General features: G+C 43.6%; 6 protein-coding genes across 11 annotated transcripts; 1 reads left to right on the top strand and 5 right to left on the bottom strand.

Annotated features, from left to right (window-relative positions):
- Positions 1 to 3230: 3230 nt before the first annotated feature.
- Positions 3231 to 4974, top strand: NKX2-5 (NK2 homeobox 5). The gene is made up of 2 exons (XM_049829261.1): positions 3231 to 3525; positions 4367 to 4974. Exons 1-2 carry the CDS (start codon positions 3231 to 3233, stop codon positions 4972 to 4974), a joined length of 903 nt encoding a protein of 300 aa, XP_049685218.1.
- A 20944-nt stretch (positions 4975 to 25918) lies between these two features.
- BNIP1 (BCL2 interacting protein 1) lies at positions 25919 to 33548 on the bottom strand. 2 transcript variants are annotated; one of them, XR_007509665.1, is made up of 7 exons: positions 33441 to 33548; positions 33215 to 33307; positions 32897 to 32988; positions 32324 to 32425; positions 31469 to 31587; positions 27743 to 29362; positions 25919 to 27138 (listed from the first exon to the last, which is right to left on the bottom strand). XR_007509665.1 is itself a non-coding variant. In XM_049829264.1 (6 exons), exons 1-6 carry the CDS (start codon positions 33522 to 33524, stop codon positions 29166 to 29168), a joined length of 687 nt encoding a protein of 228 aa, XP_049685221.1. In that variant the 5' UTR covers positions 33525 to 33548; the 3' UTR covers positions 25919 to 29165. The 2 variants fall into 2 exon arrangements, 1 of the variants encoding a protein (XP_049685221.1); XM_049829264.1 differs by having other exon boundaries at positions 25919 to 29362.
- Positions 33549 to 35263: 1715 nt separating this feature from the next.
- Positions 35264 to 60862, bottom strand: CREBRF (CREB3 regulatory factor). 4 transcript variants are annotated; one of them, XM_049829255.1, is made up of 10 exons: positions 60753 to 60862; positions 51366 to 51543; positions 50266 to 50391; positions 48335 to 49415; positions 47708 to 47809; positions 43871 to 44065; positions 41768 to 41957; positions 41248 to 41321; positions 40684 to 40806; positions 35264 to 40460 (listed from the first exon to the last, which is right to left on the bottom strand). In XM_049829255.1, the coding sequence occupies exons 2-10, from the start codon at positions 51372 to 51374 to the stop codon at positions 40345 to 40347; spliced, it is 2016 nt and encodes a 671-aa protein (XP_049685212.1). In that variant the 5' UTR covers positions 51375 to 51543; positions 60753 to 60862; the 3' UTR covers positions 35264 to 40344. The 4 variants fall into 4 exon arrangements, with proteins under 4 accessions (XP_049685212.1, XP_049685213.1, XP_049685214.1 ...); XM_049829256.1 differs by lacking the exon at positions 60753 to 60862 and adding an exon at positions 58329 to 58948; XM_049829257.1 differs by lacking the exon at positions 47708 to 47809.
- A 1716-nt stretch (positions 60863 to 62578) lies between these two features.
- On the bottom strand, positions 62579 to 74932 carry ATP6V0E1 (ATPase H+ transporting V0 subunit e1). The gene is made up of 4 exons (XM_049829272.1): positions 74741 to 74932; positions 72349 to 72396; positions 66966 to 67093; positions 62579 to 64151 (listed from the first exon to the last, which is right to left on the bottom strand). Exons 1-3 carry the CDS (start codon positions 74842 to 74844, stop codon positions 67000 to 67002), a joined length of 246 nt encoding a protein of 81 aa, XP_049685229.1. The 5' UTR covers positions 74845 to 74932; the 3' UTR covers positions 62579 to 64151; positions 66966 to 66999.
- A 1289-nt stretch (positions 74933 to 76221) lies between these two features.
- On the bottom strand, positions 76222 to 80595 carry RPL26L1 (ribosomal protein L26 like 1). Of its 2 annotated transcripts, none has more exons than XM_049829269.1 (4): positions 80517 to 80595; positions 79226 to 79398; positions 78343 to 78483; positions 76222 to 76393 (listed from the first exon to the last, which is right to left on the bottom strand). In XM_049829269.1, the coding sequence occupies exons 2-4, from the start codon at positions 79391 to 79393 to the stop codon at positions 76265 to 76267; spliced, it is 438 nt and encodes a 145-aa protein (XP_049685226.1). In that variant the 5' UTR covers positions 79394 to 79398; positions 80517 to 80595; the 3' UTR covers positions 76222 to 76264. The 2 variants fall into 2 exon arrangements, with proteins under 2 accessions (XP_049685226.1, XP_049685225.1); XM_049829268.1 differs by lacking the exon at positions 80517 to 80595 and adding an exon at positions 80131 to 80154.
- Positions 80596 to 81847: 1252 nt separating this feature from the next.
- On the bottom strand, positions 81848 to 143046 carry ERGIC1 (endoplasmic reticulum-golgi intermediate compartment 1). The gene is made up of 10 exons (XM_049829263.1): positions 142931 to 143046; positions 120198 to 120259; positions 113319 to 113391; positions 102970 to 103064; positions 102200 to 102324; positions 99616 to 99720; positions 95568 to 95628; positions 94273 to 94373; positions 91416 to 91538; positions 81848 to 85664 (listed from the first exon to the last, which is right to left on the bottom strand). Exons 1-10 carry the CDS (start codon positions 142948 to 142950, stop codon positions 85557 to 85559), a joined length of 873 nt encoding a protein of 290 aa, XP_049685220.1. The 5' UTR covers positions 142951 to 143046; the 3' UTR covers positions 81848 to 85556.
- Between the last annotated feature and the right edge of the window lie 412 nt (positions 143047 to 143458).

Below are 143458 nucleotides of genomic sequence, written 5' to 3'. Positions count from 1 at the left end.
CCTGTCTCCCTTCACTCCTTTTCTGCGTGCGATTTAAACGCGATTCTCATTTCGCACCTGCTGGCCAGCGCTCAAAAGCGGCCCCACGGAGGGGAAAAGCGCTGTGGGAAGGTTGGAGGTGCGGGTGATGCCTCCCCCGCGGGCTCAGCCGGGGCACCCGGCCAGGTCACCCCGGGCTGGCCAGGACGGGGACCGAGCCGCGGGGCCTGAGGGCTGCAAGCAGGGTCCGGAGCTGGGTGAACCGGCCGCCTCTGTCCCCTCTGCTCGGCTGCCCCCGGCCGAGACGCCGTCTGCGGTCGGAGCCTGGCTTCGGTGGGCTGCTGCAGAGCACCGGCGAAGGGAGAAAGCGGGGGCGGCGGGGATGGGTGCTGAGCCCCGACCCGGAAAGTCCGTGAGCTGCTGTATGTCAGTAACTTACTCATCAATCAGCCGGACACAGAGCAGACCTGGCCTCTCTTCGCGGAGTGTTTGCTTTTTCACCAATTATTGCGGCCCTGCAGCTCTTTTTGTTGATACAGTAGTTCTAAAAAGTGCTAATGTTCATTTATCAGGGGGCCGAGCCCGGGACTCCCACTAGTTGTGATTCTTCCAAAAATATAAACACGAAGAGAAGGGCTGAGGCTAAAGCCCCCATTTGTTTCTAAACTGCGGTATTAAAAGTGATGCATTGTTGAAGATAAAGCGGAGATAACGCTGTCTGTCTCCAATGAATGTCTCCCCGACGCATTAATGACATTCCAAATGATAGCTCCGGCTTATCGTTCAATTAATCACTTCCACCCTCTGCAGCCGGGCCCACATCGATCGGGAGCCGCCGGGTGACTGGGGGTCTGGAGGAAACCCGTCAGTCCTCGATTCATCGCAGCTCGGCGGCCGGCAGCTCTCCTCCCGCTGGACGCGGAGCCCACCGCCGGGGATGCGCTCCGGACCCCACCGGCTCGGGGCCCCCGGGTCCACCGGGGAGAGGGGGACCCTCCGGGGAGAGGGGGACCCTCCGGGGCAGGCGCTGCCTTGCCAGCTCCGGGCCTGACCCGGGAAAGGCGTTTTGGGCCCGGGATGGAGGAAGGGAGCGCTGGCACCCCCTTTCTCCCATCCCGAGGGAGGTGGATGCCGCCGAGGCAGGCGAACCTGCGGCCGCGGGTCTGGGTTTGGGGCGGGGAGAAGGGGATCGCTGCGTTATTTTGGGATTTATCTAACCTGTCCCGCTTAGCTTGTAAGAAAAAGGAGGCAACGAGGTTACAAAGACCGGCGGGCGGTGCAGAGGGCAAGGGAGTGCCGCAGACACCCGGCAAAGTCCCGCCGTAGGGCCCTCGCCTTCCCCGGGCGCTTCCCCCCTTCTGCAACCGAGGAAAATCCCCTCCGAGCTGGTTTTCCCAGGGAAATCCGCAGGAAGCGCAGCCGCGAAGAGCGAGATGGCCGCTTGGCCGTCCGTCCCGTCGTCCCGTCCCCCCCCATTAAATTGCAATATTTCAGGCCTCCCCGCACACACTAACCGCTCCAACTGTCATCGCAAGATCCAGCTCTGGTTCGCGAACAAACCGCTCCCAGGACACCGGCAGACGGCTGCAGCAAGAGGCGGCTGCTGCACCGGCCGGCGGTCCCCGGAGAGCGGGACGAAAGTCACAGTATCGCCCGCAAAACTATCCTAAATTGCCCAGAAGGGAACCCGAGGGTGCCGAGACACCAAATCGCGGGGGGGGGGGGCAGTGGGAGAGGGACGGCAGCAGCAGGTACGTTCAAGAAGGGGCAGCCCAGGGAGGGCGGCTGCGGGCAGGTGCCCCCTTTCCGCCCGCCTCGGGGGGGTTTCCTCCGTCTGCGGCAGGAGGAAGGATTTGCAAAACTCGCCCTGCGACCCCGCGGCCTCCCCGGGCAGGGCCCGACCGAGGGGCCCCCCAACTCACCGCACCCCGCAGGGCTTCTCCGCTCGGCTCCTCGGCCCCTGCCGTATCTCCCACCGCCCTCCGCCGCGCCGGGGCTCACAGGGGACGAGCCGACCCCCGTGCCTCTCGGAGCCGGGCGGTCCGCACCCAAGCAGTCGCTCGAGGAGGGTTTTCTACTTTTTTTTTTTTCCCCTCCTAATTTTTTCCTCATTCCCCCGAAGTCAGAAAGCGCTGCAACGCCCCTCCTCAACGTGCGACTTTGCCGCCAAGGTTTATTTGAACGACTCCAAGCGCGTTAAATTAACGAGCTCCCGCTTCTGCCCCGTGAATCCAGGGCCCTGTGGGCAGCCGTGAGCCCATCCCGGCTGCGGGGACCCGGCCAGCACCGGGGCTCGCCCCCGGCTCCCGGCCGCAGCCCCATGGCCGGTTGCTTTGACTTGCTCCTCTCTTGGCCCCAGGACCCCTGTATATTTTGCAACACCTTCAACCCGCATTTTTTTTAGTTGGGTTGGTTGGGTTTTTTGGTGGTGGTGGTGGTGGGTTTTTTGGTGGTGGTGTTTCATTTTTTTACCCCGGACAGTGCTAGGTTTTTTTGTTTGAAAGCTTTACAAACAGGTGGGGGTGGGAACCCAACCGGCATTTTCCCCTCCAAGGCCAGGCAGCGGCTGTTTAGGTGCTCTCTCCTATCAGCTGGATTTTGCGGGTGTTGTGCTGCTTCAGAATATCTGTATAAACCTTAAGCATGGATTTCCCCTTCAGCACGCTTCTCACAACAGTGAATTCCCGTTTTCTAGTTCCTGCGATCGGATATTGCAGAATAGTAAAAACGAAACCTCCGTTCCCTCGCTTTAAAAAAAAAAAAAAAGAAAGAAATCAGCACATATTTGGTTGATGGTTTCCTCCCAGCCTGTTTATTTAATCTGACTATATGATAGATGGCATCAGATAGCGGCTTTGTACACATTAGGCCATTCTGGATTTTTTTTTTTTTTAATGGATCAACAAACTCCGCGAGGAAAAGCTGGATAAATACAGTGCCGCCCCTTTAAATGAGTGGGGATGTTTTTGAGATGTATTACTATATTAGGTGACATGGAACTTTGCATCTCTCATACCATCACTGCAATGTTGGCCAATAGAAAGCTAAAGTCACCCAAAAACTGCCTAGTCCCTCCTTCCCTTCCCTTATGGTCTGGTCCTACCTGCCTCCAGTGCACAAGTCAAGGCTACTCGTGGGAATGCTATGTGCCCCCTCCGTGAGCCCACGCTCCACCACTGCTCCAGGTTGGCTGCTCCTCACCTACTTTTCCATGACCCTGGGCTCCGGCTGCTGCCCCGCTCTCCTCCGCAATGTTTCCTAGCCCTGTGACAACGACACCCTTCTCGGTCAAGGATATCTTGAACCTGGAACAGCATCAGAGCGGTCTGGCGTCCATGGAGCTCTCCTCGCTGTCCTCCCCCTCCTGCATGCTGGCCACCTTCAAGCAGGAGACGTACAGCGCCGAGCCCCCGGCCCTGCCCGACCTGCGGGAGGAGCTGCCCGAGGCACACCCGGCCAAAACCGCCACCGCCTTCCCCGGCTCCTACTATGGCAAAAGCTACGTGGAAATGGACTCGGGCAAGGACGCCAAGGCGGACAAGAAAGGTAAAGCCAGCGAGCAACGGTGGTACCGGCCGGAGCTCGCCAGGGGCCTCCGAACTGGGGGGGGGGGGGAAGGGAGGGCGGGGGGAAGGCAACCCACAGCCCAGGGCTGGGCGCTCGGCTGAGGGCAGCTTGGGCTCCCCGGGAGAAGGGGACGGACAGATGGACGGAGTGCGGGGCTGCGGGCGGGAGGCATCGCCCTCGGCCTCGGGGCCCGGGGGAGGAAAAGCGCGGGGAGTGAAAGCATCTTCATCCCCTCTCAGGCCCCGCGGTGCGGGAGCGGGACAGACCCACTGCCGGGAGCGGGACAGACCCACTGCCGGGAGCGTCCCACTGAGCCCGGAGACCCCTGCAGCTCCCCCGAGCGGGGCCGGGGCCGGGGCCGCAGCAGTGCTGGCTGCCCAAGGGGACGGGGAAAGCTGCGGGATGATACGCGAGACCTCGACCTTGTCCAGAAACTGGGCGACAAATCTAATTTCTAAGTTGCCCGGCTGAGCATAGGCTCACGGGGTCGGGGTGGGATTCGGTACAAAAGCGACGTGCGATAAACGCGGGCTGTGGCGCAGGCGGTTGCGACTCAAATCAGTGCACGGAGCATCCTTGTTTTCAAACAAACAGCAAACCAAAAAAGACCGACGGAAAACTGCTCAAGAGGTACTTAAGGAGCGGGGCAGGGCCGGTTCTGCTGCCGCAGGAGCGGGTGGCCACGGCGGCCTGCAGGGCCGAGGCCCAGCGAGGCTGGGGAAGAGCCGGGGCTCACTTGCGGTTTATTGAACATCGCTTTATCTTTTTGCACCTTTTTTTTTTTTTTTTTCTCCTCCTTTCCCCGTTTATTTTGCTGCAGAACTGTGTTCCCTGCACAAGAGCCTGGAGCAGGAGAAAAGGGACCTGGAAGATCCCGAGCGCCCCAGACAGAGGAAAAGGAGGAAACCTCGCGTCCTCTTTTCTCAAGCCCAAGTCTACGAACTGGAGAGAAGGTTCAAGCAGCAGAAATACCTGTCGGCTCCCGAGAGGGACCACCTAGCGAACGTCCTAAAGCTCACCTCCACCCAGGTGAAAATTTGGTTCCAGAATCGAAGGTATAAATGCAAAAGGCAGAGACAGGATCAGACCCTCGAAATGGTGGGCATCCCTCCCCCCCGGCGGATAGCGGTGCCGGTGCTGGTGCGCGATGGGAAGCCCTGCCTGGGGGAGTCTTCTCCCTACAGTTCGCCCTACAATGTCAGCATTAACCCCTATAGCTACAACGCCTACCCCGCGTACACCAACTACAACAGCCCCGCCTGCAACGCCAACTACAACTGCAACTACCCGTCCGTGCAGACCATGCAGCCCTCGGCGGCCGGCAACAACTTCATGAACTTCAGCGTAGGGGACTTGAATTCGGTGCAGACGCCCATCCCGCAGGGGAACGCGGGGATCTCCACGTTGCACGGGATCCGAGCCTGGTAGAGCCGCCCCCGCACCCAGCCCGCTCCCCTCCGTGGGCCACGGCCACCGGCGAGACCCCGGGGCCGGGGATGGAGGGGGACTTCGGCCGCGCCTGCGAGCCGCTCTCGGGACATTTCCAGGCGGCGGGGGAGGGATGAGGACGGTCCGATGTAGCATCCCGGCGGAGTTCACTAGCGTGGCGGCCATTTCCAGCGGGGAGGTCTTCGGTATTTCGTGCGCTGGCTGCGCTCCGTGCGGGGCCAGGCGGGCACGGCGCGGGGAGGCTCGGCGCTGCCCCCAGCTCCCGACCCGTGTCCCGGCCCCGGGCCCTCTCGCTCCCCCTTCCCCCGGGGTTCTCGCCCCGGTAATTCCCCTCCTTCCTTCCTATAAAGCAGCCGGTCATTTTGCTTGACTTGATCCCGACAACAGCCAGCCAAGCCCTGCGACTCTCTCTTTTTGGTTTTTTTTTGGTTTTTTTTTTTTTTTAAATTTTTACTCTATACTAATTATTATTGAGATCCACACTTAAGTTTTGCACTTCCCGTACGGTCCCCGCTGTCCGGCCGGTTCAGCATCTCGCCAGCCCCCAGGTCTCCCCTTGCGGGGCTGCTAACGCCGGCCTCGGCAGCGCCCGGGGCCGGGCCGGGAGCGGGGCCGGCGGCGGCTCTCGCCAGCGCACGGATGAGGACAAAACCCCCCCACCTCACCCCGGCCGAGGAATACAAGACACTCCGACCTGCCAGGTCCCCGTAGGGTTATGCACTAAACCGCGAGTTAGTATTGGAATGCACTGTCCGCCCCTCGCCCCGCCGCCCGTTCGTACGTGTTTCCCTTTGCTGTACAAGCTGATGGAGATCAGCGAGTTGTCATTAAAGAGAGTGGCTTAACCTTGCGCGTCCCTGGCGTTCCTTGGGCGGCCCGGCCCCCCCCCCCCTTCCAGCATCCCCCGGCGGCGGCAGCTCCAGGACCCTTTCCCTGCCGCCACCCCCCCCCCCCCCCCGGCCCCGGCTTTGTGTACCCCTCCCGTAATTTCAGCAGTTCCCTTTTTGACGCCCGCAAACGGTACTTGTATTTTAACGTCTTTCCAAGTTAATTTTAAAGCTGCTTTTTGAGCCCACGGCCCGCACGGGACCGCTATGCACCGGCTGTATGGGGCTGGGGTCGGTGACCCCCCCGTCGGTGACCCCGTCGCTCCGAGTCTCCGAGAGCGGGGGGGCAGCAGCCGGTTTCTTCCCTGCACAGAAAAGCAGCGCAAGGCGGGTGCAAACACCCCGAGCCATAAACCCAGGGGATCGGGCTCTGCCGGAGGGCAACTGCTCCCAGCGCAGCCGCGGGAGGGTTCCGCAGCCCCTCCGCACCCTGTCCCCACGGGGGAGAGAGGCTAAGGACCCCCCCCGCCTGCCCCCTTACTGCCCAGGGGCAGCGAGCGGGGGTCCCCACCGCCCGGCTCTCTGCCTCTCCTCTGCCTCAGCCCCAGCCTCTCGGCCGCTTTTACAGTAGTCGCTATCAAATGTCAATTATTGGGAGTGAGAAACAACAAACATTGTAATTCAGCGCAGTCAAAACATCCTCTGAGTGTCTGAGATTGTCCGGCCCGGTGACAAGGCGATTAGGAGAACCTGCAACCTCTCCTGCCTTGGCCATATCGGCCCCATCAGTAAACAGGGATGGAGACAGGGTGGCTGTGGCCCTGGGACACAGGATGAAAGGCTGCCAGTGAATGGAAGCTGCCTGCGGCCTCTATCCCTCCTTCCCAAGGGGACCAACCTCACGCACCCCCCCCGAGGTAGGATTGCACAGATAAGGAGCTCTGACCTCCTTCCTATCTCTGCAGCAAATGGAAGAGGAGCCCTGGGTGCTGCTCACAAAGCCCTAATGCGGGGTGGAGAGTAGACACCTGCCTGGGGCTCAGTGCTGGGGAAAGGGTGGCCTTGTGCCACCCCCCGGGACAGTCTGCCTCAGGGGCACTCACCCCAGAGAGGCGGAGGGACGCTGGGTGGGTTACAACAAAGGGGACCAGAACCTGCCAGCCTGAAGCAGGGACACAGGGCTGCCTGCCCTTACCGTGCACAGGAGCTGGGGCCAGCCCCAAAGCTGCGCAGCCCGAGAAGAAGAAGAAAAGGCCACTTGTCCTCCTCGTTTGAAATCTCTCCAATCCCGGTATCATTGGCTGCATGATGACTTTTACCTTCTTCCGACAGAGGCTTTGCATTGGAAGGACACATAGACTTGAGCAGATGGTAGAGAGGCAGCAGGTTAGTCAGAAAATACTCTGCTCTAAGAGGGCCAAAGGCGTCTACCTCCCCAAAAGCCCCAGGCAAAGAGCATGGGAGGGGCAGGAGAAAGCTGGATTTAAACTCGGTCACTGTTGGGTGCTGTGGGGGAGTCACAGTTTGGTGCCTCAGTTTGCCTGATCTGTAAAATGGGCACAACGCTGCCATCCCACTCCCTGACGCTGGTGTCAGCAGTGGCTGGATCCTGCCAATGCAGAGCTTGGCCAGGATCGGAGCTCACAGGGAGCCCTCAGCAGATAGGACAAGTCCTCAGTTACCATGAAAGAAAGCATTAAGAATAGCTAAAACTTGAACCACTACTTTCAGAAGCTGCCTCTGAGTAGGGCCCTTTACTAAGTGGTCTACCAACATGGACTGCACTGAGAGTCCAGGAAAAGCCACAGGAAAAAGTAACTCCACACAGCAACACAGCACCCCTGTCCACATACTCTGAACATCCTTTCCCTTCCTCAGACCCCTTAATTTCTTCAAATCTGTTTATTTTCCTCCCATAATATGAGAGCTACAGCTATCGGGGAATCCAACTGTCCAGTGGGAGTTAGCCTGCTGTTGCTCTGCAGAGGCTGGCCTGGGCACCAGCTTTGGGTCCGATTTCCAGGACTGCACTGTGCTCATTCTCAGCAGGGATGGATATACTACAGCCCCTGCCCACACTGCTGCTCACATGCTCCCCTCCTCCCCGCGCTTCCCCATTCCTGTGGGAATTGCATCACGAGCAGATGCACGGCAGGATAAGACAGGGGCTTGGAACAGCAGCCGGAGCCTTGGAGCCAGTTCAGAAAGCGATTTAGGCAGAGGACACAACCGCAGCTGGCTGAGGCCGAGGCACCAGTGGCTGCAGAGCGGGCACGGTTAAAGACCTTTCATTGAGGGGAAAAGTGCAAGAGGGCTATACAGTAGGAATTAACCCCCAGCACACAGATTTTGGTCAAGGGGGAGGCTCACTGTCTTCACACGCACAGACACCCCATCGCTACTAGCCCTGGTCTTCCAGGTCTGCCTCACCTCACAGCAAGAACAGCCTCCGCCGGGTCAGGCGGTGGTAAAAGGTCTCTCCGGGACTTTCCGGAGGCACCGAGGCTGTCGGCACACTCCCCAGCACGGTGATGTGCTCTCCAGAGTCCAATCCTCTCAAAGGCTTAGAAAAACTGAGTGCATCAATCTTGACGTGTTTCCCTGCCTGAGCCTGAAGTGCATCTATAGAGCAATATGAAAAGCCTGTGCTTAGAAAACATTATTCCAAAGAAAAGGGCAGGATACTGGCGTTTCCCCAGGAAACCTGAAATCAGAGATCCTCTCAGGGTTTGGGGGCATGCTAAGGGGTGTAGGAAAGAGGCTTTAACAAGATTTGTACTTGGATTTGATCTCGCTGTCCTTTCCTCAGGTTTTTTTTTTGGTTTTTTTTGTTTTTTTTTTGTTTTGTTTTGTTTTTTTTTTGATTATGCAGCCTGGCACTGGCATTCATTTCTCTGTTTTAGACCAGCTTTTTTAGAAGAACTCAGTGCCCCAACTCCGCCTGAAGGTAACAGGGCAAGTGCAGCTCAGCACCACTTGTCTTCTTAAGACAAACTGCATATGGTAGGTTTATACAAACTATGCGGAATTCACACAGTTTGTACAGGAACAAGTTGTCAGCTGTAAGGGGCTGATACCAAATCCCTTGCCTCTAACAGTTTTGTAGGAACTGAAGTAATTGTTTTTTTCCCAAATAACACCCCTGCAATTCCTAAAGTGCATCTGTGGCCAGAATTTTATTCCTTAAGTTCCAGGAGTTTTCACATAGAAAGTTATTCTCTGGAGTCAGAAAATGAGGAGATATGGTCCTGGCAGGAATTAACTAAATGTTTCAATGTTCCTAAGCAGCCCAGCAGGAAAACAACAGATCAACAACCCTCTCTCCTTAGCCCCCTGCTCCTAATTAATCTCATTGACAACAGTTTAGATCAATATCAGCAGTAAGTGATCTCTTGTTAATGGGGATTATTAAGAAGAATCAACACCTTTAAAATGCTACTCCACGTTGTCTCCAAAGTGAGAACGGGATAGGCTTTCAGGCTGGAGTCTGATTTTTCATTCCTGGGTGGTTAGTTATTGACTACACCACCAACTTAATCCTACATTTTGATGCAGAAAGAGAGGGAAGTGGAGATTTCTTCTAACAGAAGATCGAGCACTGGCAATACATTTGTGAAAGTTAATCAATCAAGGTTTAGCAAAGTGACATGGAGTAAGTTACTTGAAAATCACTGCCTGTCTCCTGCAGTCATTCTAAACCCCGCCACTCCAGAGCATCATTCAATGAGAAAGCCCAATTTAGCGACAAGATCATCCTCGGAGCAGTCCATCAACTACAGGCCCTTCCCAACCCCTCCCTAGTTCACTTCAACACCAAAGGGAATTCCAGTGGGGTTTTTTCCACCAGCTTTTTCTCTCTCAAAATAGCTTGCTTTATTATTTCAGTACAAACTCCAGCCTCAACTGAGGTCTCATCCTTACTGCTTCCTCCACTTCATGGGTAATGCACTGATCCACACAGATTTTTCCTTCTACGTACCAACAAGGGATATTTAAGGATCTCAAACTCCACTCTTCTCACTTCCCACGGCAGTCCTCAGAAAACACAGAGCAAAAGCACCAGCTGAACTAGATTGTTGCTGCTGCTTCTAGCTACAGTGAAGGTTGTACTCTGTACCTTAGCTAATTGACCAGTTTTAAAGCGTTTCTACCATTTCTGCTGCACTACGGCACAGACTTGGCCCAGACCGTTACTTGCAAGGGCTACGAGAGCCTATGGACTGGCTGAAACGAGTAAAAATAGGTGAGTTTGTCTTTGTGTAAAGGAGTTACTAGAACTGCAAATCACATACTGACAGCTGACAGAAGCGCAGGAAGAGAGAGAAAAATTCAGAAAAGCAAAGCAGAGCATTTTTAAACCAGCTCTGTATGCTGAGCAATTGATGCACTGACTCCACTGAGATGTAATACATCTGTTAAGTCATCCCTGCTTAAAATAACATTTTTTTTGGTGTCAAAGAAACATGAGTGAATGGCTAAACCACAGGTCTGTAAGTCAGGAGATCAGGGCACTTTTCCCAGCTCCATTAGAGAGGGACATCATGTTTGCAATTGGGTCAGCATATGCAGACCCTCACTCCTACACAGCTGTAAGCAGAGGCCATGCAAGTGCAGGCATTCACCAATACGATTTGCAAAGATCACTCAATACTTCCTTAGTTTGACGTGCTGGAAAAATAGGTTGTCCAAAAGAAAAACTAACCTGCAAAGGGGCAGAATCTCTTAGTGGCCAAAATGATTTTATTTCTTAGGGTTGGATAAAATTAATTGGTCTTGCGGAGGCATCCTGGAGCTAAATTACTATTTGTGGAGACGGGTAGGCTGAAGGAGAAACAAGCATGAATAACACTACTGTACAGTGGGCAAGGTCAGGAGTTAACAGGCTTAAATAGGAAAAGAAAAGCAAGTTTGTCAAGTATTTCAAATTCTGTGAACTGCTCTAACTACCACTTAGTAAGAAACATAACAAACATAATTTAGAAAGGCATTTTAGAGTTTTATTCCTATAACCAACAAATCCGGTTGTTGAACAAATTGTTAACTTCCACAGTTAAAAACACCTCTTCTCAGAAACGTTTTAGGTGTTCTGCATATTGGGAATAGGATTTGATGTACTCTGCTGCCGCAAGAATACGCTGTAGTTTATTTTAGCACAGCAGACATTTCCTAAATAGATTGCATTGTCCTCCAGCATAAGCTCTGAATAAGTCACAGTACTGGCTCCTAGAAATTGCCCCCAAATCCCATCTTCCCGGCCAGGATTTTTTTGTACACCTTACTATCTGGGAAAAATAAAAGCTGCTTTCAGAGCAGTCGTTGTAGTCAGTGGAGGTGCAGCATACGCACATGTGCACAGTGCTGGCTGGCTGTCATCAAGAGAAGCCGTTAAAAAAACAGGTCACAAAAAAAAAAAATCCAAACCCATTTCAGTCAAATAAGTAAGTTTCTTATATATTTAAGTACCAAAAACTTAGAACGAAGTCCTACTGCCCAGCTTCAGCAAGTTGGTTCTAATGATATCAAGGAGATGATTTATAGTATTTCAGGGAAGGAAAATATAAATCTTGGTTGTCTTGAGGTTTCATGTACTGCTTTATGTATTGTGCAGTGTCAGCTGCTGCTTCCCTCTCCACCGCATACCCACAGAGACAGGTCCAGCTCCACGCTGCAATTACACACACTTCACTTTATGGACATGGTTAATCCCACTGAAGATTCTCATACCGACAAGGACAGTGTATGAGGGCTCAGAGTGGAAGTAGATGGACATGCTGACACCCGACTACATTTCTGGCATCCTCCCATGCTGAGGCTCTAGTATCCTTCTGCTATTTATTTCTAGTTATGAGGGTTAGAGGAGTTTTTATACTTGTTCTGGGTTACAGGGTATATCCGAGTTTTTCTTTCCAATTACATGCCCAGAAAGCAATCCATACCCTGCACCTCAGTGGGTGTTGCAAGAGTTCCCATCCTGTAGCCACCAAACATACAGAGATGCCACGCATACAGTCATGCTCAGAATGCAGGTTCCTCACTGGGATCTTATAGACGGCCCTTTTCAAGCAATGCCAAAAAAATTGCTTTACTTAACCCTAGTTCTGAAGACATGAAAGCAGAATTGCTGCTATAAAAAGAGGCGTTCTGCCATATCTCTCATCCAACACTCACAGGCATCCAGCATGCCCGTCTGGGACCTCAGGCTAATTTCTCCTTTTAGAGGCACACGAACACACACACACAAAAAAAATAATCTGTGAGAGCTGCTGGTCATCGGCACCTCTGAGGACCAGGCCTGAGGTGACTACATTTGTCTGGTTAGACATCAATTTAGAGCCCACCAGTATTTCACCTTGAGAATTTAAGCCTAAACAATTTCTTACACAACAAGGCACTAGAACTGGAAACCAAATTTCCCTGTTCATTCCTCGGCAATAACATTACAGCATTTCATTTTTATACACGTAAATTATTTCCCCTGTAACAAGATGAAAGTAAATACTTGACATTTTTCCCCACCAAAAATGAAAAGTAAGAGCACACAAGAGAATCACCCCTAGTGCAGCACTCTGGAATTACAGGGACAGTTGTAGGTTAATTTCCAAATACCCTCTTTGCTTTTCTTTCTTTTCTAACCACATTTCCAGTCCTATTGGTCTCAATATTCTGGTTGTGAAAACACTGTGCTCTACCCCTTTGATCAGCTAGTGAAAAGTCCTTTCATGCCTTGCTGTCTTCATTACCTTACATTTTAATTGCTGGCCTTGCATGGGACAGACAGGTGGTGCAAGGTCACAACAGGAGATGACGGATGGCTTTTGGCAGTGTGTGTCCAGATTACACATGCTGAAATCAACCTGTGCGGCAGTAACCCGTCCTGCGCTGGGGGATCGGGGGGCATGCGCAACACCTGATGGCTACAGCCACCAAATACCTATTTTAGGTCCTATTAGAAAATAATAATGAACTACACTTCTTCAGTTCTTTCAGATTAGCTTTTCAAAGCACCACACACACAAGTGTTACTTACCTGAGCGCTACCATCCCTACAAGCTACTGGGACCACCATTTCACACGTCAGTGAAACGATACATCCAGAAACAGGGATTTAACTCAAGTTACTTAGAAGATGAGGGAGTGTTAGAGGTGAAACCCCAAAGTGTCACATCAAAGCTCCTGCACCAATGGCTGAGCCCTGGTGAAGATTTCTGAATAAAAGAATCCATTTCAGATGTGAATCTTATTTTAAATCCCATAAAAGTCACTGGGGAAATGGAAGTGGTTTTCCTTTTACACACCCAGAGCTTCCCTTATTTTTCCCTAGAAGATGACAATTTAGTGCTTTGGATCCCTGGTGTACAGGAACTTCAGTTTTACCCCGACTCCACCTACTTACGCTTAGCAAATGCATACACCCATCATTACTATGATACAGAAATTTGCTCTCCTATGCATTTGACTTGCTAACTTCTTGGTCATGGCAGGAGTTACACAAGGTTCATTGCAAGGATAGCTATATTGGATAGCAGGTACCATGCTGCTATTTTATCTACTCAAACAGAGAAGGGGTAAGAAGTCATAAAGAGGAAAACACTTTGGATTATATCATAGAAGATACCAGGCTAGATCACCTTACTTGTCCCTTTTGGCCTTAAAAACCTTTAGATGGAACAAGTGGGCTCCCAAAGCAAAGGCTGGATACAAACGTGCTTCTAAACGTCATGTAATTCAAACCTGAACTTGAGTGCAAGGCCCTTTACAGCACAGAGAAGCCATGATCTCAGTTCTGGTGACACAGGATGCTCTTCTGGTGAAAGTAAATAAGTCTATGTTCAGCTTGTGTTGCAAGATATTTTGGGGGTAGATCCATTCAAACCTCAGTGTATAACCAAAACAGAATACAGAGGGCTCCCAGTAGTAAAATGCACCCTTACTACAAGTGCAAAATTAAAGATCCTTTCCCAGGAAAGCCAAATCAGCCCTCCAAGATTTGTCTTGAAAGACAGAGACCCTGATTAACTGGAGAGCAGAAGGCAACGTCTCCTGGTTATGTTCTTCTCCTCCTCCCCCCGCTGCCTCCCAGCTGGCCATTCCTTTCATTTTCTGGGCAGGTTCCTTTCCTTAATGCAGCTGTTCCCAACTGCAGCTGAAATCAAGACATTGGGACTCATTAGCCCTACTCAGTCCTTTCATCCAAAAGTCAACATGACATGCTGAGGGAGCATAAATGACAGGAGTCAAGTTTAGACCGAGGTACAGGTGCCTGGGACTGGAGCGGCCATTCAAGCAATTAGCTCCCGCTTACACCATCTTGGTTTATTTTTTAGGTGAAATAACATAACAGAAATTTTGCAGATTTTGGTGTGTGCCAGTTGAAGAGCATCATCCCCTTCAACATGCAGTAGTCAGATGCTTTAAAATCAAAAGTTTCCTTTGAGACCATTCCTGTTTTATCGACAGGATGGCAGCATCCTACCCACCTTCTGAGGGAAAATGAAAATATTTAGAGGAGGTTCAAAATCAGTTGAGAAAAGCAATGTAGGCCATAGAACTTCAATCCGTATTTTTATTTTTTTTTTCAAAACAGAACTGATGACTTGGGAATTTTTGAGTCACTGTCATTTTGTGGAAAAGATTTTTGGGACAAAATATAATAAAAATCAGTCTGTGAAAATACAGCCTTGCTGTAATTACAATTCTGCAGAGTGGTCTTTACCTATGCTTGTTATTGCTGCAGAATGCACTGCTTGATGCTTTGTTTTCTTCAGTAAACTCAGAGTTGGTGAAATCTTGACATTGGGAAGACACTATTTTAATTGTAACTCTGGCATTCATTTGATGCAAAATCTCGAGACGGTCATTTAACCTCATGTGTCGCATTACAGAGGCGGAGAGTGAGGAACAAGGGTCCTCCATCACCCACTGAATGCAGGGAGGCTGCAAAGACACGGGCAGAAATCCCTGCTTCGGAGTGCTTGGATGGAAAAATGGATGGGGTGGGGGGTGAGTGCGGGAGAGCCTTTGCACAGAGAGGAACTGACTTTTCAAAAGAGAAAACGCTTTCTGATGACCTGAGCTAAAGATAGGATGAGCGCAACCAGCAGCTTTTTAAAGTAGCAGATCTTGTCTTATCAGGAGTCCCCAAGGAAGGGAACAGCGCTTTCACCGAATACGGCATTTTACGGAGCTCTTCCCCTAGACATCAGGTTCACCCACAGGGCCAGCATCTCAGCAAGCTGCTGGTCCTGCTGGGGACCTGGCTGTACCCCAAAAGCCTGGAGGGACCTTTCCCTGAGCCACTGCCCCGTTCTCCCAGCGCTCCCACCCAGGTACCGCAGGCGGGCGCTTCCTTTATCATTTTGACTTTTGACCTTGAGACGGACGGGGCTCTGCCCTGCCACCATCACTGTTTCCGTCCAGCCCAAACCCCCTCCGCTCCTCGTGATGGGGATGCTTTCAAAAAAAAAAAAAAAAAAAAAAAGGGCATCGTGGTGATAGATTTGTCAAGACCAAGGGTCAAGTTTATGTTGATCTACAGGTGCCAGAAGTGTATTGATCCAATGATTAAGGTCCCCAAGAGGTCACCATAAATCCTCAGGGGGATGAAAATACCACATAACTGGCTTGCAGATGTTGCAGAAGTAACCAGATAAGGTAAAGCAACCGCCCAGCAAGCGTTAACAGACACGGTTAGAACAACAGGTGATGCCACAATGTTATTTTGCTGTAAGCCAGGGTGGCCAAACCCATAAAAAGGTGAAAACATCAAGCAATTCAAGCCCTTGTCAGGGCAAAATAAGGACGTTTACTTCAGCTTAAATTGGGGTGTTTCTGGCTTGTGCAAGATGAGAGATAGCCTTTAGTACAAACACTTTGCCCTTTTTGGTCGGCACTTTCCATGTATTTCCCTGACAGTTGTAAATTATACCCAACTCAGAAAATGCTTTTGTGAACATAATTATTTTAGAATAGAATAGTTCAGTTGGAAGGGACCTACAGGAATCATCTGATGCAATTGCCTGATTTTTGCAGATAGAAACCCCATTACATTAGGTACAGCCATAGCAGAACTGTAAAAAGAATCTCCTTGTCCTAATTTCCAGCTCCTCAGCTAATGCTGATGCTGAAGGTCTCCAAAGCGTTTGACGATGACCAGCGTGCACACTGTAATCCCTGAAGCCAGGGACCACGCGGACCTTTCCGGCAGCGGTGGCGGCTCAGGGTTTCTGTAACTCGAGCGTTTAAGCCCAGCAGTTATTGCAGAGCGTGATGCTCAATCCCTTTATCATGTCTCCTCTCCCTGCAGCAGCCAGAGCAAGGTCTAATTTTAAAAAGCAGTGATATGGTGCTGTTGCAGTCACACACGTTACAGTTAGCTGCTGGGTATTTAAATATAAATGTGCATGAGCTGCTCTACAGTTACGCTGTTATACAGTTGACTATATGGAGTCGAGTTCAGCAAAATGCAGAATGTTAACTTACTAATTTGTTGAAGCTCAAAAGTTAAAATAGATGACTTGCCAATATTATTTTTAGAGTAATTTTGGGATTAATAAACCAAAGTATTTCTCTGATCTAACTAAAGGCATTTTAATAAAAAGAAGTTAATAATCAAAATGTCATTTTTACCTGACTCCATTCCTTTGGAAGAATAACACTTAACATATTAAATCAAGACAATGTATTTTCCTTTGCAGTGTATTCCAGTGAAAATTAGAAGTATAATGGATCTCATAGGAATTAATAAATGCTATTGAGAGAGAAGAAACTCAGAGTTTAACTGAAAATAATGGAGTATCAAACTGAAAATTAATATATTGAGCCCTGTTCATAATTTCTCTATAAAAATTAGAAAATTATATTCCAATAAAGAGACTTGTTGCAAGAGCAAAATGCTTATTATGAGAATAATGTGCAATAAATCTGAGTACAGTACATCTCCGCTATCACATGCAGCTGTCGCCATCAAAGCACAAAGATTAATTTTAGAAATGTCTGCAGCATCTGTTTTGCAGAGTTTTGGTGTTAACAGCCACTTATAAGCAGAATAAAACATAACATGTATTTCTGCTTCCAAACTGGGGCTTTCATCTGTGTGAGCCTCTGGTCTGCTTCATCAGCACAAGCAGGCAGCTCACACACCTAGGGTAGGTACACGCTGGAGTATTTTGCCGAATAGTGCCCCAAACATCTAAAAAGCATATATAGTGACATTTACATCACGGCTGGTTTCTCCCACGCGTGACTGTGGACCCAGTACTGAAGAAAGTTTTAAAACTCCCCTTGCTACCTTTACGCACATTGAGCCCCAACATGCCGGAATTTGCACTGTCTTGGTTCTGCGGAGGCCAGCTGGGTAGGGAAGTGGTGAAACGGTGCGGGGCTTGGCAGAACTTTATTTCACAGTGCTACCTAGTGGTTTCTGGAATAAACGATGAGTTTGTCAAAATGCATTCTCCATACAGAACCTTACTTGGAAGTAAATCCAACTGTGTTTAAAACTTAAACCCCCACCACTGCCTAGGATGGGTAGGAACTATTTATTTACGCTGCAGGGGAGGAAAAAAAAAAAAAGAAAGAAAAAAATGTGTAAGAACGCTTGCAAACTAATCCCAAGTGTTTCTGACTGGATATTCATACACAGTTGCACATCCACAACCCCGTCCCAACTTCCCACAGCTGTATCGGATGCCAGGACAGGCAACACCTTTATTCCACAACCAGGATTTTTCCTCCCTCACCATTGCCGGGGAATGTGAGCTAGTGGCATTCACGGCCCTTCAGGGGCTGTCCCTCCCCTTTTCATCCTCTCCCACAGCATCAAGATGTTACTTCCAGACTCTGTGATCCGATTTTCCCAGATTTCCTGCCAGTGTGAGGACACTCATCAGGAAGAGCCACAAAGCCCTCTCCCCTCCAAAACCCCTTCCTCGCTCCTCTCAAGCTTTCCTTCGATCCGCAACAGTTCAGCAACCGCTGCCACCGTCTTCTGCACAGCCCAGTATCACCTCCTCCCTGCCTCACATCTATCAGTCTATACTGATCTATAGATCAATCTATCCACTTTTCAGCATCACCGCTGCCCTCTGCCTACACAGAAGACAGCACTGCCCGAGTGACAGGGTGTAAGGTTTACGTGCTACAGCAGCACAAATAAATGAAGTCCTGTTAAAAACTGACAGGGCAGACCAAAAGCCAGGCCTGGCAGGATTCAGTGGAAGATGTTAAACTCAAGTATGAGACACGGTGGCTGGATGCGACAGTTTTCCCATATTTAGAAGGGGAAGAACGGTACTTGCTTCCCTGGGCAATGCCTTATGATCGCCAGATGAAAGGAGTCATGTAAGTACTAAGTAGTATTAATAGTCACAGGCGTAATATATATATACGAGAATAATATAGTCAAACAATACTTAACAGTTATTTCCAATAGCAACATTTGTATAATGCCATTGACACTCAACTGCTGATAAGTCGGACACACTTAAGGAATTTTAATAAGCCTTTGAAAAGGTTTAACTGATGTGAATTAAGCCCTGAGATAATTTAGACGCAGAGCTATCATTCTTCAGTTAAAAATAATTGATCTTGAATGTAAACGTCACATCTTACGCCCTAGTGTACAAAGGCAAAGAAAATGTCATTTGTCACCAGCAGCGTCTGGGGCTGATGAACACGTTTCTGGAGAAGCCGCAGTGCCTCTGAGCTGTGCCTGGACCCTACAAGGGACCCCGCGGCTCTGTTCACCCGGGGAAACTTTTTCTCCCATGGGGTCACGGACAAGGTACCTCACAGGAATAAGAGTCATATATGTTAATTAACAATACATGTATGGTTATTACTACTAAATCCAGTGCCTTAGGCATTGTGGGTGAGTGCAGAAAGGACCGCTAACATCTTTTGGCTTTAATCCACAAAAATGGCTCTCCTGCCACTCCCCCCTTGCAGAGGCAGAAGCAAAGGCTGCATCTAAAGTTTAGTACTGTACATAAAAGTTTTTTCTTTTGGAGAGGAGTAGTCTATATTTACTGCTTGTGGTTCCAGGCATTATGCTTTCCTAACTGGCAATTTCTCTCCCAAAGCTTGCTATCTTTTCTGGAATCCTCCAACGGAAACATAATATAATGCCTTTTTGACAAGGTGGTAAGACCAGAAGAAGCTCTTACTGAAATCTGCAAACCTAAACATCCACCCACATCTCTGTGGAAATTAATTAACTTGCAGTAATGAGAATGTAAATTCCCACTTGCTGTCTTTCAGCATGACTATTACCCTATTGTCTACAAAGTTATTTACCATTAAGTCTGTGAAAGGTCGGGAACTAAGTTTGGGTCAAAGTGTGCAATTACGAAAGATACTGGTGCAAAGACAAAACTATTTTAAGCAAATCTGAAGATAAAGAGAATTGTGGTTTTTTTCTTTTTTTTTTTCTCCCCCTTTTTTTTGGCTGGTTGGCTTTGAATAAGCAGACGGATTACTGGCACAAACTAGTCAGTGAAAGCTGGGAGTCACTGGCATTAAGCTATTTGCATTTTTGCTTCAGCTATTTTCAAATATCATCTCTGACATTTAAACAAATTGGAATAACATTATGATCCTTAGCAGCATTTGAAATTTTATATCCAAATGAAAAGAAGCAAAAGCAGCATGCTTTTAAGAAGATGGCTCAGAGAGGAATTCTTCATTGTTTAATCCAAAATATACACCATTTATATAAATACAATAGATCATTTTTATATATATACACACAAGATATAAGAATATGCAGAACAGGGGAAGGCTTGCTTCTCTTGGAAACAAAGTATTTGCTAATATCAGACACAGGACAGGAGGCCCCTGGATCAATAGACTTACTCCATATAGAAAAATCTTATCTTTGTTTTGGACTAGCTAGCCATATTGTCAGCACCTAGATGCCACTGACAGAGTTATCTCCCATCAGCAGCAGCAATAGCCGTTTGGTACTTGGGTGACACCTATGAAAAGCCAATAACCCAAACAGAAAAATTTTGTCCCGCTGTCCATTTTGAAGATAAAGGGAAACTGACCCACCCCTCTCCAGTCTTTGTGCATTTATCAGGACTACGAAATAACACTTTGCAGCCCGTGTGGGTTTTGGTTTCAAATCGCCATTCCTGTTGGGATGATGCAAACTGAAGAACTTGGGGGTACAATGAGACCAGACCCCTGGAGGGGTCAGGTCCGAAAGCGTCCCTGGATGGGATACTTCGCCATCACGCTGTTGAAAAGAAGAAAGCAAAAAGCTTTCATGTTGTTCTATATATATGTGGTTCTATCTATAGGGCCTGGTGTGTGCTGATCCCTGAGGAGACGTTCTCCCTGCCTGCCCTTTGGGCGCTTATCGCAGGACCAGAGGGACGCACGCAGCATTATCACCAGGCCAGGCTCGGAGCAGCCGAGTGGCATTTTCCTTTCATGCAGCCACCGACACCAACTGCAGGGCAAAGCGCTCCGCAGCGCCGCGGCGCAGCCTCCGACCCTGCCTGGCAGCCTCTAAAAGCAGGAGATAAGTGGGATACGCCAGTCAGCTCTGATGTTGCAGCAGGAGACAAGGGTCAGGAGCGATAACATCTGATCGGTCTCACGTTGTGAGGTTAAAAATAAAAGGAAGCCCAAGTGGAAGCGAGAGACTGCGGCGGTCTAAGGTATGTCGAGATGTCACAGCACCCCAGGGAGAGACCTTCACCAGATTTGCTTCTCACAACTCTTACCAAGTTATTTTTAATGACTTTGCATGGCTGCATGAGCCTCGCGATCATCCAGCATTTTGGCACCCAAGACATCACCCCGAGGTAGATGCACAGCCACGATTACCGCAGCTCTTGCTTTACAGTAGTACCCAAGGTCCATGCTGGAACCGTGCCGTTTTCCTCAACGCCACACAAGCCCAGGAAGGCCAGGCCGAGCCCTTCCTGCTCACACGGAGCAAGTGGGAACGGTCAGAGGGTGAGGATGTAGCCAGGCAAAGAGAAATTGGCAAATCGCTAACGCTCCAAGGTTATGATTTAGGTGCTCAACACTTACGTGATTGGCTTATATCATGACATTAAAAGCACAGCCCAAACCAGAGGCAAATAAAATTAAAAGCTGCTTTCTCTACGAAGAATTCCATAGGGTTCACATTTAATGTGTTTGCTTGCTGCTGTGAAGACCATATATCTGCTTGTGTAGAATTTGATACTTTTCACGATCACATGGTGCCAGAAGCTGGGAGTTTATTCCCCGTATTGCTCGTGCTGGTAGGACCAGCAGCCCCAGCCCAAAGCACAGAGAAGGGACTTTAGTCTGGGAAATCAGTGCTGGCTTCACTGCCCTTAACCAAGTGCACTTACACGGAGACTCATGGACACAACAAGGTAACATTTCCCAGTGACTTTGCAGAAGTGTGAACAATTACAGACAGTAAAAGACTTCAATATTAACCACACGTGCCGTGTCTCTACTAACTTGAATGGAGAATTCGGTGTACGCCACATGAAAGGCCAGGCCCTGAACCCAATTAAGTCAATAAAGATTCCCAGTCCCTTCCTCAGGCTGTAGTTGTCTGATCATGTGGAAGAGGATCAGTTCTTAAACGCAGAGTTACAGAGCACCAGCACATCCACAGCATCTCTCTTGATGCATCACTCAACAAAACTGGCACAGGAACACGCAATGGAAGACTTTGTGAGAAAACTAAATTCTCAGCTCAGTGGCACTGTCATTTGCCTTGTTGCACAGAACAGCCCAGACCCTGTTCCTACCATTTGATACAAGCAAGCAGATAATAATATTTAATTTAATCAGTGTAACAGTCTCAGCCTAGACAAGTCCTCAGTCAGCTACAGGGACAGACACCCACATTAAGCCAGTCCACAAACAGCTTTAGATAGTGGTAGGATGATGCAAGAGCCTTGGATGCATTTTATACAGCTGAAAACCCAACAGTGCAATGGGACAGATGCAGAGATAGCAGATAGAGTAATAACTGGTTATGAGACTCCCAGTTGCAATTAGGCCATGGAGTCAAAGATCCCAGCACAGACTGCAACCAGGAGAACATCAGTTTTCAGGAATGGGTCATCCCTGCTTGACTGGCAGCTTGGGAAGTGTTTATTCAGTGAATATTTGATGTGAGCATGGACATTCACAGTACACTAGGCAACTGGAAAGATAAAGACGATTACTGCTCCAGATACCACAGTAGCTAGTTATACTACTTACACAACATCAATTTAAATGATGTGATTTGAGATTTGTTTGCAGAAAGTGCTGGCATTTTATTTTTTTTTTCTTTTTCCCTACCAAGCTTTAAGCAATGCAGTACACAGAGAAAGATGAGAAATCTGACTTCTCCACCTGCGAACTTTTTAGGTTCAATTAACCTTCGTGTTTCTTTATAGATAAGTGACAAATCCTGCAGCCACCAAATCTGGGAAAGATTACATCAGCATCATCAGCTGATCCCATTATTCCCTAACAAGCCTACCTAAAGATGTACATGATTGAGAAATATTCAATTATATCATCAACTGATGCACTGGAAGAGAGAACCAAAATGTTGGACTAAAATTTAAAGTATGAATACAAGCTCTTTCCACTTCTTTCAAGTTGAAATAGTTTCTCAACTAATGTAAAAGTACCATACTTAAAAGTACAAATAAGGACTGAATGGGGGCCAAGAGAGCTGAGGCTGTTCAGCCCAGAGAAGAGAAGGCTTCTTACCAAGGGGAAGAGGATCTTAGCCATCTCTAGAAATACCCGAAGGGAGGGTGCACAGAGGAGGGAGCCAGGCTCTTCCCAGTGGCACCCCGTGACAGGACCAGAGGCAATGGGCACAAACTGAAACACAGTAGGTTCCCTCTGAACATCAGGAAACATGGTTTTACTGTGAGGGTGACTGCGCACTGGAGCAGGCTGCCCAGGGAGGTTGTGGAGTCTCCATCCTTGGAGATACTCAAAAGCCGTCTGGACAGTCCTGGACAACAGCTCTAGGTGGCCCTGCGTGAGCAGGGGCTTGGACCAGATGACTGCCAGAGGTCCCTGCCAACCTCAACTGGTGCGCGATGCTGAGAAACATGGATAACCAGGGAAACTGAACAACAGCAGGCAAAACTTCCAGCCCTATTAAAAGGGCTAAATTTTGAAGCAAGGTTCCTGTTCTCACTGACTACCCTCAGAGAAAGAACTGCATCAATCTCTCAGCAATCAGGAAAAAAACTCATTGGGGGATACTTGGCATTTACACCGCAGAGCATCAGGACTGGTCCATACTGTGGCTGCCACTCTGCTCTGGCATCGCTGAGTGCGTTTGGTTGTGGTACACAGCACCTGCTGCCTATTTGGAGAACACTTATCTCACCTTTAAGGGACAGAAACACAGCAAGCACTCAAGCACCAATTACATGAAGGGCTTGGTGCACTTCGCAGCAACGTACAGACACCACATCTTGCCAAAATACTTGCTTAAGATTTCTTTTCTGGTGGAAACACACCATTACAAATAGGAAGGCAAGGCAAGAGTAATCTGATTTCCACTCCCCCCCCCAAAGAAAAGCCCCACATATTTGCAGACAAGTATGCACATGCCCCCTGGATATTCTCAGTCCCCAAAGATTCCAGCCTGACTTGCCTGGCTTGCTCTGGACCACTTGGCATGTGATAGCAGCCGCACACATTTGGCAGAGACATTTTTAGAAACTTCCAAGCTATGAATTCACCCTTCCATTTTGGTAAAGCCAGTTATGTGGAAAGCATTTCAAAAGCAGAACTTCAAATACAGACTTAATTTCCCCTCAATTCTTACAGAGGGGTGGGGGTGCAAATATTACACTTTTCATTTATTTTCCCACAGAGACTTATCCTGTAATATTTCTGTATTTGCTGACACTATAATCAATAACAAAATAATTAAGTCAAATAAAATCTTTTTTTTTTTTTTTCAACACAGTTACGCCATATGTTAAAACTATTTCCAATTCCTTCCCTAAGATCTGTGTTTTATTGCAAACACTAAAAGGTGACTTTCCTTGACAACATACATCTAACTAAACGCTTAGGAAGCGACCTTCATGCTCCACACTTCAGGGATGTACTGGGGAGATGCCCACAACCCCAGCTACAGCAACACAGATACTCAGCAGGCGCCTGCTGGTGCCCACAGGCTTTCCACCATGGCCATATAGGAAGAGAGACCAGTATCACATCTGCATTCACAGCCTGCTAACCACGTGCTAGCAAAACAGCTAAATACCCGACAGTGCTGCCTGGCTCCTGACACACAGAGGTGCCTTCCAGGCATTTTCCCCTTTTCCCCAGGTGTTCAGAAAAAGCAAACCGGTCACAGTTGTTTGGACTCCCCAGGCAGGACCTGACAGGGACTCTCAGAAACCAGCAAGTTCTAAACCTCTAAATCCACTGAGGCATCAGAACAGCCCCATCCTCATCCCCAAGTGGCTCCAGCTGCACAGCAAAACACCCCATGTCCTTTAAACGGCTTCAGTCCCCTTTGCCAGGAGGACACAAGTAGTTAACCAGCACTCAGCTGATGAGCAGGAGTTCATTAACCCACAGCTGCTTGATTGGTACCAGCTGCCTGTCTCAGCCCCCGAACTCCAGGGCAAGGAGATTTCAGGCCCTTTTTAAGCTCATAGTAGTTCCTCACTCCTTGTTTTAAAGCAGTGTTATTCTTTGAAGTAAAAAGATTTTCACTGCAGCTGTTTTACTACAGTGAATCCCACTACCAGCTTGCAGCGACCACATCTGGTATCTGCTACCTCAAGGGGAGGAATGGTCCAGGTAGCAACAGGAGCACTCCTGTTTGCTTTTACTTGCATATGAACCCTCTGGCACAGCCCTGAACGCTTCTCCAGAGCCCTCTTTCTTTCTTCCTCTAAAGCTCCCCAAACACCTTCTGCAGTCCTGGAGCTCTTGGTCTCATGCCTGAGCCCAGAAGTGCAGAGGGAGCAGAGACCATCCTCTTCTCACCATCCCTGATGGGTCTGCTGGGCTCGTCAGGGCAAACATGAAGGGTGAAGCACCTAAGAAAACACTACTCCCTTTGAAACGAATTGGTGTGATGCCAGTTTTTACCCTTCAACAACACAACCTTGGGCATGCAGCAAAAGCAAGACCCTGAGACCATCCTGCGTGATTCAAACCCCACCTTCATATTCAGAGGTGGCCATGGAGAACAGTGGGCTGCCCAAAAGGCAGAAAATGCAAATATAAATCCCCCCCATAGACACAGAACTGCACAGGCCTAACTTTCCACAATCCCTGGATAAAAAACATGAGTATCAGACAACAAAAAGCCAGGCACAACCACAGTACTGTTCCCACTCACTTATTCAAAAGGTCAGATATAGAGACCTACCTTCAAGCCAGGAACAAGGTCTGTAGGCGAGGAACAAGCCAGACACCATGTTACAGCCCGGAGGGAGGATGTTTGAGCACACCCACTCAGCCATCCCCAGCTGCAGGCCATATGGGCTGATTGAGGCATCCCACCGTGCGCAGGAGGGATCCAAGGCAGCCACCACCAGCTCTGGCTCTGCTCCAGCACCCCACCACTAAGCCAGGGTGTCTACTGAGGCACCACTTGGGGTGGGTGGCCCCACGTGTTAGAGATGGTGCTTCACCAAATCACCCTTCTTACCCAAAAGAGGAAATAACATTTATCTTGCTGTTTCTACTGATCATTTCTTTTCAGGTCTGTGGCCCATCGGGAGCCTGGATGCTTTCTTGCTGCCTATGGAAGGAAATGGTTCAAGTACCAACTGCTGCAGATCGACCCATTGCATCCCAGCGAGGATTTCTACTCTTCCCCTCTCCTAAAAGGTCCAGTTGTCCTTGATCTTTTTTCACTTATTTCCCTTGTCTCCAAGGTCTGTAAATTGACAGTCAGTTTATACAGAGCAGGCAGGTATGTTTACAAAAGAACTAGATTTTTTTTTTAATGAAATCCAGATGCAACAGAAACCAAATGTCATAAGGAAGGTCCTTAAAAGTTATTTTTTGCCCTCAGAGCGTTCCAGCAGGTCAAGGTCTGAAAGCTAAAATTTCAGTAACAAGATGAGAACAGAGCAAAAACCAAGCCATTCAGCAACAGACCTTTTATTTTCCCCCAAACTGCTACATTACAATCCCCATCCAAAAGATTACCCCTTTAAAATGAACTTTACTGAAATTGTCAGCATTGTGAGAAAGCTGCTGCTTTTTTAAAGGTTGATCTACGTTCCAACAGGACCATGTCGCAAAGATAAACCCAGTGAAACTTCCTGCAGACAGTCGCGCTGCATCACTGCTTGCAGCAGAGCTCTCCCCTCTGCTTAGTGTCCCCGTATCTCAGAGATCAGCAACAACCTATTTTTATATTGCATCCACATGAGGGAGGAAATACTGAGGCAGCTAGTGTTTGACCACCTGCAGGTACCATGTTTCAGAAAGATGAGACTGTTTTCAAGCTGGCTGAAAAAAATAAACCCACATTGCTACATCTGTCCCAGGAGCAGTAAGTAGTCCATAAAGAGAGAATTTTATTGACTGTTCTGAAGTTGCATAAACCGTCACTGCACTGCTGCTTTGGAAAATAGGAACTGCTGCACAGCAATTCACTTTGAATGTATTTATAATCTAAATAATCTTCATGTCTTAAATATTATTTATATTTAAAGCTGTATTTTCCAAGACTGGGGGACAGGTGGAGACACTTTTATCACCCTTTGTACGTTTGTACACATCTCTGCAGGGGGCACCGGGACAAGCGGGCTCCAGAGAGGGCAGGAGCCTGACGCTAGAGATTCTATGCGTGAAATGCAACAGCCAGTATCACTGGGATGGATGAAACTTGCTCCATTGTGGCCCCAACTTGCAGACTACACAATGCTCTCCTTGGTTAGCAGCCTGCTCATCGGAAGACTTCCTCCAAAGCAAGGCTTTTATTGTTATTAAAAAGCACATAAGCGTTGACTTTGTGTAACATATCTTTTTTAAGCCAAGTAATTTCCCTCTTACTTAAAACCAGAACATGCACATTGTCAATTTATTTCAATCTTTGTGTAATTCTGTATCTCAGGGAAGGCTACTAGGAGGGCTGCACTGAAATACGATGAATAAACCATACAGAAAAAGCCACATCCATTCTGTCTAGTCTGCATACTACAGGACTTCCAGGGCAAGAAAACGCTCTCCACTCCCATGCAGTAGTGCCCTCTGCGGGATGTACCCATCCTAGTGCAGAGGTTTCCAAATCCCTTGTTACTACTCCAGGAAGAAAGGCTCAGGTATCAACTCTTTAGGCAGAGCCCTTGATTTTAAACTCAATTACAAATTCCAGCTTTTCTTGTTTATGCACATAGCCACGCAATCACCCCTTCAGCTGTCCCATACTCCAGTTTGGATTACTACAATCTACTGCCACTTCCGTCTTTAACCAAGCTTGTGGCAGCTGCCAAAAAAGGGTAAACGGTGACTACTGGTACGATCTAGTAAATGAATATTACAATGACAAGCTAATCGACTGGTCGCCTCTTCTCTCTAAACGTATGTCCTGGTTTCAGCTGGGGCAGAGTTAATTTTCTTCCCAGTAGCTGGTATAGTGTTATGTTTTGGGTTCAGTATGAGAAGAATGTTGATAACACTGATGATGTTTTCAGTTGTTGCTAAGTAGCATTTATACTAAGTCAAGGATTTTTCTTTCAGCTTCTCATGCCCAGCCAGCAAGAAGGCTGGAGGGGCACAAGGAGTTGGGAGGGGACACAGCCAGGACAGCTGACCCAAACTGGCCAAAGGGATAGTCCGTAGCGTGTGACATCACGCCAAGTATATAAACTGGGGGGAGTTGGCCTGGAGGGGATGGATTGCTGCTCGGGAACTAACTGGGCATCGGTCAGCAAGTGGTGAGCAATTCCATTACGCATCACTTGTTTTGTATATTCCAATTCTTTTATTATTAGTCATTTTATTATTATCATCCTAATTATTACTATTTTCTTCCCTTCTGTCCTATTGAACTGTCTTTATCTCAACCTACAACTTTTACTTTTTTTTTTGATTCTCTCCCACATCCCACGGCAGGGTGTGTGTGAGCAAGCAGCTGCACGGTGCTTAGTTGCTGGCTAGGGTTAAACCACAAACTACTATTGAGAACAAACTACAAAGGTAACCTAGCCTCAAATTTCACACAAACTTACATACTGCTCTTTGCTTGACATCATATTTCTTAGGATATATGCACTGCCTTTTAAAAAGTTTACTTCTAACCACTAAATTAAGGCAGTATTTAACCATTCTGTGAGAGTTTCCTAAACAGAACATCAACTTCACCAGTCAGCTCTGAAGAAGCAATGAAACAATCTCCAGAGGGGAAGGCAACATCAGTTTTAAGAACACTGCAGTACAGTTTTTGGTACTTCAAGGTACTATATGGAGTGTGGCAGGTTGGCATTTATGTTATTAAAGCAAATCAACTACCATTACTAAAGCACAAGAGATAGGGAAAGTAATAATTGTAAAAGATTTTACTGAGAGAAGATCAACTGTACGAGCAAAAAAAAACTTTCAAATGTATAACTTGGCAGTATTTTGCAAATATAAAGTATTAAGTGGAATTTTATAAAGAAAAGGAGCAAAAAGGCTTTTGATTTCAACAGATTGGCAACGTAATTCTCAAATCTACTGTGTGAATTAATAGTAACAAATGGGGCTCCCATTTTTGCTTTTGTCAGAGCCCTCCCAAGGCCAGAGGAATAGAGCCAGACTGCATGTGTGCTATGCTCCCAGAAAAAACAATCCATAAACAACCACTGCTGTTAAGTATTAAGCAGAATTTTTACACTGGAAGTTATTCAGACTCTTTCAATCCATTTGACTTTGTTTTTAAACAAAACTCAGTTTACATGGATACAATAAATAGTTTATTAACGGAATGTATGCAAGTTTCTCTCTTCCATCCTTCCTCTTACTCTCAGCACCTTAAACACAGATGTCAAAGCAGCTTCCAGTCCAAGCCACGGACACAGCTTAATTTCAAGGCAAAATGAAGAGAGGTTGAAAACTAAGACTGGCACCTTTGGGTGCCTAGTTCCTCAAGTGTTTGTCTGGTTACCCAAACCTACAGGCAAATTGGTGTTTCTTCTTTCCACACCTTGATCTACCCGATTCTTTCTGACTTGTATTCATTTAAGCTCTTCTTAGGCAGGTCGCATGCTCTGTGGGGACAGTATGAAGTCATGCCTGCTCTACGCTCTTTCAGCTATTGCAATATCCCTTTATTATTTTATTTAAAAGCCCTATTATGCCATCTCTTTCTGATCTTTTGTAATAGTTCAGTTTAGCTTTGGAATTTTACAAAAATGGAAAGAGTCTTTTTTTCAAAATATAGAGTACTGTGGCCAGGAATAAGGCAAGGGCGAGAAAGATTAGCAGCTTGTCCGTCAGTTCCCTGCGATTGTACTTTGTTATTAGCTTTCGCCCCAACTGAATTGTCCCAGACATGGACTTAAATTCTTCATTTGCTTCCAGGATGGTTCGTGAAGAATTGGCTGAAATTAAGGGGGAAAAAAAAAAAAAAATCAGCTGGTTGCACTTCAAAAATACATGACAAAGGATATAAGCATGCAATATTTGGCAATACAGATAGTGCCCGTGAGACCCTTCTGGGTCAGACTGACTTATGGGTAAGACAAAGGCAGACTGTGTTCTTGCAGAAGCTTTCACAACTCAGCAGTCCTGATGTGCTAAGGAAAAATGCAAAGCAAAATAAGGCTTAAAGGCTCTACGTCCTGTTCCTGAATTTTTAATTTTTAGGTTACCAGATAAAATCTAGTTCCTATTTTTTATGAACAAAGTCAGTGCTACCTGAGAGCTCGCTGGAAGCAGAGTGACATAAGAATGGTGCTAGAACCACTAATTTAAGAGAGAGAAGTCACCATCACTATCAGCATCAGTTCTAGCAGCAGCAGGACAGGTCAATATTTGAATAAATTAATTGCACAACTGAAACTGTTCCTCCAAGCCAGAGCAGTACATCAGTGGGATTCACATGGGGTTGCGGAAAGCGAAAAAGCAGCATGCAGCAGTAAGAGATCCTTAATTATTCAGGTCAAACAATTTCAACAGTTTTTAATAGTTATTTTTGACAAACATAATTGGTTTGGGGTTTTTTCTTTTCTAATAAAAAAAAAAAGAGAAAATTAACTAGAGGAAAAATGTGTTGATTGGTCTCAACTAAAGACAGAATTTGAGAATACACCAAAACAGCAAGATGGAATATTGGTCCCTTTCAACTTCTCCCTCCCTGTGAGAAAACAAACAAGGAAGCAAGCAAACAAATGCCCCAAACTCCTCAGTCTTCCTCCTTTCACTAAATGAAAGCAAAAGCCCAGGAGTTCCCTTTTCCTTATATTACAGAATGCATACCCTGTACGACCTATGCTGGTATATCGCTCTATACTGAACTGATTGATTAAAGAAAGGTCAAGCTCCAAGCATGTTTTCCAGTTCACAAAAACAAGCATAGTAGAAATACGCCTGTAGTATTTTGCAAAACATTACGTCCTATCTTAAAGAGGCATTTTCATCCAAGTGAAAATAGAAAACTTGTTTCCCATCGCTAATGACAAAGCAGAGTTTCCCTGCTTCACAGCTGCATATATTCACTGCATACTAGGAAAAGGACTTGCTCAGGAAAAAGGAAATTCTAACTACTGATGCAGAATTTGCAGCTGGGTTTTGTAAATGACCTTTGATAGTTTTTCCCTTGATGAACTCCAAGTGCTGTTCAGTAAGAAACAGGGTAAAAAAGTGTCTGCCAAACTGTCTTTAATGGGACAAGAAACATGCTACTTTTGCATGAACAAACCGTGCCCAGCTGCCATCCTCAGATGGGGGAAGAAAACAAGGAGGGCAAAAGTTGTGTTATTTATCTTTGTCGTTAAAACTGTTCTCTCTTCTGCCCAAAAGTACAGCTAGTAAGAGGCCCAGGCAACACAGATCCAACTTCTAAATGCTTCATGAATCACCAGTTCTGACAGGTCACTTGATTTATTGTCTTAGGAGTCTAAGCCAAAGAACTGGGTGAAATCTTGGTTTCACAGTCCCTGATGCGCTGCTGACAGAGCAAGTGACCTTGGGTTCAAGTCACTTGATCTCCTTGTCTCTTAGTCATCCCAGCTGGAGACTGGCTGAAAACAGTCTTCCAGCCATACTAAGTTTTCTCTGTGTATGGACTTGTACCTACGCTTTCATTTTCTCTGCTATTACCAAATGCATGCCAGGACAGTAGCACAGAGTAACGCGAAACACACTCTTAGTACCGTGTGAGCTCATATTGCTTTTACAATTGCTTTTATGTGAAACTAAAAGAAAAGCTCCTCATCCTGCCCCCTTTTTGTTTTCATAATCATGAAACAGAAATTCCAATGAACAGCTCCACACAATGTACATTATTATTTTCTGTTTATGTGCAACCATTAGAGGAGTTCTGCTGGACGGTCCTTTAATTAGCACCATAGTATGCTCTCCTATAGCAAAGCAGGTTTCCACTATGCTCCACACCACATCAGTTCGCCTCTCCCCATCCTAACAGAACGGGCAAAAGGTGCTTCAATCATCCAATCCATACCCAAACCCCCGAATAACATCTGTACCTAGGGTCTGCACGGTCTCCTCACTCTGCTGTACTTGCTGCGACATCATCCTGCTAATGCCCATCAGGCTCTCTGTGATGTTACTTGCACTCTCTGCCAGACTTTCCTTTGTAGTCTTTCTGAAAAAGAAAGGGAAAAAGTGAAGCAGGAAGGGATAAAATTATGTCTTTGGGTACTGTGGGGAACATGCTGCAGCCAGGGACCTTAGTATAGAGCTTGGGACCAAACATTTCTGGCAATGTACGAAAGACACAACTAGTTTCTACTGCATGAAAAATTCAGATTATCTTCACTAAACAAGAAAAAAAAAATCACAAAATATTAAAGTAATGAGCCTAAACAACTGCTAGTGGCTCAGAATATCACAGGGGCCCATATTTCACCACTTATTCATCCACGACTGTACAACTTCATGAGCTGGTATGGAAGTACTGATAAAAACTACCACTTTATTATCCTGAATATCCCATTTGCTGCTTCATGACACTAAATACGCCAACTTTTCAATACAGAAATCACATAAGATTACATCCCGTTCTGCATGTGAAAACAGCTTGCATAATGATCCATTACTTGTTTATAAGCCTGATTGCAATCAATGTAAAAGACAGTCAGAAAAATTATGAAGGCTAACTTAGCCCCTTTTCCGCTTAGATATGCCAACGCCAAGAAACCCTGAAATTATCACAATCCTTAACAGTTTATATCACCACTAAAGGTAAAGGCACTCATAAAAGAAAAGCTATGTTCCACATACAATTAAGTAACTTCAAAACATTACATCACTTCCATTTAAAACTAGTGACTGTAGCATACTGTTTAAATCTCAGATCATACAGTGGGACGGTGTAATACCTTTGTCTTAAGGAGTCTCTTCCCTGCAGCAGTTGATCTTTCTCAGAGTTGTCGATAGCAATTTTGCAAGCTAGATTTGCCTTTCTCCAAGCCGCCTGATTGCTGAAATCACAGGAGTAGAATGTTGTAACGTGACGGTAACACCTTGCAAGCAAAAACAATTTTCACAAAGCAATCACCACTGTAACTGAGCACCCCAAATACATGTGTGGACTTTCTTTATATTACACCATAGAATAACAATATACTGTGCTTTCATTTCTCCTCCTAACTGTACTGTTTATGGAGCAAGGGAAGAAGAGAACTGTGCCAGCTGTCAAACTGGCAGCTCAAGCCACCTACTTACAGGCTCAACTGCTCAAAGGCACAGACCGTGGTTAAGGAGTCAGGCCGGGAGGGAGGCAAGGAGAAGGGAGTCCTGCCCTTTCCATCCCTGATCCTCTCTTAGTCTCGGGCGAAACAGCATCATGTCAGCGACCGCATTTGCAAAACGGAATCCGAGAGATGCTGTACAGAAGTCAGATTATCTCTGGTTACGGGGGACCTGTAAACAGCACCGTCTGCCCAACCCACCTGAGCATTTGTTTCTTATGGTTTTCCACCTCCCGCAGCAAGGCTTGCTTCTCCGACTCTTTATCTTGCTCCTTCGCCATCTGTTCGAGCTCCTTTGGCAGAAAGCAGAAACACGAAAAAGCTGATCAACAACTGCTGCCCCCTGCAACTCGCGGGCCCCAGCCCCGGCCAGGGAGTGAATTAAGGGCAGATCGACCCCATCAACCAACAAACACCCCACGGCCGGGGCTCCCCGCCGCCACCCCCTCACGCCAGCTGCCCCCCTGCGGCCCGGCGCGAAGGCCGCTCACCGGAGCGGCCCCCGCCCGGGAGCCTCACCTGGATGCGGCCGCGGAGGTGGCGGAACTTCTCCTTCACGGCGGCGTTGAGCTCCGTGAGGGCGCTGAGCGGCCCCGGGCAGTCCCGGATGTCCTGGAAGACAACGGACCGGTCAGCGCGGCCCGCGGCGGGCACCGCCGGCCCGCCCGGGGGGCTCCCCGCGGGAGTCGGCGGCCGCCCCGCAGCCCTGTCGGGGGGTCCCGCCGCGGCGGGCGGGCGGCGGTACCTGCACGGCCGCCTTGATCTCCAGGTCGAACTTGACGATCTCTTGGTGGCAGACCCGCACCGGCACGCCGGCGGCCGCCGCCATCTTGGGAGGGGAGGGCAGGAGAAGGCCGAGCCGCCGCCGCCCGGCCCGCGGGCGCCCCCCCGCGGGAGAGAGGCGGGAGGCGCCGGCCCCGGCCTCCTGCCGCCCGCGCCGGAGAGCGACCCGGGGGCTCGGCTGAGGGGGGGGGCCGCGGGTGGCGGACGGCAAGCGGCCGTTGCGGTCCGCGGTTAGCGGTGCTGGGCCGAAGAAGGCGGAGAGCCTTCCCTCGGTGCAGCCAGCGTTAGGGGTTTTACAGTTCTTCGGGTAGCGAAACGTTCCTTCGCACACCGCGTAAAGGCGTGAAAAGGGGGGGTGTTAGCTGACGAGGGCTAAGGTGGGTCCCTCAACCTTCATGAGCTAAGGAAAGGGCCCAAAGCAGCACCCACCGGGGCACCCAGGAGAAGCAAGGATAACATCGGGGCTGCAGGGGCCTCCGAGGCTGCACAGCTCTACCCCCAGCAGAGCCCCCCACGTTCCTGGGTGGACAGGCCCAGGCCACCAAGGTCTTCACACCTCAGCAGCAGGGCGGAGGGCTGGAGTCAGCGCCAGCAGGCTGGGCGAACAACAGGAGGTGCCTTCCGTACCCCTGAAAGGAGGAGAGGGCAGGCAATGCAACGGCCCTTTTGCTTTTTGCGCAAATTCCTCGTTCCTCCCCTGGCGTCGTGTCTTCCCCCTCCTGCCCTCAGACCGTGCTGTCTGACAAACCAGGTTTGGACAAAGGTAGTAGGTGTTGAAGACGGAGACCGTTTTCATGGCCATTAGAGAAAGCCAGTCAAAGGACCTGGTGGGTTGCAGTCCAGGTGCTCCTGATGGTCCCACCATGCTGACCGAGCAGCTCCTGGTACGAGCGCTGGCTGACCGGGGCAGGGGGGAAACAAGTTACTTCCTTACCTAGCTAGGATCCCTTCCAAAGGAAAGTTGCTAACAATACCAGGAGACCGAGGGCATTTACTTCAAGGGAGCACACGCCGTTCACTATCACTCCACACATGCAATGATTCGAGACGGTATTTCCTCCACAATTTTTATTTTAAATTACAAAGGATGTTGCATACATTGATGAATTTGTATCTGAATAGAAGTGCTAGGGATCAAGGGTGACAGAGTAAACAAAGTCAATAGTTTCATTGTGCCTCTTTTAAAAAAAAATAAAAACTGCACAACTATTAACCAACATTAAACATTGCAACTCTTAACAACCATGCTTTTAACAAGGTAAATTTATTTTCTAACAGAGACAAGACTTTCAGTAAGTTTTTCTGAGCTCCAGTTGGAAGTTGATTATAGAATATCAAGGACAGCATTACAATCATGACCCCAAGCATAGGCAGAACAGGATGCCATGTTTTGTTTAAAACGCTTTTTTTGCCTGTCAGCCACGTACATCCGCATGTGCCATCAGCCTTAAGAGTTCACCCAACCACAAATACTGAGCAATAAGTTTTACTCGGACATAGTATTCTGCAAGGATAGACAATTCAAATCAGAATGCATGAATATCCATCATTACAAGAAAGATCAATAAAATTAAGTGCTACAACTAGGTTCTGTTTCTTAATCAGAAGATTTTGATAGGGCGGAGTGTGCTTTTGCCAATCCTAAATCCAATCCAGAAGTTTTCCTTACCGTAGCTAGTTAACTCACCTAAATTTGACTTAGATAGATACCCAACTAAAAAATATCCTTAAGAAAAACACGAAACAGTTATCTAAAAAGTTTGGAGTTTTATTTTTTTATGGGGAAAAAAAAAAAGTGTGGCTTAAAATAGCTCTGGCTCCACAGCTCATTAGAAAGACAATAAATGCATAGTCAGTATTTGCTCTTGTGGAAGTTCATGAATGGCTAAGAGGCTGAGGATTATAATTCAGTGCGCACACACACCTTCTTATCATGCTAGAAGCATTGGGGGAAAAAACATGGCATATTGTGAAATGTAAATTGTAGAAAGATAGAGACATTTTTGTATGCTGCGAAGAAGATATAACCTGAAAGTGCCATCTTTTGTTAATGACATTTAAGAATCCCAATTTATATTGGGAGATATTCAAGAGTGGTGTTTTCTCAACATACTAATGCCCTTAATACAGTTACAAGAAGAATCAGTCACTGAAGCAGTAACTGTTTGAAATGTACTTCACACGATCCCTGGGGTAAACAAAATAAACCTCAGCTGTGTGCAAGGCTGTGTCAATAAGCCAAGACCACATCTAGCAGCACACTTAACTAGGTGATTCCAACTGAAGCCTCCAACTTAAAAAGAAAATAAAATCATGATTAGATGCATTCTTGAAATTCAGGTCTCGAGGCCAAATACAGATCCTAACATTGACGGTACATAATTGGGTTATGCCTCAACAGAATTTCAGGAAGACTAGCAAGCACGTTTGAGGAACAGAATTGCATTTGCTATTTCTGCTGAAGGCAACTTGTATACAACCCTTTGAAATTCTCCTGATAAAGCTTTTAAGAGCTTTAAAAGAATAGCTATGTTTAAATGATTTATGGAAAAAGAAAAGCACATCCAGTCTTTATATGTTGTGAATAAGCTAACTGTTTTATTAATGACGGCAAGTATCAGATAAATATTAGGGGGGGGATCTTTTTAAAATAAAAGTCAAAACTGACACCCCTGTATTTCAGAAGTGTCTGGCTGCTTTTAGGTTAGTTAAAAGACCCTTCATCATCCATTTTAAGTTTTTGTTTGTTTGGTTGTGTTTTTTTTTTTAAAAAACTAACATTTTTTCCTGGCCCTTAGTATGGAAAAAGTCTATCTATAAAACAATTAGGAACTGAACACAGCTGAGCCTGACTCTCACATCAGATTTACAGCAATGCAACTTCATTAAATCACAATGATTTCAACTGGTATGATAAGAAAATCCAGCCCATCCACACGTAAACATAGCTTTAGTAGTAAGTCTCTCTCATCCAAAAAACAAGTACTCACCAAGTATCAGTAAGTGTGTTCAATAAACCATAAGAGGAAGCGTTAGCAAAAGGGGTTTAGGGCTAAAAACCACCCTTCATGACACCCCCACATTTTGCAAGGCCATTCAAAAACTGGTCTTCCATATAAATACAAAAGGACTACTATTGAGAGAAACTGAAATCAGATCTATCCAGACTTTCTTCAGGATGCTTTTATCAGTTCTGATTCAATTTCAGGAGGGTTAGGTTTGAAGAGTTCAGAGGGAATGAAAAACATTTAGTTCTAGATGTACAAGTAAGGCACAATATAAAGCCACATCATCATCTGTCATGAAGGAAGTAGGAAAGGACAAGAATCATACATGGTACAGTAGAACAAACAGTCCATCAATTCAAAGTGTGGCACCTAAGTTCAGACTGACGAGATCTCAACAAGAGCAGTTATGACAGCATGCTTTTAATATGGAAACAAATTCTAGAGAATCCAGTGTATCAGAAAAAGGAAGAACTTTTGTTTGTATTAAATCAAAAATGTATAATTGTTTTTGGATATAGGATTAAAAGTGAATATTCACAATGCCTACACTCAAAAACAAACAAAAAAATCCAGGACTTCATTAAGATCCACATACCATGTATGAACACTGAAAATCTTTAGAAAATGGTCTTCTCTAAAGATCATCCAAAAATGCATGCCACAATTGCCAAAAAACAGAACATGTACAGTTGTTGGTTTTTATAACCTTATAAGATTTTTGTTTGTGATAAGTATACACTGAATGTATATATTTTAATGACACTAGAGGAAGCAGATTGTTACTGGCATTAAAGTACAACCATTTCTAGACGGTTTAAATGCCACAGAGTCCCCTGGTTAAAATGTAAAGCTGCACAGCTTGCCTATGTCACCTTTATGATAAAGTTAAACCAGCAAAAGGTCTTATCTTTACTCTACATTTTACTGCCAGGTTTTATTTATATCAAGTATCGCTGCAGCATTCTGACCAGCCCAGAGTTAGCAGCAAGTGGCAGGAATCATATAAAACGCAGTTTCTTTTTTTTTTTTCTTTTTTTTTTTAAACAAAGTGCTTTTCTAAGATATACATACATATAAATAGGTACAAAATAAAGTGTCAACATTAAAAAGCTCAACTATTTAAAAGCTTTAACTTAAAATAATACATAGAAAACACTGAAATGCAAGGGTATGGAATTCACTAAAGATTCAAAGTCTACTTTGAAATGCTAGACCAAAATCATATTCTGGTTTTCAGACAAAAATAAAAAGCTACGAAGTTATATTTGCCCAGTAGTTCTGAGCAGTGAAAAGGGGCTTTTTAATACCTTGTCAGTTTGTCACAGAAGTTTTTACCTGATTGCAAAACTGCTCTCTTAATGTTTAGAAATGCTGCCTTGTCTACACAGTTTGGATATAGCATATAGACCTCTCGTATCTGAGCAGTGCGTTAACACCATTCATCAGAAAGGAACAACAGTATTCAAATCTTGGTACAGACATGGCCTTAACTTCACAGGAGACATTCTTTGTCAGGGTTTTATGGGCCGTATGCATCTCCGGAATAACTGCAACATTGGCAATAATTACAATTGGAATACATCTGACCCACTGTGTAAAGCAGCAGCCAACGCTCACCTCACCCTAAAAACAAAAACACCTGAAACAAAAACACCCACATTCCACTCAGATTTTGCAAGTCTTAAGTGGATTTACAAAGTTTTGCCTAAATTGCCCTGGGTATTTGTTCAGTCTCTTGTAGGAAAGACTTTCTGTACAGCTCAGTAGTGGTATTTTGGCCTCCTCCTCCCTTTTGAGTCTTCCAAAATATTTAGATACAAAGTAAGCTGTGGGCACGCTCACAAGTGTGGCAGGACTGCCACCTTCATAGGCCACTCTTACTGCACTATTACCGATTCAGACTTTTTTTTTTTTTAATAGTACAAGCTTGGATATGAAAATAATCTACTTATAAACAAAAAGGAATCACAGTACAAACAAACTTAGACAAACTAGAAATGAAGTGGAGAAATTCCCCAAAGGGAGTGGGGAGAAAGCCTTCATGGACTTTTGCATTTTTTTTTCAGCAGCTACATTTGAAAATATTTGGTATTTCTATTTTCAGTAAACAGTGTTTTGTCATCTTTAAATAGGGAGAGAAAGAACAGGGAGGAAAAGGGGGGGGGGTCCATGAAACCAGAGAATGATCTTGCCTTGAGATAAAGTACTTTCTCATCAAAGGCTAAAGCTTTTAATCTGTACGTTAACACTGACTACAAAGCCAACTCTTATTAGCAGAAGAGCAAATAAGAACTGTGTGTTAATATTCCTCAATCATACAAACTACTGAATTAACAAGAATAAGTCACATATAAGTTTGAAGAAGCTAGTTTCGAAATACCTGTACAAAAATATAAAAGTCTATAAATTTTTTTTGTTTTGTTTGAAGCCTGTGTTGATCCTTGGAAACATCACATGCATAATAATACATCAACTGGAAAAGTGGCAACTAAGGAATTAGATATTTGTAGCTCTTTTTTCTCTTTACATATATACACATTACAATAAAAATAATTTTATTTTGGTTGTTTGGTGGAAGTATACTACAACAAGCTAAATATTTTTTTTAAATTCTCAAAGTTGAAAACTATTTTACCAATAGCTTACTAAAATCCAAATATATTAAAATCTCCTACAGTAAGTGCAGAGAAAAAAGATTTACAGACTCCGAGACGGCCACCAACTTATCTACCATGGAAGCGAACTACAAGAACAGCAAAATAATATTGTTATGTATGAATGCTCCTTCTGTAGATAATTGGACCCAAACAAAAAAATTCACAGTTCAGTAAGATCCCTAACCCTGACCTTTAATTTTTTTTCTTTTTTCATTTGTTTTTACATTCAGTACAGTATCATATAAGCTGTGCAAAACTTTACTTAGACTGGCAGTTCGCCATATCAGTTGCATTTGTCTTTGGTACAAAAATAAACAATCGCATTAATGTGCAAGTATTTGTTTTCTTCCGGCCAAAGTACCGAAATTGAGTTTTCTAGAGCCATCTTTTATACAATACATAGACTCTGTGGCATATATCTACATTTTCAACATATTCCTATATACATTCAAAAATTTTAAGAGCTGGAACAAATACATTAAAACCTATAATCTTACCATCTATACATCTTGTTTTTTCCCCTCAGGGTTTTCTTCATACAAAACTTTACCAGCTTATACTGATAGCTCTCCCCCCAAAATACAAGGCACAAAGAATATACTTTTTTCTCTTGCTTGCACAGACATTTAAATACTATATTAAGCTCAGAAAATTAAAGTCTTATATGGCACACTAGCTCTAATGCCATGTGTGCTATGTACAAGTTAATGGTTGCAAAGAAAGCTTACTGTTTTTTAAGAACAAAAGAAAACCCAATTATATAAAAAAACCAACAAACACAAAAAACTCCCTAAATTGACAGCTTTACCAAAAAAATGCTTCCTCTTATTTTACTTGGAGCATAAACCTGTCACAATGTCTGGCATATGCTAAAAATTTTTACTAGCAAAAACATGTTTTTGCTTCTAAAACAAAAGTGATATATTCTGGTCCTAGGTAACTTAATTTTAAAAAGAATCCTCATCTCTGTATTTAAGCTTAAAGCAGCTTTGAAACTATCTGGTTTATGGTCCAAAAATGCTATCAAGCATTTTATATCATGCTTTGATTTGTTTTACTACATTGTTATTTAAAAACAATGGAACCTAATTGTAAGTGTTTACATAATGCTAAACTGACATGCAGACCAGAATGCAATTTACAATGAAGTACTTGACAACACAGGTAGAATCTGACCGATGAGAATAGCTGAAGTCATGTCTTAAACTTTTGACATTGGTATTCGTAGCCCTACAAGGCCACCAGTGGGGTCTCCTTCTGCAGTCTTCTCTAAAACTTGATTCACGAATTCTGATGTCTGTCCAGCTACAGGTAGTCCTGAAAAAGGGAGGGTAAGAAAACATGCTGTAAGGTTACTATTCATTGCACATATTTGTACATTCCCAAAGCCGACGAACACTTTGGGTGGTAACCAACAAAAAGGCATAGACAACTGAAACTGGGAAGCACTTCTTTTTTCTATTCCAGAAATTGTTTACAACATTATAATAGATTATATGTCTCTTCATGTACGTGCAAATACATGAAGTCTACTGCTTACCAAGAGTGTCTTTAATAAGTAGGTTTAACTTCTGTTCCATGTTGACTCCTCTATCATCTTTAGGTACCTGCACCCGATTAACTATTTCTTGTTTAATGGAGTTGATCACAAACAGTAAATTATCTGCAAAGAAAAAAAACCTGGATTAGATTTACAGCACATTCCCCCAGGCGCAAAAGAGATCGATAGTTGTCCACACACTGTTATCTGTAAGTGTCAAAGGTGTCACATCACACTTACTGTAAAATTAAGTTGTAATAGTTTACATCTGTAAACATATTTTCAAAAATATTTACATTACATGCATACATTTACATACTTTACATCTGTAAAGTAGCTCAACACTGCAGGTAACCCAATTTACATACACTTTATGGAGCAGACTGTTTTTGTACCAACAAAATTGTTGGGTTTGTACCAGCCCTGTTTACCAACAAAATTGTTGGGTTTGTACCAACCCTGTTTTCCGTATAAACTGCCAGGTATGACCCAGGTTACATGATGGTGCAAAACACAGACTTGTCTGAACAAAAGAAAAATTAAGATGTGAAGAGTTGTATTTACCATATTCCGTGTTGAGACCCCAGAGTTTTACTTTATTGGCTTCATACTGGGCTTTCTTTTTTAGTCTACAAGCCCTATAGTAAGAAGAGGGGAAGAATTAGATCACTAACACAAATTCCAGAATACTAAGAGCATCTGTTTGTCTGCCACACGAACTTATCAACCAATACTCCCAGAGCTGTGACTTATAAAATCACCTATCTACTCACTCGCCATCACTGAAAGCACTCTGCTACCTATCTTTGCTTACAATTCACACTTGGGGATTTTATCACTGTATCAATCATTTGCCCTGCAGCTAAATAAGCCAGCTTCCAGTGGAAATACATTGTTATCTAGGGAACAGGCAAACTACATCTCCAAAGTGCCAGTTGCCCTGCTTTTTGATAAACTGGTAATTAGCCGATTGCAGGAACTACCATGATGAAGCAGGATCTCGAGGCAAAAATTAGTTAGATCTTAATTGTACAGTTTTAGTAATCCAAATATACTCATCCATGTAGTGTTATCTAATATATACCTGGAAGCCAGCTTGTTCTTTTCTTTTCTTGACCTTGGTCTGGCCGTTAAGGGAAGTTCACTGACTGGCGTCAGGTCACTGATCACCTTATTCAGCTTCCTCAGTTCATTACCAATCTGTAGAAGTTTTCTAGGGTTGGGAGTTAGGTCTTCTACATCAGTCCTCCGTGACTTCTTTGCTGCATATTTTCCTGTTTTAAATATGCAGAAAATTGGGTTGGGAAGTGACACAATATGTACACAAACCTGTGAAAAAACATTCTTAAATATTTTTTTTGGGGTACAGTTTAAGTTCCTTTGTTCATTACAAAAGAATGGACTGGAATCATGTAATCCCTATGGCCTTTCACAATAGAAAGAGCATTTCCAGACAACCTGCTTTGTACAATTCATATTATATCCAGTTCAGATAAGAGCAAATGCTGCTGGCCAGGCTACTGGATGTGACGGACAGTATACACACAACCGTGCTGAAAAATGTATGTCACAAGTTCAAACCCAGTTGTTTTGCCCCAACTGTAACTTGCCAACTCATGCGTTCAGCCAATATATGCTCTTGCACATTCAAGTTTGATTAAATTCCTACATCATCTTATTGAGAAAGTTCTGTATTAAGAGTGTCAAGGCCTGGTACTGATAGGATCTTCAGTGATACTGAGCTTAAATGATCCATATAAAGGCTAGTTAACCCCTTTTATATGTATTTGAAGCTATTTAAGCCTGGTTTTCCTGAGGAAATACACAAATTCAAGACAAAGATCTTTATTCCTTAAGATTCTCTGCCATGGCTATGTGTCTTTTTCTAGGTTTCTATTAAAATGCCAGTTGTTACAGACACTTGCATGAAAATGTTAATAAAACTAACAAAACCTACTCCAGAAATATTTATTAGAGAGCTGGTAATTTAGCATGATTTATCTGAGGTAGTAGGTGACCTTGGTACATGCTTCTATATGAAAATAAAAAATCCTGCATGTGCAGCTTCTGGATGTTGACTAGCGTTTGATCCTACAAATCCCTTGCATATGCACCTGACTTAAAGGTTACTTGCTCCTCCAAGTGTCTGGGAGGACTGAGTCCTCAAGGTGTGTTTGGTTATTTTTTGTTTAATAACACGTATAGCTTCATAAGAAGGAGCAGTGATAGGGAATTTAGGTACTGATATTTCACTATGAGATAAATAATCATATAAAAACTAAGGAGATTAAAAAGAAAAAGAAGTTTTCTTCCCTGAGTAAATCTACAAGTTACAACAACAAAAAAATCTTTTGGTTTAACAGAAGGTAAACTGCCATGTTAAAGATGGTAATTTTCAACTGTAAGGGAACATTAACATTACAACCAGGAAAGCTGGTTTCATTTTCTCTTTCAAAGCCAAAATAAATGGAGCAGCCTATCAAGGAGGTCCTGTGACAAGAAAACAAACATTACTCCTAAGAGTGGTTTGTTCTGGGTGATGTTAGCCATGTGTGCAGTACAGCAAATTGCTAATCAAAACGTTACGGGAATAAAACAGAGTTATTAGACCAATTGGTTTAAGTTTCTAAGAGGGTATGTTAAAGAAATAGTTTATTCACAAAACAGTAACTGCTTCACTGTGCTACATTCACATACGTGGGAGAAACAAGCAGGGAGGAGCAAAAAGAGACAGTTATGCCTTATTGCTTGTCCTTTAGTTCATACTGCAGTTAATGTGAACTTGGCATTTCAGATCACTTCCAGCTTACTTCTAACACAATCAAGACTGAAACTAACAGCTATGAGGAGCAAATATCAGTCAAGCGACCAATCCAATATGTTTACAGTATCGCACTGAGAAAATGCCGAACTCTTGGGGTTTCCACTAAAAGCCCTTGGAAGTTACAATTCTCAATTCATCCACCTTCCTCTGGAAGAAACCACACTGAAAGTTACTACTGTATGTTCACTGTGCCTTCCTTGGACACTGCAGAACTCTGCTAATTGAGCAACAGACTTACAGTGTTTTAATGATTTATTTTCATGGCCAAAAGACAACTTCTCGGCACTTGCAAGTATGGGAGTTTGGCTACTGAAGGTGTCAAACCAAAGACGTTCCCCTGGAACTAGGACTTATTATTCTTACCATGATGGAGACCATTCTTCTGATACATGTTACTTGGTAACGTATCTCGATTCCACTCGGATGGCCTCAGCATTCTTTCTTGTTGTGAAGGTGTTAGTTGCTCACTGTACTCCCAGAAGTATCTTCGCTTGCCTCTCTTCCGAGAGGATATTGCAGTCATTTCTTTTAAATCCTCCACAGAATCATTTTCATACCCTAAAAGGATGCATTGCATTGTTTATATAACATTGAAAAAACTCTTTCTAGCCCTGTAACAGTGGACTGAGTATTCAAGTTAAGAGCAAAACCACAGATGAGGACTGTTTTACATTATCTAATAGACTTGGTTTTCAGTGTCAACTACTGCTGGATATTTGCCTTAAATCCAGGGATAGACATTGAGCCAGTGATGGTGCTTCATTAGTTGAAAAGAGACAGATAATTCATACACTGAAAGACCCTCTATACTCTCTGACTCCTTAAGCTCTAGCTCTTTTCCCACACAATCCAACCACTGCAGAGTACAGACAACAGCTGTTGGAGAGTGTTCTTCCATCCTTACAATTTGCTCCATGAATTTGCAGGAACATAATCCTATCTTGCCTCCACATTTTAATTAATCTCTCATCAAAAAGCATGGAAAGAAAAGCAGGTAATAAAGATGAATTAGCAAAAGACTAGTAAAGAAAGCAAAATCATTCAATCACAGAATATTCTAAGATGGAAGGGACCCATTAGGATCATTGAGTCCAGCTCCTGCTCTTCCTTGAGTTTGAATACCTTCGGGAAATAAACCACCCATCTCTATTTGACTAGAGGAAGGGGGCTCTGTTATCAGGACAATGACCTAAAGCCCATAAGAAAAGACCATCTAAATTGAAGGGATCTGAACACAAGCCATTCAATCTCTTCCTAACCTCTTTGGTGATATGAAGAGAAATGATCCACAGTAAAGCTATGCAGTATTTTAGAGGTATCTTATGTTGCACTTGCTGCGATGAACTGTTCATGAAGTGCATGGAAACTGTAATGCCACTATCCATATTGCATAAATATTTATAGCATAATTATGTAAACACAAACCACAGTTTTTAAAATCCTACGTATGTTTTAGAAAATAAAGACAACCTATACTAAGGTTAAAAAAACCCAAACCACTGCATTGCCTTTCGTACTAAAATGCTATATAATAGTTTACATTTACTTAAAAGAGAATGCATTTCAAAACATCACATACATTGATGACACTTAAAAAAAAGCCAACCACTGAATCGACTGTAAGCTTAACAAGACTTGACCCCATATGCTTGAGCTCTGCTTCATCTTTTAACAGTAGCACAAAGAACACTTTCTTCCTTTTAAAACAGTCCATTCAAGTAGTCTGTCTGCACTTGAAAAAGCAGTTGAAAACCAAACTTTCTTGCTTTGGTCTGACCCTCACCTCATAACCCAAAGTATGAATAAAAGTTAGGTGTGCAGAGGGATGAAATCAGTTCTAAAATTCTGTTTCTAATCCTTTAATCAACTCATTTACTTTGATTCTCTGGTTTATTAAAAAGACAGTATTTTAAAGGCAAATCAGACAACACAACATGCTTTATAAAACATTTTTTCTTGTATAGCCAAAATGATTATGACAATTTAAATATTGTTTCAAATACCATAAATATTTTAACTGTACTTTCATTTCACCCAAATGCTGTTTGACATAAGTATCAAAATACTCTTAAAAACCCCACTTACTTTCCACTTGAAAAGCTATGTCAAGCTATGAACTCATTATATAGATATGTATAAATTTAGCCCATCTTCATGACAACACAGAGTTAAGTCAACCGATGAAAACTTATCTCTTTAAGAGCTGACATGCACAAATGTACAAGGTTAAAATCAAGACTTCCTGTTTCCTTCTTTAAACTATAATTAAGTTAGCAACTTAAATTATGTTGACTTAATGCATTCTGCCTTGCAACTCTAACATTGACCTGCTATCATTTTCAAGCTACATAGAATAATCTAGCGCACAATGTCCTAACCTAGTCTGTAACATATAGAAGTGCAACAAATCTGTTCAGCTTTTCTGCACTGTATTCATCTTCCTTGAACTCTCCTCTTAGCAAAGATCATATAGCAGTCTCACTTTCTTTGCCAGGCTGCTAACAAATTTGAAAAGGTTCTTGTATTTACCTTTCAAGCCCTTCCTAAATCCCTCCTAAAAATCTTTGTTCACAACCCTTACTATGGTTTTAGGTTTAAATTCACCAGGGTTAACCAGATTAAAAGCAAACAGCCCCACCAAAACAAAACCAGAATCCCCCTTCTCTTTCCCATTTAATCATACTGACTTCTGTCAAACCATTTACGAGTCTTTTTCCTCCAGCTGATGGTCTAGGTGCTCAGGATAGGTGCAATGCAACTTCTTTAAACAATCTCCATGTCTCTACAAGCACTTTTCCCTTTCAGCTATGTCTTCTCCAGTGCTACTGAAAACTGAATCAGTTGTTACATCTCCCATTTCTGGAATCTCTTGACTACTTGATGGGAGCAGCAGTCATTTACAAATATTTTCATTAAATGAGATAGGTAAAATATACCAGTAATGGCAAAAAAAGTTTAAGTGCTAGAAAAGGCCTGGGCTGGCAATTCCCATAATAAATTACCTTTGCAGGTAAGCAAAATTACTAAATCTGTATCATGGTGATAAAAAAAACCCATTGTTGCCCAAACTTGCCCGACAGCCAGTCACATCTTTAGTTATTTCTCCATGTTCCTAGAGTTCAGTATATCCAAGTATTTCCTCAGACAACACTAATGCTTTAAGAAAGCTTTTCATGCACTCCAAAGACATACATGAAGAAGAATGAGCAAAAGCAAACTGTGTAAAATACATCAGAGGGTCAGCAATAAGTTTTTGTCCTTTCAGTAAATTACATCTTCAGTCTAAATTTATCAACTGATTTTGGTTTCAGTACTATGGAAGGTTAAATCTTCCTGTGCCATGTCTATTTTTAGAAACTTTATCCATAGTATTTACCTTTACTCTAAAGGTAAAAAAGCAACATGAAGTATAAGACTGACATAATTAAAATACCTGGAGACATTACCTTCTAATATAATCAAAACATATGGTAAAACTTTCAATATCACCATACTCGAGGTGAATGGCTTCATTCACTTAAAAGTTCTAGAAAGCTTGAATAAGCCAAGTTCCTCAGTTACTGTACTGCACGACATAGTTTGTATTTAGAAGGCAAGAGCGACTGCTTATCAGTAAAATTTGAACAAACGGCAAATAGTTAATGTAATTCCACCAAATAAAATCCCAGCATTTTAATATGACATCTCTTCTTCAAGGTTAGTAGGCTTTCTGTGTAACATGCCTCCGTGGGCTGCAAAGCACTGTGCAGTACAGCATCATTATAGAGCTGTAATAGCTACTCAAAGGCCCAGAAAGCACAGGGAGTTCAATTCAGAAGAAGGGAGGAAAAGGTTTTAAAATGCTGATAAAAATGGGTTATGTACATGTAAAAGTAACATAAAGCACGTAATGCTTAACAAGTTTAATGCCAACTCAGGAAATCTACTTAAAAAATAATTTAATCTGAGAGTTCATTATGACAGACACTGACAAACTTTAGGGAAGCTGCTGTTTTTAAAAAGGCTAAATTTCAGCTGCTTTCCTCCTGCCCAAAGTTACATATTGCGAAATGTCTGAATACCTTAATTCTTACACTCTACTACAAGGCATTTATAACATGTGAATATTATAATACTTTCTACAATGAAACTAATACTTGGTTACAGTCCTGTTCCTTTCCCTTCAGATTTTATTTTTACAGGATGTTACCGCTTTGTTACCTTCTAGGTGAAGGTTAGTTCTTATTTCTGTTGTTAAGTCTCCATTTCTACATGCAGGAGAGAGGAATTCAGTATCCTTTGAAGACCCACTACGTGTTACTGCTGAAAACCACCAAGAAACAGTTCTATTAGTTTCAGTGGTAGGTATTCGTTGGATTCTGTGGAAAACTGTACCTACAGTAGGACTTAAGTAATTACGAAATTATTTCAATCAGGCTATGATTTCATACCAGCTATCAAGAGATACAATTCTGGATAAATTCAAAGCAGCAACCTACTGAAGCACTAGAAAGCTCTGCATATCCTGTCATCAAGCCACGAAAAAAGACGACAACAGTTGCAGGTAGTTGCTCAACGACCTTGGGCTACAAGCTAGGTTTCCTGTATTCTATTATTATTTTTATTGCATGACCAGTTTATGCATTTTTTCTCAAAACAGGGCAATAGGGACCTTCTATAGTTTTCATTATTGCATTTTGCAAAGCACTTAGAAAATCTGTGATTAAAGTTCGTAATTTAAGATCAGTGTTGCTCATCTGTAATTATAAAGCATTCAAAAGCATTCTTTCCCACTTGGCAGACAAATCCATTCATCTCCATGTTAACAAAGCCCAACATTGCTGGTACCTGGTTCTGAGAAAGTATCGCTGATGTCATCATCTTTATCATCCTCATAATCTTCTTCCTCATCATCGTTTTCAGACAGCTCGTGCTCACTGCCGAATCCTTCATCGTGGTCCTCATCTTCAATATCATCCTCATCATCCTCATCTTCCTCAGGGTCTCCTTTGGCTGACTGTTCACCCAAACTGTCTGTTACAAAAAGAGAATAGTTGTGCTCTTCTTTCTTCTGTGAAGAATCTGGCACTGATGTGCTGGCAGAAAGACTGCTCTCCCCCACAGTAAGCCCTGGGGTTTCCTGGGGTGGACTGAGTAGCAGTTCTTGAGTCTCTTTAAAAGGCAAAATAGGTGTACTGTGACTATGCGGGGACTCTATTCCTTTTCTTTCTTGTCTCTTTGCTACAGCACCACAATAGCAGGTGTTTTCCTTTGCTGCATCAGCATGTGTCTGGCTCAGCACTGGTCTGCTCTGTGGTAAAGGATTGATCTTTACTTTTGCCTTTTTAACATAGTCTTTACATTCAACATGAATGTTCACCTTTTCATTATTGTACACATTGGTCTTCACCATGATTTGTGTACTGGAAGCAGGCTGAGTTGCAGGTTTGCTTGCCTTCTGAACACAGTCCGACAAAGGTGCCTCAGCCTGAACATTCTTGGAGGAACAGACTGGGGCTGCTGCTCTGGTTGCAATTTTTTTGCCAGGTAGCAAAGAATTTAAAGGGTTTTGTTTTACACTAAAGAGCAAATCAGGGTAATAGAGTGAATCAGAAACAGGTTGGGAGTCCTCACTGTTAAGCTGAGCCAGTGTCGGCGTTTTGCTTATCACCTCTTCATCTTGGTATGGGCTTGAAAAGTCATCAAGGCCCAGGTAATCGACCTCTTTTGTTCCCCAGATGTCACAGCTGGTTAATTTAGTGTACTTAGTTAAGTCTTCACAGTAGGTGTCCCACTGCTCCCACTTTGAGGTGAGAGCAGCTTCTTTGTCCAGGATGTCCGTAAAAGACTCCAAGTTCTCAAGGTCTTTGCAGTCCTCCATTGAAAGTAAGTTGTCTCTGGAGCTTTGCTGATAGTCCATTTCTCTGTCCTGTGCATAGTAAGACAAGTTAAAAACTAATACAAAAAAAGTATCAACCATCTCTGTCCTCTACTCAATCTAGTATGGTGAGCTTAATTTCAGTGAAGCGTAAGAGAATGATAACATATGAAGATACCTCGACTTCTAACTAAAAGCTTGAGGGTCAGAATGAAGTTCAGCTTCCATGCTCAGCAGCAGATCCTTCTGAAGAGATTGCTAAAGATACAAGTCAAATGCCACTGGATTCTTTTTCTGCTATTGCAAATTCATCTGGTCGTCAGGAACTAGACTAGTACCAACATCCATGTATTTAAAATATGAAAGACATCATAGGCAAGCTGTTCTAGTCTCTATTAACCTAGGTCAATCTTTGCTGTGTGCTTTACAGAATATGCTGAAGTTTACCAGTCCCTGGAAAACCTCATTCTAACATGATCAATTAACGACTATGAGCTACCTTTCTCCTTTGATGCAGGGGAAAAAAAAAAAAAAAGGAATGCTAGTATAAGCTCATGAGTCAACTTTTATTTTGCTTCCCCTGCATTCACAGCTTGGGTGAAGTAGCATATAGCTGCTCTTGCAGAAAAGATTGTACAGAAGAGTCTCAAGCACCATTACATAATGTCAACACAGCTCTATTTGAGACTTGTACATCAAGCCTCTCCTGATGGCCAGCTTTAACAAGCGTCTACTGAGGAAGCATCACATTTGCTGGACAAGCAGGTAGGCTCCTCCCTAATCAGTAGCTAGCAGTAATGAATAACCTTCTAGCATTCTTGAACAAATACCCCTTTATTACTACACGAACTCAGGGTATTAGTCAAGGAGAGGGAGTTATGTACACACAAAGATGACCTACCAGTTCATACATGAAGTCTGGATCTGAACTGCTTGCCAAGAGATCTGTGCTCATCAGAGTCTGCTCTGAAAACACATGGCTCCGAAAGGCGTCCCCAAAAGGAGGGTCCATTCCACTCACACTGGGCTACAACAAAATTGATACTGACATTTGAAGCATGCTATAAAAAGGCATATTCTTTTCTTCAACAAAACAAACAGTATTGCCATTTCATCCAAGTCTCTGAACTTGTGCTACACTTGCATCTGGAAGGTTTTTACCTACACAGATAAGCATGTCATTTCTCAGAGAGAGAGAATGCTTTAAGAGCAGCTAACAACATGCAGCTCTTTAATCAAAGGACACATTTGTATTCATCATATAGCTGCAAGAGCATTGCTCATGCATTCCTTTTTGTTGGTTTGAAATTCTCATGCATTTGCCAAGTTTAGGGATATGTTAGCATTTGTAGAAGAAGAGAGCGAGTACTGGCAAGATGTTTTAGTATCAATAGGCACTACACGCTTGCAGGGCCTTCACCCTAACACAAACCATTTTGTACTAAAGCAGAGTCAACTGCTTTTGAAACCATTAGAACTCAGGAAACTTCCACCTGAGATTGTAACAAAAGCAAAATTTATTACAACTAAATCAAGACTGTTGTATCTCTTGAGAATGAAGTGGAACTTTGCAAAAAAAACATTATGCAGGATGACTGGGCATGCAGGGAATGGGCAGCAAGGCTTTCTGCTACATTTAATTCCAGACTTCTATTTCTCTTCTAGACACACTCGCCCTGAGGGTTGGGAAGGGAGAAACACTGTACTGCTGAAAGTCATTCAGTGTGCTGATGTGTGAATCACTGCAGCAACAAAAGGCTGCTCTCCAGGCATCCACCCTCATCAAGACAACTTTGCTGAATCTTGCTGTGTGAACAAATACAATACCAAGAGCAGTAACATAGCTTCCACCATAGACACTAATGGGAGCCTAAAAAAATATACACCATTTAATCTCCTATAAATTCTCCCCGATAGTGCCAGTCAAATTTGCTCTTCAACTTTTCTTTTTAATAAGGAAGCAAAACTATTTACAGAAGCAAACAAAATAATAACACTTACCTGAGGCATTTCCAAGCCCAGATTCCCCAAATCCAATTCCAAACTTCTTGTTTTATTCACTTGTAGATTCCTTTCCAGCTTTATTTCAGTCTCAGTGAGTTTACACAATCCATGCAATGAAATTTTTCCTTAGGATAACTTCAGTACACCCTGATTGAGCTCTTCTTTTTGTAGACTTCTGTGTGGAATAAACACAGCAAACCCCCAAGGAGCTAAGTAATCCTTCACCAAAGAGGTAGCACTTAAAAAACAGCCAAAGTGAAGTAAAGACAAAAATTTCCCCTGAAAAGTGATTATTCTTCATGCTGAAATGTATAGCAATTTTCTTCCCCTGCCATCTTTCATTGAATGAAAAGCCACTGATGCTACAGAACAGAGCTCCTGCAAAAACCTTTTTGGCTGAGTTACATTTTGTTGCCTTTTTTCCTCAGTACAGAGACTATGAGCTCTATAGACATCTGAAAAGAAAAGCCTGCCTAATTGGAAATAATGACTAGCATACTGCTGGGTATACAAGAGAGAAACAATCTTTATGACTAATATAACAGAGCCAATAAATGCTAAAAATGTCTCAGGCAAACGTCTCAAAATACTAATTTCAGGATAGGTAGTAATACTGTTTCAGCGGTATCTCCTCCTTTTCTTAAAAGACTAATCCATCCTGCATCAGATAAGATTGTATCAGTCACTCAAATAGCAACATCTAGTGGTAGAGCGATTACAGCAAGCAAACCGTCCAGCAGTAGAGGAAGGGAAGCAACAGACTTCCACAACCGAGCAAATTAAAAATTGTGCCAAATTCAGCGTTGCCTAATAAAATATCTTCTCTATTAATTTCAAGTAAGGCACATGTTAAGATTGGTCCAATTTATCTAACAGTAATTTTACCAGTGTAGTAGTTTCTATAGACCCGTTGCTACTTCAGATGTTTATCTAAAGAATTTTTCGAGCCTCGTATCCTGCTTAATCCTGCATTTTTTAACAACGTAAGGAATAACTGAACTGTAGAAAAGCAAGCACCTTAGCACAAACATCAGTAACTATATCTACCTAAAAGTATGACAAAAGACTCATAAAATAAGTAACAGGAAGTAAAAAAGAACAATGTTATATCAAAACCAATAATAACAAAAATCATCCATGGTATCAAACCTTAGTATCTAATGTCTTCAAGGACACTGCTTGCTTACTGTCTTGCTGGCCTGCAAGATCCCTACCCTTTTAAGTCTCTAACAAAAAAGCACCATTAGAGGAGCATAATCAAAAAAACTGAACCATCATACTTGTACAGTTTTTCAGCATTATCAGTTAAAATGTATTTGTTTCTTTGAGCAGAATTCTTCACTCAGCACTGCTCCTAAATTAGACTTTGTTGCAATCTGCTCAGAGTATGTTTATTCTCCCGTTTTGAAAAACAAATAGTAAAGTAAAAGCGTTCTACAGTGGAGCTACGCTCAGAATCCTCCTCCCACCAGCACGTGACAGCATCCACATGATTATTCCTACTTTCAGGTAGCATCTCAGCTATTTGTTATATTCAGCATATATACCATCAGACTGTGGTAAAAACAGACACTATGCAAAAAAGTCTTTACTTATCAAAACATACTACTTTTCAAATAGTTGCTAGAATATAAAGAACAACAATTACAGGTCCAATTATACATGAGTTCTCAGTAAAACCATGCTAACACTGCCAAAGCAAGCCATTCCTTGTAGTGCCTTGTGTCAACTAAGAGCCAGCTCCTTCTGAGAAATTTTTTTCTGGTCTAAAACTTCCAGGGAACTCTTTTTACTTATCTTAAAGTGACATTTAAAATTAAGTTTGTGTCCCAGGGCAACATGCCTCAACAACCCTGTCTCCCTTCATCCCACAAAGGCCACACTGCAGCAGAACTAGCCCTTCCTAGGCTGTTAGATGAGGCATGAACATCTAATTCACTTTTCAACCTGGTCTGATCTAGGAGAAATGGCCTGTTCTTTAAAACAAATAAACGATATTCTCACATGCAAAGAAATAGGCGAGAAGGATATAATCTTTAATACCAATCTACACCTGAGTAGTATATTTCTTTCTTTCCATGCGGAGTGGCAGAGATTGATGCCCTTTTTCAACAGAACATCAGATTAATACTTTGACATCAACACCAGAACACCACCACCACCTGCATTCACATAGGAGACAAGAGTTCTGCCACTGCATGATATAAAGGGGAAACAACGGAGACATTAGCTGCTTCTTTACTGGTTATTCTTTGTTATGTTTCTGTTAGAACACGAACCTCAAGCCATTCCACTGTGTTTCATACACAGGGAAGGGGGGTGAAACTTAATCTGTACTGACACTGATTTTAGTAACGACCGACCTACGCTTCCAAGTGTCAGGACCAGGGAGCTTTTGGATCACTTACAAATCCTCAAAACAGACATTAAATGTTCAAAATACTTTTAGCATCTCAAAGACTGGAGCGATCTTTTAGCTATAAACTTACAGCACCATTTAAGAATGATAGCGTATGTCCTCCCAGGTCAAAGCAGTAGTATACCAGCTAATCCGATTGTTCCTGTAATTATCTTTATATTTAATTCTTGACATTTTATAATATTAATATTTAAATGTGATTTGAATCCTATTAAGGTCTATTCAAACATTCTACAACAGAAGATTTTTCTTGGTAGGTCTGTGGAGGGGGGGAAAAACAGTGAGGACAGAAAAAGAAAGACGCTGCCTCAGGGGAGCTGCACAACCTAGGCATGCTTCATGCCCCCAACAAAGCAGACCTACTTCCAACTGCTTTCTAAATTTCCCAGAATCATCAAGATCTTCATTAAAAGACTCCCAGAGTTCACACTTAACTACCAGTTTTTTTTCATGAACTAGTAAATAAAGATGTATTGTAGAAGTCAATGACACATATGGAAGCACAGATGTAAAAATCTGAACTTGCTGTGAAGGAAAGTAACTTTGTAGACCGCAGTTGAAGTCCCATTTTTACAGAATTCATCATCATTGGCACTCTCAGCCCAAGACTGAGTTAGAACAGAATAGTACAGTTGTTACGTTATCTATAATGAATACCGATTTGAATGAACTGAAAGACAAGTGGCAGAGCGCAAGAATAGCAGTATAAGAATTACTGAAGATAAATATAGCAGGAATTTCTACTTCAGGACAATTTTCATTAATGCCTTACATCAGCCCTTCCCAAATGCAGAGGTACAGAGGTAAAAACCTGTAGTTGCTTCACAGCAACTGAACTGCAGGTGGAATACACAGCCAGAGGCACCGGGCAGGGTGCCGCCACTCCTTTTGGCAGCAGCCTGCAGTTAAATCAGATTAAGGTGATTAAGGAGCCAGTCCCTGAGTTGGTTCTGTGTCTGCAGATTCTTGATTCACATCAGTGCAGAGCTGCTCCCCTGCTCCTGGGAGAAGGCTCCCTTGTCCCCTTGGGCGTGAGGAAGGGCAAGACATCTCAGGAACTGCTATGTTCATCTAACATTCAAGAATTTGGGGTACTGGTGGAGGCATGGATATATACACATCGGTTAAAATCCTCATCAGTCATCAATAAGTAACCAAAACCTGTATAGAGTTAATAATTTGTTAATCTAATGACAAATCCCAATAAAAATCCTCTGCATTTGTATTTACTTTTTGAAAACGTGCATTTAGAATAGTTTAATAGTGGTCCCAAGATGCCCAGGCAGACTGAACTTCGAACAATCTAATGGCAGGCTTATTACATGACATTATTGACGCAGCACTACGTTTAAATTGGCAGACAGCAGGACCTGAACTGAAAACATGCAGCATTAAGGAGATGCATGACAGTTACCATGCATGTGCCACTTCGCTAGACTAGTGAAACACCCTTCTATAACAATACATTCTCTCCAAAGAAGTCCCTATAAGAGAAAAACGTAAACTGCCAGCTTTCAGCTTGACAACTCTGAAAGTCTTCCTCAGTCACCTGTATGAATCATTTGTACCATAGCTATAACTAAAGTCGCTATTTCTGTCTCAATTGAGATACGTATTTTGTACAATTTGCAAAGCACACAGAGCGTTGCTATACCATTTTGTTGATTGTACAGTGCTTATTATCACAGCAGCTAAATGCCTGTTATAAATACATTACATGAACAATTACATTTTTCATGATGGTGACTGCATCATACAGCACAGTTTGCCAAAGTTACCTTTTTGATGCAGATAAAAAAAATAGCACATCATGAGAGCCTGTTAATACTAAACCTACAAACTCAGGCTAAAACATTCAAAATGCCGAACTTTGAATTTCAGAGAATGCACAAAAACTATGCCTTGTATTTTAAAAGAACCATTATGTACTATACAGCGTTTGCTGTATCTGGACATTTTATGAAGTACTACAGTTAGAGATGCAAGAAGTTCTCCTACGCTTCTCTTAAACCTTTTTTTCCTTCCACAGTTTGTGCCAATTTGTTTCCTATTACAGAACATAGGCTGCTCAGTGCGGTCTTCAAGCACAGAACATATTTTTCTTAGTTTTGTTTATGAGTGTAATGTTCTTGTGTTGTTCCCCCCCCCCCCCGCCTTCTTTCTACACGATACTTCAATTATTAGCCAGACTTAAAAGTATTGCTTACTTTTTTCCTCCCACCACAGACACTAAGTTTTCTTTCATGGTGGTGGTGGGTTTTTCGAGTTTTTTTCGTAGCAGGTGAGCAAAGACACTCTTGTAAAAGGTCTTCCTCTGCTTCCACCCACCGTAGCCTCATTCACCTCTCATCCAAAGAAGCCAAGTCCCTCTACCTTCTCAGTGATGAATTTGTATTAAAAAGCCAGCATAAGCATCTAAGGCATTATGCCCTTTGCTTTCTCTACCCTGGAGAGCAAACAGCATCTGCTTAAGACACCCAGATCCTAAGTTTGACAGAGCATTGCCATATAAAAGAACTAAAGATACCAAGACTGTTTCACTTCTTTTAAGACTCTTCCCTTCAGGAAAGGGAAACTGCTACTTCACTGTCTTTGTTCCTTTTCCTCTGCTGACCTTCCCTCCCCCCCCATTTTTTTTCTAATCCTACTTGCCCACAGCAGACAGACTTCAGGATCTGGAAGTAACACCACTAAACAGAAACTCTGGTCTTCAATCACACATGCAACACCTCAGGTGAAAGAGCTGATGAAGTACCAAAAAAAAAGAAAAATACAGCACTATGTTCGTTGTTTGAATTAATACCCCTACAAGTCAATGTCAGCTACCCAATTTTGGAGGGGTATTCCACTTCAGCACGATGGCATAAGTAAATAGGCAGATGCCAATAACCAATCATCATGCAAGAGGCAGAAGGAAAAAAGTGTTGTGTTTTTTTTTTTTAAACTGACTAACAATGTATTGCACCTACATATTTTGTAACAATTATACCCAGAATAATAGATTCCTACTAGAAACGCTAGCTTTTCTGTACATTCTGGAACAAAGACTGAGATTTTGTTATTATTTTAGTGCCAAGAGTGGGACGTGCAGCATGCTAAACTTATTAGAACTATATTAACACACTTCCATTCATTTACAAAACTTTTCATAGTTAAAATATGAATTGCAAAAACCTTTATTACAATGCCACTGTAGAGTTAGAAGAGTTGTTTGCACAAGAGAATTAGCAGTAAGACTAACAGTCAAATTTTTGAGCCAGAGACTTCCCATGAAGCAGAATGCGGCCAAAGCAAAGGCAAAAAAACAAAAGCAAAACTAGACAACAATTTAGCTTACAATCTCCAGCAATATTCTACATTCCTACATAATAATTCTTTCTATATTTTTTTCTGACAGTACAAAGTCTTTCAGGGTAAGAAAAAAATTAGTTCTATAGTTCCCAGAAAAAAAACCAACCCTCTATTATGAAGGGAATGGTACAATCTAGTTTACTCTTCATATTGTAAAATTATGTTTTGTAATACTTCTGTTAGAAATGTGTAATCAGTACAGAACACTTCAAAGCCAGCAACAAATCAGAAAAATGCATCAGTCAAAAGAGTCCAAAGAATAAAAAAAACCAGCACAGGAGTTCAAAAACAGAAGGGGGATGATTTTTTTTTAATATAATAAATCATCAGGGAAATTACTATAGCAAGGTCTAAACTTTAGAAATCTACACTTTTCAGAAAACTTTTGGCTTGACTTTCAAGCCAATGCCAACTTTCAAGCACTTCTTATGAAGCACCAAATATCCTTATCAAACTTTTATTTTAAAACATAATTTAATTAGGCATGGACACGCAAGTCATGGGAATCTAAACCAGTGCGTTTTCTTATTTATACCACACTATCAGTCTACTAGTCAGACAGAGGCTTCTATTCCCAATTAGTTCCTGCTAACGCTGAAGAAACTTCAAACCTTTGCCCTTCAAAAAACTCTTTTGCCACTCTCATTACTTATAAAAAAAAACGTGGCAAGGATGTTCAATGGCTTGATGCCTCTGCTGCAGATTTCTCTTATCAGTTAATACTCTCATCAAACACAGAACAATTCTTTCTTTGCTCAGGTAAGCTACTGTATAAGGTCTCCGATTTATTACTCATGGCTCCAAAAAGGCACGGGCATTGATATTTCTACAAGAAATCTTTCCCGCTAAACCAATCACCCAATACATTTCCCATAGAAATTCTGACTTCTCATTTAAGTTGCCAACCATAAAAATCGACCAAGTTTCTAAAGCACCTGTGTCTGCTCCTCTTACATAGTAATTCTTACTATGAAAACATAAGTGTAATAATAGAAATTAACCCTCCCCACAAGGATGCTTAGAAGCACCTGATTAAGCGACCTTAGGCCAAAGGCCTTTTATCATCATCTTTAAAATGTTTTACAGTGTCTGAAAGGCAATATCAGAATCTGATTCTGTTTTGCAGGTTATGCATTGCACGATTTCAACAAGTTACCCTCAAACGGCAACAACATAAAGATTACGCTTACTTTAAATGAGAAGCTAACATTTCAGCTGGCAGAGCTGAATGATTGAAACTGTTCAGCCTGTTGCGTAGAGAAGCCTGAAAAAGAGCATGTGTTTTATACTGGAGCGTGACACAGTGAATTCTGTTCATTAAATTATCTTTGATATCTGATCAGTTACACTAGATGATACCCTGAGAAACACTGTGGGCTGGCCCTGCCATGCTGCACAGTTGCATTAAACCACTGCCAACTCACAGGGATGAGATTAGGGCATACCAGTAATACCGTGGGCATCGTTACATAAAATAACGTCCAAGCTGTGGACCTTCAGGACGGAGGGGAAACATAGTTCAGGCTTCGGTCCTTGGCGACACGAGGGGCTCTCGGCAAGCTGCCGCCCACCTCAAAGCCTGCGTGACCTTAACCCAGACCCGGAGAGGTGTCGAAGACCCGTGTGGGGAGACGCCGAAACCCAGAGACAGGCCCGGAGGCAGCTACTGAGGCAGCCCGCGTTAGTTATCGAGATTTTAGAACTCAAGTCTACGGGGACTGGCTCCCAGCGGGGGGCGGGAACGTGCCCCGTCCTGCCCTCGGAGAGGAGGAACGGAACCACCTGCGTTCGGGTACCGCCTACCCCCCCCCGCCCCCGCCCCGGGCTGCGCACCGGCTGCCGAACGGTTTCGGCCGCGCCCGCGGACCCCGGCGGCCCGACCCCCAGAAGCGACAGACTCCCTGAGGCAGAGCGTTCCGGAGGGACAGGGCCGCCGACACCCTCCGCGGACGGCCAGCCGCCGTCCACTCCCGCGGGCAGCTCTCGGCAGGGCAGCTCCCGCCCGGCCCGGGCGGCCCACGGCCCGCACCGCGCCCCCGCCCCTGACCCACTAACACACCTCCCAGCCAACATGGCCGCCCCGCCAGCCAGCGCGGAGCGCAGCCTAGCCCGGCCACCGCCGCCCCGCCCCGCCCTCCCCGCCCGCTCAATGGCTCGCTCCTCAGCCACGCGCGCTGCCATTCGCCGCCGCCCACGCCGCTCACCCGCCCAGCGGCCCTTTCAAGCTAGGGTGAGGCGACATGTAAACAAACCCCCTTCCGCCGCTCCGGAGGGGACCGGCCGCGGCCCCGGCCCCCCCCCCCCCCGGCCGCCCCCGAGCCGCGCCCGCGGGGCACTAGCAGCCCGCGCCCGTCTACCCCCGGCCCCGGCGTGGCGGCAAGAGCGCGAAGGGCTCCCCTGCCCCGCGGGAGGCAGCCCCCGCCCTGCGGCCCCCCGCGATAGCTGGGGGCGGCCGGCGCGGCCTCTCCCACGGAGCGCGGCCCCCCCGCCCCCCGGGGATGCCCCTTCCCAAGCGGCCGGGGCTGCCGCTCACCGTTCGTCGGTGAACCTCTATACCACCCCCCCCCCCACCCCGCCTCCCGCCGCCCTAGTCAGTTACATAAAACGCCGTGCCGGAGCGGGGAGAGTCCCTGCCCCGCCACTCGCAGATCGCCCGCCGGCTCGGGACTCCTCTCCGCCTCCTCTGGTCCCGCAGCCTTCCCCAGGGACTGGAGCCGCCCCGCTGGACACCAGCACGCCCCAGGCAGAGAACACCCCCCCACACACACCCACGGGTCACCCCCCCCGGCCGTCCGGAGCATTCAAACAGGTCGAAAGCGGAGGAGGCGACTGCGAGCCTGAAAAGCAACAGAGCCCAGGAACCGGCCCCGAGCGCGGTAGCGCCGACCGCGCCGCCGCCTACCCGGGCAGCCCCTCCACCCGCACAACCAGCGCGACCGGTCTCCCCCGGCAGGACGGCGCTTTCGTTTCCCTGTCGCTCGCTGCCAGACTCGCTTTCCTTGTAAAGGCACGGGCCGCTCCCGGAGGACGGAGGCTGAGAGGGACGCGGACAACTCGCTGCTAAGCCCGCGCTCCGTCCCCAGCGCAGCCTGCCGCGTCCCTCCGCAGCCCCTCTCACCGCGCCCTCAGGCCACAGCGGTGCTGCCCCCTCCCCCCCCCCCGCCATCGGGCCCGAAACCTCAGCCCTGGGAGCCGGACACCCCCCGCGCACAGCCGCTCTCCCGCAGCACCGGCGGCCACACCCCCCCGGCGGAGCCAGGGGAGCGGAGGGGGCGGCGGGGTCCCGCCGCTCCGCTCCCCTCCTCTCCCCTCCCGGCCGCCGGGCACCATCTCCGTCCTCTTCTCCTCGGCGCCCGGGAGCCGGGCAGACACACCCCTTCCCGCGCCCCGCAGCCCCCGGCCCGCCGCGCACACACTAACACCGCCTCCTCCCCACCGGGACGACTCCCCCCCCCGCCCCTCCAGCGGGGCAGCGGACCGGGGACCGGCAGCCGCGGCCCCGGGGCCGCCCCGCAGCCCCCCGCGCTGCCCTGCCGCCTCCCCCGGGCGCAGCTGTCGGCCGATGCCCCCGCCAGGCTGGGCTGCCGCCGCCGCCCCCCGCGGCCCGCACTCACCGGGCGGCCGGGGCTCAGCAGGGGGCGCCGCCCCGCGCGCTCCGGCCCGGACCCTCCATGCGGCTTCGGGGTTTGTTTTGTTTATGTCCCTTCCTGACGGGTTCCCGGAAATCGCGTGACTCGCCCCCCTCACGTGGGGAGGGAGGGCGGGCGGCGGGGGGAAAGAAGCCGCGCCAGCCAATCGTCGGCAGCCGTCCCGCCGGCCAATGGGGCGCCGGCCCGGCTGGGGGCCTCCCCCACCACGTGACGCCGGAGAGGCGCGAGGAGGGTATTTAAGGCAGAGCGGCGGGCGCCCGCGGACGGCGCTGACGGCTCCGTCGCGTCCCGGAGCTCCGGCTGCGCCGCGGTCCCGACGGCGTACTTACGGTGCTCGCCCGCTCATCGTCTGCCGGCAGCTCTGCGTTTTTGCTACTGCCTGCAGCTAGACAGACAGCCCCCTTTCGCGGTGACAGGCGGCTGGCCTCCATCCCTTCAGCCACGACTGGAGAAATCACTACCAAAAAAACCCAAACCCAACAACCCTGCCATTTTTATTTTACTATTTGTAAAGACTATTTCTTCTATTGTTTAGATGAGTTTTTACATTTCAGGCCGCTGTGGGAATAAAACTTTTTCAACTCCTTTCCACTGTACCTAAAACCCACAATTTTTTTTTTCTTGCCCCAGAGACTTTTTAACAGGTAATTCTGGAAACAAGGGACCAGCCACCCACCTCTGACAACCAACTTAAAGCCATTCACATGAGTGAAATGCTTCCATGTTTTCCAGTAGAGGAAAAGCAAACTTCCATAAACTCTTCAGAACAACTTCCTGTGAGGGGCACTGATGCAGATATTTGAATTTCCTAAGCAATACCACAAAAAAAAAAAAAAAAAAAAAAAGGTTAAAAACATTTGAAATGACCCTGACCTAAACACTTGCTCTACATTCTGCCAATGTTTATGACTTAAAGTCTTCAGGACTTGACTATGGACTCAGTTTCCTTAACCTTCCTCGCTTTCTACCTTCCCCAAAATATCCATGCACATCCAGAGATCAGACCATTTCCGTGCAGACCCAGGCTTTCAACCTATTTCAAGCGCCAGCAAGCTTCCTTCTTAGGTACTTTGACATTTTGCATTCTCTTCTGTTGTCACGAAGCAAGAGGAAACTGTTAAAGGCTTCGATACCTGCATTGTTTGTTCAACACCAGTGGCTGAATCTGTCTGCTCTAATTTCCTGCAGTCATGCAAAAAAAGAAATTATCTTTAGCAGTGTTAATTCCTGGCACACATGGAGCAGACCATTCCATAATCACGATGCAGACAGTAGGTCACACAACATTCAGCAGAACAGGAACAACACATTATTTTTTAACTTCTTCAATCATGCTACTACCTGCTATCTGTTTCAGAGAAAATATTAAACATTCAGATAAAGGGAAATTTCTCTATCCAGAAAGCAGCTAAATAAAAATTGCACTATGGCTTGTTTGTCCAGGCTTTGAATAGCTCTTTACATTAAATTCACCGACAGCGAAACACGCCATGTGAACTCTGTTTTACTTCTCCTGTATCTTCTACAATGAGTGATAGCCTAGAACCTAAAATAGAAAGCTTGTTAAAGAAAGTGATAATACCAATATAACCAATACCACTGTTTGTCACTGGACATTTTCTTTTCTGGTGTCTCACTTTAGGGTAAAATGACAGGCAGATCAATATGTTTTAAAAAACTGTCACGTATTCAAAATTGTCAGCGATGTCTTGAAGCATTTCTCCTCCCCTCCCCATACTATGTCAATGTATCTTATCCTCCACACACACTATAAAAAAACCAGAACAAACAACAATCTAAGCTTTTATAAGATCATTTGGTTTCCAATTTTCTTAGGAATTATTTCCCACAGACTATACAGCATTATGGTGTACAACTTCTCGCATGTTAAAATACAGCTGTCAGTAGTGGGTAACTTGAGAAAAATTCACTATTCTAGTCTCAACAGTCGCTATGCTTATTTGTAATAGTGGCCGCATTCTTGTTTGTTTTGCAATTCATACTGTCCAGTTTTCGATCACCCCAAGTTACAGCATTTTGTCAGGATCTCAGGATTTCCTGTATAGTAATGAGTACTATTGCACCAAAGAAGTTAACAGTACTATCCAAAAGGAAAAAAATGAACTGCTCCATTATGTCCGTGTGCATAACAATAAAACACAGTAAGGAAAAATCGCAATTTATGTGGACACGATGTAAGGAGGTAAGAAAGTATACATGAAGGCTCCTGTGCATGCAGTAGTATTTATATCCTTTGAAGCTATTCCTTAACAAATGCCTTACTAGATGCACTCCCAACTCCATGGACTCAGCTGACATCAAGGAGCCTCAGCAATCTTTCATCTCTGGCCTACATTGTCACATGCTTTATCAGGTCTGCAATTCCATGTGCAACTGTCAAGTCAGTATAAAACAACTGCTGTATTTTCTGTTCAATTCAAATTGCTTGTTATTATAGGTATCCCCTCAAAAGGCCAAGGAGTAAATCAGTCTCCCATCAAAATTACTATTTATGCTCAAACTAGTCATATTACCTCTGTTGCTGAGTCCCCCTAGTATCAGACAACAGGAAAATGATGGAGAAGAGGTTCTCGAGCCAAGGCATTCACTTCTTCCTGCAGACCTTTCAGCAATTTTAGACTGCAAACTTAGTCCTATTTTAGAACTACCCAAGGTCTTGATAAAGGCAGCAAGTTACTCATCTCATCACACTGTATGACTTCATCACAGTTTACCCACATCATCTAAGTTTCCCCAGCTCAACTCTGGCCAACTATTGTCTGATTAAAACCACAGAAAAGCACATCGTAACAGTTAAACATGGCACAAGAGCATTTTGTATAAAGCAGAGGATTAGTTTTATTTCCAGGCATGAGAAATTTAAGACCAAATTTCCCAAGAATACAACTCACTTTAAAAAAAATAAATGCCATCAGCATGTGGCACCACTGTTTCTCCTCTCCTCATACAGTTTCATTGCACACATTTTTTTCAAGTGCAGTCAAACACAGAACAGGGGTGAACAGCACAGCAACAGACAACCTAAGACCTGTAAGATATATAGTGTTCCTACCGAGTGAGTAAAATGAACAGGAAAGCTGACTCTACAACCCACAAAAACTTTAGAAATTTTCATCAGATCTGAAGTTAACAGACAAAAATTTACAGTACTGAAGAAAAGTATAAATTGCATTAGGCACACTCTTAAACGGTATAGTAGGAAAAAATACAGGGCTTTGAACAAGCCATTTGAAGCACAATAGAAAGGTTAAGGCATTAATGCAGGCTTGGTATCCAACCAACTATGTTAAGGGCATCTTTGGGTCAGTGGAGTTTTTCATCTGCAGGATATCTCTTCTTTACCTGCAAAGCAAGAGGCAACTTAATTATTCCTCCCCATGGAGACAATTTACTAATCGAAGACCTGGCCGTTAACCACAACTATTTCCATTTCACAAATGCACTGAGAAATGGTCAAGAACTGTAGATAGTTCATCTATATGGAGCTTCAAGAATAATCTCTACTTCCTTTCTTACCAGTTTCATTTCTGAAGCTGCTGCAAGTCCTTTTAGTTACATTCTAAGTCGATCAAACAACTATTTTACTAGAAAGTTTGCAATGCCATAACAGCATCCAGTCATCTGGATGACATCCTTTCTTACACTTGCATGAAGAAAGCTCCTGGTCTGAGAACACGAGACTGTAAATCAACAAATTTAAGGAGAAAAGGTGGCATTAGATCACACTGCTTAAGGGGGGCTACAGCCTCTTTACCACAGCTACAGAAGTTTGCGTGCTCTTACATACTGCCATCCAAGCCATTAACTTGATTATACAGACAAGTCATCTGATACATCATCATCACTTGGAGAGACACTGACCGAAAAGAAAGACCAAACTTCTGTAATTTGGCATGGATCAATCAAGTCAGCATCTGTAGAAGCTCCTCATTAGAATGCAGTAGCTTTCTGTGTTCATTTTCAGCCTGCTCCATTGGTCAAGTAAATTGGGTTTGCTTAGACTATCCTTATTTTTAAATAAGATCTCTCCATTCTGGGAGTTAGCATTTAATTCTCTGCTTTAACTCTTTGCCTTGCCCGTACTAATCCATCCAAAACTCAACTGAAAGAGAAATGGGAGGCTGAAAAAAGTATAGTACATGCACCTTGAGTGCTGGAAAAGCACATCCTAAAAGCCAAAAATAACTGGTCAAACAAGAAACGGTAGCTATATTTATGGAATTCCATGCAGTGCCAGAGATATAACCCAACTCTTTCAGACGGAATCTAATTCACAGCCCCTATCTAGTGAGAAACTCAACAGGGGGCTCTGAGCACAGAGGCACACAGCAGCAAAAGATAGGACACTGCAGCTTGATCAAGGTAGCCACCTCCTTGCTGCTCAGCTCATTCAACACTACAAGAGTAATTCAAACAAAATCGTGGAGAATAGTATGTCCTGTTAATAGCACATTTCTAGCAAGAAAGCACATAATATTTAACCATGATATTTGTGATCATATGCTTCTACTTTTTTAAAGCATTCTTTTTCACAAAGACAAGAACCTTCATTTTATTCCAAAATTAAGCCAATGAAATCAGATATATCAACGGTTAAAACAAACTGCTTCATGTAACACAACAGCATGTGCTATATAGGTCTCATTCTCCATTAATAAGTTTAAAAATGACAGCTCCTTGCATAAACTTTCTGGCCATCCTAGAATACATTAGTTCCCTCTCTATCTTGGCACAAATTTACCTCCAGTCCTCTGGAAAATCCTTCACTGAAAGCAAAGGGGAAAGTCCTGATTCTTTTAACAGGTGCCTAGAGTCCAAAAGTTCTATCTCCATTTTTTTCAGTGCTGGTTGCAACACACAGACCATTTATTGGTCAGAAGGAAGCCCAATTTTTATATCCAAGGCAGCTACTTATTCAGATAACTACATTTCAGTTTCAGATTCTAGGCAACTGAATTATCCTTCGAGATTCAGGGATCTGTATGCCCATTACCAGAATACACTGGTCTCTGTTTTAGCTAACTAATTATGTGTTAACACACAAGCAGTGAAAATGCTCCTAGGAAATTCAGCTTGACTGACTTAGCTAATTACAGGCCTCTACTTGAAGCAGGGCCAAGTCTACCTTTAGCTTCTGCTTGCTGCTTAAAAGAGAAGATACAGACATCTACACATGCCACAGTCTGACAACACCACGGTTCAGATGAAGCCTACTTTGAAGCAGTGGAGCTTTGCTTCAGGGTAAATGTTCAGGATGCTTTACAGACAGCATTTAACTGAGCTATAACATCAACTGTCATCTGTCTGCTGCTATTGGACTTCCATAAACAGAAGTTAAAGTAATAACAGCAAGGGGGTAGGCAGTTAAACCTAAAAGGACAGAAAAAACAGGTAAAAAACTAAGTGTGTCTAATTATTCAGTTACCAGCATGAAAAACTAAAATCACAGGGAATTCTTTCCACAGCTATCCTTCATTTGAACCTTCAACTCCAAATGCTGCCGAAACCTGAAGTCATCATGGTACTTTTAGTACAAGACTTTGTATTTCTGCTGGTCATGTCAGAAAGCACGCCTAAGAACTGCAACAACAGCATTCCAATAGCACTACCCAGATAGCAACCACCAGGCTCATCTATGATTAAAGTTGCACACAGGCTATCATTAAAAAAAACCCCAAACATTAATCTATAAGCTCGGCATTAGTGCTATAACATTGACAGGATAAAGAACCATTCTAACTGCAGTTCTCACTCTGAGTTCCCAGATGAATGAGGGCAACTGTACATTGCTTTGGAAATCAGGACAGGTCTTGGATGAAATGGTAGTAGTAGGCTTGAAGAGAGGTTCAACAATTGTTAAAGGTTAGGAAATCCACTTATGCTAGCTATTAAAAGATACCCCAGCCCAATTATTATTTTTTTTTTGTAGGAAGAAGAAATTTACTGTTCTCCTTACAAACCCCTGCTTACTGAACACAGCACCATGACACAATAGCAGAGAAAAATAACTGTACAAGAATTAAGTCCAAGCTTTTCACAGTATCCAGTCAAGATTAACATCCAAAATAAGTTTTGTTGCAGCCTACAGGAGGAACTGTTGAATTTCTCCTGAAGCTTTAACATGCCAAATATATTCATAAATCTGATCATACTCACCTAGTCAATAAATTGCAGCAGAGGACAGACATCCTTAAGGCCAGTGAGATTTAAGATACCAGATTGTTTCATTGCTTAACTGTGGCCCAAAGAGAGGGTTGAGTTGAGCCAGAATCGCAATCAGCCAACTGCAAGACAACCCCCCCAACCCAAAAGAGAGAACATCAGCCAAATTACTACACTTATGATAATGCACAGGCTTGTCCAAAGCACAAGTACTATCAGAAAAAACCACACCAAATGACAGTTTTCAGGAAGGTCTAATATCAAATCAAAATTTTACTCAAGCTCATACACAAACACCAGATACCAGCAACAAAGATCTGGTACCAAATCGTTCTGCAACTGAAACAATAAATTGTCCTGTTCAAATTAAAGCAACACAAACCCACCTGACAGCATTTCTTTCGTACTTTTCCTTTGACAGGAAAAGTGTTTTGAGACATATGGAACTCGGGTATTTGTGAGCTCTGAAGATAGAAACATAAGAGAGACCGACCTTTTCTCAGTGCTTTTGAAGCATCCTTTAAACAAAAAACTCTGAGAAACATACTTTCTCTCATTTGCTCTTATTTTCAGTGTATGACAACCTACCCTTGCAGACATGGTATATTTTTCATCAGATACGGAACAAAAGTAAAATTTAAACCTGGCACAGAGGTCAAGAAACAGGAACCTAAGGCAAAAGGGTACAATGCTACAGGAACACACACACACACAAAATTAAAAAACCCACAACAACAAAACCAATATGACAACAAACCCCAGATCATCAGCAACAGCAGCCTTGTCATCAGAGCAGTTCATAAACTAGCACTGCAGAAGCCATAGCCAGAACTGAGAACAAGAGGAATGTAGTTTGTGGAAAATATCCAGGAAAGCTAAACAGAAATAAATATTCCACTGTTAAAAGATGTATTTGTTTTGTAAATATTACAAGAGTCAGAAAAAGCAATGGATGCTTCCATGGATTTAAATCTATGTTAAATACTAACCCTTTAAACACATTTAGTGAACACACTGGCTCATCTGTCTGCTATTTCTAGAATGCTTTGTAAGGAGGAGAAAAAGCAGAGCAGCTTTGTAATGGGAGCTGCCACAAATGTATCAGAGTGCTTAGGCAGTCATGGAAAATTCCACACAAACCTTGATGCTTTGACCAACAAACGAAGTGCAGGTCTGCTGTAAAACGGCTAGAAGAGCCAGGGGCAAAAGACATGGTCCAGACTTAAAGAAAACACATCAATCCTCTTAAAATTTACAAATATTTATTTTCAATGCCACTTTCAGTTTTGCACAAAGTAGGACTCTAGTTAAAACGGCATGCTGAGCCTGCAGCAGTCTATCAGTCATGCAAGCCTTGAAATACATAGCAGGCTCTACAAAACAATTAAAACATCAGCTAGACACCACCAAGAGAAGAGCCAACAACCTTTAGGTTGACATGTTTCTACTTTGCTATCCAAAGTGATGATAACGTATTTTGAAATCATGTTAATCATTATGTTAAATTTACTTAAGGGAAAAGCAAATTAGCTCTTAAAAATACCACAGAATTTATTTTGCAAGGGTTAATTTTCAGACACAAAAGACAGATAGAAGGGATGCCAGAGCACTGTACCATCTGTCTTTAGCATCCTGAACTAACAGAAGTGGGAGGAGGGTAGGAACAATAAAAGCCTGTTAAAGCACGTTATTCTCTTTCTCACTGTACAGAAGGAAGGAACTCCGTGCACAAATATCTCACCTCTCTATGCTTCCTAAGTTCAGACCCAGCATGCCTGTGAATTAAATGAGCTGGAAGCACATTCAAAATATTGACATGTCCCAGCTGTATAACCATGCTTTAGGCAAGCACTGTGCAGTTTTCAAAAGCTATTTGTTGGGACCATGCTGGCTACCCAAGCTCCAAGCCATAGTGGCATTACAGGTCAATAGTATATTCCTCCTCCCTGCTCTGCTAGGGCCCAATAATTTAAAGTAGTAGTTAGGCACTGAACTCTACGACTTGCTTGCATTCAAGGTAAGTCACAAAAAAGCTTTTACCACGTTTTGCTTAAGTGATGCTGCTTTATACAATAACCTATCATGACAATGCAAAACAAAACACAGCATTCAAAGTTAAACAAAGCAGGCCTCTGTACCCAATGCATAATGTTCTAGGGTTGCTAAAATCAGGTATGGCATTCGAGCCACCCACAGGTCCTTAAATTCTACAAGATACCACTTAAAACAGTTAGTGTTAATTACCCAGCTCAGACACGGAAATTGAAGTCCCTTATGTTCTACCAGAAAGATTTTTAAAAGGTCTTTCTACCATAACTGCCATCTGTCTATGCTGCATATCACAAATTAAGGTCCTGCTATCTCTGTTTAAATGTCAATTTGGGCAACCGTATTTTAATCCTTTTAGAATCAGTAGCAAATAATACCATTTTTCAAGCACCCTGTCCTCTGTTAGTAGAGTATCATGGTACTGTTTCAGGAACTGCTTTGTAAATAGCAAAATAGATTTAGACTTTGACAGTTCTTTACAACATGGTGTAACCTATAATTTCTGCAGCAGTAACTCCTTATGCTTTGCCTTATATTTTACGAGGTTCCTGAAGCTCATGTATTCTCCTTCAAAAGGCTGCTGGGTACAACATCCGTACACAAATTATGCACTTACCCATGCAAAAGTTTTCTATAGAACAACCAAATTAACACCATGTGATCAATATGGTTATTCAAAATTATTATTGTTAAATCTAAATACAGAAGAAACAGCTTTAAGTTGAAATGTGATCAACTTCAAATTTAGTTAGCACAAATACAGTTTGATGCAAATTAATTTGTCCATCAAGTGGTGTTTAATAAAGACAGGAAATAGTTTTTTCCCTATTTTCAACTGGAAAGGTCCCTCAAAGGAAGTAGGTCTAGCAGAGTTCTAAACAACTCCACAAAGAAGTAGATAACAGCACCAGCCACCTACTAAGGACATGCAAATACAGAAGATCATACCTGGGACAATGCAAGTTATTTTAACCCTAACACATACAATGAAGAATCCTCAGAAACCATTCTTTCACACTTCCTTCAAGACTGCAATGAAAAATTAGTCTCTTTCTTTAGTCACCGAAACCAAGGTCTGAAATTTTTTGAATGCCTCCCCCCAAAAAAAGAAAAAGGATATAGGAAGAACAAACTTACATACGGACTAGATGATCTTTCAAGGTCCTTTCCAACCAGGGCTGTTCTATGATTTTATACAGAATTCATGGGGGGTGGGGGGGCAGGGAAAGACTGTGTGATGAGGCAAGTTCTATCTTGGAACATGAGGAGAAAAATCTGCTTTTTATCATATTCTGGCAAGCAGAGACTATATATGTAGTTTATGTGGTTGGGTATAACTAGGGATGGTTTAAAACATAGTAATGTTTTGCTGCTTCTCTTTTTTCAAGGTATAATTGGAGAAAGCCAAACGGAATACAGAAAACAAGTTAGAGCCCACAAAATTACAAAAGAACCCCCTCATTGGACATGCAAGACCAGATTATAAATCATGTTAACGACACTAGATTTATAACAGGTCTGTTTCAGTACAAAAATCACTAAACTTACAAGTGAAATACCACTGTACATTTGAAGAGTTCACAGCATTCAAAGTTAAGAAATTCTACAACAAATACATTCCACATCATAATCCAGGGGTTTCTGCAGATGCCACATGGCCTCAACTTAAAGGAAACTGTCCTTCTTCAAACAACAAAGAAAACAAACCCTAAACTTCGAGGATTTTAGATGAGTAGGACATTATTTCTGTTAAAATACAGAGTAGGAAGAACTTAAGTGAGAACTTTAAACTTAAACAAAAACAAAATTCTGCTGCCCAACCCCCAAAAAACCCAACAAACCCCAAACGCACAGATTACTGTAACCTGAACACAGTAACCTAGTGAAAATGAGCATCCAGTTGCCCTTTTTTAGCCAAGCATTTGGGACCTACCATGAGACTGGGCTGCTACATACTTTATGTGCAGGCAAGGAGGCCTTCAAAGCACTGAGATTCCCAAATTTCAATCCCAAATTCAAGTTGCTAGCACTACAAAGCTCAAGTTTCTACATCTGCTTAGCAAAACTTTAATTTAAAAAACTGTCACAGAACCAAGTTTGCTGTACTTTTACAATTATTCAGAAGAGTTATTTCTTAAGACTTCATATGTCAAATACTCCAAATTAAAAAAAAAAAAAGCCTCACCTGTATAAAACCTGAATATCGCATTATTAAACTAAATCAAACCTGCATAAGCCTGCACCACAGGCCAACCCAACATGGAACCAAACAGGCATTTCCTGGAACATGCCAACACTGATAATACGGCTTTTGGCTGCCAGTACTTCAGAATGAGTCTTGAGATTAGAGATGCATTTCTCAATATTCATGTTAAGCTCCTTAGAGTAGCATAAATAATGCCTAAATACTTCAGGAAAGTACAAATACTACTCAGGTTCAAGTGGAACTCTGAATAATGATTTTATTACTAGTTAATGCTAAAGATCCAACCAGCCTTTTACCATTTACTCTCCATAACAAATTCTTTCAAAAGTTATTTCTGCATAGCACTTTTTTGACTAAGATCAGTCTCTAATGTCTTAAAAGAGAAATGCTTTCTCTTGTGGACTTCAGCTACAGCTGGCTTACCTCCTGACAAAAGAACAGATATGAGGAATTCCTCAACAAGTTATTTTGTTATTTTTACCAATTCTCTTACAGAAGAGAGGCAGCCTCAAATATCATGTGCATCTAAACAGAAACAATCTTTATATATTAAAGCATCACAAGTCTGTCAGAAAAATTATTTGTCATACATATAAAACCCCCCATGTGTAAGTTGTTCCACCCACTGCCCTGCCAGATTTCAGGAATATATTCAACCAAACTAAGTAAAGCAAAACTCATCAGTAGGTTTAAATTAGTATCACCTTAAAAATAAATGTAAGGTATAAAGAATGAAAAAGGCAGAAAGTCATTGCTCTACTGTGAATCAGAAAAATTCTAGAATTGACAAACTGCCATTATACTTGTGAGCAAATAAGCCAATGAACTGGAAAGGAGTAATATCAAGTCAACGCAGAACACTATTCAACAGTTAACATGTCAGAGGACAACAAGAGGAATTCAGGTTTAATTCAGTATCTTCCAATGGGAAAACGTTTTCTTCAGCATGTTGAAGGTCTTTAGAACTAAGAATTCTAAGAGCTATCAAAGAACACCTTGTCTAAATCGCTGTAACATATTTAAATAAGCTTCTTCCTAAATGTTTTGAGGATATGAAAAAGGAACTTTTGATTACATCAGAACTGTGCCTTGATTAAGAGGCAAGACATTATTTATACTTACAACAGGTAGCAGCAAACAGCACATGTCACCAGCATTGTGTTGATAACACTGCAAAAAGGAAGGAGAGAAGAAGCTGATTAGTTGTCATGTTATGACTGACCACAAGATACATCGGAAAAAAACCCAAACAGCAAACAAGAACAAGTTCAACTTTGATCATACGGAAGGTGATTCAACATGAGTGTTCTAACTTCTTCCAGCTGAGTAACTTGCAGAGGCACATCTAAGACTCTGCAAAAGAACTGACACAGCTCTGCCAAACAGAAGTATACAGCTGTATTTAAAATAAAATAAAAATCACTCCGAAGAGGAGCAAAATCTTATGCAGTCAGTGTCCTTGCTCCATTTCACAGTGACGTCTACCAGCAAGTTAGTAAACTACTAAAGTTGGATATTGTAATGCTAACAGTAAACAATAAACATTTTCTCCATTTGCAAAATTCTGCTTACAGAAAAATTAAGTATCAAAATATGTATTTTAATTTCATATCATGAATGAGGGTTTTGCAAACTGAATACAAAATAAAATCTCAAAGCCACATGAAATTATCTTTAGGAAAGATTTTCCCTTCTTGCTGAAAGAAAACTGTGTCAGAAACCATAGTTAAGCTGAAAAGAAGCAAGAACCAAGCAGCTCTTGAAATTGAAAATGGTAAAACCACAGCTATACGCACATATGATTTTGAAGTGGGAGGAAAAGAAATGAGATTTTCTAACAGTGAGTGATCTATGAGGCTCATGGAACTCAGTAGCAAAGTGGAGGGGTTTCTTTCCTTTTTGCTTTATAAAAAGGGAAATTCCCTCTATGTATTCCGCCCCCCCCCAAACCAAATAACAAAAAACTCATGTTAGCTCATGAACTTCCAACCATTTTGTGACATGGATAACATTCAGTATTTTTCATCTATTTACACACATCCACCTTGTGAACTTTCAAACAAATGCTATAAAGCTAACATAGCCTGAATTAAGCTTCAGGAACCCCTCCTTTCCAAGGAGTCCCAGAGTCATTGTTTGGGAGTTTTAACCTAGGAAATGTGAATTCTTAGGTCAGTTAAAGTTTGCATTGACTTCTTTTGTTAGAAAAAGAACCACCCTATTCAGAAACAGGCTTTGGGTAGAGGTTTTTTGTTGGTTTTTTATTATTATTATTTTATTTAAGAAAATGAAAAGTTAACAGACTACGCAGTGTTACTATGGACATGCTATAGAATCAGAACACAGCAGTGCTCTACTCATAGTTAATTATATTTTTGAATAACGACAGAACATCTGTTGGTGACCCACATACTTCCCACATACTTTAAGGACATGCCCGGAAGACATATTTCCAAGGTATTTCTAGAGGACAAGTTTCAGGCACAACACACACTTCGGGTTTGAAATTGAGGCAGTACATAGCAGAGCTAAATGCAATTTGAGGAAAATTCCTCCAAGTTCAGATAAACAACTAAGAGAAAAGACAGTTGGTACCTGTGGAGTAGAGAGGATGTCAGAGAGAGGAAGAGAGATTAAGAAGTCATTATCTCCTAGGGAAAAGAGAAAGACAAACACTTGTCTACTTTTCAATCAGAGCCGCTAGGATCACTGCGGGAAAAATGTCTCTGCTTAGACGCCCTGCTTTTGTCCTCAGGCCACCACAGCTACAAGGCCACCAAGCACAGAACGGAGATCTACTACAGCGACTTTTTCAGTCTCATCCAGCGTGAGACTAGAGGACAATGGAATAAGCTAGAAGAGGTCAACTAAGAAAAGGAAGAGGGACTTATTGCTCAAACGCCATCGAGCTGAACAACACACCTCCTTGCCACAGGACGCGGCGTATGCAGGCGTTTACAGGGCTGGAGGGGAAAACTCAAATCCGTGACGGACTATTAAGGCACGGAGACACCGCCTCTGGCCTCCGGCCCCACGCTCGGGAAAGCCTCGCAGGCCGCAGCTCCGGCCTTCCGCCGCTGGCTTTATCTCGGCTGGCACAGGCGCCTGGGCCCGGGCCCGCCCGCCCTCCCTCCGCGCTGCGCCAGTACGGCGACGAGGAACCCGCAGGACTACTGCGGCAGGAGGCGGCGGCTCCGGGCCCGGCGGGGCGGCGAGCACGGCAGATACGGCGCTGCAGGGCGCCGCGGCGGCCGCCGGGCCTCGACGGCGGGGGTAAAGGGGAACTCGAGAGAGCCGGAGCCGCAAGGCCGCTGCCGCCCGGCAGGCCCGCGAGGGCACGGCCCGCCTCCGCCGGGCCGCCGCCGCCGCCTCGGGGCGCCGAGCCCGCCTCCGCCGGGGGCCTCCTCACACCTCCCCGCCATGCCCGAGGGGGGATGGGAAGGGAAGCGAACGGGCCCGCCGCCCGCCTCAGAGCGGCCCCGGCCTCCCGCCGCACCCACCCCCGGTCACTCACCCGCGGTTAGGCCCCTTGGGTACGAGCCACGGCAGGACGCCGCCGACCACCCCCCAGAAAACGCTCATGACGATGATGGGCACCGTGAGGCCACCGTACGCCATGGCCGGGCTGGCGGGGGCGGCGGCGGCGGCGGGAAGCTGCTCGGTCCGACCCGGCGCGGCGCCTCCCCTCTCCTCCCCTCCCCTTCCTCACGGCCGGCCGCAGCGCCCCGCCCCGCCGCCTCCGCCAATCAGCGCCCGCTACGTCACCGGAGCCCGGGGGGGGCGGTGCCGCACCTGGCAGCGCGACGGGCGCCAGCCCTTGGCCCCGCCTCCGCCCCCCCCCCCCCGTGCTCGGCCCTGCCCGCGGCGGGGTCGGGTCCTGGCTGAGCCCGGCGCCAGCGGGGAACGGCGGGGCGAAGGGACAGGCCTTGGGGGCCAGGGCTGCGTCCGAGCTCCTCGGAAAGCTGGGAGGGGGGGAGGAGGGTCCGGCGGGAGAGCCTGCGGCAGCGAGCCCCAAGACATTCCCTGAAACTGCGACGCAAGGCCAAGAAAAAAACCGAAGAAAAATCCAGTCAGCGAACCGTGAGGCGTAAAACCGCGGAAGCGACGTTCAAAGCTCGCCTCCGTATTAATGCCTATGAATGACTTCAAAAGTGCAAATGTCATTTTCCCCGATTCCCAGCACGCCCTTTGTCAGCTCGCAGCGCTGCCGGGGCAGGCGCTGGATTTCCTTCCCTCGCTATCGGCAATTAGAGGGCCATGCACCGAGACAATAAATTCACTTAATTGCAGGGCTGTTTTCAACACGCTGCAGCAGCTCTCGGTTATAGATGTATAAAGCACTAAAACCCTCATTTCCTCTTACAGAAAAGTTCGTCCAAAATAGCGTCCACAACAGCAGTGAGACGGCCCTCGCTCCTATCCTCTTCAAACCAGCCAGCTCTGCCTCACAGCACTGGCGAGGTAAATCCCGTCCTCAAGCTCTAGCATTAATGTAAGACCCCGAGACACTGCACAGCAAATTCAGTCCTGTGTTTGGCCGCATCACACCCAGTGAACCACTAAAGTGTCATCCTCTACTGTCAAATTTGTAAGACAGTTGAAAAAACATAATTTAAGAGGATTACAGAAAGAGACTGATGGCCAGAAATAACTTACTTAAAAAGTCTGATAAAATACTAAATACATACAGTGCACAGAATTAACATGTTCATTTAAAACCATGAACAAATCTAAGTAAGTGTTAAAGATCAGTAAAAGAGACAGAAGTGCAATGGTCATTAGATGCATGTTTTCATCTTTCTAATGTTGGCTGAAACATTCCTTTATGGGGAACAAGTCCTTGGTTTTCTTAAAAGTACAAAAAGGTACAAAAAGCTTTTTATTTTAGTGGAAGTATTTTTTACATAGTCAACATCAATGCACAAGAATGAATATTTAATTGCTAACCAGACACACCTTATCAAGACTTTCTAAAGGAGAAGACACAACAATGGGTTGAATTTTAGCAGTTCTTTAATGGTGTCAAATAGGAAACCATCTATTCTTGCATCTTTTCGATTGTTTCTTCCTTGTATTTGCCCTTCTCCTTGCCAACCTGGCGAGATTTTGCTTTACGCTCCAAGATCTTTTTGCGATCTTTGTCCAGTTTTAGCCTAGTGATCACCACCTAGAGAAAGGACAAAGAATTTAGTGTCTCTTCAGTGTTAAAGCACAACAACCTGACAGAACTGTGGTAACATAGCACAGCCCAGGAAGATCACCGCTGACAGACTGCACCAAATCACCCAATTTTTATTTCCACAGATGATCAAATTTGGTTTGAGTAGAACAGAGGTACTGAATTGCTTTCTGTATTTCAAAACACTGAGCTATATTAATTTTTCTGGGTACATTCAGGGATCAGAACATACAGGCAGTTTTTTCAAAGCACAGCCACAACATTTGGACAAACTGAAGAGCAGCCAAATTTCTATCCATCTACGTAATAAAATAATTATTTTGAACTAAATCTAATTACCATTACGCTGCTCAAACATGATGGATACTACATCCACTTAAAACACAGCATACAGATGAGACTTCTTCCCATCACCATAAAGGGAAGTAATGGATCATTATTTTAATATCTCCATGTTTTAAGCAATACTACCTACATTTCAGAACACTAGAGAACCACGCTGCTGCCACTGGCCATTATCATATCATTGCTGTACCATCCGGACTAGCCAATACATCTGGCTAAACTACAGGCAACAGTAAAAGTTCATGCACCATGATGACTCATAAAGACACTTGAAAGAACACATCTGCTATTGAACAGTTGTGAAGTGGCCAGGCAATTATCAAGTATTACTAACGAGGACACATGAAAGGTAAATTGCGCAGACCATTTGCTGCCACAACCCTAATGATATTTCTAACAAAGCAGCAGCGAACTGCAGCACTGATTTTTCAGCCCATAAGCAGCCTTCAGTGCTTTTTGTGCCCCCTCAAACTGGCAAAGAAATACCTGTATTGATATTACTGAAGGGAGTACTTTAAAAATACAACTGACAATCAAATCCTAGAAAGAACATGTAGGCTGCAGCAGGGCTGCAGACTCCTCCTCAGTTCCACTGTCCATTTAGGTCTCTCTTAATTGTAATTAATTCCTACCTCTTTTACCTAGGAGAGGCAGAAACTGTTCATCCACCCCACTGCAAGTTTGCAAAACAAAATGTTCTTCTGTTCCTTTTGCATTAATAACCAGGATCTTTATGCACAGCTTTATTAAGCTCTGATTCCCAACTAGAGAAAAATTCCAGAGAAGTACAGGACCAGCAAAAAGTAAATTTCTTTCACTGCTATTCACCGCACAAGTAGTATGTGCACTGGCTTCACTGCAATGTCACCTTGTCCGTCAAATGTTATTACTGCACACAAGTCATTATGTTTTGGAATAATTCTGCTCTCCCTCTGCTGAACATACCAACCATTTAGGCCAGAAAACCTGTTACAACTGGATTTCTTCCACCAACGTTTCAGTATGCTTGCTCACATGGCAAGGCTGAAGCAGACTAATTTCATCTGCTTCAAACCAGGTTTTGGCTAGTTGTTCTGTTTTGCTTGAAATGTTTTCCTATTAGGACCTAAACAGGCTTTGCCTGGTTTTCACAAACTCTAAACATTGTATATTACTTCAGGTTAAAACCAGATTCAGAAGAACTTAGTTCACAATAGCCCAGAAGAACAAATCACAAATCTGAGCATCTATCTGAACATTTCTAACACCTCCTTAAGCAGTGCAAATGCCACATAGCAAAGGTGAAAGAATGTTCTGAACCACCTGGTCTGTGCTTTAAAACCACCAGTCTCTTCAAAAAAGTATTTTAGCAAGATTCTAAAGTCTCCAGCAGCTTCTCCACCAAATAAGCCCGAGAAACATTGAGGAGTTCTTCCCTACTATCATATCACCATAACATTTCCTTGTTTATTACACTCCACCCCCTCCTCCCCCCAACACTGTAGTATCTCAATCCATATGCCATAACAAGGCTTTACTCATGCCAGTATCACTATCTTCATTTGCCAACAAGGTCTCCTCATGCACTTCAGACCTCACTTCATACACCGTACCTTGCTGGGATGGATCCCCACGTGGACAGTTGTGCCATTAGCCTTCTCACGCTGAACACGTTCAATGTAGATGACATATTTTTTTCTGTACACCTGGACCACCTTGCCGATCTGCTGTCCTTTGTAGTGTCCCCGGACAACCTAAACACAAACATAAGTAGTACACTGTCCCATACTTCAAAACCACCCCTTAAACAATTAACAGATCTTAAGAAACGCTAATTATCCCAACAGAAAACCAGAACTCTACAGGTTGAAATCCCAACTCTGCTCTTTGTATACACATGCCACAAAGATATCAATTACTGGACAATTTCAGCAATCAATTAAAAGGAAAATATAATGGATTGGATCCATACTTCTCCCGCATTTTCCCTGCAATAAACCCTAATGGAGGAATTCCGTATTTTTTCAGCCAGAAGGCTAATAGTAAACTTAAACAGTTTTTCACCCATCATTGCATTTTATATTAAAAAAAGCCACTTAACTTGGATTAATTTCTAAACTGATTTTTCAAGTATCACAGGTAGCAAATAGTCTATAAAAAAAGAAAAGAAACACTTTTTTGTTTTGTGCTTCATTGTTAAAAACCTTTAATCCAGCGTGATACTCAATACATGTAACTAAAGTGCAGTAAGGCTGCCAGCACGCTTGTGTTCCTTTTATTTTCCTTGTCACTGATGTGATCTCAAGAAACACTCAACAGGCCAAGTGACTATGACTACATTAACTTGCATTATTTCTGCAAGACTCATGGCAGAGCTCCAGCATAAATGTAAATTTGTCTAGTCCTTCCCTTTTGCACAGGCTATACATGAAAACTAAAACACAGATGGAAGCTCATGTGTGACAATACAACTTATAAGACTGACAGCACAGCTACCTGGACTTCATCATCCTTTCGGATGGGCATAGAGCGGACATTGTATTTCTGCCGCAGCTCCTTGGAGAGCGGGGAGGACATTATTTTTCTTCGAATGTGAGAAGGCGCATTGAAGTGTCGTTTACGGTTCTTGCTGCGGTCTGAGGTCACAAATGGATTGAACTTCATTTTGGCTGTATAAAGAAAACAAGAGTTTGAGATGCTTGTAACTCATCCACACTACTCTATCATCTACCCACAGAAAGTATGCTAGGACATAAAAAAGCAATTTTAACTATTTTTAACCTTATCTCCAGTGAACATACCCTTACAAAATGGACTTCAAATAAAGTTCAAGCCTCTTCCCTGATTGACAATGGCCTTGTGATTGACAGGTGTGCTACACACATGCACATCAGACCATTCTTTCTAATCGAAAGCTCGCTGTTCTCATAAGGCAGGACACCTGATTAACTAGTCTTAATTTTGCACGGTAATATACACCACCTTCCTTTATAAAGTGAACGTGTATTTTGGACTCACAGAGAGAAGGAACTGAGACTGCTTAGGGATCTCCAATAATGCACACCACCAGACTGGTGCACGTAACAGATCTGTAAATCCAAGATACTTTTGGCCCTCCCTAAACCTTAACAACTGCACTATAAGATTGGCTGTTATGGCACAATTCATCCTGACTGACAAAGGCACGTCCGTTAAATGACGCTTTTGCTCAACTCTGCAACTTCCAATATTACACACTTGCACCTCCTGCACACGCCAGCCTGGGCTGTGCGGAAGCCAGGGCGTACTGCAAATCAGGAGATCGTACGCTGCCTGAGCTGTATTAACTGAATAATCCAGTGTGGAAGAACAGACCAAAGGAGCGCAAGCTCTCTCCGGAGTCCCAGCTCCCAACAGCACACCCGAAGGCAGCTCCGGGGCAGACCTGCCGCACCGGACACCCCTGCAGCCAGACTCCCGGGCCGCTAGCTCACCCGCCGCCTCTGCCCGAGACACGAACGCCAAGCAGCGCCCTCAGGGCACACCCGTCTCGGGGACGGCGAGCCCGGGCCAACCCCGCTCCCCTCTCCAGGCAGCGAGCTGCCCCTTCCCGCGCCGAGAGGGCCTGGCCGGCGGCACCCCGCAGCCTCGGGCGCGGCGGCGCCAGCAGAGCCCGAGGCGACCGACCCCCCCCTCCCGCTTCCCCGAACGGGCTCCGCCGCGCCGCGACCAGCGGGGTGGGACAGCGCGGGGCCGCCTCACGCAGGATGGCGACGGATGGCGACAGGCCGGGCCGCGCCGCCCTTACCCCTCTGCTGCCGCCGCGACGGTCGCCCGGAAAGAGGAGCGGAACGCGCTTCCGCTTCCCCAAGCGGCCGCCGGGCTCTCGCGAGATCGTGCGCGAGGAGCTGGGGCGACCCGCCGCCCCCTGGCGGCCGGCGGCCGCAGGCGCCCTGGTGCCCGTCAGGGCGGGCATCGCCGGCGGGCCTGAGGGCGGGCCCCCTCCTGTCAGCGTGCCCCAAGTCAGAGCTGTTTAGCGGCAGCCGCTTCTCTCCAAATCCAGCCCCTCCCCGAACGGGTACGAACACAGAGTGAACCCCTCCAGCCGGCTTCCTCCTCTCCGGCCCGGCTCGGCCCGGCAAGCCCGCGTCCCTCAGCCGACAGGGAGACCCCTCTCAGGGGGCTCCCGCCGAGCCCCAGTTCCTCAGCCCAGACCCCGCTCCTGTGGCTGCGCGTGCTGTCACTCACCCGCCTCCCCGGGCTTCAGGCACCCGCACAAACTGGTTGCATCTGAGGTAGAGGGGGCGGTGGTACAGTTTTAAGGGACACAGATGAATTTATTCTCAAGGCAAATTGTTTAGGGCAGAAGGCGGTGGCGGTAGAAATGAACCGAGCGCTCGGGTGAGCGGCGGTAGGGACACTTGACTGGGTTTTGGTTTAGATAAAGATAGGTTGGAAAAGTTCCCAGGCTGAGGGTCGGACAAACGCCTTTCCCAGTGCCTTCGCTCTTCTTTTACGCAGAGTAAGAAACCTTCAGCACCATCCTGTCACTTCTGGAAATCTGAAGTTCCAGCCTGCGCTTGAGGGCCATTGGAAGCGGGCAGATCTCTCCCTTCATGAAGATGCTGTACAGCAGACACTGACGTAAGTAAGCAATACCAGAACTTAAAAGGCATTGGTTTCTTAATATGGGGCAGATATATAGTGCTCAAATTCACTGTGTTGTAACCCCTTCCTATTTAATCTTTGCTAATTGCCTCAGACGCTTATTTCTAAATACATAGTGAAGCAAGGCTAAAAGGAAATTAAAGGGAGGGGGGAACAAAAAATTACTTATTTTATATACCAAGTGGCACAGTGACTAAAGCCAAACCCAGCAAGTTCCAAGCACAGTCCATTCACCTCTCATTAAAAAAAGGGAGGTTAGGACACTTGGTACTGTTCAAAACCAAGCACTGAATGTCCAGACATGACTCAGTGCCGATTACAAAAGAACCTCCTGTTAACTTTCTACACAGTGACCTGGCTTACAGTGATTTCATTGTGTGATAACGCTTAGTTCACTGAAATAATAATGAAAAACAAAAGAAAAAAGCCCTTTTAGATTGATTTTGCATTAGTAGTGCAACAAGAAGCCAATTCAAAACACACGAGAGTTTTATTTTTAATTACAGAACTAAAAAGGCTAATATTTTATTAACATAAGGTTGCAAATTAAAAGGGAAATGCCAGAACTCCTTAATAATCTCCACTGTAAAAATGCAAAAGATTTGTGCTTTAAACATCGCCATAACATACTACAGGACTATGTCTTCCCTCCTCTGCCCCTCTCTCTCTTCTTCCAAGGACTATTGAGAAATGGACATATGTCACCTGAAACTTCAAACGATGATTCTAAAGCAGACACTCATCACAGTCTTTTTCAGCCCAAACAGTTTGTATATCACACAAATAAAAAACAACTTAATTTCTGAATATTTCTCATTTAAACTACAGACATTGCCATCTACACTGCAGATTTCACTTTTTACAGAGCAGTAGTTGAATGCAAGTATTTGATAAACCAAACATTCACAATTGCATGTCTTCCATTTTTTTCTTATCCCATTTCCATTTTTTTTTCTTAAAATTGATCTTCAGCCGTCCACATAATGCCTAGAATATACCTAAGCACAGCTTTCCCTAGAGCTAAAAATTGTAACTCCACCATTGCAAAGCATCCTACACCACAAGTTCTCACTGTATGATGAAGCGTAGCTTTAGAGGGACTTATTTAAAGTGGAATATATACAAGTTCTAAATATTTTACTTCCTACAGGGATGTCTTTCTTGGAAAACCACAAATACTTCTGTCAAAATACTGACTTGAAAGAGCAAAGTCAGGAATACAGATGAACACCTACAATTGATGGTTTTTCTTCCACTATGGCTTGAAATTACTTTTGTTTGCACTGATGTTTAAAAGCATAACTAAGCTCATTTATCTTCTAGAAAGTGTTTGAAAATAAAAGTGAAATCTAATGAGACATGTATGCACGGGGCAGGACTGCTATAACAGTAACTACCTCGCTTTCACATTTGGAGATGAAGAGCAGATTCTTCTGTAAACACATGATGCAGCATCATTACATGACCCAAGCCAGCCACACCTGAAGGACAAGCTCGCCACAACTTACAGCAGCCCCAGAAGGTAGCCTTGGCTTGGCAGTACTCAAAACCTTAGACCTGGTTTAGAGAACTAAGGTGCGGACTGTTTTTTCAGCAGTTTTGCCAGAACTTGAGCACAATTTGGTTTCCACATCTAGCAAAAAAAAATATGTGATTTATTAGGTTATTGCAGTGGACATTTTGGCAGAGAAAGCAGGCACACTGAAGTATGCATCTGTTATTTCCAAAAAAAGCCAAACAATTTCACTGGTCTGGTTTAGAGAACTGGCCTGGACTGCACAGAAGGCAGCATTTAATTCAGACAGAGGATGCGGAGAAGGAGAAGGGCAGAAATAACATACCAGGCACAAACAGGAATCTGCAACCAGCTTTGCTCGTTTGTGTCAAAGAAATTGTACAAGGGAAGAAACTTCACAAAACTAACAGTACAATCCACTGTGCTACAAAGATCATCTCTTGCACAGCTCAGGATGCACTGCCAAGATATTAAAGATCACATACTTGTAATCCCAGTAATCACTGGGTCACAAGCTGTGAGCTAAGATGCAACCAATTCAAGAGAAAAAACTAGGACATTTTTTGCTGTAAGCTTCATCTGGTCACAGTGGATTAGAGGAAATCCTTCAGCCAACAATTGCAATGGAAAATCCCGGCTCCCACCGGGCAGCTGCCACCATCCAGCAGGTACCACTCGCAGGCACACGGACGCACCCACCAAAATGAAGACAAGCATCTCATTTTCAAGTTGATTTTTGTAAATGGAAAAAAATGTATAAAATCTATCCATACATTAACAGATACAGGAAGTTACACAATCCAGTTTACACCTAAAGTAATAGCAATCAGTCCATAATAAGAACAGGGAAAAATTCCAATGCTGTAATTTGTCCGAAGTCACTACAGGGCAGAGGACAGCAGGGCGAGGGTGGTTGGCTTCTTTTTTTTGGTATGTGGATAAAACTGGCTACCTTCCCTACTTCCAAAGCAATGAGACAATTTCAACAGATATGTATTAGGAATACTTTTGAAATGCATCTGACTCTAGCATTAACACTGAATATTCAAAGATTCATATTATTACAACATAATGTTTGGATACTTTTGCCTCCAGGAAAGGGCAGTGGGCAGTAGATATTATCCAAGAGAAATCCTGCACCCGTCTTAGAATTTACAGCATTGAGTTAAAGATTTTTATTTTATGATTTTTATCCATCCTGGAACACTTAAAATTTGTGTATCCTCAGCTCAGACATTTACAAAGCATGCAGACTGTTACTACTCAAGGAACATTTAGGAGGCTATGGAAAATGCGCTGGTGGGTATCAGTCTAATTTTAGTGAACTCATGTCTACCATTACATGCAAGCCACACCTGGCAGTAGTTTTCCCCTCACACCTCCATTTACTGGAGGCCCCAGAAGACAAGGCTTGAATGAATGGGCATGGAAGCTCAGGTACCATTTTAAGTAATAAAACAAAACAACCACTAGCAGGGGCCAGCTTGTGGCAATGCCTGCCCTGCTACTGGTGTACCTGTGGGTGAACAGTGTCAGTCTAGGGCTCAGAAAAGATGCCCAATTGACTTTTAAAGGAAAAGGGAGGCACCTTAAACCCTGAAAAGACAGACTTCCTGTGTTTGACAGGTGTATTCAATATACACACACACAAAGCAAGACAGTAAGCTGTGCTTATCCACCCAGAAGACTGCACCAATCTAAACACATAGAATATACAACCCCTTTTCAAAATAACAACAACAATAATAAACATAATAAAGCAGAAGTGCAGAATCCAGACTGTTGGGTGGTCTGTGTTTAAAAAAATGTAAGAAAGAATAAAAGCTAATGCTGTAAAGACATCTATTCCCTTTCAAAGCAAAGGCCACATAAAACTGTGTTGCTCAGTTTGGTTTTTACTTCATGCCACCTGTAAACACAAGACTGGATATTCAGTTTCTGGGAAGAAATGAAACCACTTTTACATCCTTACATCCAGAGTAAAAGAAAGGCCCTCCGCTGCCTGGATCACAGATTACCCAGGAAAAGGTAGCTAGGGGAAAGCTTCCTCTTCTCGTTTGCTCATTTCATTAGAAAGGTCATATCTGAACAGAAGAGCTTTCAATAAAAGCACAAAACATTTCTTGATGTTATTTCTGCCCTCTGTCTCTAAAGTTTGCTATGGGGACTAACACTTTCCATTCCTCACCAACAGATACATCACCTTTTTGGCACCACGGGTGGAATTTCTTCCTAATATACAATTTTGCCATATACAAAAGTCGATTGTCTAATCATGCAAATCCAACGGAATTCCAAGAAGTGCCACAAGACAGTTCAACTCTTTGCAATCTACTACCTAGTTTGTATACTGCCATAGGACCCTCCCAGAAAACAGACTGTCATCCTTACTTAGATCTGACGGTGTGTTTCATATATGGCATTTCAACCTCTCTTTCTGGGGGGAGAGAATCGAAATCCATGCCCTGATTCCATTGATTTTTCACTCTCAGAGCTCTGAAATGCATGGAGATTTCTTTGATTTGTTGAAGACGTCTTCACTGAACAGCCTGATTAGAGAAAAACTTACTGATTCAATCAAATAGAAAATAAAGACAAAAACAGGTAGTGGTAGATTTCTCAATCTTTGCTCCTGTCCTTGGAGACTAGGGTAGAGTTTCACTGTTACTGCATTTTCCCCAGCTGGATCTTCTTCCAGGCCTCTGACGCTGTGAAAATGCAGGAGTCGAGGATCCCAGCTACAGTAAATGTTCCTCCAATGATGGCACATATCTGAAATGTACAGGGAGAGGAAACAGGTTTTTCAGTGGTGAGGAAAACTTTTACACAGCTTGAAACTGGGGGAAAGGATATTATTGCCTGCTTTTAGGGCATTTTCTGGAAGCATACCAAGAACGGGGTAACAGTACCGAGGAGGTAATTACATGACAATCATTGAGGAAAACCATTCCCTACAGTGGAATAACTTAGTGCTATCCTGAACTCATCATAGCCTGAGCCAATCATAAATCCCAGCTCCTAGGAGTGTACAGCATGAATGCTGTTTCTTTCTGGGCTAAACTCCACCTAACAAAGTTTTGTAGAAGCTCTCTGTTGCTCATATCTTCCTACTACTGTTTTCTATTATAAATACCATGGCCTTGCAGTCTTTTCCCTATTTCACAAGATACAGCATTTGCAAACAGGCAAAAGACACTGAAATAGCATGTGAAGGACAGTGACTAACAGAGAAACCTAGCTACCAGTGACACCTACAGCTAAGTCTGTCTAACACTTTCCATTACAAGTGCTGCTTACAAAAGCACTGCCAGCTTAACTCTTTGTGGGCCAAAGGTTTCCATGCAAGATGTCTCGGGTTGAATTATTTAAAAACCAGTAAAAACATGACCATTTTCAAGAACAGAGTTAGGGAAAAAATTAATCTCCTAATTAGTATAACAGCCTACTTCAGTTCTCAAGCGCTAGAAAAATGCAAAAGTATTCCGACATGTCAAATCTTGGCTCGGAGCACCCCAAATCAGGGGGCACCAGTTATAGACTTTGCAACACATTGCTTCAATTCCCTTATCTATGAAATGGGGACAATGCCAAACTTGCCTCCCAGGGAAACTGCGAAGGAAAACACATTTGAAGGGTTCAATACCATGACGATAGCCGTCTCAGAGTCCCTGTAGATACGTATGACTTGTACTCAGGACCAGGTTAATACAAACCACCTGCTAGTAACAAGGCAGTAGTCAAATACCGTAGGATGGGAAGAAATGCTGCTCACAGGGTGTCACCCCACCCCGCGCGCTGCACAAGGCAGGGTTCACATGGAAAGTATGATACACAATAAAGTAACCTAATAAAATTTAACAGCCAAGTTACAATTACACAGGACCTGGCATTTCCTAACTCCCACATTTTTTACTTCATAACTGTGATGCTCTTTTAATTTGGTCTTTTACATTCCATAGGATTAGGTGGCTGTGAGAGTAAGAGACACCAGGTCAGTGAGAAGGGGACAAGATACAGAGCTTATCTCCTGAGAATGGCTTGCCTACGAAAAGGGGAATTTTGCTGTGAGCTAGAAGCCAAGAGAGCGAGGGGAACCCAAAATCAGTAAGCCAATGTAGCAGGGTATCAGGGAAATGCAATACAACTGCCACAGAAGGGAACCAGCACCACACTAGACCTACTGTGCCCTGTCTCTTCTCCCATGCAGCACTACACCCCATGGGCAAAGTTACAGACAAAAGAGTAACTTAACAGCAGCAGCATTCAGGTCAGCAGGGAGTTAGAATGGCAACAGAACAAACAGTTCATTAATGTTGAGCAAAGGCAGCAAGAAATAAAGCACTCATTTACATGTGTATTTATAACCAGGATATATGCGTTTAGTGAGCTCGGTGAAATGAGGAGCTGCAATAAACATGGCTTTTGCAGGACAGTTGGCATTCCAGCAGATAAAGGCTTCAAAAACCAGAGCACCAGCCTGAGACAAAGTATTTTTAGGGGACAAGTCCAGCTCCTGCCCCCTCTGCCCCCCTCCTTGCTATCCCTTGGACCGTGACGCAGGGTGACTTTTCAGGGAAAATGACCGCAATGGAGTTGGGTTATTTCAGTACACAGCAGCTCAGCTGACAGGAGATGTTGTACCGCAAATAACAGAAAAACCGTCCAACACTAAGATTTTGCATCATATGGTAGGAAAATCTGATTTCAGTGCAGCAGTGCAAGGGGGTGGGGAATAGAAAAAAAATATATATATTCATCTGCACAGCTCTGTACTGCTGAGAGTTTATGAGTCACACACACCTGGCATTTGCTTGGAGCCTGCCTCCCAGCACGCACACAGCCCTCCTGTTTCGTTGTGACAAAAAAAAGGCAGTGCCAGGGTTGATCTCTAAGTCAGCACAGAAGCTGCACCACTGTTTTTTTTTATCATCACAGTTCTAATACATATGGAGTGTTGCTCCTTAGCAGCATTGAAGGAAGTTAGGCATCATGCACTTATTTATATTTAATGGAGTTTTATACTGGGAATGATCTGCATTTGGCTTGCTGAGGTTACAGTTTGACTTGGCCCCAACCATTAAAGGAGGAAGAGAAAGAAATATAGAAGTGTAATAAATACAGCAGTGAGAGACCATGCAATTGGGGTACACATGAGGGTTTTGAACAGAATATGATTATAGGACAGTGGCTGGGATGCAGGCTGAAGCCTAAAGGAAAGCACAAGTGGATATGTAGGAGGCAAGGCTGCGAGCAAAATGACAGAAAGGCAACTGTCAGATACATGACTGTGGACCTCTGGGATGTCTTAAAATCTGAAAATTACCTTCAAGGACAGAGGGGTCCAGCAGGACCCCCAAGTAATTCCTAGTAAGGTAAGCTACAGAATCCCACCCAGAGATTTCTGGCTGACCTGCAGCATATCTTGTAGAATAATACTGTCTTGGTTTTAAAAACGGCATGGGTCTGAGTCTATGATACCCGTTGGTAACAGGTCCCATGGCTGAAAAAATTCTCCCTGCAACCCTTTTCCCCCATTATTTCCAGTTTAACTTTTTTCACACCTAGAGGGCAGATGAGGCCTCTCATATCAGGAAAAAAATTCTATTTTTTCTTTGGATATTGAATGCTTCAGCAGAAATTTGGCTTGTTTTCTGCCTGCTCTCCCCTCCCAGCCCCTAGGCTGACCTCATGATAAAACCTTCTTTCAGTTTGGCCACTTACAGGAACTCATAAATTTTCAGCTGTGAAACTTTCCCCCTTGCTCCGTAACCTCAACCACAAGGCCATGAATGGCTTCTCTTTATGGGGAGATGCCTTGATTTTAAGCAGTACAGTTTAACAGGCAAAATCTACTGTGTTTAACACTATGTGAAGTGTCTGTGGTTAACCCCTGGATCCATGGCAAATTCACAGCACAGTGACAGTGGCAGCACTGACCCATAAGCAATACAAAATCTTAGTTAGTACTGAATTTTTTGAAGCATGACACGTAAAGTAAAATCTATGCTAAACCAATGCCTTTTGTCCTGCACAGGAAGCACCTCTCACATGGTACAGAAAACTAGGATAGTTCTGTATACCACAAAAACCCAAGGAGCAGGCATGAGTTAAAGTGGGTCTGGGAACACTGCTATGGTGCTATAATGCTCCTCTTGGCGGCACTGAAGTTTTTTGGGGGCAAACTCATTACTAACAAAGAGCATCAGTTAACCTTCCCAGCAGCAGAATGAGATTCCTTTGGCTCTCTGCTGAACAGGCAACACCCCTCTCTCATCTGGTCTCTCCACATGGGATCCTTCCTCCACAGTGTATTCTTCCTTCCAGCATCGACACAGTTTCTCCCCTAAAATCTTTCAAGCCCACAGGATCCTCCTGCATCCCTGGGACACATTTAAATTTACTGAAAGCCACACGGGTACCCTAGTAAACAATCTGCTCACTAAAAGAAGTCACAGGTGATCCCCCCCTGCTCCAGAGCCCCTCTTGTAGTTTTTAAATTAAGCAGCTGCCGCTCAGAAAAAGCTCATGCTTTCCATGGCCAGCCCCATTCGGCAATGACTCCAGATGCCCCAGCACAATCTCTGTCTGGACCTCAGCCCAGTGCTGATCACCACTAACTGGTCTCCAGAGCAACTGTGATGCAAAAGGCCACGTTGGAGATACAGGAAGGGGCTAAAGCAGTGGAAAGGACAATGGAACAGATCATGTCATCAAAACAGGGCAAGGAAACCTAGGACAAAAGGTGTTTCGATCCTCTGCAGCATGGCTCCCCCACTCCAACCTTTTCAATGCCACCTTGAACACTGTAAAGCTTTAAGTGTAGCACATACACAGCCAAGGCTGCCCTACTGTAAAACACTCCTAGCCTAAATGACAGCAAGAGCAGGTCATCTGTACCAGGGCCAGATGGTCCAGACTGATTGTCACAGCATCTGTAACAAGGATCTGCCTCTAAGTCACCCATGTCTGACAAGGGTCTGGCACACCTGTCTGACATACTGCTTAACAGCTACTGCAGATATCAGTGTCATCCACACATCTCCATAGGAAGGACATTCAATTGGAATGGCCCCAAGTGAGCTGCTTGAGACTATAGCCATTTAACAGACCAAACAAAGGAGACAAAAATCAATTGTAAAACTCTTCAGCAGTCTAGCAGCCAGCACATGCCTGGCTAACTTTACAGACAGGATGGGACAAAATTCTAGCTGGGGCCATCTCAAATCCAAAAGGTCATTGTGGCAACCAGTGAGGAAAGCCTTTCCTGTACACTCCTCATGTAAACTCTGAAGCAAGGTATCAAATTCAACAAAGATACTATTTATATGCATACAATGGCATATCAGCAGTAAATGCTACCAATGGACATGACAAAGAATAATGCCAGCTATCAATCATTTCCAAACACTGTTTCCCATACAAACACTTCCATAGCCTCACCCTCAACAAGATGTGTAAGAAACCTATGAGAGCATATTGTTAGGGAAAGAAGCAGAGGCAGCATGAGACGCCAAGTCATAAAATGCTGATGTTTGACCTTTTTTAGGATTACGTTTTGAAACCAGACAGACATGCTAAGAAGAGAAGGTCTTAAACCATGACATTTGGATTTTGCTTGAAGTCACTTTCTCTTGGTATTTGTGTATCCTAGAGATCACATGAATTTCCAAAGTTAAGTGAAGGGAACTTGGTGTTTATCAGAAGCTGCAAAATCAAAATCTTTACGTGCAAAACAGCCACACTGTTTAGGTTACTTCCAATTAAAATATTCAAACAGTTTAAAAATCAAAATCCAAGGTCTTAATTCCAGCCAATTTATCAACGACTTCACATTCTACCATGCCTCATTGGCACAGCAGACTGCAGCTTAAATTTTAAGCCAACTCCCTCAGGACACATTTTTTAATGTTCTGGAAGATCTTTAAATAGCTCTTTGCCTAACTAGCAGTTTGGACAGTACAGCTTTGTTATAGATGCTGAGATCAGTACTGCAGCATGTTATTTGGATAGATCAAAACGTAACACGTCAGGAAAACACCTCTGGAATCTGATAATGCAGCTCTTCTCCACTTCTACCAAGGAGTAAATATCTGGAACTGGCATACTTGTATTAAGCCAAGCAACAGTACTGAGTAAAACAACTGCCCTCCATTCTCTGCAAGTTAGATCTCACCCTTAGAGAGACGGTTTATTGCAGCATGCGTTACTGCATACCACATTAGCTTTACTTCCAAGTTTCTGACATGTTGCAATAGTGCCCATCCTGCCTAGACAGAGCCTAGCACTTCTGGAATAGGATAATTTTCTTTCTTCTTGTGCCTAGCTATTAAATAAAATTGTCAGAGCATAGGGCTTACCAGTTACCTCACTTATACTTCAGTACCATTGCGATGATGTACCGCTTTATTTCAATCACATCACAATGCTCTGAAGCAGAAATTCAATTCTTCTTGACAAGAAAGGCTCAGAACAGAAATGAAAGGCAGGCAGAAAAAGGGAGAATAGAGGTTTAGAGTAACTCACCGATGTGATAAACCTGTACAAGGGCTGTCGCCTCTCTGTGTATTTCACTGTGATGGGGCTCAAATCATAGCGAAACCAGATAGCTGGGATAATGCGGCCAGTGTGACTGTAGGCTACGTACTCCTAGAAAAGAAAGTGTGGGGGGAAAAATGGCAGAAAATGTAAGCAATCTCATTCCAGGTAAGAGTGTCTCCAATAAAACTGCTTCTGTGGATCTGGCCCTTACTCCACTGTTTTGTACTAATGATCAGACTGAAAGAAGCAAACAGTTAATTCCTGTGTGACTGCCCACCCCCCATCCTTATCGAATAGGAAAATAAGTTCTTTACAGTCTGATAATGATATAGCTGGGAACAGAGAGTAATGGTGCTTACTCTCACCTTCACTCAAAATTACAGAAGTAAATAGAAAGGCTGTCATTGATTTCTCTATCTTAGATCTGCTCTATTGAAATACAAGCAGTCTTTAGGTGGTTGCAGGTGAACTTTCTGTACTGTCATGATGTAAATCATATATTGGGATATTCATCAAACAGAATTTAGTTTGCAGGAACCTGAAAATGCCTTCTTGTCCACACACTCAGAATAGCAAGCAGCAGCTCCTGTCTGTAAGGCCCCCTTCACATTGGGACCAACAATGTGAATGCTTTGCCCACTCAGTATGTATCACGTAAAGCCATGTTTAAAAATCATGCTGAAAGCCAAAAGGAAAGTGTATCCAGAAAAATATTGGCAAAGGTTCAAAAAATATTCCAAGCTGGTTCGGGAGAGACATCTTCAGATTGCCAGTGATAATCTCCCTTAATCCATTTCTTTACTAACAGGTACAGTGCAATCAATCAGGCACATGACAACACCCCAACAAGACATACTGCAGGATGCCAATGTAGAACAGATACTAACATGAACTTAGTATCAAAAGTCACATCTTTTTGAGCTAATATTTTCTCTGTGCTTTCAGTAGAAATATATATCTATTTTCAATGATCAGGACATTTATCTTGACAGACTGAAGAAAAATCAAAGAAAAGCAGGCTGAGGACTCAGCAATCCAGTGAGAGCCATCAGCACCGGCATGGCACACACTACCTCTTTACCCAGCTGCTCTTCCCTTCTTTAGCCCTATGACATGCCTGCCAACTCAGATGACCTCTTCTGTTTTAATTCTCCTTCAGAGCAGAGGCAAAGACAACCTCAAATACTTCAGAAAGATGAAGAAAGGAAAAGCAATAGGACACTCATGAGCATGATACAACAAAGATTATATTACTCTCTGTGAGCTCAGAGGGAGCTAGTGAAACACCACCTATTTCCTTCATTAATCTCATATAAATCCCAAATTTCCTTCTATGTAGTTGTTTATCCATGGATGACAAGAGAAGCAGAATGCAGCTGAAGCCCCTAGTCGTAATATTTTCAGGGGTCTTATTGCCAAACTTCTGCAGCGTATCTTGGGACAGTGGCTATCCGGGGAAGTGAGGAAACGTAGGGTCTGGGAGATAAAAGGGGAGAGGAGACAGACAGTCCACATTTAAGACTCTATTCACCTCTTCATACTAGTCAGTCTGTGCCAGACGATTCCAATGGCTTCCAATTTCTGTTTCCCACCAATCAGTATGGCAGTCAAGGACTAAAGCACCGATAAAAGAATTTTTATTTTTAATGAGAAGAAAACGCAAAGGCAGCACTGTTTCTCTGGACTTCAGTTTCGATAGAACTGACCTCATTTTTTCTTTCCTCTCCCCTTTTCCCCACCAGCAATCCTGCCCTAATGAGTCAGTCTTGGCTGAGCGCCCCAGTTTGCAACCATGCTCACAGAAGTGTCAAAAGCTCCTGCTGTCTATTTGCCAAATTACTTTCAGAACTTGCATCGCAAGACTCTTATCAGAACAACAGTTGTGACATTAAGCAGAACAAATACATTGTAATCTGAATAGAGGGAGACATCCAAATCATTGGGACACACTGTACAAGCAAGCCCAAAAGTCACTAGACAGGAATGTTAATCTAAGAACTAGTCCATGAGAGCACGTGCTTGATTCTCAGTTATAGCAAACTAGCAGTAATTAGATATTATAAACAGATTCCGGACTTTCCTTTAGCACCTGACTGGCAAATAATTTTAAATTGAAAGAGGCTTTTTACCTTAAAAAGTAAATAGGGTCTTTTTTTTTTTTTTTTTTTAAAAAAAGTTCAATACATTGTATTATTAAAATACAAATATCTTCACAATTAATGTAAATTAATTTAAGAATTATAAATATATCATAAAGTAGGCATTGTGAAAGTCAACTAGTACATATTTGCTGCTGTAGGTTCAATGGCTTAATATCTCAAATCAACACTTGTAAAAAGCTAAAAACTCTGCTAACTTATTTGTCTGATACATCCATCGCAATTCAGACTCTTTTATTAATAAAACCACACATAAGCGCCATCCTGTACATTCAGTTGGATTGCAGTTTCCATCCAGATGCATCCTGACACAAATCATAAGAGCTCCTGCAGCATGTAAAAAACTTCCACACAATTTATAGAAATCTAGATCAGTTAAACTGACATGAGAAAGTTCGGAGTAAGAATACCTATCTCTAGAATTAAAACAATACCACCACCTGCTCTGACAAGCCCTCACAATCCCAACCCTGGTAAACACCAGCACCAGGAGCAACAGGAAGCCCCACTCTGAAGAGCTTCAGTTCCTCCTTCTCCCAGCAGAGGCTACTGCTCACCTACAAACAAATGTACATGGCTGCAGAGCAGAGGAGCAAAAGGGAGGAGGAATGATGACTGAAGATCCTCCATGCATCCACTGGGCTGCAATGAGGAGCTTCTCTGAGAACTACCTGTTGCTTTACCTTATTTGCTACAGTATACTGGTATGAGTATCGCTGCTTGCCACTCATGTCTTCATACACCGTTGGGACTATCTTCAGTATATAATCATGAGATGCAAGAGCTGTGATCAAGAAAGGAAAGGAAAGTATACGTTAGTATTCAGGGAAAGGAGTCACAGCCTACACAACATTTTAAAGTAAATGTGCAAACTCAACTAAAACAAGTAAGTCACAGAAAAGTCTCCCTCCTCCTTATCTCCGGTTCTGTGACAAAGTGACAATTTCACATCCTACATTTATGTCCTTTGTACAAAACTTTGTAAGGTAGTTGGATGACGACAGAACCTGCCCACCATTCTAGGACTTCTGTAGTACCGCAACCTACTGACATGAGTTTGGGTCACGTGAACCTTCCTAACTCCTTGCAACTATAAATGATAAGACTTATCAGCAGCATAAAAAAGCTGTCCTGGTTAAATCAAGAACCCGCTAAGGTTAGAGCTGCAGCTCACTGAGCTTCTTTTGACAGAAAAAGCTGAGGCATCACAACCTGTGTAGTCCCATTTCTTGTGTACCCATCTTTCCTTCTTTCTCTTCTTCCTTATCCTACAGCTGCTTAACAATTATTAATCAGTTTTTTTCATGATTTAAGTGTCTTGTGCCATTTTTCGTGTCTGCTGAAACAGTTCTAGAACAGAATTCTACATGATTTCTCTGCAGGATCCCTTGGCCAAGTGTAAAACACTGACATTTGGCTCCTGGAGAAAAAGAAAATGTAACTGTTTAGCTTCAGGAACAGCCATAGAAATTTTGTTCCAAGAACTGGACTGATATCCTGTGGGAGCCTGAACACTTGAAGGAGAAAAACTATGCTGAATTGTAGTATGCACTGGAAATTTCTTCTCGTGTTGCTGGTCATGAAGAAGGGCAATGAAAATGTCTATCCTTCTAGCCACAGAGTAGAACTTAAGGTAAGACCTAACTTGCAACACAAGAACAAAGGAAAGTTCTGGTGGTGGTGACAGCAGTAAAAGGAAGCTATAGCAATAGGATATGGATAAAAAACTCAATAATTCTGAATTGGTCATAACAGAGCTGGAGACAATGTCCAGGTTGCAGAAGGGCTGCAAAGGACTTTTTGGGCTAAGCCTTCTCTATGGTACTGGAGAAAATGGAGATGTCAGTCAGCAATGTCTGGATCATTTTGGTTAAAGAGGCAAATTAAAGACTTCTGGATACACCAGTGTTGCATGAATGGCCCTGTTTTCCCCTCCTGCAGAGAGCAGCTAAGACCTGTAATCACCAAGAATACATACGATTTGAGCTGAGTTTGTCTGCTCCCTCCAAGGCATTGAATGCTCCGTGAACATTATGGACCTGGAAAGCAAAAAGGCATATGAAGAAACTATGCTCTGACTTGGTACTCTTGATCTTTGCTTCCCTATCCTATCCTGTAACAAGGAGATCAGCCTGATTCAACCTTTCTGAAAACAAAGCCTCAACCCAGTAAAAGATGACTTGAAATATCTTTCAGTGACCATCACCAGAGAGGTTGGTTCCAAGTAAAAAAGTTGATTTCACAACATCTTACAAAATGAAACTCCAAAACCACTCCAAAGCTAAAGGAGTTGCAGTTGGAATAGGCCAGTTAGGAAATATCTCACAATGAAATTTCACAAGAGCTTTGCATAGTTAACTGTGAAATTCATTTATCAGGCTGAAAGGGAAATAAATGGGAGTCATATTCAGGTTAAAACTCAACTACAGGTTAAAACTACAGGTTTACTCCTGTAAAGGTAGCTCATGTCAGAACAGTTGGGCTTGCACAGCTATAACTCATTAGCCCAGCTTTCACACCATGCACATTATACCCTGGGAGATGGAAAGGACACATGCCAGCACTGCCATCCATACAGCTTTTCCTGCAGCTGGTCCCAGGCATGCAAGTATCCGTTTGCCCAGAATAACAGGATTTCCATCCCATGCCTTCCACATACTATGATCTGGAGTCTGATGTTCACCAACAGCATAACTGATTTGTGAACTCTCTAGACAGGGAAAACCCCACAGCAACAGCTGTAGATTAGAGGTTGCATCATTCACATAATGTACAGTAAGCCATACAGAAAGGACAAATAAATCCACAACCTAGAATTCCTAACCTTAAGCCAGACAACAGGGAAGAAGAGTTTGGAAGAAGTATTTGGTCATGGGTGTGAGAGTTTCACTTCATTAACAGGGCAATGCAATCTTCTTCCCAGACCCTCTCAACAACTGATAGCATGTGGATGTATTTTTTCTCATCCTAATGGCTGTTTACCTATTCTGAATGCTACGGAGTGGATGATTGTTTCGAGGAAGCAGCAATGAAACCCGTTTCTCTCCTGAGAAAGGAAATTCTAGAGAGACAAAATCATCATCAGGTTCAACTGGCAAGGTGCTGGTAACAAGCACAGAGCAAAAGCAACAGCTGAACCTTTACAGTGCCTTTCAGTCTGCTAGCATTTCAAATATTTTACACAACAACAACCATTTCCAAACTACAGACTGTACATATTCTATACTCATTGCAAAAAGCATACGAAGAAAGAGAAGCCCCTGGACTGGGCTAGGGTATTATGTTTCATTCTTGATACAGCTGATAAGTCAGTCTCTTGTAGCATATCTGGGCCAGAGACTTTAAGGTCCACTTCAAACATTCTACCAGTAAATATTTGAGCGGTTATTCAGCAAACAACTGTATCTATCCTGTGAGGTATCTGTATATTTGGACTTACATTCTTGTCCTTGGCTCCCCAGCATCCACACTTCTGTTTATATGTAAAAGTAGTCTGCTCTGCATCTCTCTACACAGTGAGTTTGCAAAGCTGCGAGTTACAGAGCTTCCACTCAAAGCCACCAGACATCTCCACAACTACCTGTTTCTGTGCCATCAGGTCCTTTGGTGCATCTGCCTCTCTTGTCTTTGCAACACGGATGGCATTTGTAACTCCCAGTCTGATATTTTACTATGATTTTCATTGTGGAATATTCTGGACTCCCATTACAATACTTGCTGTCCGTAGACTGCTAATTAATCTCTGCTCTACAAAGTGCACAGGTGTGTTCCTTGGGGGAACATACTTGTTTGTACCTTGTTAAGTACCTGGAGGGACTTCAACAAGGAGTAAGCTTTTGGCCACTAACAAAATTGCTTTGCAACAGAAAACTTAAGCAAGCCTGTTCAGCCAGACATTCTCAGGACTGCCCTGTACTACTACCATGACCAAATCTAGTGCTTGGAGTAGTGGCACAGGAGACTAGTCAGTGGTTTAACAGTGGCAATGCTTTATTCTCCTGCAACATGGACCTCAAAAAGATGTTTGCCAGGGCTTTGAGCACCCTAGGCTTTAACCTCCACAAACAAGTGCAAAGACATATAACTGGACATATAACTCAGGCAGAGTCCAACAGCAGGCTAAAATAACTTCCAACCTTGCAACTATCAAGGAAAGACAAGACATCTCACAAGGTTAAAACTAGGATTATTCAACACTCAAGAGAGTTCTACGATTAAAAATTTATAATCTCCTACTTTCCACATCTCTTTCTGGATTGCGTTACCTGACATGCAAGAACCTCACTGGTTTGAATTTTGGCCTCATCTACATGAGGGAAAAAATCTACAAAAAGTCTGCTGCTATTGTGCATGAACTACTGTTGTGGAACTGAAGGTCATTCAATATCAGATGAGATTTAAACCTCTATTTCAAACAGACTGTTTTTTCTGGAGAACACAGCATGTACCTTAGTGGATCATTCTGGCAGAGGTGGTAACAATCTACAAAAAACTTACTCCCAACACATGACACAAATGAATGACAGGATATTCACCCTCTTTAAGAAATATGAGTATATATTACATCAAAGCAGGTGGAGACAACCCAAAATATTCAAAGGTATATCTAGATAGATTTAAAACTCTCCATACTTGGCTGGCTCTCTACACTGCTTGCTGAGTCTTGGTAGCACCTGTTTAGTGAACATATCCTTCTTTAATTTGTGCTGTTGAACTCGTGTTTGCCTACAGGATCAGCAGCACCTACATGCTCCACTCTTGTGTATGGAGATGATGAGTAATTATTTTGAACTTCGAAAATACTAATCAGAACTTGTCCAAATCAGGAGCCAACTACATGTTTGCTAGACAGGTTTCTCACCACCAGAACTGAAGACGCTTGCTCCTTTGCCCCCAACTGTCCGGGCTTCTCATCTCATTCATGCTGATTCGCACTTCAGCTCCATTACTCAAAGACTCCATGATAAAACAATGGGAATGCTACCTTAGAGCACTGATTTCCCACGCAAACTGCAGAACTCCCCATTAGCACTTACCTAATATTTTTCATAATCTCAGTGTGCTTTACAGACATTAAGCCAAGCTTATTTATATGCTAATATTTCAGCGTTCCCACACAAGATATTTCCTAAAAGAAGCCGGGAGCAGAATCAGAAGACTACAAAGCAACGCTTAGACTTGTTAGCATGAAAAAGGGTTTTGGAAGTGGGTGTACAAGAAGCAGACTAATGAGACGTCTGTGCTGAGGAAAGAAGATTACAGAGAGACTATGGGTAAGCAACGTTTAGGGTGAGTCGCAAACTGGGTGTGCACATATATAACTCCCACCTATGATGCTAGCTCCTTGGAAGTAGGCTAGAGAAGTGCTGTAATCTGTCCTTATTGAGAAATCAGGAATTATTACATAACTTGCAACACCTGGTGAAACTCTATCCACTGGGCAAGTGCACACATTCAGCTTCTTCCCAGCAGGGAACTGGCAGTTCTAACTTGTGTTTTATAGAACAAATTTGACTAATAGGTGTCTGCTATACAAGTACAGTGAAGTGAATTAAAAAGAACTTGACTGGTGCCATGGTAAAGACAGTAGTGAGCACACATCTTCCCTTAGTATACTCGCTGCTCCTCTCCAAAGACAGTCAAGATTTCTTTGCTCTATTAATACCGAAAACAGTACTGCATAGGATTTTGCAAAGCCATGAATTATCATTTCTACTCCCTGCAGGAAGATAGCCACATAGTTTTCCAAAAGCACTTTCAATTTCAGGTGAAAACAGCAAAGTTACTCTATGACTGAACACTGCTCCTTCCTGAAGTGGTGGCATGTAAAGAGTTTGCAAACTCTTCCAAACTGAGTGTACATTACATGAATGCAAGGGATGGGCTTACTTACCCAGGCAGTCCTTTCTTATGTCCTCCCCAGACTGCACATGGCCCTTCCATAAAACCAAAGTGTCTAATATTAAAGTCACTCTAATTGCATTCATTCCCCTAGAGCCAGGGAATTTTCAGGGAAGAGAACTCACCTGTAACTTGTCCCCAAATGAGAGCTTGTGGATGATATGAGTCATGTCAGGATTCTGAGGCTGCGCAGTGGCACTGTGTGTTGACACGTGAAAGTTACCAGGGACCTAAAATTAGTCAAGACAAGGAAGACAGGATTTCACATTTTATCCCTCAAGGCATTGCTAGGCTCTGTGATATGAAGCAGAAATGCCTGGATCCATCCAGCCTGGCAGGCTGTATCTACTTAGCAGTGGACAACCTCTGGCATGTCAGAGAAAGGCTCTGAAATACCTTCCTGCACTTGACCAACACCACCATACTGCATACAGAGCAGAGTTCGGTTACATTCCGCAGCCCAAGAGTCTGGCACCCTCACATTGCTACCGCTGCTGACTAGAAGGTGATGAGTGGATCATTCCCAACTTCAGGGATTCCTAACACTTAAGGCTATGTCTTTCATCCCTATTAAAATAAGATTCATGTCTCTGACAGGCAACAAACAAGTTGCTTAATGTTTTACTCCCACATCTCGCATTTGTAAATGGGCCCACTGCTGCAGAACAACCCAAGAAAGCTGTGGATATACTCTTATTGTACTACTGGTCACAAGCGTTTGAGAAGATTGTACGTAAGAATAAGTTTTATAAAAAAGAGAAAAAACACCACCAAAACCAATGTTTGTTTCCATACAAACTAAGCTAGATCTTCAGCTTCTAGCCCTGGCAATAGCCCTTCCAAGTACAGGTTTTTCTGTTTTTAATTTTTTAAATGGAGGGAAATACAAAGTTCTGAAAAAGACAGATTTCACCTAAGGTTTCAGTTCCAAGACAGAAAATGAGCACTGGTGTCCTTCTGACAGGATCACTCTACCATGCACACAGTTTTCAGGCCACTAGCCCTACTCCATGAAGTCTTTCAGCAGATTCAGCTCAATCATTGTTATGGAGGGTGCAAGAATTTTTTCCTATCCAGAAAAGGTTGGGAAATTAAGCAACACTGAGGAGCAATCTGACACGGCCTAAGACAAGAGTGGGAGGATGGTTATACAACTGGTGCCCATTGTGCTCTCTGCAGAGACACCTCACCAGCAGGGCCACGGGAGGCCACATGTCGGTTCCATGTGCTTTCAGGAAAGCTAATTTAAATTACTTGAGGAACAGCAGTGCACTCCTGGGAACACTTTCAGGTGTGGACACAAGCTGTGTCATAACTCTGCAGTAAGTAGTACACACAATTATCTCACTGTTACCTTGTCCTCCCTCTTCAGGTCTGAGAATAACACCCAAGTGCAACCCTTGGTCAAGTTTCAAAGCCTGGCCATGCCCCACTCCAGATAGCAGCTCATACAGAAGCCTGTACAATTTCTGCCAAGGGACCGAAGACTTCCAGCTCATACAAGTTCAGGCTTTCAGAGCCTGAAGTCCTGGGTTGGGTCCCCTACCTCTGACAGCAGTCCCAACCACTATATGAGACAATGCAATTAGTGGTGTTTTGCAGATTAGGCTGCGAAGGGAGCTCCTCACCGCCACATACAGCAACCGCCTTTTGAGTTGCTCTGGTGAGAACACACTGCATCTAGCAGACAAAACCCCAAGTATTTCAGCTCTCTGCTTTGGGAATTAACTGAACAAGAACTACCTTTCAAGAAGCCCTTTCCCAGTTTTGTGGACTTTCAGCTGCCGGTAATCTTGGTGGCTTAGAGGCGAGGAAAGAAACGTCCTCTTTTTAAGTCCCTAATCCTTTCTATGCCATAGAATCAGTAAGAGGTTCTGCCTGTTATTTTTAGATGCGATTTAACATGACCTGGGAGGAAAAGAAGGAAGTAGGATTTTGTAGCCTGTGGTACATGAGGAGGCGTGAATAAAGGGTGTGCCCTTCTTAGGACATCAGTGGGCCCCACCACTGCCTCCCCCACCCCAGCTAGTCATCTCCAGCATTACATAGCAAGATTATTCAATTCTGAACACACCCATCCCAGAGAGGAGCCTCCTCCAGGCCTGGATTTTCATTCTTTGAGACAGAAGTGGAGCATCCCGACAAAGCACACGCAGAGGCTGCATGCATGTATTCCAAACATCTCAGCATGGAGCCGCTTCTCTGTTACACTGGCACCCTCTAGTAGAGAACATTCCTGTCATTCTGCGGCTCTTGGAACAAAAGAGCACTTGGACAGAGACATTGCCAAAGACTTCTGCACAGTGAGTCACGTTTTGGAGGTGCAAAAGTTGTGAGGAGTAAACATAGAAGCCATTTGCCATTTGCAGGGAGTTCATACATCCCCTAAACATTAGGCTGCTGCACTGAAAGAGACAGCACTGGCCGCAACACAGAGCTACTCTCTGCTGTTAAGCAATGCTATTTCAATTACCTGTTTTGGAGAATGAAGAAAAAGTCTGATCATTCTCTGTGGGTCTAACTATGCAGCCTCCTCTCCCCATACCATTCTGCATCACCAAAAGACTTAACCTCACCACTGATTAGGGACATGAACGTACACTCTACAGGAGAGACACCGACACACAGATTTTCATGAGCATTTTACAAATGGATCTTGCTAGCATTTCCCCAGCTAACACACACTCACCCACTGTCATTCTTACTCACCTTGTTGATGCTGAAATGGCCCTCAAACCTGCAGCCATCCCCATTATTGAGAGGTATCTTCATCGAGTTGTCAATATGACCCACTTCGTGCCTTCCCATTTCATCTTGGATGTCTAGTCCAACTACTGCATGGGTGGGAGGGGAGGAGACAAAAAAATCAAAAGAAATAACAGGAAGGTTGCATAGGAAAAGCATGCACTTCTTTTACTGGGAAAAAAATCCATGTCTTTTTCCTGACATTTGACTAAACTGTGCTAGTAACATCATTTGTCAAATATTAATTGTTATACCAGCTCTTCAGAAAGAACTTTGTAACCAAACTTTTCAGACTGCCTGTTTGACACAAATATACCTCCCATACCCTGCCAGCTGACTGGAATCTCAATTACATAAATAGAAAAACTTCAGGTGGACAAGGCAGATGATTTGTAAAAAGCCAACAACTAGCTGGTGCATTCAGAGTTACAAATGAAACCTGGGGGGCTTCTTGCTCCCAGAGACAAAAAGGTCGCTATGAAAAAAGGAAACGAGATTTAGAAAGAAGTCAGCAAGGGAGGTCAGCCACTAACATGGGCTGCAGAGTGAGCACAGGGTCCAAGAAAACAGGTGTCCTGGTCTGGAACAGAAAGCAATGGGGTATTGGCAAAGGCTGCAGCTACTTGATCTCCATCCACCCTATTACAGAAGAAGGGCCACTGTACCAGTTTGGGCCAGTTTCAAGTATTAGTTAAACCACAAACTAAAACTGATAAGTGAAAAGGGGTACTCACATTCACAATGCAGGTTTGGCAAACTTATGTTCAGATTCACTTCTATTTTACCTCCACTATCTTTGTCTGGGTCATCCACGTAGAGCTCATTAACTCTGGAGGACAGAAAACACAGGTGAGTTCAGGCACACAGCTACTTTCCACAGGAAAAAACCCAACAGCTTGCATGGGAAGGGAAAAAAAGGAGACTTTGAAGCAGGGAGTTGACTGTGTGACAGCTGCAATAGAGTTACAAGACAGAGAGCAGGAAAAGCCCTCCACAACTGCATGGGGACAAATCATGATTTAATTTTACTACTTGCTTAGCAAGTGCAGGAGGCTTTAAACAAGTCCCTTGCACCAGCAGAAAACAAAACTCCTGCTCTGATTTATGCTTCCTGCCCCCTTACCTAACCTGAGTTTCCAGAGGTGATACAAAACAAGAGCGTAATGTTGAAGAGGTGGCAGGCTAGTGTGCTAGCCCTCCGCATACCTGGGCTGTTACTCCTTTTGGGAAAGAGGGAAGCATGTGCTTTCCGATCTGTTTCATAGTTTTAGCGAAAGGCTGCTCTCAACTATCCCACAAGAAAGCTTATTTGTGTAACTAATTGCCATTTGTCACTGCCACCCAGTTGACAGAGCAGTGGCAAGAGAAGGCAGCATGGCATACTTTTATCTCCCTCCTTAGTATCTCATTTCAATCTATGAATGGTAACCAAAAGCAACGACTGAAATTCAGAAGAGGATTTGAGCCAGGAACAGATGGGAAGAAACATCCTGGACAGCAGGATCTAATACACTATGCAACAGTCTCCTGAAGAGTAATGTTGTTTCATAGCACCCACAGTGCTGGCACATATTTCACAAAGACAAAATACAGATATAGAGTAAAAGGAATACAAGAGTATAAATATTTGTTGTTGACACATACAATCCATCTGACATGTAAAATATAAACAAAAAAAAACCCCAAAGCAAGCACAGCCAAATTAGCTGAATGGTCCTAGAGAATCCACTCCAAGGAAACCCATGACACTGAACTGAGAAGATGGCAAGGTTACCTAGCAGCTCTTTCTCCCTCAAAGCCCAACACTAGTCAGCCTCATCAGATAAGAAAATTTGACAATTTGTCTTCCAGTTTGACAGATTATAAAGGTATGGGAACTTATGTTCAAGCTACATAAAATAAACTACCTTCCCTAGTAAGTGCTCTGTGTTATTTTTATTTAATGCTCAAAGTGTGTGAAAACCTTTGACAAGCCCTTGCTGAAGACTCTATATGCTAATAGACAAACCAGACTAAGGGCAGCTACAAGACAGATTCAAAGTGATTTTGCTCTGGTGATACATCTCTGGACCATAATGAACTGTTTGCCCTGTGGATCCAGAAGAAACAAGCCTTCACCCTGAGAAACACTCAGCTGCCAATTTTTTTGGACGTAATTACTCACAGGTCAGTGGGGTTTACAGACACTCATTTAAAACCAGCACAGCATTTGTCTTCAGCTTCACAGCCCTACCTTTCTCTGTCTTTAATTGGCTTGACAAGTTGCTTGCAATCATTACTCAACGTATTTTTCAAGTGATTAATAAAAATGACACAGAGGGAGGGGAAAGATTGCTCATCAGTGACCTAGTTAAAAGCTTCTTGGCTGAGCCCTCTTCTACCGGGTGGAATGCATTAAATCTTCTACGTGTTTATTACTGGCAGATTGGGTAGCGATCGGGATTAAGTCATATGTCCAAATAAGGTTTTGAGAGCAGCTCCAGCCAGGACAGGCATTAATCTCCCAAAGCAATGCACCTTTTTGTACTCCCCAAGTCCTCCCATCAAGATTCTCCTGTTTCATAACAGCCCCTGGCTTCTTCACAGCTCTCTGCCATCTGAGATGTGGGCCATGCCCAGCCAGTGCCATGGGCAACTTGATGTTACTGGCAAAAAGGAGCATTTGTGCCAGGGCTGGGAGAGAAGCGCGTCAGGTTCAGCAGTGCAGCTGAACATCCCAGCTCTTTGGAAGAAAGCTCTAGGAAGGTCAATATTTGTATTTGCTGATTTCCAATTCCAAACCTGTCAGAAAACGTGCCATCAGTTGAGGTCTGTAAGCAAAGGCGCATAAGCCTTTCAGCGATAAGCGAGTGAGAAGTGGTTGCTGGCAGAAGTCAAAGGATAAACTGTGCAGAGGGACCCTATGGAAGCTCTTACATGGGAAGGCAAGTGGTGAGGTCACTCAGTTGCAGACTGGATCACTGAGGCAAAGAGAAGCAGGCCAGTTTGTCCATGTCACATAGGCCATTAGTCACAGATAAAGGAAACTGGTTTCCTGTCCTGCTCTCTGGTCACTAGACCAACAGTTCCCAACCTGTCCCTTGGGCAAGGCTCACAGCCACTTCCTCCTCCTCCTCTTTACCTAGTAGCCCCCTGCCCCTCTCCTACTCATGTTCCCAATTTCATAACCCTATCTATCACTCCTTAGACATCTGACAGCTCGTCTGTCCTTCCTTCCCCTCCCTTGGACCTGCAGTGCCGCCTTTCAAGGAGCACCCTGCCTGCTGAACCCTGCTTCTCCCTCCCAGCTCCGGCCACTGCCTCCTCCTGGCAGCATCAGCTCTTGCAGAGGGCCCAAGCTAACAAACCCAGCAAGGTTTCTTATCAGAGGCTCCAAAGTGCACCCCTTGTGTTGACCTGCTCTGTTACTGAGGTTCCCTCTCACTATGGGGAACCAAGGGCACAATGACAACACACCACAGTCTACGCTTGTTGGGGCAAACCTGCGAAGCAATGCCATCGTTTTCAACAAACTAGAAATTTCAATCCCAAAATACATTCTGGAAACCTCACAGGTAAAGCAAACTTCCAGGGTCAAGGCTATTCCATCCAGGATCTCCCTGTGAACCACCACCACCTAGGTCTGGATAGAGCTGGCAGAGAACTGGCACTCACGCCTCCCTTGCTATCCTCCTCCCCCAGGGTCAAGAAGCCAAATTGCACCCAGCTTTCCTACTATTTAATCGGACAATCCTAGGATGTTGGGAAAAGCACTGTTTACCACCTCTAGCAACTCTCCCTGAAGGGATAACGTCTCCAGTGAAAGAAATGAAGTTGGCTCTAATTTATAGCTGTCTCTCCCGGAACATAAAGTGTCCCAGGAGTAACAGTGCTTAACAGTGAATCTGGGACGGTCACAAGGGAAATAAAACCGGAGGTCAGGCAGAAGGACACTGTAAATGCAGCTGCTTCTATGGCTGTTTAGAGAGGCAGTGTATAGGGTCGTATTGTGACTCCAAAAATAACACGTACCTCCTCTGACGACCCTAAGCACATAGGAGTTGGTATTTTACTAGTTGCTGTTAAAGACTATTAGAATAAAAGTGGCACAATAAAGCAGGGGTGAGGTGCAGAGCTATGAAAGTACAATGAGGGCAATAGGACAGGTGAGAGGTGGACCTCTCCCCCCACGGGGCCTCCCACTACTGATTCAAGGAAAGGGAGAAAAGTTTCTCCAGGCAGCAGGAGCCATGATCCACACAGAAGGAATCTGCTTCACTTCTAGAAAGAGCCACTTCAAAATGCTTCACATTCCTGAGTAGTGCTGCTGGGCTTCTCAGTTGCTTATCCCATTTGCTTACAAAACTTGCAGCATTACACAGAAAAAAATTGGAGGGACTTTGGCTAAGATTGCAGATCATGCAAATGGCACGCGAGAGAGAATGAAAGCGGGAAACGGCAGCCAGAGGGCTCAGCATTTCTTTAAGATTTTACCCAAAGAAAGCCAGACCCATTCCCCATGCTTTAGGACTTAGATTTATGACACAACAGCTTTGTTTCCTCAGAAACAAAACTTCCCCAGTAACTTCTTTCTACCCAGCAGCCCTGGCCACTAACATTAGACTCTTCAGCACTTCAACAGCTGAAGAGCCTGCGACCCTTTGAATACAAGATGAGACACACTGCATCGACCTTTCAGAGCTTCATGCACTGCCCGGGTGCTCTCTAAACACATCTTCCTTGTTGTCTGTCGTTCTTGTCCTAGTCTCTGCTTCAAGTTTTAGCTTTTTTTCTCCCTTTTTCACAGCGAACAACCAGACACCCTCCTCCCCAATCATCAGCCATATAGAAAATACAACCACTTACTCCAGCAAGCTGCATTTTACCTTGTCCTCCAACTCCCAGGAAGCACTCACTTTCTGGTCTCCAGGACCCTAAGCCTAAAAGGGAAAGTAATTATTCTTTCTTGTGGGCGCCCAAAGCTTCTCAAAAGACTTTCTCAGGCGAGCTCTCTTGGCTCTGCTTCCCATTTCAGCTCTAATCAACCACCTTCTAGAAAAACAACCATCTGAAGCCAAAATACCTGCGCTACCATCTTTTCAGTTGTGCCAGACCAGAGAAGACCCAATACAGGACAAACAACCCATCATCTTCTCAATTTGTGTGAAGAAACAACAAGCAGGTCAGCAAATTCTCCACTGTGTAATAAATTGGGCATATGTCTATTGCTCTGCCATTTGTAATCTTCCTTCTACGCCCTGAATCTCAATCAGTTCTTCGTTGAGAAGGTCTTTGTCCCAGATTAGGTCTTGGCTCAGCTGTGAAGCACAGAAAACACACTGTCCTACAAAGGAAGGAATTACAGTTCTCCAGGAGGCAGGAAGAAGGAGAAGGGTTCAAAAGACGTCAACGTAGATTTGAGTCAGAAATTGCAAATGACATCATGACACGACCTTCCGCTTCCTGCTAACCCACACACGTACGTTAGAACAAACGGCATAACAACACTTCACAAATATATAACACCTTTTATTAGGTAATCTCCAAGTTACTACGCAAACATTAATTAAGCTTCTTAGCACCCCTGAGAGGTAGGCAGCTAAGTATTACATCCTTCTACAGAAAAGTGTCTTGTCTCAATGTCAGTCCATGGCAAGAGCAGGCTTACAACTCCCATTCCCCTCTGACCCTTAGGCTATATTCCCTATGCTGGTCTAGTTTGCTCCAGCATTTCATCTGCGTCAACTGGATGAGCTGGTGGAGTTGGAGTTGCATCTCCAGGTTAGTGTCAGAACATATGAATTGTAGTACTGTGCTCATGGTGCAGATGGCTTATGCTCTGAGGTTACAGTTTCTAGCAGAAGGAACTGTTGTTGCACCAGGATCACACTCTGCTGCTTACAGCAGGTGCAGCTTGACCCTGCAGGTTGTTATGAGAAATTTTCATGGGCCAAGAGCCACAAGACACATTCCACATACCTTGGACAGCTAAGAGACAAAAAAAACTCTGAAGGCAGGTATGATAACAATTCTGCTTCACTGCAGGATCAGTCTTGGGCATGCAAATGAATCCAGTGCGAACAAGCAATGTTGGCCTCAGAAGCTCCTGGTGTTTTGCTTCCTCCCACATTCGGGGTACCTGACAGCCTGCATGAACAGTTAAGTCGTGCTGCATGTGATGTAGCCCTGGCATAGGAGCTGGGCTGTGTGATATCCATAGACTGGACAAAGTATTTTTCATAAAGATTAAAGCAAGAAGGTGTCCCCAGTGAATGATCCAATCACCTTAAATGAACAAATGATTTGGACACTGGTCATGATTTATGCTTTTAGGCAAAGGCAATATTTTTATTACAGATATTTTAAGTGATTAATTGCCTTGCAGGGGTGCACAGCCTTCCAAGTGGCAGACTTGTTACTTCAGCCTGTTCTTTCCCTGTTACTACATTAAAAAAAAAAAAAAAAAAAAAGGAAAGAAAAACACTGCCAGGAATGGTCTGTTGCTTTCTAAATGTGCTGTGGCAGATGAATTATTGTTGAGCAGCTACATTCATACTGCAGCTATCACATTCATATTCTCCTACCCCTTCCCCCGGCTGCCAGTGCAAGGCAGACTAGATTAGTTAATTACACCTTTCCTCCTTAATGATGGAATACTTGGAAAACTCTTATTGATCCTACAGAACATAATTCATGACCTAATTATGGTGATAAAACTGCAAGATTATCACCTTGCCAGCTATTAACTTCTAGTGCTGATCTGAGTTAATTAGAAAAGAGATAGGTGATTTCTGCGTTCTTGACTTGCAACATAACAGCACGATGAATGAGGAAGGCTGCTGAAGGTATGCCGAGCAATTTCTAGCCCTCAATCTACTCTCAACTCTCAACCTACTACTGATCCTGCCCAGGAAATACCAGGCACGTTTAACACTTTAGCTTCATTTCTTCAGCCATTTGAGTCATTTGCTCAGTGGGACAGCCGAGTTTGATACTGTCAATTTTGCAGAGGTTCAAATGTGGAGCAGGGACCTCCTTTTCTTTATCTGTCTTTTACAGAATTGAGGAGGTTAATCTAGCTTCTTGTTTTGGACTAAGTCTTCAGTCACTCTCAGTCTGGACAGACCAAAAAAAAAGAAAAGAAAAGAAAAAAAAAGAAAAATCACGAAGATCCTGGATTTCCAGAGTTAAACTCACTCTCCCTTTAACTGCAATGATGGTTTGTGGCTGAGCAAAGAAAGGAAAAATTTCTTCCCTCACCAGCCTTTCACAGTGCTTTTCCTGAAAAGGATGTAGCCCCACCTAAGAACCAAGCTTTGATTTCCTTCATGGCTGCTCAGAGGCACTGCCTGTTAGGGTCATGCAATAAATCTAGAAGATGAGAAACTAAGAGTTTTCTACCCTGCTCAGGACTCACCTCCACAGGAAGCTAGTCAGCAGCAAAATAGGATGTGCATTTATAGTGCGTTACCTATGCCACATGAACTTCCTGCATGTCTGCTGTAACGCGCGCAGTGTCTTAGTTTGGCTTCCTAACTGAAATAAGCTCCTGTGCACAAATGCAATCTTAGTGCTCATTAGAAATACCCACACGAGTTATGACATAGCTACTGTGATGCATGCTGTCTTCCCCACATAGGTAATCTGTTTGGTTTTAGTGTTATGACTGTTATCCTCAAGATGAGGGTGTAATTTCTTGGCTTTCTGCCACCCAGACAAATCTTTAGCAGTTGAGACTATAAATGCTAAGACAATGGGCTGGTCAAGGAAAAACAGCTTTGACATTGGGCAAGAGTGACCAAACTGAGATTTCTAGTAATACCAGGAATTTTAAGTTGCTACAGCCATATGAATGCAAAAGAAAGTCCAACAGTGGGTAGAAGCTAGCAAGTATTAGGGGTTAGCATGGTGTGGAGAAGACCTTATTTTCTCATGCTGCAGCCTGAGTTCAACAAACCACACCAACCTCTCACTTTAGATGCAGATACCACAGAAACCTCCCATTGGTAAGAGTTAGACAGTTAATCCTGTGGGTACCACTGCTGTTGAGGTTGCTGCTGACTTGCCCTGAAGCAGGCTGTCAATGCACACACATCATGCACAATTACTTGGCCTAATAGGGCTATGAGTTAAGCATGAGTCCACATCAGCGAACCTGGTATGTCTCTGATGTAAGGCACCAGGCCAAGTGCTCTTGATTTCACCTTGCCACCAAAAAAGTGCAGCTATCCCCATGCAATCTAGCTTTGTCAAGCATGACTGCTTTAAGGGAAATACGACATGAGGAGAAAGACTGATGCAGTCTCATAGTATAGCTGTCACTGACAAAGCAGGAAAGCTCACCCCACATAAGCACACACACTAGTTAATCATTCAGATCCTGGCTAACACCAGGAAACTTCAAGCTGGGAGAGGTATCTGTTGTAGGAGACTCTTAATACAAAAGAAATTTGAAACTTGCAATAGAAGTTGATGGGAATTGAACAGTTTGCACATAAGGAATCTTCCTTATCTTCAAAAGTGTTTGATTCATGGGCAAACAAGGCTCAAAATATTTTTGTGAGATACTATCTCAGCAGTTATTTGCTACCACCCAGTTTAAATGGTGGCACAGAGCTCTCACACCATTTGTTCCAGACCATGTAGAGCTCGACACTTCTGCACCTTTATTCCAAACGATGAGACTATTCTGCCTCCAACACACTGCCAGTAATACACGCTTGAAAGGGAAGCACAAGAGGTTCGCAACATCTTTGAACACCTTTAAGGAACTGGTTTCCCAGAAGAGAAAGCAATGAGTAAGAAATGGAAAAAGAAAAGTCTACTTCTACTTTAGAAGTTGCTGAACTGGGAAGCACTTTGTTATGTGACTTTCTGAAGTATTTCCGCTGTTACAGGGGGAGCCTATTCACAAATGCTGTGGGTGATCTGTTCCCAGCAAGAGAGATTCTGATGACCTATAATGCATCAGAAGGAGGTTTTCATATTCTGCAAGCTATTGTGTTGGACGGTCCATGACGAATCAGTTTCCTGCATTTGTGTCTCTCAGTCTCTTCCATGACATCCTCTCTAAAATTTTACTGCTTTATTGCTTACAAACACCTCCACCCCACACAGTTCCTGCTGGGAAAGGCAGTTTATCATCTCTCTGACATTTTAATAAGAAACGTGCCAGCTGAGCATGCAGGAACTTGTAGCACCTCTAATATCTTTGCGGAAAATGCATCATCTTGTTAAGAAAAAAGCATGAAGAGGCCTCAGAGAATCAAACAATTTTGCTGTTCAAAAAGAAATCTCTAGTCAGGAAACTACCACTACATAAAGGCACGTGCACTCAAATAATTGGATCAAAATTACGTAAATATTAGTAATTCCTCTGGTAAAGCATCAACTAAAAAAAAAAAAGAAAACCAGATAAGAGAACGAGATCTAAGAGGAGAGCAAGAAAAAGTACTATTTTACTTGAAGTGGTTTGTCTAGCTTTTCTCTATTTTTTAAAACAATAAAACCAAGAAAACCGAGCTCCTGCGAGAAGTGGGTTGATAAGGTGACCCTAGTATTATAAAAGCAAATGCATAGAACTGAATTCAAAGAAACAGTAAGAACCATAAGATACCATCTCTGAAGTAAATGTGCAGTGTGCATAAAAAATTAGCTAGAGCTAGATTACACTACTGTCTTAAGGTTAAACATTACTCAAGGTTAAAATTATTCTTGAAATTATAATCTTGACCCAAGTCAGAGCTGCACAAAAACAATGAAAAAGCCACATGGTTATCAGAAGCCACGTAAAGCATGGTCAATCTAAATATGGCACACGAGTCCAACGTGTTTCAGAGCTTTTTTGCTCAGCAGTGACATCTGTTGCTATCTGGACCATCATATAAGTCTGACAGAAGTTCCACCCTTCCTAACTATCCAGGAACTGTGCATCACAGTCCAGTGAGCTCACTGCCGCATCAGCAGGATGATGGAGAATGTTTCCTAGAACCCAAAACAAAGGTACCCGTGTTAACAGTTACTAAGAAAAGTTTACTTCAAGGCAGGAGGAGCATGAAAAGGGGGGGGGGGGGGGAAGGATCTGATTAACTAAAATACTTGTCTGTGAGCAAATTTTTAAAGCGGAAATTATTTCCATTTTGCTTAAAGCAAGGTCCCAAAGAGGTTACCTGGGACAACTTGTCTTCAGGCACAAAACCTGTCAACTAAGTTTCCAAGTAAGGCTCAACAGGCAAAAAGAAAGCAAATAAAATTCATGCGTGAGTAAAGCTATCTACCTGTATCAGAGATTTAGCTCCGACATTAAAAAAAAAGGGGGTATTACTAACATTAAACTAATAATAATTTGCATTTTATGCAATTCATTTTTCCAAAAAGCAACTCCAAAAACATCTAGTGAAGACTGGCAGAATGTGATACCCATTTTATCCACAGGGAAGCAAGGGGAAAAGAAAATGTCTTGTCAGAGCCCACCATATCTGGAATGGGACCCCACAGTCTCAGAGCACAGACCACATGAATCCAACCAGTAGGCACCACACATTTAAACATATGGCATCACTGATGAAAAATATACTAGTTTTTGAGAATCACTTTGAATCAAACAAGTACAGAGGAAAGTGCTTATTCAGGAGGAAAGGGGAAACAAATCTCAGATGAGGGCAAGAAATCAACAGCCTAAGGAGGAAGAGGGAAACTGCAAATGACTGGCATTGATCATCGTAGCATTCATGCTACCTTACACCTGATCACCAGAGAACTGAAAAGGGTCAGAAGCTTTTGATGTGATCTGTGGTCATACGAAAAATATTCACTGTGCTCAACAGAGAAATCCAGTATGCAGCTAAGAAAAGATCATGCAGCTCTGGAACAGTTTTCTCTATCAGAAATATTTTAGAACCAAGTTTGCCTAGCATACTTCAGTAAATTAAAAAGCTGAATGAATCTGAGAATTTGGGCTCAACCAAAAGGAATCCAAAAACCATTAGACAACTAAGTGTCCTGGTGAAATTACAGGCACATTTTTCCAGGGTAACAGAGCAAACCTGTAAAGAATCACATACGTGCATACATTCAAACAAAGGAAAACACGATTTTTACTTACATTTCAGTGGCTATGAATCCGGTGAGCTCAGACAGGAAGAGAAACAGTATGAAGAGACAGCAGCAGACAGAGACTGGAAAAGAGGCAAGGAAGGGAAAAGGTTAGTTTCATATCTCTAATAAAGGCAAAACCTGTTTTCACCCAGGCATATTATTCCCCCCACGGATATGCCACCCTGACACACCTGAGAACTAACTCTTTAGAGACAGTGACCCAGATGAGGCCATCAGAGCACAGACTTCAATGGCACACCAATACCCAACATCTTGCTGGGTACTGTAATTCTTGGGCCACCTTTCCTGTCATGATTTCCATCTCCCCATGGCTCCTGCATTCTCCATCTTCAGCACACAATGTTGGTCTGCCAGCTCTCCCTCCTTCTTGACAAAGCTGCTTGACAATATGACTTCTTTGGAGCCCTTGCTCCAAATGTAATTTTATTACTACTAAAACCTCCTGAAAGGAAAAAGAATCAGCATCTCCTTGCTTCAAAAGCATACAGTCAGCTACACAGTGTTTTGTGGATCACGAGACATTTTGGCTCTTTGTCAAGTTCTAAGGCTATGTGTAAGTCATCTTACAGCATGCACTATCCACTAGATAGAGCTGGTACAGCAGAGATGTGGCGATAATGGACTAGTCTAGCCAATGCCCGATACTTCTCTAATTTCTCCATTTGCCGATATATTGACTCTTCAGAGAGGGAAAATTCCCAGTGAAGGGAATTGCAAAGTACCTGGACAACAAGTCTCATATCTTTCCTAAGAATACCAACCTAGAGTTAAAAGGAGGGAACCCAAAGTAACTGGTATATTACTGGTTACTCTTCACCAGGAAACTATTCAAAGCATTGTACAGTGACATTCACGCAGCAGTGACAGAGTCATTGACCCACACAGGAGGGGCTGGAAGGAAGGACAGCTGTAAATCCTATTGAGCAGGGATGATTGGAGTAGACAAGGATGTGCCAACTCAAGGAGACAGGGCTGCAATGTCTATTTGTATTAAATAAAATACCCAAGTTCACCATGAATCACTATACAAAAGAGTAAACCAGGAAATGGCATACTATTCCAGGGCTGTGACAACAGGAGTACAATCTGGTTCACCCCTTAATCCCAGCAGTTGCAGTGACCAAGCACTCTTTGGAAATGAACACTTTACCACAGCCACTAATTAGGATTAAGAAATCCTTAAGAAAAACCCTACTCCTCAACTTTATTCCACATGACCTATACAGCTTGAATACCCATTCCTTTGGGAAGCTCAAGCAACAACTGGCTGGGGATCAATTTTATCATACAATTGTGCCTGTCCAAACTCCCTTGGTAGAGAATGTGAGAGGCAAGGGAAGGAAAGAGGAGGTACTTAAGGCAAATACCAAGACAGACCCTTGAGTGACCTAAACCCTTGTGCCTCATTCTTCAGATTAGTCAGTTTATAGTTCTGAGGAAAGAGAAATGCGTTGCTTCCCCTTCCTCATCAGAGTCTTTTCAAGGGTCGATTAATTTATTGACCCTCTGAAAAGTACAAGGGACTAAAAGAGATGCCAAAAAAATCCATTAGCTGGGATGAAGAAAGAGAGAAAAGGGAAAAGCGAAGTCAAAAAACAGTAGGAAAATGGGAAGCAAGAGAGGGTGTTCGTTTCTAAAGAGAAACGTCAGATGGTTACACAGTTGCTTCCAAGTCTTGGCTGTGAAGACACAGAAGAAAACACTACTGTAACTCAGCTAAGCCATTGGCATGGTGCACCATGCAGTGAAGAGGACAATGGTCTACTTAAAGCACAGCAGCAAATTCTTATAAGAACACATACACCTACGTAAAAGCACAAAAAAAGTAACCTAAGCACAAGACTAGTTGATCCGGTGTTTCTTAATCACCAAACAGCAGGGACACAAGATCTCTGATCTTTGGCAGTATGCAGGGGAGAGCATTTGACAGACACAACCCTTTCTTCTTTAATTGCTTCCCATATTCCTCTCTGCTTGTTATCATCCTGTAAAGGCTTTCCACAGCATCAGCTAGAGCTCTCTGCTTTCCAATACGTCTATGCAAGCCTGGTACTACTAACTGTAAATTCTCTTCCAGAGCTTTCTCTCTCTTCCAATTTTTTAACTTTCTTCTCTGCCATTTACATCATCAAATTATCTTCTCCTTTTCCAGTACACAAAGTATTCACTCTCTCAAGTCCATCTTCCAATTCAGCTCTTGTAGTGAAGGCTTGTGACAATACTCACCAAATACAGTACAGTAAAATTCCAGTAACCTGTATCTAAAAAGTCCTGCAAGAATGCCCTGAAACACCTGGCAGGGACTGACTTTCAAAGCTCCTCAATGCTTTTGCCAGTCTTCAAACTCCACAGTTAGTTTTCAATGTGTAAAAGAGATTACTGAAGGTGGACATGAGAGGGGTATATAAAAACATAAGCAGCCTTAAAGAGATGAATGGGGAACAACCACTCACTGTCTTTTCCAGTATGGGAATGGGAGGGAAGGGGGAGGTTAAAAACAAGACAAGGTTTTTCTTTACGTAACACCTAACAAAATTCTGAAAATTCTTGACTATGGATGTTGAGGATATTTTTTAAAAGTCTGTAAGATTTCAAAAAGGAATCATCCATGCCCCGAAGAAGAAATCCAGTGAGGACTACTAAACACAAAGGAACCACCTCTAGCTCAGGAAGTCCAGAACTGTCAACTCACCAAAGCCTGGCAAAGCGTTTAACCTGTCCTCATGCTCTTTCTCAGGCATCTGCTGCTGACCACTCCTGGGAAGAGGATGCTAGGCTACACAGACGTTTGCTCTGACCTAGCTAGCATGGCCACTCTTGTGTTAAACTCTTCTTGTACACAGATATTTTCAGGGCAGGAGAGTGTCTTTGGCATGAGACTTATGTGAAAGTCTTATGTGTTAAACTGTCTCTAGAGCCAATGTTTTTTCAGACGCAGCACATGAGCTCCTCTCCTTAGCGTGGAGCTGCAGGCATATACGATGTTCCCAGTGTAAGAATTTACACACACAATGCTTCAGCTACTTACTTCATAGTGAAGGCCTTTACTTGCTTCCATGCAAATGTGCAGTTCCTGCCACCCACATTTGACAACTTTATTATATTTGGAAAAGTAGATTAAAGGCTAGGATCAGACAATTCATGCACTGTGATGTTCCCACAGAGCTCGAAGGACCATCTAAGACAGGTTTCTTAAAACTCTCATATGATTAACAGAATCAATATATCAAAGGTTGCTGGTGTTAGACATACTGAAACACACTGCTGTTGGCTAATCAGTAATCCCAAAAGGATGGGAAATTCGGCCAAGTTTTTTTTTCCCTACACTAGCTTCGACAACCTAACATTTTTGTACATATCCCTTCTGGTACATACCCCATCTATGTACATTCCTGATTCTTCCTCTCCACTCCACAAGAAACGAAAGAAACACAAAGCGTATAACACATCATGCAGACTGAGAACGTGGGTCCATGTCTATATTAAGGCATAAAATTAATAGCATTTATCATTCAATGGAGCAAACTGCTATGAAGTGCAAGGAACGGGTCTTGTTACAGATGCCATGTGAATCATAACTTTGATATTTCCTGATGTGTATTTAAAACTCCAGCCTCCAAACAGCATAGAGTATTTCTGGATAACATTACCATGTGTGCATACAACATGTGCATGCAAACTATGCATCCACATTGACCGTTAAATAGCAGGATTGCTACAGCAGCTGTCCGAGTTGCAGGCCCCTCTTTCAAGAAGTCAGACTGCTCCTGTCCAGCCAGATGCCAACTGGGCTCCTGTCCAGCCAGGGCATGTGCTGCTGCTGCTTACATACCCAAACATGGCCAAGTTGTCACCACGTTAGTCAGGTCTGTTAGAATGGCCGTGTGCTGGCATCACAGACACGCTACACAGGGGTGGGAAGGCCTGCAAAGACTGGCACAAGCATCTGGTGGAAGAGGGACAACAATGGTGTGACTGGCTGAGTGGCACAGGGATCACAATGCTGCCTGAAAGAAGAGATTTTTATTGAGAAAAAGGAACAAGAAACTTCTGCACACTTTTCAGAGAATCCCACAGCAGTGAGTGCATTTTCTGTATAAACCTCACTCCAGTAAACTGCAGTGGACCGCTCTTGGTTCCCTCATTCCTACTAATTTTTAGTAGCTGGAAGGATTGCTACACGGATCTGAAATATCTTGTATGCCGTGTTCACTGCAACTTTTGAAATGACAAAACCATACACAATAGAAAACCTCAATAACCCTCCAGTTGGCTTCTGAAGTTGCTTGCATTTGAGATCACCTGCTCTTCTCCACCAAAATACCCTAACACTTACTCTCCCTGAGCTGCTTCTTTCCTAGAGAGTTGGCCACTTCAGCCCTGGTGGTCAGAAGCAGAGCTGGTATTTTCCATCTCTTTTCTTCTGTAATCTGATCTATGCCTTCTTCCCTAATAAACCTCAAACTTTTCAAAAAAAGGCCTTTTTACAATCCAAAAGCAAACATACGAAATTTGCAGTAACTCCATTCATATTCCAGAAAGCCTTCAGCACTAGAAGTGATACTAAGCTAAAGTTTCAGCAGAAATCATGTGGCAAGGGCCTAAATTAATAGTTGGCTACTACAGGCTATCTTATATCTGCTCTGTAAAACCTGGAGGACTTAAAGCCAAAATATAGTTGCAGCCACAGTCGTTTCACACATTTACTAGACTCTAAAAGATTTTTTGAGAGACAGAACCTTCCCCTACCCTCAAGCCCCCAATGTTATTACAAGCTGACTTCCCTAAAGCATTTATCACAAAATCATGCAACCTTCCCAGGCTTCAAACTGGCATGGCAATGGGCTGGTCTCATTCAAGGCCTCCCACAACACGCAAGATTACTGGCTTTCAAATTACAAGTCACAGGCTTGGTCAGACAGAAAGCCCATTAGGAAAGCTGCACACAAGATCCTCACATGCAAAGCCACCACAGTTTGTTGGTTGCCTGTGTGGTTCAAAAGCTTATATCAGCCTGTCTAAAAACACTCTGACAAAAAGAAGGAGAACCAGTTAGAGGAGAAAATCAAAGCCTGAGAAGCTGAAATAACAATAGAGAGAAATAAGTCAGCTAATAATTTTAAGTAAGAGTCACAGCCTTCAAGCCTTCCCACAACAGACTTATCACTTGAGCTGTTTACTGCAGATCAGAAAGCCTAACACTGGATGGCCTTTGATGGTTTTTTTTTGTTTCTAAAACATACTCTTTTGCAGGTGATTCATAACAAGACAAATTCTCAAAGGGAGCCCAGTTATAGTGTGGGAACTCTTAGTTTCCAAAACAGGAGAGAAGGCAGGATCACGAACAAGTTCAAAGTGTTCTTTCAAAACACTAAATCTCATACGCCTCTAAATTAGCAAACAGTTTTATTCAAGCCCTTTGTTCACAGTTTCAGCAAACCTAAAAGGGAGACAACATACAACTAATTCAGCGGTCAGGAGAACACAGAGGACAAGGACTCTCTGAAAGTAAATATTTAGAGTAATATGCTATCTTTCACAGAAGCACAGGATAGTTGAGGCTGGCAGGGACCTCTCTGGAGATCATCCTGTCCAACTCCCCTGCTCAAAGCAGAGTCAGCTAAAGCAGGTTGCTCAGGGCCAGGTCTAGTTGGTTTAAGTATCTCCAAGGATGGAGACTCCACACCACCCTGGGCAACCTGTTCCAGCCTTCGACCATCCTCACAGTAAGGAGTTTCTTTAGCTCACAAAGGGCTTTCCTTTGTGTCCATTGATTCACTGCTACTGACTCAGTTTTATTTGATGCTTGCTGTCACCAAGGGATATGACATCACTCACGTCAGCAATGACATTCAAGGCTACTGACCCATCTACAAGAATGGATGAATGGAGCACAGCTACATGATCAAAGGAAGTCACTGTTCAATGGAACAGGAAAGCTGTGTTAGGCGCCTAATTACAGGCCTGGCAGGATCAACCTGATCAACGTTTACCACTCTGCACAGTGCACTCACTGCATGTAATTGTGTGAAATTGCATTACTCAGCCTACAGCCTCCCTCAGGAAGAGGAAGGAAGGAAAAGGGGCCCAAGGCAAGAGATTTATATCAGCCAAAGTCTATGTATTGATACACAGGAGTGAGAGTGGATCACTATCGGTGGTTTCTGACCAAGCAAATTTTCTTCTTTAGAAGCATGACAAATAACAACAAAATAAGATCTCTACTCACTAGTCCCACCTACAACATCAGATGAATCCCCTGAGTACGTTGTGAGAGAAATACATGTTTCCCAAATCATCTCCACCACTGGCCACTGCATATTGCCACCCACACCGCTCCTTACTGATGCAGAACCTGGATTCCCTGTGTGCACTAGTTTGGTTCCTCAAGTCTCTTCAGCAAACGCACGTCTGGGTACGCTAACTGTGAATCCAACTGTTACCAGTTGTTTTTCACACTGACTGAGGGGATGCCTACCAGCGAGAGGTAAAATAATCTGCAGTCATCCTCCCCACCAGTGTTTGGAGCAGACTTACAGCTTCTGTTCATGGGAAGACGCTAGCAAAAAGCTCTCTAGTTACCTCAGTAGCTAGCAGAGTGGGTATTTCAGTGCTAGCTTTTAGAAGCTCCCTTTCATGACAATATATCTTTACTACTTTTGTTGTTGAGATTCTGAATCCATGCAAACTACTCCACTGTTTAGTATGACTGCAGATTGGGCAAAATGAGCTGTCTCAGCAACAAAGGATACCCCTTCCAGTGTTTAATATCCCTTTAAAAAACTACCCCGGAGACAGAAAAGCCAAATGATCTTTAATTTTAGACCAGGGGTAGGCAAGGACATCAAAAAGAAGTGTTACTTACTAATAGCCCCTGTGTAGGTTGGCTGTGTAAGGTCTTTTGGCACCTTCCTGTAGATGTCAAACCTGAAAGAGGAAAAGCATCAGCCATAAAACAGGTGGAACATTTCAATACATTTCACGTCCCCACAGGGATGAATGATGTGAAAGTTTTTCCATCCAGCTTTCCAACAACATTTTTTCAGTTTGCAGAAGGATATGAGAAGGAAAACCAAACCAAAACAAAAAATCCTTTTTCTTTTGTACAATTATGTAACCGAGCTCCTCCTTGGCTCCAATTTCCAAAGCACTTCTCTCCACCTCCCTCTTGCCTTGCTGTCATGGATCTGTGCAATCTGAACCGTGAGAGGTGCCAGGGAAGCGTCATTCTGGACAAGTTTATAGACCACCGTAAAAGGAAAAGGATACTCTACAGACTCCTGAATAAAGAGGCCTGGCAAAAAAACAGCGAGACACAACCTGTATTGCTCCTTGTAGTTGATATCCTGCAACAGCCAAGAAATTGACAATACCAAAGTCAGAAATCAAGGTATTGAGGCAAGAAACCTATCCTTGGACACTGGATACATAACAGAAATTAACCCAAGAAGTTTGCCACTCCCCCAGAAAAATCCAGTTTAATATTAGACTGTTGTTTTGATTCAGTCATATCTTTTAATATCCATATGGCTCAGCTTTGCTATTTTAAACTCTCCACGGTTAAACTTTCACTGTGCTTATGATGTTAGCCGTATTATTTCCTACAATCTTGTGTTACTGCACATCCAGTCGCAATGCAGCTCTGACATCAGTTTCTCCACCACTCAATAAAAATTAATTAATGCGTTAAAAACACACACACACACCCTAAAGAAGGAAGTGACTGGTTCTCCCTCAAAATAGACTTTTTTTGGATATAGCACAAGTGGGTGAGATTTAATGCTTTTTCCAGCCCTGGAGAGGCATGAGAGACACCGGCTTCCAAATTCCTATTCTACTCTGCACCAAGATTAAACAGCCCCGTGTTTATTCAGTAGGTCCTAATACAGCAAATATTACACTGAGAGTTTAAAAACTAGATCATCTTTCTTCACTCTTCATCTGCTGAGATCACTTGGAGGCACTCTGAGTGAACAAAACAGCATTTGCCTTGCATGAGATTAGGAGGACATCGGTGCTGCTGTTTCATTCAGGAGTTAAAGCTGGAGGAAGGAAGGGTAAGAGAGGGAAGGAAAGCAGCTATAAAGATAGTTCACCTGCCCAGCTCAAGTCCTGAACAAGGTATGTAATCACTTCAACATTCCAACAACCCACTGCGATCCACTTGACAGAGCATGCTGCACAGGATACACATGGAGCTGTATGTTTTCATGACTCTCTTCACTGCAATCTCCTAAATAGATTAGTAATAGTCCTGAACCAAACAGTCCATTTATGGCTCTCCAGCTGCCCTGAGAACATCTGGAAAGTGCTGTTTACATTCTTTCCACATACACCAAAGCAACAGCAGCAGTGGATGGTAAAGCAACACGAGTAGCTGATGACATCATGGTCTCACAGCCGGAGGAAGTAGCTGATCATTCCTGCTCACATCCCATTAAATGCTGAAAGCTGGCGTCGTCTCGCCAAAGTCACAATAATAGATCAACAAGGCTAAAAAAGCTGGGGGGGGGGGGGGGGGGGGAGGGGAGGGAAGAGCACGCGCACATGAACATGCAAGAGCTGCTGAGTGCGAGTAAACAATTAGAAATAGGAAATAGCTCTATGCTGGATTCAGTAAAACCAGCAGCATGTGGATACTATAAAAGGAAGTTTGTTCTTACAATGAGAAATATTTACTAGTCTTAAAATGATGACCCATCACAGGGTTAAAAAAAATAATCTAGCTTTTTAAATAACTCAGTGGAAAGTTGATGTCATGGCAGGGTTCTCTCCTCTCAGACTGCCATTTTAATCACATAAGTAACACCCAAACCCCACAAATTAAGTTTTACATTACATAAGTAAGCTAGGATTAGGCAAAGACACTACAGAAAGCGATCAATGGCTCCCAGCCACTTTTATTGCCTGGCTTTAACTGCTTAAAAGGCAGTCCACCCCCTCTTTGCTATTCTGCTTCCCATCTCTTCTACCACAATGTTCCATTCCCTCTGTCTTCTACTACCATGACACATCTAAAAAGGGCTTTAAGCAAGTCTCTGGATCTGATTTACCTGGAGTTTTGAGAACTCTTGGGTCTATACTTACAGGCTTAAGCCTCCCTGCAAGCACAGTACAGCACATTTGCAACAGCTGTCAGATGAGGCCCTTAACGCACTTTAAGGATCACTTAATGTATGAGCAGAGTGAACGTACACAGCTTGCCAGGCAAAGAACATCAGGCAAACAGCTTCCCACCCTTGAACTTACAGTCTAGAGGCACATACAAGAAGAGTACAGTACAAACCAGGAGAACTGAATAAGGCTTTAATGGCTTTGTTTTGTAGAATTAACACATTTTTAGATAAGGACAGACGCTACAGAATCAAGTGTGGACAATGTATGCAAAAGAGGCAGCGAGAGCAGACTGGATGGTAGGGAGGAAGGAGGAAAGCTCAGCTGAGATCTTATGGATGAATGCAGAAGCTTCAAGGGTTACATCCAGCACCTGACTCAAGCAGCAGAAAGGAAGCAAGGCAAGCAGGAGAGGTGTATTTAAGGTTGCAGGAGGATGCTGAAATGATCACAACAATTAACATTAACAGCAAGGGAATGGAAAAGGGCAAGTTTGGTATGAGAGACAAACACTGCTGGATAGACTTTCCTTACTGACACGTGATACCAGTAAGTCCAAGAGACTGCCAGACCAAAAGTGAAAGGACTGGTTATGTGCAAGTATCCTGGCAGAACATTCATTTGCTGGGAAAAGACAGGCTCTGTATTAGGAAGGTTTATACTTTGACAAAGGAACAATACTCTTCAGGGTATGAGGCATCTTCCCATAAAGCATCTGATACTGGCCACAGCTTGAGAAAGTACAATTTATTTAGTCTGATCCAGGATGGTGCAAACAGCAGTTGGGTTTACGCATTCAAAGAAGGGCAAGTGGGAAGCCCAAAAAGAGAGCAAGACATTGAATTTTGAAGAGAATTATGGAGATGCTGGCACAGCCAGGGAACAGAGCTATCTTGTTAACTCCGATTTAAACTCCAAGTTAGAAGATACAAAATGCATAGGATTCAACGACAGCTTGAAAAGTATGTTTGTGAGACACCAGAGAGATGAATTCCAGCAGTGAGTAGGGGATGGAACCCCAAAGAAGGCCTCAATAATTACATATAATTATAATAAATAAGTAAATCAAGCAAACTTCTCAAACAAATCCATGAAGTTGACAAGAGTTACTCTAACAGGAGAGCCTAAGCCCCAAGAAATCAGAGATTTGTGAAAGCCATAGCTCCTATCAGACCTAAGAGTTAAAAATCTGATTAACTCCTAGACTCCATTAGACAAACTCTTCTCCTTTTGCCACCGGCTTCTTGCCTGTGTCACAGAGCTTAAAGCCATTTCAGGGGATCACTTACACTGTCCTGGGAAGAGAAAAGAACAAGGATTAGACACGACAGATGATTTGTAATGTATGAGGGAGGAGGCCATGGAGCTGTATGCATGGTAAAGGTGAACAGGTTTTACTTGCCTTCAGGTCAGATGTTCCTGCAAGCACCTGCAGTAAAAATTCCAATAAGCCTCCAGGTTCCTGAGGCATTGGTCACTTGGAAGAGTATTTGTACCCTGGGAACAGAGAAGAACCTCATGCTCGTATATTGCAAAAGCTGCCTCACAGATTTCTGATACTGGCACATTCAAAGCAGTGGAAGACATTACTAACACTGGAGGAAGACTGGATGTTCAGAAAGGTTATACCAGCCAGCTCATAATGCAGTGAGACAAACTGTACTACACTGTGAATATCCACTTTGATAGTCTTGTAGTCATATCCTAAACGACCATGAGAAACCAGGGTGTAGATTTACAGCATGTTGACCGCCTTGGAGTAACTGCTAAGTGAACTCTCTTAACCTGCAGTACTGTGCAGCACTTTACGCTGCTTTCATGCAGGGATACATTACTTGACACTTACAAAGCATGCATACGTACAGTTTCCACAGGACAGCCAGCACATTGTTTATATATAGCTTTTGGCAACTTTCTTCCTTTGCTCAGAAAGGTGAGACTTGTAAGGTGAAGTAATATCTTTGAGTTAATCAGCTGACATAGCTGTGGAGTGGAAACAACAAACTTTCTGCTAGGAAAGTTCTTCCTCCAGGTCATATGTATCCTCATAAAGGGAAGGCTGGACCTTGCAATACCAGAACACAAGGCTAAAGATAGAACTAGGCTGTCATCAGTATAACAAAGGAATTTCCTGACACATCTAGTGTATCTATTGTCTCTTCTTTCAATGGAAAGCATAGATGCAAACAAAGAAATAAAAAAAAAGGCTGTTTGGCAATGTCAGAGTTTCACAGGAACCAACATTCATAACTAACATGAGGGAATGCTACAATACTTTCTTCTCAATCCAATACTGAAAAGACTTAACAAAAAACTTTCTCAACTTCCTGACGGGAATGTCAACAAACTGGTAAAACAGCACTGTAAAGAAGAGCAGCACAAGGATCATTCCTAAATAGGTTAAAACAGAGAATTCGCAAACCTTAGCATGATTAAGACAGGTCTGAGGCAGAACTCCGGCTGTCTGATGGACAGGTGTGCAACAGTTCTCTCAGAAATACAGAAATTACGTGTCTCATTGCAATTGCACAAGTGGATGGTGAGGTAAAATTGCAGATGGGTGCACCTCAATGGAGCCAAACAAAAGGATGACAGATTTCAAGTGCCAGTAAGTATTAGAAGGACTTCAAAAGCTATATCTAGACTAATATGGGCTGTTGCTATTAAAAATTTTTTTCTTCAGACAGAAGTATATGCTCTTCATGTTCACTTTTCAGGACCTCCTAGAACCACAGAAAGCATCAAAATGTTTAAGAAGCCAGAGCCAGATGCATTAGTGCTCATCTGAGTGGGACAACCACAAAAAAAATCATGTCCAAGGCTGGCTACGCAGAGCCAATGGTAGGTCAAACCCAAAAGAAAGAAGCAAGCTGACATTGTCAGCCCTTGGGTGATTCCTGACTTTCCTTTCAAATCTATGTGACTGACAGCACAAGATGGGTGATAGGGAGGGCAGAAGATGCCTACCTAGACACTGTTTTTTTCTAGAGGAGATACTTCAAGTGCCTGCCCTGAGAACAGGGATGAGCTCACCCCCTCAGCAGGAGCTGCTATGAGCAGGGCTTCCTGCCAGGGTGTGCTTTATATACACCTGAACTGTTTCAAGTCTGGATCTGAAATATTTCAGGAAATGAAGTAATAAATACATTATTTCACTGAAGATTACCACCCCTCCAAACAGAAAAATCCTCTCTGACATCTTTGGAGTCTGAAAAGAGCCTCAATAAAATACTGTAGTAGCATCTCTGTAAGATGCTGTTAACTTTTTAATGAGCAAGCAGCAAAGAACTTGAGGCAATTAAAAAAAAATACTACTTGTAAGTAGAACTAACTAGATGGTGGTTAAATTTGAATGTCTCGTAGCAAAGGGAAACTCTGATACCTAAAGGAGTTCATACCAGAAAAGGAAAAACACTAATTCCTCCTTCAGTCTACAGCATTTGTTGGAGTCCTCGAGTGGCCAGCCCTCCCTGGCACAAACAAAGGAGCAATGCACTGGCTGTGTCACCTAGGGCAGACATTCAGAGCACAGCTTATAAATCTCCCTATACTACTGACTCACTGTGTGGAGTCACTGCAAAGAGACAACAGATACTTCAAGCACTGTCTGTGGAGCACTGAAACACAATTCTGGAGTGAGCAGCAGTGGGATGTTTTCATGTACCCTTCTGCAAGGTCTGTTTTTACTGATTTAACTAAGGGGCAAAGGAAAGATCGTTTTGCAGCTCTCAGACTGTATTTTGGGTTCCAGTTAATCAAATAGCCAAGCAAAAGTGCAACACATTTACATGTGGCACTCGGTCACAGAACAGAATTCAGGCACCTTAAGTCAGCAGTGAACAGATTAATTTTCATCCCTTTCCACTCCTCAGATGATTCAGAAACTTAGCTTTAATACTCACAGAGGAAAAACATTTTTGTTCTTCAGGCAGATTATGTTTTTCCCCAGAAGAACTGAATATTTAAACATTAGTCTTCTTTCTGAAGCGCGCTGGCTCTATCATAGGTACTTCTGTAGCATGTACTGAAAGGGCATGGTGTTTAGAGGGCATGATCATTCATTACAGCAAATGACACTTCTGATGTCAAAGATTAAAAAAGAAAATAAAAAATCAGTATAATGGCTGACATTCCACCTTTAGCAGGTCAATGGTGGCGTAAATACATCATGTCATCTTGTCTTAGCAGCAAGGGTCCATGGCTGTGATTCACACAGAAGAATGTGGGTGTTGAAACAACGCTTGATTCTCCACCTCCCATATTAACCAGGTTTTAGAAGTGGCATCTATTTTTCAGCAGATACCACAATTGAAGTTGAGGTCACCAGTTCCTGGTGACATTACTCACTCTCAATAATGAGTCCAGTGCACAGCGAACAACTACCTTAATTTTATTACACATCAGTAGCTTTGAGATCTCTCTGAAAAAAAGAGATCGCCTGGTGCTGCTGAACCAATTTGCTTCATAAACAAATAACTTGAAGTGACTTGCAAGAACAACATGTTTAACAGCAGAAACATAACTTCACTATTAAGTTAACCAAACAAATGACAATTCTATAGCAGATTTGACTAAACTAGACAAAGGGGGAATTATCGAGTACAGATACAAAAAGTTAACTTTGAAAATACTATAAAGATTATGTTGTTACTGCAATAAGAAATTTGAAGAACTGTGGAGCAAGTGTTTGTATTCCAACACACTGCATGTTGGAGATCCAGTGCTGGACAAATGCTCATTCATTTTGAGTAGGGAGCAACATATCTATCATAATCTATCAGATACCATAACGTCTCTCAAAGAGAAGAAAAAGGGTGTGTGGGAGATGTCCTTAGGGTTTCCAAGATGCCAGGGAAAACCCAGATAAGAAAAAGCCAAATGGTGAAGCCCCACACCCTGAATTGTCCCAAAGGAGTTTTAGGGTCAGCAAAAATTCCATCCCTGACTGCTTTCTTCTTGGTAAGAAACAAGACTGTTCTAAGAAACACACAAAAGAGAAAGGCAAGGCACCTATGACATAGACAGAGGGACAGGTTGGTTATCTGAAGAAATGAAGAGTAATACACCCTCCCAAGCTGAGATGGCTTCCTAGATCAACAAAAGCCCTTGGTCAAGTGCTCAAGTTTAAATAGCAGCACGAAGGAGCACAGAAATAATAAACCCTGTCTTCAGTGGCAGTTGGCACTTCAGTGGGAGGCTGCGGGGCATTGATATGGGCTGTAACACTCAGATTTCCGTTGAGATTCCCTCTTCTCACACAATATTTACGTATCTGCAGTACAGGTTAATTCACTCCCAAGATAGCTGCGTAAGTCAGAAAGCAGGAATAAATCTGCCTTTTTAGAACCTTTTCAAAAACACAACTGAGTCACACTAAAACCACTGACCCTTTTGTACACCACGAAAGCAAGCTCTAAAACCTGGCATGGCAGCTAACACTGAATTTGTAGGCAAATCTCTCTGCTCCACAAAGTGAAACAAGATTAGGCTGGCCTTTTAAGAACTACTTCATGCAAGAAATGTTTCCTTGCCACTGCACAGGGCAATACAAGCCGGTTAAAGCAGTTTTCAAAGCTTGTTTCCCCTTCTGCTTCTGCTCATGTGCTGGTAATGCCCTTACTCAGTTTAACAGCAAGTAGCAAACTGGAGCATACATTCAAGTGCAATATTGCTGCTGGTTTTTCCCATTTGTCAAGTCCTTCTTGCAAACCAATGAAAAGTAGATCAGAGTATGGCTGCAGGCCTCAAACGTTAAGAATCTGAGAAGGCATGATGTCAATATTTCTCCACACACACCAATTCCTGACTTATGTTACAAAGAGCTCGCCTGTTTCTTACAAAGTCCGTTCATTACGTACTCACCAGTAAATGGACTTACAACGTGGAAGAAAGAATTTCTACCGTTACACACTGTACTTGCTGCATTCAAGAAATATAATGACACAGAGGTATCCCATGCAGAGTAAACACATTAAGTTTTAAGAAACTCACTCTTAAAAAAAAAAAAGGTGCTTTTTGTCGAAAGAATATAAAGCACTCTATTCATTAATTTTACTGGGTTTCTTTTTCAGGTGGATAGAAAAACTGCTGCACAGTGCATTTGTAGTAATGTACATTCATTCAAAACAACAATCCCAGACTGCTTTTGATGAAAACTACACATACTGTGGAAGGTACACAAAGAGCAAGGCAGCTGCCAAAACACAACCTTGGACAGTCAAGCCTACGCCAGCATCCATTTAATCTTCAATAGGAGTTATCTTGAGGCAGCTCTGCCTGATAACAGGTTAGAAAACATCTAGTGTCTTCTCTTCTTTGAGAGCATCTACCATTTAGACATTCTAAATAAATTAATTTTTAGGCTGATAACAGGTTAGAATACTAGGGTGTTCTCTTCTTTGAAACCGTCTACCATTTAGACATTCTAAATAAACTCATTTTTAGGCCACATCCCTCCAAATAACACCAGACTCTAATTACTTCATGTAGACATCAGTGAATCCAGCCAACTAAGAATTTCTATTCAGCTGCCATTAAAGAGAGGAATCATCCTTAACTTTGAGAAGGATTAATCTTCCCTGGAGACAAGGACATAACCTTGGGATTTGTCACTCTACACACCTCTGTTCTTCCTCTTACCATTTCCTATCTGCCTCCTCCAACATTTCTGTTATATTGTTGTATTACAGACATATGATTCAGAGAGCAGAGATGGTTGGTTCAATCACCTTTATTTGGTTCCCCAGAGGAGCTATAGATCTGATGCAGAGACAGGCAACCAGCTCTTCCCACAAGATTTTTATAACTGCATCTATTTTTAAGTTTGTCATTTCACGACAGAAGAGGTGCATTAGCAGTTCAGGAAACCAAGGTGGGTGTGAAGTGGGGAGAGGAGAACGAGCAACCTCAACCCCACTTCAGGAAACATGTTTAAGTGCACATGAAATGACCTGGAACGATGGCTCTGAAGAGTTTTCAACCAGTCCACAGCATGGGCTACCGCACAACTTTCTCTCCTCGTATTACTGCTGCTACCACCTCTGGAAGAAGTGACCCTAGAGACAGCAAAAGAGTTTACATTTACAGACTATGATTCAATACCTGCTGCTATTAAAGCTCTTAGAAGAGATACCACTTAATAGTTGAGAATCCAGCAATTCACTTCACATAAAACGTTTTATCATTTATAAGGAGGACACTGGAAGCAGGAAGAAACTCAGTCATGATAAATACAAGTTGGATTAAGTCCATCTGACATTCAAAGATCACTGGGCACAAATAGACTCCACTTTCTCTCTCCAGGAAAACTTTAGTGGAGGTTGGTGTTACAAAGGGAAGATCAGAGTTTAATCACGATGTCTGTCTCAGAAGCTTCCTTCTGCCCTCCAAAATCAGCATAGCTTGGAGGCAGAAGGGGAAAGGGAAAAAAACAAAGCCACATTGGAGATGATCTATGTGAATTCATGGAATCAAAAGGAAGCTATGGAGAGACTGTTGTCACGGAGCAAGATCATTCAGGCTGGAGACTAATGGCAAAAGGGAAATGCCCTTCCTTTAGTACCCAGTGGTATTTCTAGAGAAACCTTCCCACCAATGGCATGCTGGTTTATGTCAAGGAGCATGTATATCTTTGTGATCTGCTGACTGCTCAGGCAAAGAGATGTCCATCATCTAACCAAAGCTTAAGAATCAGAAGTACAAAGTGCATAAGAGAAAACCTCTGTCCCCAACAGCTCAAGATAGCTTGGGGTCTGTGTTCACTGAGTTGTTTTAGAGGTTTCATGAAGCAACTCAGCAAAAGAGCTGGCTTATAGAGAGCACCCACTGAAACACCCAGTAACTGGCACTCCCCATCCACCTCCCCATATTCCACAACACAAATATGAGGTAAAACAGATTCTCAGGCTGTAGCTACTAGACTAAGAAGGGAAGAAATTGCTGCCCCAGGACTTTATCTCTCACTGCTTCTTCAATTGAAACAGACATTAAAAAAAAAAAATTACAAGGTGCTAGAAAAACTAAGAGAAACTAGGAAGGCATATAGAATACTCCAATGCTACTAGAAGGACAAAAGATTTTAAACCAAAAAATCAAATGCCTTACCCAAGAGCTTAAAAAAAAAGAAAACAAAGGTGTTTAACAGGCAGCAAGTGTTCCTCTGTTTCCTTGGGTCACTGCTCTCAAATAATGACTTGGGACAATTCATCCCCCTTTGTCAACAAAGCTGCCTTAACAGCCCTTGAGTGCTGGGCAGTAGGAGCAGGTCAACCACACCAACTGAACAGCACAAGACATCAGGCACTCAGCTGTAGGTAGCTTTTAACCTCTTCAGGGGCCATTTAACTCTAAATAAAAACAAGCAGGCTTATACACACATCCTCACTTCACCAAACACAGACAGGTACCTCTAACACAGAGTGTACCTTTCTGGCTTTGTTCCTTCCTACAAAGCACATCAGACACTTGCAGTAAGATCTTTAAAGCAAAGCTGTTACTTTTGTATAATGGATAAATCTAAAAACACCAATTTAGTTTTCAGTGTGACTCTTCAAGCTGAGGGAAACATAAAGGTAGAACAAACAGTACAGCTGAGTCAGGTTTGCCCACATAGTGCTCTTTTGATTAACAAAAAATCATCTACTTAAAAAATAAAATCCCAGGCACCTGTTTGAAGTTGTTGTTGGGGTGGGGGGGGGACACGACTTTTATTGTTCACAGTTGTTAAAACCATACCTAGAACTACTGTGGCCAGGATCAGAGAGAAAAAGATAAACCTCTTCTTTTGTTAAATTGATTTTAATTCCACTGTGTAACAGCAGGCTGACTCCTAGGGTATGCAGAGATGGCCTGAAACACCAGTTACCCCATTCCATGTGCCTAACGACAGAATATTTGAAATAATCAACACAGTACAGAAGATGGCCCTGGAGAACAGGTAGTATCTGGGACAATGGTGATAAGTAACAAGTGGGGCAAGACTCCCCTCTGCCTAGTGACCCTGAGGGGGGTTGGACATCATCAGACTCCACTGGGATAGAGGAGAGGAATGAGCAGACGGCTGGGCAGGTGACACAGGAGACTACTCACTAATTTTGTGGGCTGGATTATGTACCCCACGTGCTTGAAAGCTGCTACAAAAAAAAAGTCAGATCCGGTCTGACTAGCAGTTTGGAGCAAGTCCCTAAACTAGGAAAGCATGGCCTTGAGAGAAGATGCAACCCATAAGTAAGAGGGCTAGAGACCTCTGAACTACAGAGAGAAGGAAGCTATCTGAACCGCCATGTTCCCTCCAAGGTAATGTCAGAACACAGGAGGGTCTCTTTCTCTCAGGGACACTCAAAAGAGCATTAAAGTCAAATGACAACACTTACAGCTTAGAAATTCTGTCAGAATAAATTCTCTTGCATTATTTTGTTTTGTTTTTAATTGGGGAAACATCAAGAGCAGCATGTCTTTTTAAGTAAAACCTCTCTTACTTTACAACAGCAGTGACTTCCAACTCCCTACGCATTTTCAATTCCTTATGGTCCTCGCTGTACCTGTGCTGGACAAAAATCCAGAATTTTGTTTCACAGATCTATCAAAGAAAGAATTTCTACAGACCAGTAAATTTACTCTGAAACAGTCCGAAGCAAGTAGAAGTGCCTTATTCTAATGCCTTCCTTGATACATGTATAGGAAGCACTGATTTTTCTATTTTTATGGAGAAATATTAGTTCGAGATTTCATTCTGACATCCTTTCTTTAGATCATGCTCTTTTCTTCCCATCCAAAGGCGTGTACTCGACAATCTCTGCAAGAACACTCAGCTCCTACACAATCCAGCACAGATAACAAGTAATAACTCTTCTTCCAACAAAGTAGGTGGAATCTATTGCCCTGTTTTACAGAGGGGAAAACCAATAGCAGGAAGTCAGCAGCAGGGGAAGAAAATAGGAACTACTGACTCTGAGCACTTCATTTTGCTATTGTTAATTCTTTGTTTAAATTAAATTTCTATGTTTGCTGTCTGCTGGCAGATGAGAACATAATGTGCAGAGAGCAGCTCAGGACAGCTTCTGGGACAGCCATGCTGCGATCCCGTGGATGGGATGCAGCAGTGGGAGCCAGCAGACCTGAATTCTGTTCCGCTTCCAGCACTGACTCACTGCCTAATTTCTGTTCCAGTCAATTAAATCTTTCTTCTTCATCTTCTTCATTTTGCAGAGCAGCACCTGGTAACATTTGCTCACCTTTCAGCAAGCACGTTGAAATCTACAGATGAAAAACTGCAAATATATGAAGTATCAAAGTTCCAACTTTTTTGAAGATCTGTACAAGGAAAGATGCAGAAGATGGTCTTATGAAAACAAACTGGATGTGCACTGCCACAGCTAAGCCTTGGTTCAGTAACAGGGTTGTGCCTAGAGTGCTTATTTACGAACAATCTTGATCAGGAACGGTTTTGTGAATTAGGACACAAACTTCAAAGCATGTGAAAAGTAAAATTAGTGATCCTGTTAATCTCAGTTTCACACAGAAAGTAAACACTGAATATACAAATACCAAAGCTTGGCCCTGAATGTCAGTTCAAGATGCAAATACAGATTCAAAGCAGGACTAATAAGCCGATACTTGTAAATACCAAGCAGTTATTAACACATTTTATAAGATTAACACCTGCGTAACAGCAGATAATATACAAACATCATTAAGTAATCAGCTAGTCCTCATTTACACACAATAGGATATTAACACACATACTGCAGAAGCTGAGCTTTAATGGACAAACTCTCAAGGCTTCAAAATTGCATGGGGAACTGCTTAATCCTGAACTACTTTAAGCAAGCTCTGATATGTGAAGGACTGGACAAGGAGGTAGAAGGGCTAATGTAGTTTTAAACTAGTTTATCTGTACTGCAAGCAGGTGAAGACTGCAATTTTCAAATTCTGTATGACTGAGTTTTCACTCACAACACCACACCAGTTTTGAAAGCATGATCCTCCACATAGTATTTTTTTTTGACCTGCTGACTCTCCACACTTTTAAGCCCGGGAGTGAAATGTAGGAATAGGCTTCCTTGCCAGCCAGCTCCTCCCTCTTAATTCTAGTTCCAAGAACATAATGAAACTAACAGAGGAAGTTTCTGAAACAAGGAGGAGTACTGAGAACAAGAAAACAAGGTTAGCTGGGAGGACTGTCATTAATTATATAATCCAGCCTTTGGATAACTGGACATTTAGGGAAAGGGGCTGAGAGAATGTTGGAGGCATCAGCCTCTGCAGCATTATGTCATCTGGTCTGCTAGTTACTTAGCAGGTACAGACTTTGTACAGGGAAAAAAAAAGAAAAAAACAAACCCATTTATTTCTAGGACAAAAGACTATGAATCCTGACAACACTTGCAGAAAGAGGGCACAAAAAATGAATACATTCTGCTCCTGTTTCAATTGGTTTCTTTCCAAGGAGCTCATTCTGTTTTCTCCCTTCTGCCAGCCTCCCCTACTCCATTGTGCTGTCCCACATAACACCTTTTTGTCAACTATGTTCTAAATTTTGTGCTCTTATTGTTTCAGTGCATAAGAAGCTCATTCTCTATTGCCCAGGAATGCAGAGCAGTTGCTATTGCTGAAATATGCCAAAAGTGCAAACTATTTTAGGTGGCACTAAAGAATGGAAGAGAGGAAGCCGTACATCGCATTTTTTTCAAAAGAAATGTTAGGCTCAAACATATTTCAAAGGTAATTAGGAGGAGGAAGGTATTTATAATCTCAAATACTCAATGGTGGAGTCTTGCCAGCAAACATTTTATTTCCTTTTAGGCAGTGAAAGCAGGTGTCAAAATGAAGGATGGAAGAGAAATGTATTTTTAATAAAGTGAGAAAACTATACTCTGCTTCATCAAAACAGGAGAAAAGTGTCATGAAGAAAAAATGTTCAAGTAAGGGGACTGGTATTTAAAGGGATCCAGCCCTTCTCTGTATTCTGGAGATGAGAGAGAATGGAGGCAGAGAGACTGGGGAACAGGATTAAACATATATGGCTGCTCCCCAAACTAAATTGTTCAGATACTTGAACGTCATAAGTAGACTGTAACCCTTCCTGTCCCGGAGGCTTCATCCCCCTTAAGCTCAGAGATTCTTGCTCTTGCAGCTCTCCAGCACACTCCAGCACCTCCCACCATCACATCCCCCAGACACTTCTTCCACTGCCATCCCTCACCTGTTCCCTCTTTTGTGAGGCACCCAGTCCTGAACATCTCTCTTTCCCAACTCAAGACCTGCCAGCTCAGATTCCTCTACCTTCTGCCATGTTCCTCCAGCTCCATCTCACTGCCCACAGCTGCTGGTTCCCAGTATTGCCAGTGCTACTGGCTGCAGTAACCAGCTCATCAGCCCTCCCCACAGACACAAAGTCCTAATCTCTAGCAGACACTGAACAAAATTTAAAGTTGTACTGTGATTTCCAAGAAATTACCTACATAAAACTCAGAGCATAACCAGGTCACTGCTATGGAAAGAAAGAGTTGTACCATAGTCCTTCCCACAGCTTCTAGGAATCACAAAATATTAAGACTCCATTGCTGCCTTGTACTGCTGAACACCTTGAAACAAGAACTGGTAAGATTAATTTAGTATCAGAACTGCGCAAATTTTGTTTGTGGAAGCTGCTTTCTGAAAGGTTTAAGTACAGCTGCACTAGGACAGCACACAAATCAGATCTGTACAAAACAGCATGAACAAATACAACATCTGGGGAAGAAAAAAAAAAGGGGGGGGGGGAGGGAACGTGTGAAGAAAATAGCTCCATCTTCATAAGGCTTCCCTCAGAAGTACACAGGCCAATCCATACCTTACTGCATGACAGAGATTTCTCCATATCAATAAGGGAAACTCCTAGATGGCTGCGAGGCTCACCATCTCACATTGGACCAGGCCAAGAAAACCACTCCAAGGAAAAATCATTCAGCCACTGCTCTGTCAAGTGAGTGAGCAAAGTAAGGTCCCCTTGAAACAATCAGTAACTGAGACTCAGAATGGGATTGCTACTTGCCTGAAGCTGACAAGAGTTAAGAATAGCAGAACCCTGACTTGAGAGAGTAGACAATAGCATTCATTGCTGTGTACACACACAACACCAAGTCTGCCTTCTCCTCCAGAGCAATTTCTATTGGACAAAAGCCATTCTTAATACACAAGATTTAGTGGCAAAAAACCATACCTTTTCCCAGAGCATCCAGCAGGGATTCAAATATATTGTACTTTTTCAGTATCTAACCTAAGAATATCAATAAACCTGCAGTGACCAGTGCAGGTTCTCCTATTTATATTCCAGTCTAAGGAGATGAGAATTTCTGTCTATGCTTCTACAACTCAGTCCTATTTTTTAGTTGCATATAACTATTACCTACAAGCAAGTACAAGTCATACGCATCATCTGGCTTCCAAGTGAAGTTCCTGGTTTTGACTCAGTTTCTAAGAAACATCCATATTGATGCTACTCCACTAGAAAAACATGACTGATACAGACCCAAGATAGAGCTGCAACTTGTAGTTGGGGACCAGGTTTACCAGTGTTTGTTAGTCCAGATATAACTTGTTATAATGCAGCAGCCAGATTCAGATTTCAGTTCAGTAGGGTCACATTTGATTTAGAGTGACATGGAATCTGACTGAGGCTCTGAGACTTCACCTTTACCAGAAAACACAAAGTCATATTTACATTACTGGCTGCACTGGTGTTTTAGTGGGCTCTCCGACCTCGCTTTATTCACAGCACCCAGTGGTCTACAGAGATGGACAGCAATTAGGAAGCCAAGTGATCCTCCTTAGGATATGACTGTTAAATAAATACTAAGCAACCATGACTGCCTGAAATCCTGTTAGCAATGTTACATGCTTGTCCATATTAGCATAGCGTTTTGAAGGCTCTTCTATTAAATGCCAATCTTTCTGGCTTCTCTGGATTAAACTAGATACATCTCATTTGGAAACATCCTTAAAAACCAAACAAACAAAAAAGCAAACATCCAAACACACACAATTCAAATGCAGCAAATCGCACTGACTAGCTGCAGTCTTTACTTGTGTGTATCTGCTGTGATTACTACTAAAATACTCAAACATTTCAGTATAAGGAAGGTTTTGCAGATCGTGGCAAGATTGCGGTTAATTTTTTGGCAGAACAAGTTTTCCATTTTGGGGGCAGCTGGCTCCCTACAGGAATACCCAGACAACACTTCAGGGCTTGTGCTTGGATAGAAGACAAAAACCCAGATGACTCCACTATGTCTTTGTTCATTGCAAGACTGTTCTTTTCTCACCACCTCCACCAATTCGAATTACATGCCTAAAAAATACACATGCACACTTCAAAATACAAGCTCAACAACCTCCACAGCTTCTCAGTCCATGCTGGTGGTATTGCTTCAACTCTGTTTACAGTGTGATTCAGTCATTTTCACAGCAATGAACTATGATGGCATGAAGAAAGCATCTGTGTCATCAACAAGTGAACAAAGGAGGACAGTTAAAGTTCAGAAGGAACAATACAAAACTTTCCTACAAAGCCAGACCTTAATATTTCTGTACTTACTCAGGAAAAGTTTTCTACTCCAACTGTATTTTAAGAGAAATAATGCATTAGGGAGACTTAGGAAGAAATATTTACACACATGCACGCTATGTATAATCAGTTATTTGTGGCATAAACATCAATAGACTCTGTCTGTACAACTCTACTTGCCCATCTGACTGCTCTGACTGCAGAATAATTTCTCAGGTGCCCTCAAAGGGCTATTGTTGAAACAAAGTTAGTCATGGCACTGCCTGGCACCAAAATCAACTTTGGTGATTACGTAAAGTGGCAGCAATACCACTTGGAAGGCTTGTTTACCAGCGACATTGCACAATGTGAAGTGGAACATGCTTGCCAGACATGGCTGCAATTCAAGATGAAAATATGCTTGCAGAGTTACCAGGTGCTATGAAGTGGTCAGCTATCGCTTCAGTAGCTAGAGAGAAAAAGTGCAGGTCCCTGCCAAGAGTAGAGAGGCAACTATCTAACCAACACAGAACAATGTTACAGCCACTAGTTGTAAATGTAGACATTAATTTAGGAAGGGATGGCTACCAGCTCAATCACATATGGAATTTAAGATTTTGAGCAGCATTATTGTACAAGTGGCAACGTCAATGGGTATGGAAGTGAGCGTGACCATGCACAGCTTAGTACAGGGCACATGCAAACCTTTCTGATATGCCATTGCTACGTACGAACTAGTAGGCAAAACTCATCTCATCAGGAGTAGCCATAACAGACAGCCTTAGCTGTTTATTCTTCTCTCTTGTCCTCCCTGCACTGTTTCAGCCAAGAACACACCTACCTGCTGCTATCACCACAATGTACCTTCCATAGGAGAGGCACCATGAGCTCATTTGTTAAAGTAAGTTCAGCAAGTAATTTTGCGAAATGAACTGAAGTGTGTTAATGCAGTTAAACAACATGCTGGGAGGGAACAAGCAGGTGGATGGAGTACAGAGCACCACAACTGATGAGAAACGCAGAGCTGGTTGAGACTCCAAATTAAAACTCCTGAGCAAACATGTACATTTCCACTAACATTTGATATTTACTAGGCAGTGACAAAACATCATGTAGTCACCATTTCTCCTTAACAATTGGCAAATGTTCAAATGCAGGCTGAACAAGTCCCATGCAAGTTTAAGTGAGATTTGAGGAGTTACAGAAAAAAAATATAAGTCATGACCCTCACAAACCTATTGAAAGAAAAATGGTAGGATTACAAGAGACAGCTTTGTTCCTTCTTTTCATAAGCCTGAAGACTAAAATAAAGCTATTTTCTTTAGGCTCACAAGTGAATGAGAAATTGTTGTCCAAGGGGTTGCTTAGTTCAGAAAAGATTTTTCTCCTTAGCCTCCAAATCGCCTACAATCTACTGGTTTGCCCTTGTTAATCTGGTTGTGAATTGAAGGCCAACAAACAGACCTCCCTGATGTTGCTGAAGCAGTCTGTATCACCGGTTTTGCAACTGCACCAGGTCAGATGTCTTAAGCATCAGTTTGCCTATTAGCCATCGCAACTCTCAGGTCTAAATTAAAACCAAACATACTACCTCTCCTAAAGGCAATAAGGTTGGAAGTATGTCAGCTTTGGTTGAGACTGGACAATTTGATTTAAAAAAGACATACGGGAACCGAAGCAAAGACCTGTCTGTGTCCCAAAACAGCAAAAATGTTGTTTATATCTGAACCAGAATACCCACATAAAAAGTATCACTTATCACAGATGTGCCAAAGAACAGCTGACTGTGGGGGCCCATTGTACTGTGCAGATGGAATAACAGTCTTCACCGCAGAGAACTTCAACTCTAAATCAGCATTTAAATCTAAATCCCTTCTAAGCCTGGTTCCTTTCCCATGACCTCCAAAATCCAGGTATAACACAGTTACTTCATTGAGGTTATCAAGCTGTAAAAACCCAACAAAAAAAAAAATATCAAAGACACCCTCCCCCCCAAACCCTAATGAAAACATCACCATGATTAACTGTGGGAAATAAAGTCTTAATTTCTCAGTTAAATATAAAAATAAGGATTCACAGATATTTGCCATTCTATGCCAAAAATGTGGCCAGGGCACAACTGAGAATTGCCCACAATTAGAACAAAAACTTGACTTCCAAGCGGTCTATTTTAGTTTTTCTGTCTAATTGGTTAAAGCTACCAAAATAGTTCAGAAGTTTCAGTATCTGCTACAAACCTATCAGTAGCTCTTTCATGCAAACAGGCAGATGCCAAGAAAAGCCAACAGATTCAAGAAAACTTGCAGTAATGTTTCTCTCTACCATGTCCATGCCCAGTGCACAGTAGTCACTTCATTTTTACTCTTGTAATTCTCAGCACCAGAGCAGTCTGAAGTCCAGCATTGATGTTCACTGCTGAAGCTAAGCCTCCCTGCTTACTGGATCCCACAACATGTGAGAAACCTTCTGGCCCACAATCACCATTCAAGATGACCCAGGCTTACAGTTTAATCTAATTATGATTTCAACCATCCACAGATGCTGTAAGTACACAGGTGACACTGGGTCTTAAAGGCTTGAGGGGGAAATACCCTTTCAGCTCCAGCAATATAACTCAAAATCCCCAATCAAATAGGTATGAAGCTGTGCTGCTGACACAAGTTCTAACAAACCAGGAGTAGAGGCAACGAGGAAAAATCACTCTCTCTTGCAGCCAAATAGGTTTTAAAAAAATAAGAAAGAACCAGGCCTTCCAGAAATACAAACTGATTTAGTAGTTCTGTAGGAGGGCTGATGTCTTGTGACATGCACTGAACAGACCTGTACTGAAGGCTCCAATCTGGAAGCTGAAAACTTGGTTCCTTACCAATATCACAGCAGGACTGTATAAAGTAGTGCGAATGAAATGCTTTGAAAAATGAAAAGCATTAGGTAAGCACTAAGTATTATTAAAACCCTAAAGATACTTGGGACAGAATAATTATTATTCACTTGAAATTACTGTGAAAATATTATTTTATTTATAAATTAAATGCATTTTATATTAACAAAGGGAACTATTAATAAGCCAAGATAACAGAAGTCCTACAGAAAAAGAAAAAAAAAGTACAGTACAAAAAAGTACAAGTAACAAAACAAGCTGCTGCTATATCTGATACCAACCAATGTGCCTCAGACTCTCACCCATGGAGACAACTTCCAAGAAACATGTTCAAGCACTTTGGGTTCTTCAGTCTGGCCAAATATGAACCCATAAGTCTAGGAGATAGGAACACATGGACAGAAATGCTTTCTTTGACTTCTAGTTGTTGGAAGAAAAGGGACCTTTTTTGGTCATGGGCTGTTTCATTACTTGTCATTTGTGTCTCTATCTTCTCCAGATGAGACTGTGGCAACCTATTACTCCTACAAGAACCTATTTTGTGTGGAAACAGAGATCGAGTCCCAAACTTCTAGCTGGTCTACTATGGCCCTCTCTACAACTGATGTTAGCTGTCAATGTCCTACCACTCTAGATATCAAAAATAAAAGCTTTAAGTGAGGGAAGGATACAACAAAAAAAAGAACTTGCTTCCCCAAATGCCCTAGCAGAGCAGTGATTTCTTCAGATGCATTAGCAGCACAGACCAGTGAAATCTGTGGCCTCCAGAAGAACACAAGGCCTTTCCACTTGGAACCTCTGAATTTTGGACTCTAGAAGATACGTAGGGGCAATTTTAAAAGCTTCTTAACAATCCAACCCTCTAATCACACATAGGCATAACAACCACTTTAAAGTGTGTGCTAAAGACAGGGTGCCAAACTGTACCTGCCAAAGAGAACGTCCAGTTGAAAACTCTGAAAGAAAACCCTTGCATTTTACATGATGAAAAATGCAACCTCTTCATTCAGAAACTTGCTACAGGTGGTAACCTTATTTCTCTAAGAGCATTGTATTGTATGTTCTATAGCTGTCAGGAAGTAACTGTACATTTTTTTTTAATGTATGCATCATGCTTTGCCTATGACAATAAAATTTTCCAGCCTCAGCAGATTTTGTTCCACTGACTGCACAATGAACAAAAACCACAACAGCTAAAAGATAGTCTCTAACCTTTGCAAAAATTTTGGTCCTGAAATCTGTTCATGCTTCTAAAACAGGAAAGTGGTTTGTTGCGCGTGTCAGTAGTTTCTCTGTACCTTTAAATATAAATTTCTTGCTATCAATGGCAGTCTGTTAAAAATTCATCTTTGCAGAAAAGCTGAACTTCAGTAAGCTTACATTATTTCAGGTGCTTAGAAGTGTCTATTTCTAATCCTCCAATCTGAATGACAAAGAAGTTATTTGCAATTGTGAATCTTTAAAACGCAGATCTGAACTGATGCCTCTATGTTTTTGTAACTCATGAACACAAACTCCGCAACTCAACCTTTACTTAATGTCTTTGTTCCATTCCAAAGTGAAGCACTAGTGCTTCTTCTTAAGACGATTACTCCTGGTGAGCCAGTGTTTCCACATGCACATTCTGAGACCCAACAAAAATTACATTTTCAAAGACATCTGAAATAACATTTTCTTTATCTGCTACTACAAAGTGACAGCCACAACCCAGGATCCCTTATTGTTCAGGTATTGTACAAGTCTGAAAATAGACGGCAATGGGATTTGCAGCTGGCAGAATGTCTCCAAAGCTGAGAAGAATTTTTCTATCAAATTTTACGCAAAAGCAGAAACGAGGCTCTGGGCCCCGGATCCCACATGATCCAGCAGATGCTGTTTCCAGCTTCACCAAGTTTTCATTCAGAAGCAACTGCCTCCATGTTCAATAGTGCCCCATGGATCACATACAAGATCCTGTTAGCCTGTATAAATGAGAGGCCTGGTTTAGAATTACAGCAAAAATATAATACACAACTTTTGTTTGGGAGAACTGAAAAACTGCAATATCACCACTTCCCCCTGTCATCTCAAAGGGGTGCAAATGTATATGGTTCACGATGGCTTCTCATGATGAGAAGCATCAAGCAACAACTGTATCTCTCAACTCCCAAAAACATATTCTTTTTTATTGCAATATTAATGCTCTAGTAAAACCTACATGAGGAAACTCATCTGTGCGTCTTCCCCATGGCATCTATGAGTTTGGAAAGTTACAAATCTTTGGTTCCGGAAGGGCTTAAAAAGAAAAATGAATCCACAGTTGCTATTTCAGCTCCGTTTGAGTCAAAGAGGTCTTTTTCGCTTCTGCTTTGGTATCTGAAACTGACTGCTATGGCCCACAGGATGCAGGAGCCCCGCAGCAAGGCCAAGTCCCACAACCCACACCTGCTCCAAACGCCAAAACCAAAGGCGGAGGCGCAGACGTTGTTCCCCAGCCATCAGAGCCACGGCGTGCGCCTTTACTCGCACGCAGCCTCACCGTTACCAGCGACCTCCTAAAGCTGCTCTGGGACCTGTGGGAGGAGAAGGGGCCCAGCGCCTTCACCCCGACACCGGCTGCGGGGGCCTGCGCAACACCCGCAGCCTCGGCCCCCGGGGCCCCGCCGCTCCACCCGTCCTGCCCGGGGAGCTCGAAACTCCACACACCTCCTCTTCGCTTTGCACAACAGCGTTATAGAACAACACCCGCTCGCTGGGCAGAGCCTCCCAGTTTCCCACGTCCCTTGCCTGCCCGGACCTACTTCTCCCATCCAATCCATCCATCCACTCCATCCGTCCCTCCTCCCTCGGGCTTCACCTCGCCCGCAGCCGGTCACAGGCCCGGCCCTCGCCTCGCCGTTACGGGGCGGCCTCAGGCAAGCGGGGGGGGGGGGGGGGCTGCCGGGCGGGAGGGCGCCCACCGCCGCCCAGCGCTGCGCTGCCCCGGCCGGGGGCGGCGGGGCCGGGGGCGGCCGGGCGGGGAGCGGGCGGCCCCGCCGAGGGGGCGGGCGAGGCCCGGGCGCCGCGGGCGGGGGTGGGCGGTTCGCCCGGCCGCACTCACCTCCTGAAGTCAAAGGGCATGTTGGTGGCGGGCGCCGGGCAGGCTGCGGGCCCCGCCGCCCCCGGCCCCGGCTCTCGCCTCGCTGCCGCCGGCTGCAGGGCCAGGAAGTGACGGGCCCCGCCGCCGCGCAGCACCAGCCCATTGGGCGGCTGGAGCCGGCCGCCGCTTCCGCCGCCGGGTTACGGGCAGCGGCGGGACCGCCGGGCTCGGGGCCGGCGGGGTCGAGGGCTGCGGCCGGCCCCCGCTCCGCCAGCACCCCGCGGGCCTCGCCTGCCCCGCCGCGGCCCAGCCCGCCGCCTCGGCAGCACCCCGGGGCCCGCGGAGCTCCCCACGCCACCCCCGTGGCCTCCGGGGTCCCCTCGGCGCCCCGCAGCCGTGAGGGCTCACCCCACAGCTCTGCAGGCTCCCCCCCCCCCCCCGATGCCCCCTGGCGTGCCCTGCCAGCACCCTGTGGTGGTCTCCTCAGACCCCCACGGCCCCCGCCAGCACTCCCTTGCCCCGGCGGCCCCCTTCGCGGCCCCTCTCGGT

Source organism: Accipiter gentilis, chromosome 26, assembly GCF_929443795.1.
Source record: "Accipiter gentilis chromosome 26, bAccGen1.1, whole genome shotgun sequence".
Classification (NCBI taxonomy): Eukaryota; Metazoa; Chordata; class Aves; order Accipitriformes; family Accipitridae; genus Astur; species Astur gentilis.
This window is presented reverse-complemented; position numbering and strand designations above follow the sequence as displayed.

Excerpts from the sequence above, each read along its gene's own strand:
- ERGIC1 (XM_049829263.1), bottom strand. The coding sequence starts at position 142,950 with ATGCCCTTTGACTTCAGGAG. Across the intron at positions 99,721-102,199 it reads GCCATTTCAGCATCAACAAG|GTCCCTGGTAACTTTCACGT; the intron begins GTGAGTAAGAAT and ends GACTAATTTTAG. Across the intron at positions 94,374-95,567 it reads AGACAAACTCAGCTCAAATC|CTCTTGCATCTCATGATTAT; the intron begins GTATGTATTCTT and ends TCTTGATCACAG.
- CREBRF (XM_049829255.1), bottom strand. Across the intron at positions 49,416-50,265 it reads CAGACTTCATGTATGAACTG|GACAGAGAAATGGACTATCA; the intron begins GTAGGTCATCTT and ends TACTATGCACAG. Across the intron at positions 41,322-41,767 it reads AAGAACAAGCTGGCTTCCAG|GGCTTGTAGACTAAAAAAGA; the intron begins GTATATATTAGA and ends TTCTTACTATAG.
- NKX2-5 (XM_049829261.1), top strand. The coding sequence starts at position 3,231 with ATGTTTCCTAGCCCTGTGACAACGACACCCTTCTCGGTCAAGGATATC. Across the intron at positions 3,526-4,366 it reads CGCCAAGGCGGACAAGAAAG|AACTGTGTTCCCTGCACAAG; the intron begins GTAAAGCCAGCG and ends ATTTTGCTGCAG.
- ATP6V0E1 (XM_049829272.1), bottom strand. The coding sequence starts at position 74,844 with ATGGCGTACGGTGGCCTCACGGTGCCCATCATCGTCATGAGCGTTTTC. Across the intron at positions 72,397-74,740 it reads CCCAAGGGGCCTAACCGCGG|TGTTATCAACACAATGCTGG; the intron begins GTGAGTGACCGG and ends TCCTTTTTGCAG. Across the intron at positions 67,094-72,348 it reads GCTGTTTGCTGCTACCTGTT|TTGGCTGATTGCGATTCTGG; the intron begins GTAAGTATAAAT and ends GTTGTCTTGCAG.
- BNIP1 (XM_049829264.1), bottom strand. The coding sequence starts at position 33,524 with ATGGCGGCGGCCGCCGGCGTGCCGGTGCGGGTCTGCCACCAAGAGATC. Across the intron at positions 32,426-32,896 it reads CATAAGAAACAAATGCTCAG|CAATCAGGCGGCTTGGAGAA; the intron begins GTGGGTTGGGCA and ends CTGTGATTTCAG. Across the intron at positions 29,363-31,468 it reads GGAGACCGTGCAGACCCTAG|CCAATTCTTCACGAACCATC; the intron begins GTACAGATGTTA and ends CCTTAATTTCAG.
- RPL26L1 (XM_049829269.1), bottom strand. The coding sequence starts at position 79,393 with ATGAAGTTCAATCCATTTGTGACCTCAGACCGCAGCAAGAACCGTAAA. Across the intron at positions 78,484-79,225 it reads GAAAGGATGATGAAGTCCAG|GTTGTCCGGGGACACTACAA; the intron begins GTAGCTGTGCTG and ends GTTTGTGTTTAG. Across the intron at positions 76,394-78,342 it reads TGGGGATCCATCCCAGCAAG|GTGGTGATCACTAGGCTAAA; the intron begins GTACGGTGTATG and ends TCCTTTCTCTAG.